The 106554-nt window shown below is 39.7% G+C and overlaps 1 protein-coding gene and 1 pseudogene across 1 annotated transcript; both read left to right on the top strand.

Annotated features, from left to right (window-relative positions):
- Positions 1–68406: 68406 nt before the first annotated feature.
- On the top strand, positions 68407–104829 carry LOC117714615 (solute carrier family 22 member 19). Its single transcript, XM_034511173.2, has 10 exons — positions 68407–68956; positions 70076–70179; positions 85396–85550; positions 85652–85820; positions 87228–87351; positions 99138–99253; positions 100002–100216; positions 101690–101798; positions 102777–102980; positions 103899–104829. Exons 1-10 carry the CDS (start codon positions 68555–68557, stop codon positions 103954–103956), a joined length of 1656 nt encoding a protein of 551 aa, XP_034367064.1. The 5' UTR covers positions 68407–68554; the 3' UTR covers positions 103957–104829.
- Positions 79166–80578, top strand: LOC117714629 (RNA-binding protein with serine-rich domain 1 pseudogene; annotated as a pseudogene).
- Positions 104830–106554: the final 1725 nt, after the last annotated feature.

The raw sequence follows: 106554 nt of genomic DNA, 5'->3' as shown, positions 1-106554 counted from the left end.
ATAATGCTGTTTAAACAAATTGATAATTCCATAACTCCAGATAATGATTTTTTTAGAAATCCTGAATTGATTTAATTAATTTTAAGCCTCCCACAGAATAAGAAAGCTGCAAAAAGAGTTCTGCAAACCTTAATGTGTCAGAAGCACATAGATTACACTAGAAAGAGAAATAGGCTTGAAACATATTTATGGTCATGGAAAACATTCATTCTAGGGTAGGTCCAGAGAATAAATGAGGTCACACACAGAAAATAGATAATTGGCTAACTGAACTTTATAAAATTTTATTTTTTTAATTTTTTAATTTAATATTTTATTTATTTACGTTTCAAGTGTTATCTCCTTTCCTGGTTTCCCCTCTGCAGACCTCCTATTTCATTACCCCTTACTCTGCTTCTATGAGGGTGCTCCCCCACTCACCCACTCCCATTTCACCACCCTAGAATTCCTCTACACTGGGGAATCAAGCCTTCACAGAACCAAGGGCCTCCCCTCCCATTGATGCCAGATAAGGCCCTTTCAACTCCTTCAGTTCTTCCCCTAACTGCTTCATTGTGGTCCCTGTGCTCAGTCCGATGGCTGGCTTTAAACATCCACATCTGTATTGATCTGGTTCTGGCAAAGTCTCTCAGGAGACAGCTGTATCAGGCTCCTGTCAGCAAGCACTTCTTGGCATCCACAATACTGTCTGGTTTTGGTATCTGCATGTTGGATAAATCCCCAGGTGGGGCAGTCTCTGAATGGCCTTTCCTTCAGTCTCTGCTCCACTCTTTGTCCCAATATTTGCTTTAGACAGCAGCAATTCTGGGTTAAAATTTTGGAGATGGGTGAGTGGCCCCATTCCTCAACAGAGGGCCATGACTATCCTCTAGATATGGTCTCAACAGGTTCTCCCTCCCCTTTGTGGGGTATTTCAGCTAATGTCATCCTCATGGGGTCCTGGGAGGCTCTTGCTTTCCTGGCATCTGGGACTTTCTTGGTACTACTCACTCAGATCCCCTTCCCCCATTGCTACATACCTCTGTTCAATTTCCTGATCCTCTGTTCATCTCTTTCATCTCCTTCCATACTTGATTCTTATCCTCCTTTACTTCCCCCTCCTCTCTTCCTTCCAAGTCCCTCCCACCCTCTACTTCCCTTATTTTATTTCCCCCTCTAAGTAGAACTTAAGCATCCACTCTTTGGTCTTCCTTCCTCTGGAGTTTCATGTGGTCCATAAGTTGTATCATAAGTATTCCATGCTCTTTACCTAATAACCACTTATCTGTGACTATATACTATATGTGTTCTTTTGTGACTCAGTTACTTCATTCAATATTATATTTTCTAGATCCATCCATTTGCCTGAATTTCATGAAGACATTGTTTTTAATACCTGAGTAGTATCCCATTATATAAATGTACCAAATTTTCTGTATCCATTCCTCTGTTGAATGACATCTGGGTTGTTTCCAGCTTCTGGCTATTAAAAATATATCTGTTATGAACATAGTGAAGCATGTGTCCTTATTACACGTTGGAGCGTCTTCTGGGTATATGCCCAGGAGTGGCATGGCTGGGTCCACAGAGAGTACTGTGTCTAATTTTCTGAGGAGCTACCAGAATGATTTCTATATTGGTTGTACCATGTTACAATCTCACCAGCACTGGAGGAATGTTCCTCTTTCTCCACATCCTCACCACCATCTGCTCTCACTCGAGTTTTTAATCTTAGCCATTCTAACTGGTATGTTGTGGAATCTCAGTCATTTTGATTTGCAATTTTCTGATGACTAAAGATGTTGAGCATTTCTTAAGGTGCTTCTAGGCCATTTGAGTTTCCTCAGTTGAGAATTCTCTGTTAAGCTCTGCTCATCATTTTAATAGGGTTATTTGGTTCTCTGGATTCTAACTTCTTGAGTTCTTTGTACATATTGGGTATTAGTCCTGTATCATATGGAGGATTGGTTTTATGTGGATGTCCTTGACCCACTTGGACTTGAGCTTTGTACAGGGAGATAAGAATGGATCAATTTCTACTTCCATTTTTATGTCCTGGATGGTTTTGTTCAAATTCTTCACCTGTTTGGTTGTGTTTTCTTGTAATTATTTAAGGAATTTTTGTGTTTGCTCTTTAGGGGCTTCTACCTGTTTACCTGTGGTCTCCTGTATTTCTTTGAGGGAGTTATTTATGTCCCAGGTATACCACTCATGGGCATATAATAAAAAGATGCTCCAACATCCCACAAACTCACTTGCTCAACTATATTCATAGCAGCTTGATTCATAAGAGCCAAAAACTGGAAACAACCTAGATGTCCCTCAGCTGAAGAATGGATAAAAAAAATATAGTACATCTACACAATGGAATATTATTCAGATATTAAAAAAAGATGACATAAATTTTTCAGGCAAATGGATTAAACTTGAAAATATCATCTTGAGTGAGGTAAACTTGTCTGCAAATATATGCATAATATATATTCACTTATAAATGGATATTAGCCATAAAATACAGGTACCATGTTACACTGCACAGACATGAAGAAGCTAAACAAGAAGGAAGACTCAGCTGAGGAAGCTTAAATCTCACTTAGAAGATGGAATAACATAGTCACAAGAAGCAGATGGAGGAAGAAAACTTGGAGGGTGTGGTCAGGGAGGGGAATGGTGGGTTTCTGATCAGGTGTGGGAAAAAACAGGAGAGATAACTAAATGGTCATGAAAATGAATTGAACTCTGTAACTGAAGGGGATGAGGAAGTGGGAGAATCTCCAGGAGGAGATGGAGACCTGGCATAAGGAAGGCACTCAAGAATCAATGAGGGTGTCACCTTAGCTGGAACTCACTACATTGGGAATATGGAACCTGAAGAGGTTACCTCTTGAAGCCAGAGAGGAATCCAAGCAGAGTGAGAGATACCAACTCACTAACAAAACTTTCAACCCCAAATTTATCCTGTCTACAAAAAATGTAAGCAAGCAGAAGGGAACAGAAACTGGGTGAATGGCCAACAATAACTGGACCAACATGAGACCCATCCCATGGGCAAGCACCAATTCCTAAAACTATTAGTGATACTGTGTTATGCTTGAAGACTGGAGCAAGTTGTCCTTTGAGAAATTCCACCCTGCAGCTGACACAAACAGATACAGACACCCCCAGTAAAACAGTGGATGGAGCTTTTGAACTCTTGTGGAAGAATAGGAGAAAGATTGTGGACCCTAAAGGGGATTAGAAGTCTATAGAAAGGACAGCAACTTACCTGCACCCCTGGGACTCTAAAAGACTGAACCTCCAACCAAAGAGCAGACACAGGCTGGACCTAAGGCCTCCCTGTTCATATGTAGGAGATGTGCAGCTTGGTCTTTGTGTGAGTCCTAAACAACTAGAAAGAGGGCCATCCCAAAAGCTGTTGACTGTATATTGGATTTGTTCTTCTAACTGTGCTTCCTTGTCTGGCCTCAGTGGGGGAAGAAGCACCTAGCCTCCTAGTGCCTTGAAGTGACAGCATAGCGGGGATAACCAAGGGGTCCCCACTCACTAAACTAGAAAGGGAGGGGAAATAGGAGGATTAGGTGGGAGGTTGTGACCTGGATGCAAATTGAATAAGTAAAAAATAAAAAGACCAATATGTTCAAATCAATTGTATTATCTGTCTTTCATTCCACAACTGTCATTATAAGTTTAAAGCAATAGATTTTATGTCATAGAAAGTTTTCCACACAGGAACAGGTCATTTACATTATATCTTATTTTTAGTGTCTTTTTATTTTTATTTTGGTATTTTATGGTTTTATTAAATCATCCAGATATTTGCTATTATGAACATATTTTTTTACATATTGAACATGATGTTTATTGGGAGAAACTTTTGTTTTCTTCTTTAAAACACACATTTTTCCATCTAAGTGTTTTAATCTAACTGTACATGGGAATACGGAAACAATCAACTGGTTACAAGCACAATGAGTAACAAACAGGCATGCACTTTGTATTGTGTTTTATGTGGTGTATAACAAAATACTTTTCCTTCACCTATAAGGAGGAATTTTTCTTTGTTCTGACTAATGTGTATATGAAAATACAGAAAAGTAATAAGAAACAGTATTCATGTGCCAAAATGAAGCAATGCCAAAAACAGAACTTATTGAATGGATCTTGAAGATGATCCGTATTGGGAGAAAAGTTCTTGTTGTCTTATAAAAACACGATTTTCTTTTCAGATATTTAAAGCTAACTGTACATGGGAATACTAAAAGAAACACTCTTCTGGTTACTACTGCAGAGAATACTCACAGGCATGCACATTGTAAGGATTTTTTTGTAGTGCCTACATTAAAGTATTTTCTCTCAGGTATATGGAGGAATGTTACTGTATTTTGTGTAATGTGTATATGAAAATGAAGGAACATGATGAACAACAGTATTCCTGTCCCAAAATTAAGGAAATCCAAAGACAGAATGAAATAAATGTGTTTTGAAGATGATGTGTATTGGCAGAAATGTTCTTGGTATCTTTTTATTTTTCCTTCAGTCTCTGCTCCACACTTTGTCTCCGTATTTCCTCCTATGGGTATTATATTCCCCCCCTAAGAAACACTGAAGCATCCACACTTTGGTCTTTCTTCTTTTTGGGTTTCATATTGTCTGTGAATTGAATCTTAGACATTACAAATTTGGGGGCTAATATCCACTTATCAGTCAGTATATACCATGTGTGATCTTTTGTGAGTTACCTCATTCAGGATATTTTCAAGTTCCATTCATTTGCCTGTGAATTTCATAAAGTCATTGTTTTTAATAGATGAATAGTATCCCATTATGTAAATGTACCACATTTCCTATATCCATTTCTCTGTTGAGTGACATCTGGGTTGTTTCCAGCTTCTGGCTATTATAAAAAAGGCTGCTATGAACATAGTGGAGCATGTGTCCTTATTACATGTTGAAGCATCTTCTGGGTATATGCCAGAAAGTGGTATGGCTGTGTCCTCTGGTAGTACTATGTCTAATTTTCTGAGGAACCACCAGAATGATTTCCAGAGTGGTTGTATCAGGGTGCAATCCCACCAACGATGGAGGAGGAGTGTTCCTCTTTCTCCACATCCTTGCCAGCATCTGCTGTCACCTGAGTTTTTGATCTTAGTCATTCTGACTAGTATGAGGTAGAATCTCCCAGTTGTTTTGATTTGCATTTCCATGATAACTAAGGATGTTAAACATTTCTTTAGGTGCTTCTAGGCCATTTGAGTTTTCTCGGGTAAGAATTCTGCTTAGCTGTTTGCCATTTTTAATAGGGTTATTTGGTTTTTTGGAGTCTAATTTCTTGAGTTCTTTGTATACCTTGGATATTAAACCTCTATCAGATGTTGGGTTGATAAAGATATTTTCCCAGGCTGTTGGTTGCCGCTTTGTCCTATTGATGGGGTCCTTTGCTTTATAGAAGCTTTGTAGTTTTATAAAGTCCCATTTGTCAGTTCTTGATGTTAGAGCATAAGCCATTGGTGTCTGTTCAGGAACTTTTCCCTTGTGCCCATATGATCAAGGCTCTTCCCCATTTTCTCTTCTATTAAATTCAGTGTATCAGGTTTTATGTGGAGGTCCTTGATCCACTTGGACTTGAGCATTGTACAGGGAAATAAGAATGGATCAATTTGCAATCTTCTACATGTTGACCTCCAGTTGAACCAGCACCATTTGATGAAAATGCTGTCTCTTTTCCACTGCATGGTTTTAGCTTTTTGTCAAAGATCAAGTGGCCATAGGTGTGTGGGTTTATTTCTGGGTCTTCTATTCTATTCCACTGATCTGCCTGCCTGTCTCTGTACCAATACCATGCCATTTTTATCACTACTTCTCTGTAGTACAGTTTGAAGTCAGGGATGGTGATTCCCCCAGAAGTTCTTTTATTGTTCAGAACAGTTTTCACTATCCTGGGTTTTTTGTTATTCCAAATGCATTTGAGAATTGCTCTTTCTGTCTCTATGAAGAATTGAGTTGGACTTTTGGGGATTGCATTGAATCTGTAGATTGCTTTTGGCAGGATGGCCAGTTTTACTATATTTATCCTGCCAGTCCAGTAGCATGGGAGATCTTTCCAACTTCTAAGGCCTTCTTTTAATTCTTTCTTCAGAGACTTGAAGTTCTTGATGTACAGATCTTTCACTTTTTTGGTTAGAGTCACACCAAGATACTTTATATTGTTTGTGACTATTGTGAAGTGTGTTGTTTACCTAATTTTTTCTCAGTCAGTTTATTTTTTTTAGTATATTAAGACTACTGATTTTGTTTTGTTAATTTTGTATCCAGCCACTTTGCTGAAGTTCTTTATCAGGATTTGTCCTATTGACAGAATCTATTACCTTACCAATGCTTTTCAGTTTCATGAGGTCTCATTTATTGGTGTTCTCTTCAGGAAAGTGTCTTCTGTACCAATGCTATACCAGTGCAGTACTAATGCATTCAAGGGTATTTCCCACTTTGTCATCTATGAGATTTAGTATATCTGCTTTTATGTGTAGATCCTTGATTCACTTGGACTTGAGTTTTGTGCAGGGTGATTAATATGGATCTATTTTCATTCTTCCAGCACCATTTGTTAAAGATGCTTTCATATTTTCTATTATGTGATTTTGGCTTTTTATCAAAAGTCAACTGTCCATAGGTGTGTGTGTTTATTTCTGGTCCTTCAATTATATTGCATTGATCAATGTCTCTGTTTCTGTATCAAAAAATACCATTCAGTTTTTATCACTGTTGCTGTGCAATAGTGGATAGGAATGGTGACTCCTCTCAAAGTTCTTTTATTGTTCATGGTTGTTTTGGTTATTCTGGGGTTTGTTTTTGCCTATAGAAAATTGTTCTTTCAAGGTCTATAAAAATTATGTTAGTATTTGAGGGGTTCACTGGCTTGTTTTGTGTGTCAACTTGACACAAGCTGTAGTTATCACAGAGAAAGGAGTTATCATTGAGAAAATACCTCCATGCCTCCAGCTGTATGACAATTGTGGATGGTGCCATGCCTGGGTTGGTAGTCCTGGGTTCTATAAAAAAGCAAACTAAGCAAGCCACTAAGCAGCATTCCTCCATGGCTTTAGAATGAACTCCAAGTTCCTACCCTGTATGAGTTTCTGCCCTAACTTCATTTGGTGATGATGAACAGCAATGTGGCAATGTAAGGTGAATAAACTCTTTCCTCCCCAATTTGCTTCTTAGTCATGATAGTTTGTGCAAGAATAAAATGTGACTAAGACAAGGGGATTGCATTGAATCTGAAGATTGCTTTTGGTAATATGGACATTTTTACTGTTAACCCTACCAATCCATGAGTATGAGAGATCTTTCCATCTCTCAGTAGCAGAGGATGAGCCTAATATGGATGAAAATTGATATATCAGGATGGGAGAATACCCAAAGTGGTATCCTACCCTCTGAGTGATGAATGGGAGAGGTAGAGAAGGGACTCAGTTGGGAGAGACTGTGGGGAAAAAATTTTGCGGGCGGGGGGAAGAGGGAGTCCAGTGGATCCCGCAGCAGTCTGGCATCAGGGTCCCGGGTGGGCTTCCCACGCCGCCAGTGGAGGGTCCCACATTGATACAGCTGCAATGGGCTGACAGTGGGCGGCTCAAGTTTCCAAAGGCTGGGAACCTGGCGATGGCAGATCAGGCAGATCAGGTGACATGTGGAGTCCGGTTTTCCAAAGCTTTTATTGTTCATGACATGATAAATGGATGTAGGTGGTACGCACTTCCCCCTCAAAAGTCCAAGTCTAAAGACTTCTCCTAAATACCCTGCAACAACAGAAAAGCAAATCAATATCACAATCACCAGTTCTAATCACCAGTTTCTTTGCAAGTGGCAAAATTTCAGTTGACTTTACACCTGAAATAAATACTTTTTGAATACGTCACCACATCTTCTTTGCACATTCAACTGTGGCTGGGTACTAAGGCTGTTATACAGTGGCAATTGTACATAGTGCTGAAAGAAACATGGGTGTGCAAGTTTCTTAGTGGCTAGCACAACAAAGCTGGCCCTGGTGTCAAGGGTACAAGTAAGGCACCAGTAGGATGTGAGAATGGGAGAGCTGGTTCCTCTCCACTTCAAATGTACAGTAGTGACAACACTGAAAAGATGTCTCCCCACTAACTCATTATATGCCACTTGTGGCTGGCAGGTGAACTGGTTCTTGGGCAGGAAAGATATTAACTAGCCCTGCCCTTTTGTTAGCTGCAGCACTCCAAAGAGCAAGCCCCACACTTCCCCTGTGCAGCACAGTAGAGCTAGCCCTGATGGCATGGGCACAGGAGAGCTATCAAGCTGACCAACTCAGCTACCACCCAGATCCAGATAGAGAGCTCTGAGTTTACCCACCCCAACATCCATGCCATCTATAAACTGCTGGAGTGCATGAAGAGGGTAGTCTTGCAGATCCAAAGCTACAGGATCTCCTTGACACAAGGCAACAAAAAAACCTGAGAGGGGTCCTGGTAAGGATCCAGTATTGATAGCATACCACAAACCAGAGGTCTCAAACCAGACTCTTGCAAAGAATCATTGCAATGAACATTTGTAAATAAAGCTATTTGGGCAAAAGGGTATACTCTGTGATACCATAACACACAACCACTTCCATGGCAAGATGGATTGTTTTGTTTTTGTTTTTTTTCTTTTTTCTTTTCTTTTTTCTTTTTTGTTTTTTGTTTGTTTTGCATTACTCCAAGGAGCAGGTTTCTAGTGCCGAGGGCAAACATGACTAGATAATGGAAATGAGTTAAAGTAGGGTGCATGATATGAAATTCACAAGGAATCATAAAAACATGTAAAGAAAAGTGTGGGAGCAGATTGAACAAGCTATGGGTAAACAAGCCAATAAGCAGTACCTCTACATGAATTCATCACCAGCACCTGCCTCCAGGTTCTTGGCCTGCTTGAGTTCCTGCTCTCACCTCCTTTGAAGATGAACTTTTACATGGAAATGGGACATTGCTTTTGGTCATTGTGTTTCATCTCAGCAATACTAACTATAACATGGACAATAACTTCTTAATAAATACCTCAACCACAACATATATTTTACTTTCATAAAATGTCAATAGCTTAATCATATGTGAACAAAAGCACCTTTTGTAATTCTAATTTACTGTATAAAGGGGTGGTTATATGATCACCAAAAGAAACATGCAATGTGTTTCTAAATACACTGTCTACCTCACTTCTTTTTTACGTAATTTTGAAATCAAATATCATGTTTAATAAATTCTATATTACCCTTCCATCAGTAGGCTTTCTGAAACTCTCAAGTCCAAGTGAAGATGATTTCTGTCAGTACTTGAAAACTCTCAAAATTGGTTGTTCATCACTTGGGAACAGAAAAGAGTTAGTAAAGTTACAATGAAACACACTTGTTCATCTAATGGCAGCCTCACCTGTAGCAGAGGTAGAGGTGTGTGATCCCAAACAGAAAGTGTGACTAAGAATAAAAAAGCTTTTCAAATGGTCTAGTACCCTGGTTAGTTTTATGTCAACTTAACATTAGTGAAAGTCATCGGTTCCCTCAGTTGACTGTGATTCAGGATATGTAAGCCAAATAAACCCTGTCATCTCCAAGTTTCTTTGTTCATGGTGGTTCATCACAGCAATAGTAAACCTATCAGCCATGTCTACTGTCAGAGACCAATATTTAGACATTGTATCTATCCAAAAATATGTGAAAATTAGTCTGTGTCTTGGTGCAAGAAATAACAAACCATTAATGGAAATATTTTCTATTCAGCACAGAATCCCCTCTGTCCACTAAATAAGATAGAGTTTTTTTCTACATGTAAACTCCACTTATCTAACTCATAATAACTAAATTTTTACACTACTATGCCAGCAGAGAAAAGCACACAACATAGTCCTATATATTAGATCATGGTGCTAGTAACAGAGCAATCAGTTTGATAAACTTTGATCCTAGGTATCCTACCAGCTTATGTTTTGAATACTTGGCCCTCACTTGGTAGCAGAATACTCAAAGGTTGAGAGAAAACTGTAAAACCTAGATCACAAAGGTATACATCAGATGGACATGTACGATTTCTTTGCTCCATTTAGACTTTTCTGAAATGACAATAATTTCTTTAACAATTTTATCAGGGCTTCTCTCACTCATTTATGACTTTGGTGATGGGGGTTGTTGGTTTAAGTGTGCCTATATAAATGCTAAATACAAAGGATAGAAAAATTATTATTTATTTCGTAAAAGTAGGAATATTCAGAAAAATCTGAAGAACTTTGATGAAAAATACTACAGCACAACCTGAAATCTTCTCTTAATGATTCTGAGACACATTTGTGTTTCTAAATTATGGTTTTATATGGACCTCCTATCAAATCTCTGCACAGAAGATGCACCTAAGTTCTCTTTACCAGGTTGTCAGAACAAGGCCCAAGAATGAATTCATGTGAGATTTATGTGTGCTTATAAGAAAACTCTAAGACATCAAGGCAAGGCTCTTTTGATGTCAGTTGCTTCAAAAACACATAATTGTTCCTGGAATGGTTTCATGCCTCTCATAGGTGTAGTGGTTAGGAGTGATTTATTTCACTTTATACATTACAACTTGCTATTATCATTTGTTAACGTGCATTTATGGGAAAATGTGGTCCTTCCAAGTATGATCTTTCTCTCCTGTATAGCTCATCTGTCACATGTGGCTTGCACTCCTTATTGTACATTTTACTCCTGTGACTCCTCTTAACCCTTGCAATGTAAATTGATACTCTAATAAACTTAGCTATTTCATGAAACTTTAGTCAGCCTCATTTATCTGCTCCATTCTCCAGTGGTCTCACTGCCTCTAGAGAGGTAAACATTTGGCATCATGAATCACAAACTTGAAGTGACTATGAGATAGGAGAGTGGAGACCCTTACTGAAGAGATAAGTGAGAATAATGGGACAGAGAACAGGGAAGCTTTGTCTTATACTGAGTTTGTGTATTTTTTCTGAAAGAAAAGTAGAGCACCACTATAAAAATCACATGTATTAGATTACTTTCAAGTTGTTCGTGATTATAATCCCTGGTTTCCGGAAAAGGAACTTTGGAACATTTATTCCAGTAGTATGGGAGAGAGTCTAAAAGAATATTAAAAGCCATATAAACAAGGGGGAAAGGTACACATTCAATTTTGGGTAACTTGGGCAATGATTTAGACTGTCATTAAAATTCTTAAGGAGACAAGTTGGATATTAATCGTTAGAAAGACATGCCTAATTCCTTGCATGAATACAAATCTTAAGACTGCCAGCACCAGATTTAACATCAGTTAATTTTAAAACTACATACTACAAATCTAATATGGAATTCTCTTCACTATTTGACAAGCATTACAAGAGCCTATGAAAATGCTAACTTTACAACTTAGGCAATCTAGGCATAACAGGGATAAAAGGAATTCGTTGTTTCAATTTCTCCCTGGTCTCATGAGCTATACTTGGTATTTCCAGTGCAACTTCAAAATCTAAATGCTTAATACCTAATTATGCACTTACCAACATATTTAAGAGTTCTAGAAAAAATAACATTGAACAGGCCTCTAATATTACCTTGAGAATTTCTATAGGGTTAGGTGCATCTTCTACCACTGAGGCCAGACAAGGTAGTCCTCTGTTACATATGTGCCAGGGGTCACAGATCAGCACATGTATGCTTTTGGGTTGCTGGCTTAGTCTCTGGGGACTCCCTGACACTATTGCTGGTGCCATGTTGTTCTTGCAGACAGGAGCCTAACATGACTGTCCTCTGAGAGACACTACCAGAGCTGGCTGATACAGATCCAGATACTTACAGCCAATCATTGGACTGGTGCCAGGGTCTCCTTTGGAAGAGTTAAGGGAAGGACTGAAGGAACTGAAGGGGATAGCAACCCCAGAGGAAGACCAACAGTATCAACTAACTTAGACCCCTGGGAGTTCCCAGAGACTAAGCCACCAACCAAAGAGCATAAATGGGCTGGTCTGAGGTTCCCAGCACATATGAAGCAGAGGACTGCCTCTGGCCTCAGTGGGAGAGGATTCACCTAGTCTTATAAAGAGTTGATGCCTCAGGAAAGGGGGATTACTGGAGGGGAGACACCCTCTTAGAGGCAAAGGGGATAGGGTGAAGAACTCTGGGAAGAGGGACTAGGAGAGGGAGCAACATTTGGGATGTAAATAAGTAATTTTAATTAATAAATAAATAAAGGGTAAATGAAACAAAGAACCCTTAGTGTGGATACATAAAACATATTACTCCTCAGAGATATGGATGCAACTCCACAAAATACAACAGTGCAGGCACAAAAACAAATTTTAAAACTGAACAATCTGAGATCTGTTACCCCAAAACTAAGTCACCACCTCCAGACAGAGCCACATTCAGACACAAAATGACTAACCCCATAAAATGTCATATACTCAAAAGTAAATGGCCAGGAACTAGAAGCTGGATGGCTCAGAGACTTGTGTTAGAACCAAACATGACCAAACAAAAAAAAATAGTCAAGACATGATTCCTAATGGTACTCTTCACCCAAAGATGGGTGCAGAGTCTAACTGTTATCAGAAAGGCTTCCTCCAGCAGCAGATGGGAGCAGATAAAGGGACCCATACACAAACATTAGGGAGAAGTCTTAGAACCTCACATAATAGAAAGAGAAAAGATTGTGGAAGCTAAATGGGTCAAGAATACCAGAAGGACACAGCTCACAGAATGACCTTATCAGGACTCACAGGGACTCACAGAGCCTGCATGGGTCTATGCTAGGCCCTAAACTATGGTTGTTTAGCTCAGGGATTTGGTTGGACTCCAAATGCTCTTGGGATATTTTTCCTCCTACTGGGTTGTATTGTGCAGGCTTGACATGAAATTTTATGATTAATCTTATTACATTTTGTTATATCATTTTTGGTTGATACCACTGGAAGGGCTATTTTTTTAAGAGAATTAGCAGTGGATCTAGGTGATAAGAGAGGTGGGAAGGAAGAGGGAAAAGGGGGTAGGGGATAGTATATTTAGGATACATTGTATGAGAAAAAACAAATTGAAAATAAATAAGTGCCTAAAACAGAGCAGAATTTCCATGTGATTATTGCAAAAACAATGAAAATAACACCTAATCCAGAAAATAGCCTGTGGTAATTTGAATAGATTTGGCCTCCAAAATCTATGTATTTGATACCACTTGATATATATATATATATATATATATATATATATATATATATATATCAATCATAGTGAGTGACCCAATTAGGACGTGTGGCTTCCTTAGAGTAGGTATGGCCTTGTTAAGGAAAATGTAAAATGTATACACGGGCTTTGAAATATAACATATATGTTCAAGTTTTTCTTAGTATAAAACACAGTAGTTGCATTTCAGTTTGATCAAGATGTAGAAATCTTAGCTCCGCCAGCATCAAGTCTGCCTGGATGATACCATACTTCCCACCATGATGATAATGGACTGAACCACTGAAACTATAAGCCCAAATTAAATGTTTACCTTTGTAAGAGTTGCCTTGGCCATGGTGTCTCTTCACAGCAATGAAAACCTTAACTAAAAACTTGGCATAAGGAGTGGAACATTGCTTTTATAGGCGTGATCATGTTTTTGTTGGAGAAATAAGAACTTTGGAACTGTGGAGTATTGCTGAGATAGGCACATTTTTATTCAGAGAAATATGGACTTTGGGACTTTGGATTAGAAAAGTTGCATCATTAAAGTGTGGTTTAATGGGTCATCCTAGCAGGAATTTTGAAAACCGTTGTGCTGAGGGCAATTTGAACTGTGGAGAGGTGGTTCAAGAGGTTTCAAAAGAGAAGGATTTTAGCATGTTTCCTACAGACCGTTCTTATGATATTTTGGTGAAGAATGTGGCTGCTTTTCTCCTTATTTGAAGAGTCTAAATGAGGCTAAAGAGAAAAAATCAGATTAATTGCATTGACAAAGGAAATCTCAAAACAGACTAGCATAGACTCTGGCCTGTGGTTCACCTTTACAAAGAGTGTTTTGATCAAACATAACAAGCTTAGAAAGCAAAAATACAAAATTTTTTGTTCAAGTATTAAAGTGACACCAGGAAGTGGAATGGAGCTAAATTCTGTGTTGAATGAGACAACCCTGTTAGAGACATGAAATATAATGAAGAGATGAGTGACCTCTGAACAAAATGCAGCCACTGAGGCTTCCATCTTTTGAATTGGAATTAAATAAAAGCTTAAGTCCAAGCATGGTGGTACAGACCAGACTGAAGACCTCTGGGGGCTCTGTGGCATGCAAGGCAACTGACCCAACAGACTGAAAGCCTCCCTGGGATTCTGCTGCACACAGGGAAACAAAAACCACAGTCAGTAGACATCCCCCTCCCAGAGAAAATCTTCACACTAGGGTGCTCCTCTGGAGACCCACCAGTCCAAAGGCCTCCCAGGCCAACAGATCAGCAGCTTCTCTGCTCTACTGAAGAGCCCCCAGTTGGAAGCCCCCACAGGTAGTCTGCTACAGCCAGGGCCACAGATCTAACAGGAGACCTAAAGCAACCCAGAGACAAAAGAGGCAGACTACAGACAGAGTCACCCAGACCAGCAAACACCAGGGACAACCAGATGGTGAGAGGTAACCACAAAACCATAAGAAACAGAAGCCAATATACATGGGCATCATCAGAACCCAGTTCTCTCACCACAGCAAGCCCTGAACACACCAACACACCTGAAAATCAGGAAGCTGACCTAAAATCCTATCTCATGAAGATAATAGAGTCCTTTAATGAGGATATAAATAACTCACTGAAAGAAAAAAGGAAAAAACAGTTAAACAAGTAGAAGCCCTTAAAGAGGAAACAAATCTCTTAAATAAATACAGAAAATTACAATCAAACAGGTGAAGGAATTGAATAAAACAGTCCAAGACATAAAAGTGGAAATAGAAATAATAAAGAAAACACAAATGGAGGCAAACCTGGAAATGGAAAACCTAGAAAACAGTTCAGGAATTACAGATGTAAGTATCACCAACAGAATACAAGAGATAGAAGAGAGATTCTCTACTGTAGAAACACCTTGGAAGAGATTGACAAAACTGTCAAAGAAAACTCAAAACATAAAAGACTCCTAACCCAAATCATCCAGGAAATTCAAGACACAATGAAAACACCAAATCTAAGAATAATCAGAATAGAAGAGAATGATGATTCCCAGCTCAAAGGACCTGAAAAAATGTCTTCAACAAAATCGTAGAAGAAAACTTCCCCAATCTAAAGAAAGATATGACCATAAAGGTACAAGAAGCTTATAGAACACCAAATAAATATGACCACAAAACAAAATCCTCTGGTCACATAATAATTAAAACACAAAACCCACAGAACAAAGAGAGAATATTAAAAGCTGCAAGGGAAATGGGCCAAGTAGCATACAAATGTAGACCTGTCAGAATTATACCAGACTTCTCAACAGAGACTATGAAAGCCAGAAGAGCCTGGTCAATGGTCATGCAGACTCAAAGAGAACACAAATGGCAGCCCAGCAAAAGTCTTAATGAACATAGATGGAGAAAACAAAATATTCAGGACTAAACCAAATTCAAACAGTATCTATCTGCCAATCCAGGCCTACAGAGGATCCTAGAAGGAAAACTCCAACACAAAAAATGTACCTAAACCAAAGGAAAGAAATTATAGAAACAACTCCCTTCATAATAGCCAAAAATAATATAAAATATCTTGAGGTAACTCTAACTAAACAAGTGAAAGATCTGTACGACAACAACTTCAAGTATCTCAAGAAAGAAATTGAAGACGTTTTTAGAAAATGGAGAGATCTCCCATGCTCATGGATTGACAGGATTAACATAGTAAAAATGGCCATCCCACAAAGGCAATCTACAGATTTATTGCAATTCCCATCAAAACCCCAACACAATTCTTCAAAGACATGGAAAGAGTAATTCTTAAATTCGTCTATAAAGGCAAAAAACCCAAAATAGTGAAAACAATACTTAACAATAAAAGAATGGCTGGGTGAATCACCATTCCTGACCTCAAACTTTACTACAGAACAATAGTGATAAAAACTGCATGGTATTGGTACAGAGACAGATACATTGATCAATGGAATAAAGTTTAAGACCCAGAAATAAAACCACACACTTATGGGAACTTAATCTCTAAAGAAGCCAAACTTATACAATGAAAAAAGAAAAGCATCTTCAAAAATGTTGCTAGTCTAACTGGCTGTTGATTTGTAGAAAAATGAAAATAGATCCATATTTGTCACTTTGCACAAAGTTTAAGTCCAAGCATATCAAGGACCTCAACATAATACCAGATACACTGAATCTAATAGAAGAGAAAGTGGGAAAGAACATTGAACTCGTTGGCACAGGGAAAACTTCATAAACAGAACTCTAATGGCTCACGCTCGAAGAGAAATAATTGGTAAATGGAACTTCATGAAACTGGAAAGCTTCTGTAAGGCAAAAGATATAGCCAATAAGACAAATCACCAACCTCCAGATTGGGAAAAAATCTTCACTAACCCCATATCTGAAATAGAGGGCCAATATCTAAAATATGTAAAGAATTCAAGATGCTAACCACCAAAAAACCAAAGAAGCCAATCAAAAAATGGGGTATAGAACTAACCAGAGAATTCACAACAGAAGAAACTCAAATGGCTGAGGAACACTGAAAGAAATGTTCAAAGTCCTTAGTGATCAGAGAAATGCAAATCACAACAACCCTGACATTCTACCTTACACCAATCAGAATGACTAAGATCAACACCTCAGGTGACAGCACTTGTTGGCAAGGATGTGGTGAAAGAGGAACACTCCTCCATTGCTGGTGGGATTGCAAACTGGTACAACTACTATGGAAATCAATCTGGAGGTTACTCAAAAAACTGGAAATAGATCTATTTGAAGACCCAGCAATACCATTCTTGGGAATATGCCCAAAAGATGCCCCACCAGGCCACAGGAGCACATGGGGATTCCGCCTGAGACATTCTGGAGGCTCCAGGGATCCCACAGTCAGCATTAGGTAGGAAGACCCACATACTGCCCTAAGCCCATAGCTGGGTGCTGTGAGCTCTCAGACTTCAGCAGATACCCCCACTCCTGCCCCTGCGGAGTAGCACTCCCATTCTGGTCTTCTCCCAGATCTGAAGCCTGGACCAGACCTCTGCCGGGTCTACTGTTATGTGGACCCCGGATTCCACCTGAGGCATACTGGAAGGTCCACTCAACCCAGAGCCATAGAGGAACAACTGAACTCAGATCGTCAGACAACATATCCTGAGATATTCTAGAGGAGACACGGCACCCAGAACAGCAGACACCTAGCTGTACTGCTACCTTGGAGGCACCAAATCCTGAGTCATTCCAGAGGTACCACTGTAATCAGTACAGCTGGAAAAGATCACAGAGATATCTGGACCCCTAGGAGATCAGACACAAGCGAGATAACTGGAAAGGCAGGCTTCAGTCAGAGACAGCAAGTACAGGCAGCACTAGAGTTAACCAGATGGCAAAAGGCAAGCGCAGGAACAAAAGCAACAGAAACCAAAGTTACATGGCATCATCAGAACCCAGTTCCCCCATCATAGCAAGCCCTGAACACCGCATCACACCAGAAAAGCAGGATTCAGAATTAAAATCACTTCTCATGATGATGATAGAGGACTTTAAGAAAGACATAAATAACACTCTCAAAGAACAGATAGAAACCCTTAAAGAGGAAACACAAAAATCCCTTAAGGAATTGCAAGAAAATGCGACCAAATGGGAAAAGGAATTAAACAAAACCATGCAGGATCTAAAAATGGAAGTAGAAACAATAAAGAAATCACAAAGGGAGACTACCCTGGAGATAGAAAACCTAAAAAAAAAGATCAGGAGTCATAGACACAAGTATCACCAACAGAATACAAGAGATGGAAGAGAGAATCTCATGTGCAGAAGATACCATGGAAAACATTGACACAACTGTCAAAGAAAATGCAAAATACAAAAAGCTACTAAGCCAAAATATACAAGAAATCCAAGACACAATGGAAGGCCAACCTAAGGATAATAGGTATAGATGAGGGGGAAGACACCCAACTTAAAGGACCAGTAAATATCCTCAACAAAATTATAGAGGAAAACTTCCCTAACCTAAAGAAAGAGATGTCCATAAATATACAAGGAGCCTACAGAACTCCAAATAGTTTAGACCAGATTAAATACTTCCCACCACATAATAGTCAAAACATCAAATGTACAAAACAAAGAAAAAATACTTAAAGCAGTAAGGGAAAAGGGCAAAGTAACATATAAAGGCAGACCTATAAGAATTACACCAGACTTCTCACCAGAGACCATAAAAGCCAGAAGATCCTGGACCGATATCATACAGACCCTAAGAGAACACAAATGCCAGCCCAGACTACTATACCCAGCAAAACTGTCAATCATTATTGATGGAGAAACCAAAATATTCCATGACAAATCCAAATTTACACAGTATCTCAACACAAATCCAGCACTTCAAAGAATAATTGATGGAAAACTCCAACACAAGGAGGGAAACTACAACCTAGAAAAAGCAAGAAAGTAATCTTACAAAAGCCATAAAAGAAGGTAGCGACACAAACATATCTCTACTGCCAATAACAAAAATAACAGGAAACAACATTCATTTCTCCTTAATATCTCTTAATATCAATGGACTCAATTCTCCAATAAAAAGACATAGACTATCAGACTGGATACGAAAGCAGGACCCAACATTTTGCTGCATTCAGGAAACTCACCTTTGTGAAAAAGACAGGCACTACCTCAGAGTAAAAGGTTGGAAAACAATCTGCCAAGCAAATGGTCCCAAGAAACAAGCTGGAGTAGCGATTCTAATATCAAATAAAATCAGTTTTCAACCAGAAGTAATCAAAAAAGATAAAGAAGGACACTTCATATTCATCAAAGGAAAAATGTATGCACCAAGAGGAAATTGCAATTCTCAACATCTATGCCCCAAATTCAAGGGCACCCACATACATAAAAGAAACTTTACTAAAGCTTAAAGCATATATTGCACCCTACACAATAATAGTGGGAGATTTCAACACCCCACTCTCAGCTATGGACAGATCATGGAAACAGAAACTAAATCGAGACACAATGAAACTAAAAGAAGTTATGAACCAATTGGACTTACCTGACATCTATAGAACATTTCATCCTAAAACAAAAGAATATACCTTCTTCTCAGCACCTCATTGTACCTTCTCGAAAATAGACCTTATCATTAGTCACAAAACAGGCCTCAACAGATACAAAAAGATTGAAATAATCCCTAGTAACTTATCAGACCACCATGGACTAAGACTCATCTTTGACATGGACAAAAACAACAGAAAGCCCACATACACGTGGAAACTGAACAATGCTCTACTCAAAGATAACTTGGTCAAGGAAGAAATAAAGAAATTAAAGACTTCTTAGAGTTAAATGAAAATGAGGGCACATCATATCAAAACATGTGGGACTCACTAAAAGCAGTACTAAGAGGAAAAATCATAGCTCTAAGTGCTCACAAAAAGAAATTGGAAAGAGCATACATTAACAACTTGACAGCAAACCTGAAAACATTAGAACAAAAAGAAGCTAGTATACCCAAGAGGAGTAGACGGCAGGAAATAATCAAACTCAGGGCTGAAATCAACCAAGCTGAAACCAAAAGAACTATACAAAATATCAACAAAACCAGGAGCTGGTTCTTTGAGAAAATCAACAAGATAGACAAACCCTTAGCCAGACTAACCAAAGGGCATAGAGACGGTATTCAAATTAATAAAATCAGGACTGAAAAGGGAGACATAACAACAGAAATAGAGGAAATTAAAAAAATCATCAGATCCTACTATAAAGGCCTAGTAGTAGTAGGATCATCAGATACCAGGTACCAAAGTTAAAGGAGGAGCAGATAAACCATCTAAACAGTCACATAACTCCTAAAGAAATAGAAACGGTCATTGAAAATCTTCCCACCAAAAAATGTCCGGGGCCAGATGGTTTCAGCACAGAATTCTTTCAGACCTTCAAGAAAGACCTAATACCAATCCTCTTCAAGCTATTCCATCGAATAGAAACAGAAGGAACACTACCCAATTCATTCTATAAAGCTACCATTACACTCATACCTAAACCACAGAAAGACCCAACAAAGAAAGAGAACTACAGACCAATCTCTCTTATAAATATTGATGCAAAAATACTCAATAAAATTCTCACAAACCGAATCCAACAACACATCAAAACAATTATCCATCAAGATCAAGTAGGCTTTATCCCAGGAATGCAGGGATGGTTCAATATTCAGAAATCCATCAATGTAATCCACTACATAAATAAACTTAAAGGAAAAAACCACATGGTCATCTCACTAGACGCTGAGAAAGCGTTTGACAAAATTCAACATCCCTTCATGTTAAAAGTCTTGGAAAGATCAGGAATTCAAGTCCCATATCTAAACATAGTAAAAGCAATATACAGCAAGCCAGTAGCCAACATCAAACTAAATGGAGAGAAACTTGAAGCAATCCCACTAAGATCAGGGACTAGGCAAGGCTGCCCACTCTCACCTTACCTATTCAATATAGTACTGGAAGTCTTAGCTAGACAACAAAAGGAAGTCAAAGGGATATAGATAGGAAAGGAAAAAGTCAAAATTTCACTATTTGCAGATGATATGATAGTATACTTAAGTGACCCTAAAACCTCAACCAGAGAACTCCTAAACCTGATAAACAACTTTAGCAATGTGGCTGGATATAAAATCAACTCAAACAAATCACTAGCCTTCCTCTATTCAAAGGATAAACAGGCAGAGAAAGAAATAAGGGAAATGACACCCTTCACAACAGCCACAAATAAAATAAATTATCTTGGAGTGAATCTAACCAAGCAAATGAAAGATCTGCATGTCAAGAACTTCAAGTCTCTGAAGAAAGAAATTGAAGAAGATCTCAGAAGATGGAAAGATCTCCCATGCTCCTGGATTGGCAGGATTAACTTAGTAAAAATGGCTATCCTGCCAAAAGCAATCTACAAATTCAATGCAATACCCATCAAAATTCCAAATCAATTCTTCATAGAGATAGAAAGAGAAATATACAAATACATTTGGAATAACAAAAAACCTAGGATAGCGAGAACTATTCTCAACAATAAAAGAACCTCTGGGGGAATCACCATTCCGGACCTCAAACTGTACTACAGAGCAGTAGTGATAAAAACTGCATGGTATTGGTACAGAGACAGACAGGATGATCAATGGAATAGAATTGAAGACCCAGAAATGAACCCGCACACCTATGGTCACTTGATCTTTGACAAGGGAGCTAAATCCATCCAGTGGAAAAAGGACAGCATTTTCAACAAGTGGTGCTGGCTCAACTGGAGGTCAACATGTAGAAGAATGCAAATTAATCCATTCTTATCCCCTTGTACAAAGCTCAACTCCAAGTGGATAAAGGACCTTCACATAAAGCCAGGTACACTGAAACTATTAGAAGAGAAGTTGGGGAAGACCCTCGAATACCTAGGCACAGGGGAAAAGTTCCTGAACAGAACACCAATGGCTTATGCTCTAAGATCAAGAATCGACAAATGGGACCTCATCAAATTGCAAAGCTTCTGTGAGGTAAAGGACACTGTCAACAAGACAAAGCGGCAACCAACAGATTGGGAAAAGATCATTACCAATCCTACATCCGATAGAGGGCTAATATCGAATATATACAAAGAACTCAAGAAATTAGACGCCAAACAACAAAATAACCCCATTAAAAAATGGAGTACAGAGCTAAACAAAGAATTCTCAACTGAGGAAACTCGAATGGCCGAGAAGCATCTTAAGAAATGCTCAACATCCTTAGTCATCAGGGAAATGCAAATCAAAACATCACTGAGATACCACCTCACACCAGTCAGAATGGCTAAGATCAAAAACTCAGGTGATAGTAGATGCTGGCGAGGATGTGAAGAAAGAGGAACACTCCTGCATTGTTGGTGGGGTTGCAAGCTGGTACAACCACTTTGGAATTCAGTCTGGTGGTTCCTCAGAAAATTGGACATAGCACTACCTGAGGACCCAGCTATACCACTCCTGGGTATATACCCAGAAAATGCCCCAACAAATAACAAAGACATATGCTCCACTATGTTCATAGCAGCCTTATTTATAATAGCCAGAAGCTGGAAAGAACCCAGATGCTCTTCAACAGAGGAATGGATACAAAAAATGTGGTACATTTACACAATGGAATATTATTCAGCTATTAAAAATAGTGAATTCGAGAAATTCTTAGGTAAATGGATGGAACTAGAAAATATCATCTTGAGTGAGGTAACCCAATCACAAAAGAAAACACATGGTATTTACTCACTGATAAGTGGAGATTAGCCCAAAAATTTGAAACAACAAAGATTCAACTACCAGACGACATGAAGCTCATGAAGAAGAAAGAACAAGTGAGGATGCCTAGGTCTTTCTTAGAAGGAGTAACTAAATACCCAAGGGAGCAAATATGGAGACACAGTGTGGGTCAGAATCATAAGGGGGGGGGTTGTAGGGAGACCATTGTGTCTGGGTATTCATTCCATGGGCAGTCACCAAAAATAGACGCTGATAGGGATGTCAGGATGGGAAAGCTGACAGCAGCCTGATAAGGCTGTCTCCTTAGAGGTCCCCCAGAGTCAGACATACCCAGAGACAGATACCCACAGCTATCTGATCAAAGGTTCCCAATGGAGGAGTTAGAGAGTAAATTGAAGGAACCTTAAGGGCTGGTGGCCCTGTGAGGAGAGCAACAATACCAACCTGCCAGGGCTCCCCAGGGTCTAAACCACCAGCCTAGGAGCACATAGGGAGAGACACATGACTCCAGCTGTATATGTAGGGGATGATGGCCTTGTTGAGCATAGGTGGGAGACAAGGTCATTGGTACCCTGAAGGCTGAGCACTGAGGGGGGGGGGAATCTGAGGGTGGGGAGGGGGACTGGGGGTAGGTGGGCAAACACCTTCATAGAAGCAGGAGGAGGGGGGATGGGATAAGAGGTTCCTGGGTGGTGGGGGAAATATGGTAAGGGAATAAAATTTGAAATGTAAATATTATATCCAATAAAAGAGGGGAAAATAGAAAAGCGGTTAGAACCAACATTCTTAATAAAATGTCAGCCCTCTTTTAAAAAAACTATCTTGATACTAAAATTTGTTTTGAGAATTGTATATTTCAGAATGATCAGCCTTGGTGTATCTACTCAACAAGCAAGCTGGGCAGACCTGCTCAAACCTCTGAGGTCCGTGAATTCCATCTGGAGACAGCGAAGACACAGCATCAGAGGATTGTCAATTTGCTCTCCCCTGCCCCTCACTCCTCTTCTAATATCTCAAAGCCCATAGTCAGCTTGAAGAAGCTAATGAAGAGTCAGCGCCCCTATTCCCTGGGCTTGGGGACTAAGGTGGTAAATGTTGGGCTGTCTCTCTAGGGAAAAGTAGTGGTTTTGTCAGAATAGAGAGGATTAGCTAGGGTTTATTGCATAGCCATAACCTATTAGTAGAAATCTGTATAATTAATATCAAGATGAAGATATAAATTCTTAAATGGCTCCAATTTACTTTGTTTACAAATTTTAAGGTTTTCATTGGCATGAGCTTCTTAGTGATATAAGAGTGAAATGAATATTGTTACTCTCATAGGCATTGTACCAGTATAACACACTTAGGAATACAAAGCTTAGACCCAGTCCTTCTTTAACTTTTTTAACTGATTTGAGATGGTTAGCCTGTGAGTTAAGGGACTATAGCAAATTCATGACTTGGAGTTTATTATAAGGGTGTTCTCTATGTTTTATTTAGAAATAGCTGAGTGGAGTTAACAGGCAACAGTCCAGATTACCTTACATGGATAGCTGGTTTTCAAAACATCAGAAATCCTTAGAATTGACATGACAAACATTTCAGTATTAATGTTCATTTTCATTAGAGACCTGTCTGCTCCGGACAGCTTCCTATATTGAATTCTAAGAAGAAATTGAGCATCCTTGGAGTTACTCCAGTTGTGAGGTAACAGCCACTAGGCAAGAATTGCCACTTTCCTTCTATAAATTACTGTCCAGAAAAGGACACACTTGCAGAATAGTTGACTGATTATATCTGCCTAGACAGAGTAATCAGCCCTTAATAATTCTGCAGCACTAAGGTCTGTCAGATGATCCTGGGCCAGAAGGTGGAAGAACAGATGCTCCAAAGTTTTGAAGTAGAGCAAGTGTCCAGGTGTTCAGAGGTCTCTATAAATTGGCTAACTTTTAGAAGCTATGCTTTGTGCTTCCCACAATTATAGTTAACTCAGTCATTCTGGATTTCTGACGGGGTTGAAAACTTATAGCTATTGCCCTTAAGAGAAAAGATTTGAGTGGATGCTCGTCAGCTGACATTCATCCTAAAGCCAGGTTCAGAACTAAATGTTTTAGTTAGGATAGATGACAGAGGAGCTGGTTCGTCAACAAAAGGATGGACTGGGTATTAGGACTATCTTGTACCTCACTGGTACAAATTGGCATAATTATGCTCTAATTGTATTTTGAGAGAAAAGTTTCATTTTAACAGGAAGGGTGATGTGTAGGAGGAGCTAAGGTAGGAGGAGTACTGAGAGGAAGAGAAGGAGTAAGAAGAGGAGAAGAAGAAGGAGAGGAGAAGCTAGGTGATGAAAGAGAGAAAGAGTGGGGAGACAGGGAGGCAGATATTCATGTATCTCCACCAGTCAAAGATAGTTGTTATATCTAGGTTGGTCAGTGGGTTACACCTCTGATTGAACAATTCCAAACTTATAAAGCCTATGATTAACATTATTTTTTAAAAATGTATAAATGCAAAAAGGAAAAGGGGGCATGGGATAGGGGTTTCCTAAGGGGGGTGGGGGGGAATGGGGATCGGGGATGCCATCTGAAGTGTAAATAAAATATCTAATTTTAAAAAAAGAAAGAAAAAATCAATCCTACTTAGTGTGCTACTATAAACAGAATTTGTTTAAATGTTTATACTTGCATAAGCATAAGCATTTTTGCTTCCCATTGGAGACAGTCATTGAGCCTCAATGACCTTTCAAGATCTCCTGGATCTAATTGGAAGCCTGAGAAGAATCCAGATCCTTCAGATGACTTTTCTTCTGATCCTTTGTAGAGAACTTCACTACAGCCACACCTTATCATTGCTGCTGGGTCCACATCCTTGGCAATGATTCTGTCTCTGATAATGACAGTGGAATCTTGAGCCAAGATGACCTTCTGGGGATTTCTATCCCACTGGACTCTAAACTGAGACCAAACAATTGCTGTTGCTTTGTCTAAACACAGTGGCCTGTCCTTCATTCTCCTTACTTTGACCATTGTTCAACTCCAGTGACTGTCACATACTAAATACAATTTTTTATTGAGGCTGGCAGAATATTAACCTATGGCCATGAACAAGAATACCTAAAGACTACTTAATTCCTTTGGTACTCATAAGATTCCATTATGAGCCTTAGATACCAGACATACTCCTGCAGTATTTAATGTTTTACACTGGTCCAGTCATTTGTTGTTATGTTCTAACTATTTTCTTGAAATAGTTTTCAAAATAACTTTTGAAATACAAACATTTATTCTATTCCCTTGAATACTAGCAGTACACCCTCTAGTTTATTATATAAAACCTTGTTGAGATATTTTATTGGTTTCTGAAATTAAGTACTATTTGTAAGGGCACTGAAAAAATGACTTTGGACTTCTGAATGATTTGTATTTCTCCATGGACTTATTTCCTATGAGAATGTGAAGGAAACATGTAGAAGGCTATAGCTCAAAGGTGATGTATTTGGGTGCCAAGTTGACCAGGAGTAGATCTGTGGTGTTTAGTTTTGATTGTCCATTTAATGGGATCAAGAGTCACCTAGGGACAAGCTCCCAGAACATCTGTGAGGGATTACTTAGATTAGTTTAGCCACTGTGCATTCCTCCATGGGATTAGATTATCTTGATTAGATTAACTGAGGAAGGAACATCCAGATTAAGATCACCAGTATCAGCCTAGGGACTGGGTCTTATAATACAGAAACAAAGCCCAGAATAGGCATTCATCACCCCCTGTTCTTCACCATGTCACAGTCTAAAAGCTGTACAGTCTTGAAATTTCATCTGACAAATAAATTACTCCACTGCTTTTTTTTAAATAAATTACCCCACTCAAAATTTCAAAACATGATCAGACTCTTGCCAGAATTTTTTGTTGTTCCTCAAAAGGGAAAGATGCATTCCTCTCCCAAATTCCCAAGGAAGGGCCATTTTCATCTGAAATTTCATAGAGGCCTTCACTGTTCAGATTTGTATCAGCATTTCAGTATACTGAACTTCCACAAGAACCATCCTCTGTATCCTACCTATGCAAACTCTCCCAAAATGCACCACAAACCACAACACATGGTCTAAAACAGGGTCAGACTTGTAAGTATAACTTCACTAATGGTTCCAATTGTGTTGGCTAATTTTGGATTGCTGTGACCAAGATTTCTGTGACCAATATTAATGACAGAAACAGCAAAATAGAATAAAAATTATTTTGTTTACAGAATCACAACATTCATTGAATCATAGAAAATAGGCATAACAATACTGAGACAGGAGTTTGTGATGAAGGTTTGTCATTTTATGGTGGACCAAGAAGCATTGCCAATAACCAATGGCCAGCTACCACCTTCAAGGGTCCACTCCTCCATGAGCTATAGAAGAAAGGTAAACTTCCCCTCTGAAGAGTGACTGAGCCACACAACCAGCCAAAGGAACAATATCTCAACATCTCAACAGGATGCTATGTGTTGTTTCTAATAGCAGGACTCTAAGATGGATATAAAGAACTTAAAAGAAATTCATTTTTCTGACTCAATTTTCCACCAGTGGAGGTGTTTCCTTATTGTAGGGAATTGACTGAAGAGATAAGAGACCAAAAAAATAAAGTAAACATCACACAGACAGACATGAACACACATGTCAGAGAACCATATTAAGTTTCTGTATCACTTAAATTCCTTCTAATATGACTGGATATTTAGAAAAGAATCTTAGTAACCATTTCTTGCTGTCAATGTTCTGTAGCCACCTACTATTTAAAAGGTACTCTCTAGAAATAACTTGTGTTTCATTTACTCCTTGGCTCATACTTCACACTTTTATTATGCTGGTCATAGGTTCCTTGATACCATGTTTTCACTAGCCAGAACTAATAATTAGTGATCTAGCATTCTATGAGTACCCAGTATATACCAAAATGTTCATCATTTTGTGATAACTAAAGAGTTTTTGGGTGCTATTTCCAAAGGTTGTATGAACTACCAGGAAGAAAGACCTGATGCACAAACAAAACCTTCTCTGCATGACTTGTTCCTCACACCCAACTTGCCATCTTACTTGTTTCTCCTGTGTCTTTTGAGGTAGGCTTTTCACAGTGCCTTTTTATTTTTATTTAATCTTTTTTTTTTTTTTACACTCCAAATTTTATCCCCCTCCCAGTCCATCCTCTGACTGTTCCACATCCTATGCCTCCTCCTGCCTCCCATCCCCTATCTCCTCGAGGATATCCCCACCGCCCTACACCCCACCCCACCAGAACTCTCCACTGCCTGGGCACTCCAGCCTCTAGAGGGCTAGGTGCATCTTCTCTGACTGGACCCAGACCCAGCAATCCTCTGCTATATATGTGTTGGGGGCTTTATATCACCTGGTGTATGCTGCCTGGTTGGTGGTCCAGTGTCTGAGAGATCTTGAAGGTCCAGGTTAATTGAAACTGCTGGTCCTCCTACAGGTTCACCCTCCTCCTCAGCTCTAAGAACCTCTTGGGTTTCTGGCATCTGGGACTTTCTAGTGACTACCCCCAGCTCCCCCACCCCCACTGCTAAAAATAACTCCTTTCAAAATCCCAACCAACTGAATTTCTCCCCAATCTCCTCCCATATCTAAACTGCCACCCCCTTTTCCTACTTCCTCCTCCCTCCCTCTACTTCCCAAGATTATTTTTTTCCTCCTTCTGAGTAGGACTGTAGCATCCAAATATTGGTGTCGTCTTTTTCTTCTTGGGTTTTATATGTTCTGTGAGTTGTATCATGGAACTCTGAGTCACAAAAGAACACACATGGTACACATTCACTGATAAGTGGATATTAGCCCAAAAACTCGTAATACCCAAGATACAACTCACAGACCTCATGAAGCTCATGAAGAAGGAAGATCAAAGTGTGGGTGCTTAGGTCCTTCTTAGAAGGAGTAACAAAATACTCAAGGGAGCAAATATGGAGACAAAGTGTGGGACAGAAACTGAAGGAGGGGCTGTCTGGAGACTGTTCCACCTGGGTATCCATCCCATGTGCAATCACTAAAGGCAGACACTGATGTGGATGCCAGGAAGTGCATGCTGACAGAAGCCTGATATAGCTGTCTCCTTAGAGGTCTGCCAGAGTCTGACATATTCAGAGGTGGATGCTCACAGCTAATCACTGAACTGATCATGGGGTTCCCAATGGAGGAGTTAAAGACTGAAGGAGTTGAAAGGGTTTTCGGCCCCATGGGGAGAGCAACAATCCTGACCAACCAGAGCTCCCATGGTCTAAACCACCAGCCTGGGAGCACATAGGGAGGGACCCATAGCTCCAGCTGTATATGCAGTGGTGGAGGGCCTCGTCGGCCATAGGTGAAAGAGGAGGTCCTTGGTCCTGTGAAGGCTGGATGCCCCAATGTGGGGAAATTCGAGGGTAGGGAGGTGGGAGTTGATGGCTGGGTGGGGGCACATCCTCATAGAAGCAAGAGGAGGGGGATGAAAGGGGGGGTTCTGGTTGGGGGGAGAAATAGGGAAAGAGGGTAACATCCAAAATGTAAATAAAATATTCAATAAAAAACAAATTATCATCCTGAGTGAGTTAACCCAATCACAAAAGAACACATATGGTATTTACTCACTAATAAGCGGATGTTAGCCCAAAAACTTGGAACAACCAAGACTCAACTCACAGACTACATGAAGCTTCAAGAAGAAGAAGGTGTGGATGCCTTGGTCCTACTTAGAAAGAGTAACAAAAATACTCAAGGGAGCAAATATGGAAACAAAGTGTGGGACAGAAACTGAAGGAGGAGCCATCTGGAGACCATTCCACCTGGGTCTCCATCCCAAGTACAGTCACCAAAGGTAAACACTGATGTGAATGGCAGGAAGTGCATGCAGACAACAGCCTGATATAGCTGTCTCCTTAGAGGTCTGCCAGAGGCTGACACATTCAGAGGCCGATGTTCACAGCTAACCACTGATCTGATCAAGAATTTCCCAATGGAGAAGTTAGAGAGAAGACTGAAGGAGCAGAAAGGGTTTGTGGCCCCATGAGGAGAGCAACAATACCAACCAACCAGAGCTCCCCAGGTTCTAAACCACCAGCCAGAGAGCACATAGGGAGGGACCCATGACTCCATCTGTACATAAAGGGAAGGATGGCCTTGTCTGGCATAGGTGGGAGAGGAGATTCTTGGTCCCATGAAGGATGAACACTGGGGGGTGCGGGGAGAATTTGAGGATGGGTAGGTTGGAGTGGGGGATAGGTGGGGGCACATCCTCACAGAATCATGAGGAGGAGGGTTGAGATAGGAGGTTCCTGGGTGGTGGGGGGAAGTGGGTAAGGGGATAAAATCTGAAATATGAATATAATATCCAATAAAAATAAATTTTAAAAAAGACAAACAATGATCAGTGAAGAAGGCAAGGTGAACCAATGCCAGAGTGTTGTCATCAGTGAAAACCAGTATTAGTGAAGTCCAGCAAAGAGTGGCAAGGTGAACCAATGCCAGAGCATTGTCTACTGTCTGTTGACCTACACCTATACTTTTTCCAAACATCATGTGTCCTCCCAAGCATCTGCTCCAATAAAACATCACATGCCCTTTTTCCAGGCAGTTTCCAGGAAAACACCACATGCCTGTTCTTAGCAAAACATCCTCTCATAAGACAGTTTCCAGGAAAACATCCCATGATACAACTGAGTCTCCAAAGAAACCAGAAATTTTCACTTCGGTGGGGCACAGGGGAACACCTTAGCAAAGCAGTTTATCTGCTGAAGCTGATCCCTGAAAGAGATGCCATTTTTCATCTGCTCACTGGATATATAAATCATAATAAAAGAAATATGTTTTAATTTAAAAAAAAGAAAAAGAGGAGTAGGCAGTAGGAAATAATCAAACTCAGGGCTGAAATCAACCAAGTAGAAACAAAAATAACTACACAAAAAAAATCAACAAAACTAGGAGGTTGTTCTTTGAGAAAATCATCAAGATAGATAAACCATTAGCCAAACTAACTAGAGGGCACAGAGACAGTATCCAAATTAACAAAATCAGAAATAAAAATGGAAATATAACAACAGAAATTGAGGAAATTTAAAAATCATCAGCTCTTACTACAAAAGCCTGTATTCAAAAGACTGGAAAATCTAAATAAATGGATAATTTTCTAGACAGATACCAGGTTCCAAATTTAAATCAAGATCAGATAAACCATCTAAACAGTCCCATAACCCCTACGGAAATAGAAGCAGTCATTTGAAGTCTCCTAACAAAAAAAGCTCAGAGCCTGTTGCTATAATATTTTAAAACAGTGGTACCCAATCCTGCTTGTTCTTAATCAGCCACCATCTTCCCAACTAGGCTAGGCCTGTAGCCACAAGCAGTGGCAGTGAAATCCAAGAACACATCAAAATCATTATTCACAAGGATCAAGTAGGTTTTATCTCAGGCATGCAGGGATGGTTCAATATATGAAAATCCATCAATGTAATCCACTATATAAACAAACTCAAATTTAAAAAACCACATGATCATCTCATTAGATACTGAAAAAAGCCTTTGACAAAATACAACACCCTTTCATGGTAAAAGTATTGGAGACATCACAATTCAAGATCCATACTTAAACACAGTAAAAGCAATATACAGCAAACCAGTGGTCAACATCAAACTAAATGGAGAGAAACTCAAAGCAACCCCATTAAAATCAGGGACAAGAAAAGACTGCCCACTCTCTCCCTATGCAATATACTTCTTAAAGTTCTAGCCAGAGCAATTAGACAATAAAAAGTGATCAAAGGGGTACCGTTTGGAAAGAAAAAAGTCGGATATCACTATTTGCAGATAATATGATAGTATACATAAGTGATGCCAAAAATTTAACTAGAGAGCTTGTACAGCTAACAAACAACTTCAGCAAAGTGGCAGGATGTAAAATTAACTCTAACAAATCAGTAGCCTTCTGTTACTCAAAGAATAAATGGGCTGAGAAAAAAATTAGGGAAATGACATCTTTCACAATAGTCACAAATAATATAATAACCTTGGTGTGAATCTAATCAAACAAGTGAAAGATCTGTATGACAAGAACTTCAAGTCCCTGAAGAAAGAAATTGAAGAAGACCTCAAAAGATGGAAAGATCTCCCATACTCATGGATTGGCAGGATTAATAAAGTAAAAATGGCCAACTTGCTGAAAGCTATCTACAGATTCAATGCAATCCCCATCAAAATTCCAACTCACTTCTCCATAAAGTTAGAAAGAGCAATTCTCAAATTCATTTGGAATAAGAAAAACCCAGGATAGCAAATCAATTCTCAACAATAAAAGAACTTCTGGGGAAATCATCATCCCTGACTTCAAGCTGTACTACAGAGCAATAGTAATGAAAACCACATGGTATTGGTACAGAGACAGGCAGGTAGATCAGTGGAATATAATTGAAGACCCAGAAATAAATCACACACCTATGGTCACTTGATCTTTGACAAAGAAGCTAGAACCATCCAGTGGAAAAAAGACAGCATTTTCAACAAATGGTGCTGGTTCAACTGGAGGTCTGCATGTAGAAGAATGCAAATTGACCTATTCTTATCTCCTTGTACAAAGTTCAAATCCAAGTGGATCAAGAACCTCCACATAAAATCATATATGCTGAATCTAATAGAAGAGAAAGTTAGAAACAGCTTAGAACACATGGGCACAGGGGAAATATACCTGAACAGAACACCAATGGCTCATGCTCTAAGATCAACAATCGACAAATGGGATCTCATAAAATTGCAAAGCTTCTGTAAGGCAAGGGATACTGTCAATAGGACAAAACAGCAACCCACACACTGGGAAAAGATCTTTACCAATCCTACATCTGATAGAGGGCTAATATCTAATATATACAAAGGACTCAAGAAGTTAGACTCCTGCGTACCAAATAACCCTATTAAAATGGGATACAGAGCTAAACAGAGAAATTTCAACTGAGGAATCTAGAATGGCTTGGAAGCACTTAAAGAAACATCCTTAGTCACCAGGGAAATGCAAATCAAAATGACCCTGACATTCTACCTTACACCAATCAGAATAGCTAAGATCAAATACACAAGTGACAGCAGATGCTGGTGAGGATGTGGAGAAAGAAGAATACTTCTCCATTGCTGGTGGGACTGAAAGCTGGTAAAACCACCTTGGAAAACAACCTGGCAGTGTCTTAGAAAACTGGAAATAGTTTTATCTGATGACCCAGTTATACCACTACTGGGCATATACCCAGAAGATGCTCCAACATATAACAAGACACAAGTTCTACTATGTTTATAGCAGCCTTATTTATAATAGCCAGCTGGAATGAACCTGGAACCAGCTGAAATAGAAGCTGGAAAGAACACAGATATACCAGAAGAATGAATCCAGAAAATGTGGTACATTTACACAATGGAGTACTACTCAGCTATTAAAAACAATGACTTCATGAAATTCTTAGGCAAATTGATGGAACTAGAAAATATCATCTTGCGTGAAGTAACCCAGACACAAAAGAACACACATGGTTAATACTAACTGAAAAGTGGATATTAGCCCAAAAGCTCACAATGCCCACGATATAACCCACAGACCACATGGAGCTTAGGAGGAAGGAAGACCAGGGTGTGGATGCATCAGTCCTGTATTGAGAGGGGAACAGGATGATCCCAGGAAGAGAAGGGAGGGAAATACCTGGGATGGGAAGAGAGGGGATAAAAAAGGGGGGCAGTATCAAGTACTGGAGGGGACAGAAAAGAGGTACAGAGTATCAGGAAATCAAATAAAAATATATAGCAGTGGGGAATGAGGAACTGGGGGTAGCCACTGAAGGGTCCCAGACACAAGGGAAGCAAGAGACTCCCAGGACCCAACAGGGATGACTTTAACCGTAATGCAGTGAAGGGGATACAAAACCTGTAGAGACCACCTCCAGTAGATAGACATGGCCCCCAGTCAAGGGATGGGGCCACCCACCCATCTCAAAGTTTTAACCCAGAAATGTTCCTGTCCAAAGGAACATTTGGTTCCTGACCAAAAAAATGGAGCAGAGACTGAAGGAAGGACAATCAGGAGACCGCCCTACCTGGGGATTCATCCTGTCTGCAGATACCAAACCCTGACATTGGTGCTGTTGCCAAGGTGCTTGCTGACAGGAATCTGGTGTGGCTGTTCCTTGGGTAGTTTAGCCACCAACTGACCAATGCAGATGTGGATACTTGGAGCCAACCACCAGACTGAACTCTAGGACCCCAGTAGGGGAGCTGGCAGGAGAACTGGAGACGCTGAGAGGGATTGCAACCCCATAGGAAGAACAATGTTGGCTGGCCAGACTACTCAGTGCTCCCAGAGACTAGACCTCCAACCAAGGAGTGGACAGGGAGGGATCCATGGCTCCAGCTACATATGTAGCAAAGGATGGCCTTGTCTGACATCAACTAGAGAGGAGGCCCTTGGTGCTGTGGAGGTTTGATACCCTGTAGCAGGAAATTTTCCCACAAGTTGGAAGGAGCTAAAGTAGGAGGAGTATGGAGAGAAAGAGGAGGAGTAAGGAGAAGGAAGAGGAGGAACAAGGAAGAGGCAGGGGTGTAGGAGGATGAAGAGCCATGCTTGGACCAAGAGCAATCCTGGCTAACAATTTATATCTAGGTTAGTTAATTGGGAAACACCTCTAATTGTGTAAGCATCTTGTTTATTGAGCATTACCAAACATATAAAGCCTTTGGTTGATCATTAAGCATTAGCATCTAATTCTTAATGGGGACTGCATGGATGGCAGGATGGTCTGGGCTCAACCCAGCCATGTGGAGATAGTGTGGAAGATTGGCAGAGCCATCTCCCATGCTGGTGTCTTGTGGGTGGCAGGGCTGGTGTTTCTGACTGGCCATTTCTAGCTGTGTCATGTCCATGGCCTCTGGCTGCTTCCTGTCAAGAGCCATAATGGGACAAGCTAATAATTAGCAGGTGATCATCTTGAAATGCTTGCCTTGGATTATTATATAATCTGCGACAAGTGAGCCCTCATTCAACAAGGCTGTAAGGGACTTATTTTAGAAAAAATTTGTGCTATTAATATGTTTTCCCATTATTATTATTATTATTATTATTATTATTATTATTATTATTATTATTAAACATATGTAACAATCACTAAGCAGTAGCACACCCCTTTGGAGCAGATCTCTGCAGATCCATGAAGATGTACTGTCTTGTAGTGATGCTATATAGACAAATAGATGACTTCTTAAGTCTTAATGATGAACCTATAAGAATTCCTAAAATTATATCAATGATTATTAAGCTCTTTTATAACAGGACTTCTATTAGATCCCTCTCTGATAGTCAAAACTACAGTGAGAACTCTGCCAGTCTCCTGAGTGTCATCAGTTAATTGCCCTTAGATAGTAACCAGACTTTCTCCTGCTCAGAGCACATTCCAGTGAGGTTGTAAAACAATTAACGAAAGGTCACTAAAAGAAACTCACAATTTATTATAGGTACTAGGGCAGAAAAGAAAATATTGCCTGGGTTTATCTATACAAAACTTCACTTATTTCTTAGTTATAGTTTTCAACCTTCAGTGAACCTGTGGAGCTAGATAGGTGATGGATGTTTAGCCAGATAATTACTCCTAATGGATATGCATGTAAACATTCTGTTGTAAACTTCTATTTCAATTTATGCTTTGATTTTTGGTGTGAACTTGTGATGAACTTTGTAACATGTGACCATGTACTCTGAAAGATGCATAAGTACTGAGGACAGAGACGCAGAGAGCAGTAGAGCAGTCATAGATGTAGACGTTCGTTAGGAGCCCTTCGTCCTTTCCTTTCCTTTTCCCCTGCCTAGAATTCTTTCCCTTACAATTTTTCCTTTGTTAGAATTTTTTCCTTTTCTTCACTTAGGACCTTTCCACTTTTCCCCTTAGATAGCTTTCATAGGAAACTTTTTCCACTGAACAATAAACTGTATAATAACTTCTCCAAGTGTTTTTTCTTTCTTTTTTTTTTTATTTTTTTTTATTAGATCTTTCATTTACACTTCAGATACCATCCTGTTTCCCCATTCCCCCCCCCTTAGAAAACCCCTATCCCATGCCCCCTTTTCATTTTGCATTTATACATTTTTTTAAGAAATGTTAATCATAGGCTTTATAAGTTTGGTATTGTTCAATCAGAGGTGTAACCCACTACCCAACCTAGATATATCAACTATCTTTGACTGGTGGAGATACATGAACATCTGCTTCCCTGTCTCCCCCCTCTATCTCTCTTTCATCACCTAGCTTCTCCTCTCCTTCTTCTTCTCCTCTTCTTACTCCTTTTCTTCCTCTCAGTACTCCTCCCACCTTAGCTCCTCCTACACATCACCCTTCCTGTTAAAAGGAAACTTTTCTCTCAAAATACAATTAGAGCATAATTATGCCTATTTGTACCAGTGAGGTACAAGATAGCCCTAATACCCAGTCCATCCTTTTGTTGACTAACCAGCACCTCTGTCATCTATCCTAACTAAAACACTTAGTTCTGAACCTGGCTTTTTCCTTGGCTTTAGGATGAATGTCAGCTGATGACCATACACTCAGATCTTTTCTCTCAAAGTAAATAGCTATAAGTTTTCAACCCTGTCAGAAATCCAGAATGACTGAGTTGACTATAATTGTGGGAAGCACAAAGCATAGCTTCTAAAACTTAGCCAATTTATAGAGACCTCTGAACACCTGGACATTCTCTACTTCAAAACGTTGGAGCATCTGTTCTTCTGCCTTCTGGCCCAGGATCATCTGACAGACCTTAGTGCTGCAAAATTATTAAGGGCTGATTACTCTGTCTAGGCAGATATAATCAGTCAACTATTCTGCAAGTGTGTCCTTTTCTGGACAGTAATTTGTCTGTAGAAGGAAAGTGGCAATTCTTGCCTAGTGGCTGTCTCACCACAACTGGAGTAACTCCAAGGATGCTCAATTTCTTCTTAGAATTTAACATAGGAAGCTGTCCGGAGCAGACAGGTCTCTAATGAAAATGAACATTAATACTGAAATGTTTGTCATGTCAATTCTAAGGATTTCTGATGTTTTGAAAACCAGCTATCCATGTAAGGTAATCTGGACTATTGCCTGTTAACTCCACTCAGCTATTTCTAAATAAAACATAGAGAACACCCTTATAATAAACTCCAAGTCATGAATTTGCTATAGTCCCTTAACTCACAGGCTGACCATCTCAAATCAGTTAAAAAAGTTAAAGAAGGACTGGGTCTAAGCTTTGTATTCCTAAGTGTGTTATACTGGTACAATGCCTATGAGAGTAACAATATTCATCTCACTCTTATATCACTAAGAAGCTCATGCCAATGAAAACCTTAAAATTTGTAAACAAAGTAAATTGGTGCCATTTAAGAATTTATATCTTCATCTTGATATTAATTATACAGATTTCTACTAATAGGTTATGGCTATGCAATAAACCCTAGCTAATCCTCTCTATTCCGACAAAACCACTACTTTTCCCTAGGGAGACAGCCCAACATTTACCACCTTAGTCCCCATGCCCAGGGAATAGGGGTGCTGATTCATCATTAGCTTCTTCAAGCTGATTATGGGCGTTGAGATATTAGAAGAGGAGTGGGGGGGGAGAGCAAGTTGACAATCCTCTGATGCTGTGTCTTCGCTGCCTCCAGATGGAATTCACGGACCTCAGAGGTTTGAGCAGGTCGGCCCAGCTTGCTTGTTGAGTAGATACACCAAGGCTGATCATTCTGAAATATACAATTCTCAAAACAAATTTTAGTATCAAGATAGTTTTTTTTTTTAAAGAGGGCTGACATTTTATTAAGAATGTTGGTTCTAACCGCTTTTTCTATTTTTCCCCTCTTTTATTGGATATAATATTTACATTTCAAATTTTATCCCCTTACCATATTTCCCCCACCACCCAGGAACCCCTTATCCCATCCCCCCTCCTCCTGCCTCTATGAAGGTGTTACCCACCTACACCCAGCCTCCCTCCCCAGCCTCAGATTCCCCCCCCCTCAGTGCTCAGCCTTCAGGGTACCAATGATCTTGTCTCCCACCTATGCCCAACAGGGCCATCCTCCCCTACATATACAGCTGGAGTCATGTGTCTCTCCCTATGTGCACCTGGGCTGGTGGTTTAGACCCTGGGGAGCTCTGGCTGGTTGGTATTCTTGCTCTCCTCACAGGGCCACCAGCCCGTATGGTTCACGGTTCCCTCAATTTACTCTCTAACTCCTCCATTGGGAACTTTGATCAGATTAATGGATAGCTGTGGGTATCTGTCTCTGGGTAAGTCTGACTCTGAGAGACCTCTAAGGAGACAGCCTTATCAGGCTGCTGTCAGCTTTCCCATCCTGACATCCCTATCAGCGTCTATTTTTGGTGACTGCCTATGGAATGAATACCCAGACACAATGGTCTCCCTACAACCCCCCCTTATGATTCTGACCCACACTGTGTCTCCATATTTGCTCCCTTGGTTATTTAGTTACTCCTTCTAAGAAAGACCTAGGCATCCTCACTTGTTCTTTCTTCTTCATGAGCTTCGTGTCTTCTGGTAGTTGAATCTTTGTTGTTTCAAACTTTTGGGCTAATCTCCACTTATCAGTGAGTAAATACCATGTGTGTTCTTTTGTGATTGGGTTACCTCACTCAGGATGATATTTTCTAGATCCATCCATTTACCTAAGAATTTCTCGAATTCATTATTTTTAATAGCTGAGTAATATTCCATTGTGTAAATGTACCACATTTTTTGTATCCATTCCTCTGTTGAAGGGCATCTGGGTTCTTTCCAGCTTCTGGCTATTATAAATAGGGCTGCTATGAACATAGTGGAGCATATGTCTTTGTTATTTGTTGAGGCATTTTCTGGGTATATACCCAGAAGTGGTATAGCTGGGTCCTCAGGTAGTGCTATGTCCAATTTTCTGAGGAACCGCCAGACTGACTTCCAAAGTGGTTGTACCAGCTTGCAACCCCACCAACAATGCAGGAGTGTTCCTCTTTCTTCACATCCTTGCCAGCATCTACTATCACCTGAGTTTTTGATCTTAGCCATTCTGACTGGTGTGAGGTGGTATCTCAGTGATGTTTTGATTTGCATTTCCCTGATGACTAAGGATGTTGAGCATTTCTTAAGGTGCTTCTCGGCCATTCGAGTTTCCTCAGTTGAGAATTCTTTGTTTAGCTCTGTACCCCATTTTTTAATGGGGTTATTTTGTTGTTTGGCGTCTAATTTCTTGAGTTCTTTGTAAATATTAGATATTAGCCCCCTATCAGATGTAGGATTGGTAATGATCTTTTCCCAATCTGTTGGTTGCCGTTTTGTCTTGTTGACAGTGTCCTTTACCTCACAGAAGCTTTGCAATTTGATGAGGTCCCATTTGTCGATTCTTGATCTTAGAGCATAAGCCATTGGTGTTCTGTTCAGGAACTTTTCCCCTGTGCCTAGGTATTCGAGGGTCTTCCCCAACTTCTCTTCTAATATTTTCAGTGTACCTGGCTTTATGTGAAGGTCCTTTATCCACTTGGAGTTGAGCTTTGTGCAAGGAGATAAGAATGGATTAATTTGCATTCTTCTACATGTTGACCTCCAGTTGAGCCAGCACCACTTGTTGAAAATGCTGTCCTTTTTCCACTGGATGAATTTAGCTCCCTTGTCAAATATCAAGTGACCATAGGTATGCGGGTTCATTTCTGGGTCTTCAATTCTGTTCCATTGATCGTCCTTTCTGTCTCTGTACCAATACCAAGCAGTTTTTATCACTACTGCTCTGTAGTACAGTTTGAGGTCCGGAATGGTGATTCCCCCAGAGGTTCTTTTATTGTTGAGAATAGTTCTCGCTATCCTAGGTTTTTTGTTATTCCAAATGAATTTGTAAATTGCTCTTTCTATCTCTATGAAGAATTGATTTGGAATTTTGATGGGTATTGCATTGAATCTGTAGATTGCTTTTGGCAGGATAGCCATTTTTACTAAATTAATCTTGCCAATCCAGGAGCATGGGAGATCTTTCCATCTTCTGAGATGTTCTTCAATTTCTTTCTTGAGAGACTTGAAGTTCTTGTCATACAGATCTTTCACTTGCTTTGTTAGATTCACTCCAAGATAATTTATTTTATTCGTGGCTATTGTGAAGGGTGTCATTTCCCTGATTTCTTTCTCTGCCTGTTTATCCTTTGAGTAGAGGAAGGCTACTGATTTGTTTGAGTTGATTTTATATCCAGCCACATTGCTAAAGTTGTTTATCAGGTTTAGGAGTTCTCTGGTGGAAGTTTTAGGTTCACTTAAGTATACTATCATGTCATCCGCAAATAGTGAAATTTTGACTTCTTCCTTTCCTATTTGTATCCCTTTGACTTCCTTTTGTTGTCTAATTGCTCTAGCTAAGACTTCCAGTACTATATTGAATAGGTAAGGTGAGAGTGGGCAGCCTTGCCTAGTCCCTGATCTTAGTGGGATTGCTTCCAGTTTCTCTCCATTTAGTTTGATGTTGGCTACTGGCTTGCTGTATATTGCTTTTACTATGTTTAGATATGGGCCTTGTATTCCTGATCTTTCCAAGACTTTTAACATGAAGGGATGTTGAATTTTGTCAAATGCTTTCTCAGCATCTAGTGATATGACCATGTGGTTTTTCTCTCTGAGTTTATTTATGTAGTGGATTACATTGATGGATTTCCGAATATTGAACCATCCCTGCATTCCTGGGATAAAGCCTACTTGATCTTGATGGATAATTGTTTTGATGTGTTGTTGGATTCGGTTTGCGAGAATTTTATTGAGTATTTTTGCATCAATATTCATAAGAGAGATTGGTCTGTAGTTCTCTTTCTTTGTTGAGTCTTTCTGTGGTTTAGGTATGAGTGTAATGGTAGCTTCATAGAATGAATTGGGTAGTGTTCCTTCTGTTTCTATTCGATGGAATAACTTGAAGAGGATTGGTATTAGGTCTTCCTTGAAGGTCTGAAAGAATTCTGCACTGAAACCATCTGGCCCCGGACATTTTTTGGTGGGAAGATTTTTAATGACTGTGTCTATTTCTTTAGGCGTTATGGGACTGTTTAGATGGTTTATCTGCTCCTCCTTTAACTTTGGTACCTGGTATCTATCTAGAAAATTGTCCATTTCCTCCAGATTTTCCAATTTTGTTGAGTATAGGCCTTTGTAGTAGGATCTGATAATTTTTTTAATTTCCTCTGTTTCTGTTGTTATGTCTCCCTTTTCAGTTCTGATTTTATTAATTTGAATGCTGTCTCTGCGCCCTTTGGTTAGTCTGGCTAAGGGTTTGTCTATCTTGTTGATTTTCTCAAAGAACCAGCTCCTGGTTTTGTTGATATTTTGTATAGTTCTTTTTGTTTCGACTTGGTTGATTTCAGCCCTGAGTTTGATTATTTCCTGCCGTCTACTCCTCTTGGGTATACTAGCTTCTTTTTGTTCTAATGCTTTCAGGTTTGCTGTCAAGTTGTTGATGTATGCTCTTTCCACTTTCTTTTTGTGAGCACTTAGAGCTATGATTTTTCCTCTTAGTACTGCTTTCAATGAGTCCCACATGTTTTGATATGATGTGTCCTCATTTTCATTTAAATCTAAAAAGTCTTTAATTTCTTTCTTAATTTCTTCCTTGACCAAGTTGTCATTGAGTAGAGCATTGTTCAGTTGCCAAGTGTATGTCGGTTTTCTGATGTTTTTGTCCATGTCAAAGACAAGTCTTAATCCATGGTGGTCTGATAAGGTGCTGGGGATTATTTCAATCTTTTTGTATCTGTTGAGGCCTGTTTTGTGACCAATTATATGGTCTATTTTCGAGAAGGTACCATGAGGTGCTGAGAAGAAGGTGTATTCTTTTGTTTTAGGGTGAAATGTTCTATAGATGTCAGTTAAGTCCAATTGGTTCATAACTTCTGTTAGTTTCATTGTGTCTCGATTTAGTTTCTGTTTCCATGACCTGTCCATAGCTGAGAGTGGGGTGTTGAAATCTCCCACTATTATTGTGTAGGGTGCAATGTATGCTTTAAGTTTTAGTAAAGTGTCTTTTATGTATGTGGGTGCCCTTACATTTGGGGCATAGATGTTGAGAATTGCAAGTTCCTCTTGGTACATTTTTCCTTTCATGAATATGAAGTGTCCTTCTTTATCTTTTTTGATTACTTCTGGTTGAAAACTGATTTTATTTGATATTAGAATCGCTACTCCAGCTTGTTTCTTGGGACCATTTGCTTGGCAGATTGTTTTCCAACCTTTTACTCTGAGGTAGTGTCTGTCCTTTCCACAGAGGTGTGTTTCCTGAATGCAGCAAAATGTTGGGTCCTGTTTACGTATCCAGTCTGATAGTCTATGTCTTTTTACTGGAGAATTGAGTCCATTGATATTAAGAGATATTAAGGAAAAATGAGTGTTGTTTCCTGTTATTTTTGTTATTGGCAGTGGGGATATGTTTGTGTAGCTACCTTCTTTTACGGTTTTTGGAAGATTACTTTCCTGCTTTTTCCAGGTTGTAGTTTCCCTCCTTGTGATGGAGTTTTCCACCAATTATCCTTTGAAGTGCTGGGTTTGTGTTGAGATACTGTGTAAATTTGGATTTGTCATGGAATATTTTGGTTTCTCCATCAATAATGATTGACAGTTTTGCTGGGTATAGTAGTCTGGGCTGACATTTATGTTCTTTTAGGGTCTGTATGATATCAGTCCAGGATCTTCTGGCTTTTATGGTCTCTGGTGAGAAGTCTGGTGTAATTCTTATAGGTCTGCCTTTATATGTTACTTTGCCTTTTTCCCTTACTGCTTTTAGTATTTTTTCTTTGTTTTGTACATTTGATGTTTTGACTATTATGTGGCGGGAAGTATTTCTTTTCTGGTCTAAACTATTTGGAGTTCTGTAGGCTTCTTGTATATTTATGGACATCTCTTTCTTTAGGTTAGGGAAGTTTTCCTCTATAATTTTGTTGAGAATATTTACTGGTCCTTTAAGTTGGGAGTCTTCCCCCTCATCTATTCCTATTATCCTTAGGTTTGGCCTTCTCATTGTGTCTTGGATTTCTTGTATATTTTGGGTTAGTAGCTTTTTGTATTTTGCATTTTCTTTGACAGTTGTGTCTATGTTTTCCATGGTATCTTCTGCACATGAGATTCTCTCTTCCATCTCTTGTATTCTGTTGGTAATACTTGTATCTATGACTCCTGATCGTTTTTTTAAGTTTTCTATCTCCAGGGTGTTCTCCCTTTGTGATTTCTTTATTGTTTCTACTTCCGTTTTTAGATCCTGCATGGTTTTGTTTAATTCCTTCTCCTGTTTGGTTGCATTTTCTTGTAATTCCTTAAGGGATTTTTGTGTTTCCTCTCTAAGGGTTTCTATCTGTTCTTTGAGAGTGTTATTTATGTCTTTCTTAAAGTCCTCTATCATCATCATGAGAAGTGATTTTAATTCTGAATCCTGCTTTTCTGGTGTGATGGGGTGTTCAGGGCTTGCTATGATGGGGGAACTGGGTTCTGATGATGCCATGTAACTTTGGTTTCTGTTGCTTACGTTCTTGCGCCTGCCTTTTGCCATCTGGTTAATTCTAGTGCTACCTGTACTTCTGTCTCTGATTGAAGCCTGTCTTTCCAGTTGTCTCGCTTTTGTTTGGTCTTCTAGGAGTCCAGATGTCTTTGTGGTTTTTTTCCAGCTGCCCTGATTACAGTGGTATCTCTAGGATGCCTCAGGATATGGTGCCTCCAAGGTAGCAGTCCAGCTAGATGTCTGCTGTTCTGGGTGCAGTGTCTCCTCTTGGATATCTCAGGGTATGTTGTCTGACACTCTGAGTTCAGTTGTTCCTCTGTGGCTCTGGGTTGAGCGGACCTTCCAGTATGTCTCAGGTGGAATCCGGGGTCCACACAACTGCAGACCTGGTAGAGGTCTGGTCTGGGACTCAGACCCTGCAGGCCTCAGACCGGAGGGGGGGCGAGCAGCAGAAGGAGCGTGCTAGTGCTGGCTATGGGTTCTATGGATCCCCCAGAATGTGTCTGGGGGACTCCTGGGTGCACTTATCCGCAGGCCTCAGACTGCAAGAGGGGCGAGCAGGGGAAGGGGCGTGCTAGCGCTGGCTATGTGTTCTATGGATCCCCCAGAATGTGTCTGGGGGGCTCCTGGGTGCACTTACCCGCAGGTCTCAGACTGCAGGAGGGGCGAGCGGTGGACAGGGCGTGCTAGCGCTGGCTATGGGTTCTATGGATCCCCCAGAATGTGTCTGGGGGGCTCCTGGGTGCACTTACCTGCAGGCCTCAGACTGGAGGAGGGGGGAGCGGCGGAAGGGGCGTGCTAGCACTGGCTATGTGTTCTATGGATCCCCCAGAATGTGTCTGGGGGGCTCCTGGGTGCACTTACCTGCAGGCCTCAGACTGCAGGAGGGGCGAGTGGCGGACGGGGCATGCTAGCGCTGGCTATGGGTTCTATGGATCCCCCAGAATGTGTCTGGGGGGCTCCTAGGTGCACTCACTCGTAGGCCTCAGACTGCAGGAGGGGCGAGCAGCAGACGGGGCGTGCTAGCGCTGGCTATGGGTTCTATGGATCCCCCAGAATGTGTCCGTGTTTTTTCTTTCTGCGACCTCAAACTAGCAGACTAAGTTAGAGCTAGCAGCTCCTGCAGAAAGAGTACCAAGGCTATTTATTTAATCCGCTGCTGTCCTTGGGCTGAGGTGCTAAGTGGCCAGAAACTGCAGTTTCTGGCCTCAGAGGATCAAAAAGATAACAGGTGAGCTACAGTAGCCTAGTAAGTAAACTTTAGTAACTGTAGATAAGTAAACTTTACTATTCAGCAACCCTAAATATCTCCTAAGACCAAGTCTAAGCCCCCACCAATGCTCATCCCCCTCAGCTGCCTCAGGAAGAACCAACAGGAAGAGAAGAAAGAAGACTTCACCTTCTCCTCCCACCCACGCTGGGGCTGGCCCCCAGCAGCTTCCGGTTGTGGAGCACTTGGCTTCGGGCCACGGAGCATGACAGATTGAGCTAGGCAGAACCGCCACTTAGATGGTCGGCCCGTGCAGCCCCATTTTTAAATAATTACTGCAGCAATACCCCAACATAGTGGGAGGGTGGAGAGGTGGGATAGGAGAGGGTGGGTGAGTTGGGGATCATCTTCATAGAGGCAAAGGGGAAGGGGGAGAGGGCAGATGTGGGATGGAGGGTTTGTGGAGGGGGGACCAGGAAAGGGGATAAGATGTAAACAAATATAATGATTAATAAAAGTAAAAAGAAAGAAAAAGTATTTAAGGAGAAAGAAAGGAAGAAAAGTAGATGAAGCCACATAAGACCTTTCACAGGTCCCATATTGTAAGGTGAGTGAGAATCTGAGTCACAAGGGTGACTCCAGGGGTAGTTTGTTGTGACTAGAGACTTCCTATCCTAGAAATGAAAGGAGACAATGGAGATTTTGCAAACAGAGGGTGCCACCAAGTGACAAAATCTGGAAAAGCTGACAGAAACAGGGAGAGTTCTCATTAAATCACACACAGTGCAGGAAGCTGCCTAACACCCCTCATTTCATTCAGAAGGCAAGAAAATACAAAACCGAAATACCAACAAAGAGGCATCAAATTCTCACAATGTGTCTCTGTGAATTCAGTGTCTGTTTAGTCACAGTAGGAATTTGTTTCTTCCATCCATACATAGACCTCCATGGAGACATGACGGACTGACACATTCATTAAAGTTGACTTCACATTGGTCTCCAAGGAATCCAGGTGCATGGTCATAGAATAAAACCCCAAGAGCCCCAAGGTGACACGTGGCATCATGTAGACTTGGTTGGGATCCACATTCATCAATTTTCAACTCACAGTTCATACCAGAATACTCTTTTATTTTTCCTTTTCCTTTCTTTTCATTTTTAAAAATTGTTGTTTATTTACATTCCAACTGTTGCCTCCCTTCTTGGTCCCCCCTCCAAGAGTTTTTCACCCTATCCCGCTGCCCCTTGCCTCTGAGAGGGTGCTCCTCCACCTACCCCACTCACACCCCTCACACACACCCCTCAAACACACATACCTCACACTGCCTTACATCCCCCTTTCCTAGGGCATCAAGTCTCTACAGGATTAGGCACATTCTCTCCCACTGAGGCCAGACAAAGTAGTCCTCTAATACATATGTGCCAGGGATCACATACTAACCCATGTATGCTCTTTGGTTGGTGGCTTAGTCTCTGGGAACTCCCTGACATTACTGGTGCCATGTTGTTCTTGCACACAGGAACCTAGCATGGCTATCCTCTGAGAGACTACCAGCAGCTGACTGAGACAGATGCAAATACCTACAGCCTACCATTGGACTGAGGTTGAAGACTCCTATGGAAAAGATAGGGGAAGGCCTCTAGGTACCTCATTAGCATGGAGAACTCAGTTTGAGGCCTACATGACCATAGGACACATTTCTTTTGTGTGAAGAGCTTGGCACATGTTCCAGGCCAGGAGTCTGGCAAGAAGCAGGGAGTTGCCTAAGTCTCAGGTGTGTGCCCTCCGAGTCTCCAGACTTCAACCTGCTCTACCTTACCAAACGTCCTGGCATGGTTTTACATCCCACTGGATACCTCATGTAGAATGATTTTTTCTAGTTCTATCCATTTGCCTGCAAATCCCATGATGGTATTTTTTGACAGCTGAGCAATACTCCATGTGTAAATATACCATATTTTCTTTATCAATTCTTGAATTGAGGCACATATAGGTTGTTTCCAATTTCTGGTTATTGTGAATAATGCTGCTATGAACATAATTGAGCAAGGGTCTTTGTGGTATGGGGGAGCAGTTTTTTTTGAGTACATGGCCAGGAGACATATACTTGGGTCTGGAAGATCAACTCCCAATTTTCTGAGAATCGCCATATTGATCTCTATAGTGGTTGAGCAAGTTTGCACTGCCACCAGCAAAGGAAGAGAGTTCCCCTTGCTCCACATCCTCACCAGCATGAACTATGACTTGTGATTTTATTTAATCCATGCTGACAGGTGTGAGATGGAACCTAAACGTAACTTTGATATGCACTTCCCTGATGGCTAAGGAGGCAGAACATTTCTTTAAGTGTTTCTCAGCCATTAGAGATTCCTCTGTTGAGAATATTCTGTTTAGAACTCTACCCCTTTTTTTCCATTGGATTATTTGGTTTGTTGATGTCTAGGGTTTTTTTTTTTTTTTTTTTTTTTTTTTTCTCTTTATATATTTTGTATATCAGCCCTCAGCCCTCTGTCAAATGTGGAGTTGGGGAGAAAAAAATTTTCCCATTCTCCAAGTGTAGTTTTGTCCTAAAAATGGTGTTATTTACCTTACAGAAGCTTTTTTAGTTTCATGAGGTCTCGTTTATCATTTGTTAATAGTAGTGTGTGTGCTATTAGAGTTCTGTTCAGAAAGTTGTCTCCTGAACCAATGCATACAAGGATACTATTCCTCACCTTCTCTTCTATGAGGTTCAGGGAACCTAGTTTTTTGTTGAGGTCTTCAATCCTCTTAGACTTGAGTTTTGTGTAGGGAGATAAATATGAATCTATTTGCATTTTTCCATTTGCTGATATCCAGCCAGATGTCAAATAGCAAAATTATTGAAGATGCTTTCTTTTTTGTGTATTTCTGGCTTCTTTGTGATTAAAAAACAGGTGTCTATATGTATGTGTATTTGTATCTGGGTCTTTGATTTGATTCCATGTGTCAGTCTTTATTTTTATGCTAATACCATGCACTTTTTATTACTATATCCTATAGTAGAGCTTGAAATTAAGAATGGTGGTAAGGAGATAAAATTTGAAATGTAAATATTATATCCAATAAAAGAGGGGAAAAAAAGAAAAGCAGTTAGAACCAACATCCTTAATAAAATGTCAGCCCTCTTAAAAAAACTATCTTGATACTAAAATTTGTTTTCAGAATTGTATATTGCAGAATAATCAGCCTTGGTGTATCTACTCAACAAGCAAGCTGGGCAGACCTGCTGAAACCTCCGAGGTCCAGGAATTCCATCTGGATGCAGTGAAGACACAGAATCAGGGGCTTATCAATTTACTCTTTCCCCCCCCCCACTCTTCTCAACACCCATAATCAGCTTGAAGAAGCTAATGAAGAGTCAGCACCCCTATTCCCTGGGCTTGGGGACTAAGGCGGTAAATGTTGGGCTGTCTTTCTAGGGGAAAGTAGTGGTTTTGTCAGAATAGAGAAGATTAGCTAGGATTTATTGCATAGCTGAAACCTATTGGTAGAAATCTGTACAATTATTATCAAGATGAAGATATAAATTCTTAAATGGCACCAATTTACTTTGATTACAAATTTTAAGGTTTTCATTGGTACGAGCTTCTTATTGATATAAAAGTGAGATGAATATTGTTACTCTCATAGGCATTGTACCAGTATAACATATTTAGAAATACAAGGCTTAGACCCAGTCCTTCTTTAACTTTTTTAACTGATTTGAGATGGTTAGCCTGTGAGTTAAGGGACTATAGCAAATTCATGGGTTGGAGTTTATTGTTAGGGTGTTTTCTATGTTTTATTTAGAAATAGCTGAGTGGAGTTAACAGACAACAGTCCAGATTACCTTACATAGATAGTTGTTTTCAAAACGTCTAAAGTCCACAGAATTGACGTGACAAACATTTCTGTATTAATGTTCATTTTGATTAGAGACCTGTCTGCTCCGGACAGCTTCCTGTATTGAATTCTAAGAAGAAATTGAGCATCTTTGGAGTTACTCCAGTTGTGGTGAGACAGCCACTAGACAAGAATTGCCTCTTTCCATCTGCAGACAAATTACTGTCCAGAAAAGGACACACTTGCAGAATAGTCGACTGATTATATCTGCCTAGACAGAGTAATCAGCCCTTAATAAATCTGCATCCCTAAGGTCTGTCAGATGATCCTGGGCCAGAAGGTGGAAGAACAGATGCTCCAACGTTTTGTAGTAGAGGGAGTGTTCAGGTGTTCAGAGGTCTCTATAAATTGGCTAAGTTTTAGAAGCTATACTTTGTGCTTCCCATAATTATAGTTAACTCAGTCATTCTGGATTTCTGACGGGGTTGAAAACTTATAGCCTCATAGCCAATCCTGGCTATTTACCTTGAGATAAAAGATTTGAGTGGATGGTCTTCAGCTTACCTTCATTCTAAAGCCAAGGAAAAAGCCAGGTTCAGAATTAAGTGTTTTAGTTAGGAGAGATGACAGAGGTTCTGGTTAGTCAACACAATGATGGACTGGGTATTAGGGCTATCTTGTACCTCACTGGTACAAATTGGCATAATTATGTTCTAATTGTATTTTGAGAGAAATGTTTTATTTTAACAGGAAGGGTGATATGTAGGAGGAGCTAAGGTGGGAGGAGTACTGAGAGGAATAGAAGGAGTAAGGAGAGGAGGAGAAGGAGAGGAGAAGCTAGGTGATGAGAGAGAGAAAGAGGGGGTAGACAGGGAGGCAGATGTCCATGTATCTCCACCAGTCAAAGATAGTTGATATATCTAGGTTGGGTAGTGGGTTACACCTCTGATTGAGCATTATCAAACTTATAAAGCCTTTTATTACATTTTTTTTTAAATGTATAAGTGCAAAAAGGAAAAGGGGGCATGGGATAGGGGTTTTCTAAGTGTAAATAAAATATCCAATAAAAAATGAAAAAAAAAAGAAATTAAGAATGGTAATACATCGAGAAGTTCTTTCATTAGACAAGAATGTTTAGCTATCCTGGATTTTTTTTCATGTGAAGTTTATTGTTCCCTTCAAGTTATGTAAAGTATTATGTTGAAATTTTGTATGAGGATTGTGTTGGATCTGTGGAATTGTGGATTTTGGTAAGGTGATCATTTTACTATGTCAATCCTACCTATCCATGAACATGCAGACCTTCCCATATTCTGATATCTTCTTCAATGTTTTTCTTCAAAGGCTTAAAATTTTTGAAATATGGGTCTTTCACTTGCTTGGTTAGAGTTAACCCAAGATATTTTATACCATTTGCATCTACTGTGAAAGGTGTTGTTTCCCTGACTTCTTTCTAAGCCTATATGTTTTATGTATATAAAAGGGATATATATTTTTCTTTATTTTATTTACTTATTTGTTTATTTATTTATTTCAATTAACTTATTCTCTCATATATTACATACTTACCGCACTTTATTCTTCCTCTCACTTCTCTACCTTCTCCCTTCCTATCAGCTCCTATTCTGCTTCCATTCAGAAAAGGGCAGGCCTCCCAAGGATACCCCCATATATGGCATATCAAGTTGCAATAAGATTAGACAATCCATCTCATATTAAGTCTGGACAAGGCAACCCAACAGGAGTACAACAATCCCTAAATCAGGCAAATGCATCTGAAACAGCTTCTGCTTCCTTTATTAGAAATCACACACACACACACACACACACACACACACACACAAGCTTTACAACTATAACATACATGTAGAAAGCCTAGGTTAGACCCATGAAAGCTCCCTGATTTTTGTTTCAGTCTCAGGGAGCTCCTATGAGTCTAGGTTTCTTGATTCTGTAGGTATTGTTATAGTATCCTTGACTCCAATGGCTCCTACAATCCTTCCTCCCTCTCTTCAAGGAGATTCTCCAAGCTCCACCTAATGTTTGTCTGCAGATCTCAGTTGCTGGATGAAAGCCCTTACAATGACAATCGGACTAGTTATCAGTCTATGAGTATAGCATAATATCATTAGGCATTATTTCATTAACATATTTTGCCAGAAATATTTGGTACTATTCTAGGTCTCTCGGCCATCTGCCCTTTGGTTTCTGATCCTCCAGGCAATGACTGTGGTAGGCTGCCTCTCATGGCATTGGTCTCAAGTTGGAACAGTCCATGTTAGCCACCCCCACAGTTTCTGTGCCACTTTTATCCCAGCACACCATGCAGGTGTGGCAGGACAAATTTTAGGTTAAAAGTTTTGTGGAAGATTTGGTGTCCCAACCCTCAACTGGCAGCCTTGCATCATTTTTGGAGATGGCTAGTTAAAGGCTCAGTATTCCTCACTGTTAGTAGTCTTAGCTGGGGTTACCCTAATAGATTCCTGGAAGTTTCCATTGTACTAGGTTTCTACCTTGCCCCTAAATTGTCCCCTATTTCCAGTCTCTCCCAGTACTCTTTTCCTCTATTCTCTTCCCACCTGATCCCATCTGTTCTCAACCCAATAAACAAACTGGAGAAGCCATTCTAATATCTAATGAAATAGGCTTTCAAGCAAAAGTAATCAAAAAAGATGCAGGACACTTCATACTCATCAATGGAAAAATCCACCAAGATGATATTTCAATTCTAAAAATCTATGCTCCAAGTGCAAGGGCATTCACATTCATAAAAGAAATATTACTAAAGCTTTAATCACACATTGAACCTCACCCATTAATAATGGGAGAATTCAACATCCAACTCCATCAATTGGTAGGTCATCAAAACTAAAGAGAGAAATAATGAAATTAAGAGAGTTTATAAATCAAATGGCCTAACAGATATCTACAGAACATTCCAACCAAACACAAAAATTATACCTTCTTCTCAGTACCTCATAGAACCTTGTCCAAAATTGGTCATATACTCATTCATAAAACAAGCCCCAGTAGATACCACCATGGGTTAAATGTGGACTTCAGCATTAACAAAAACAACAGAAAGCCTACATACTCATGGAAACTGAACAACTCAATAATCAATGATCACTGGGTCAGAGAAGAAATAAAGATAGACATTAAAGACAATCTAGAATTCAATGAAAACAAAGGCAAAAGATACCCAAACTTATGGGACACAATGAAAGCAGTGGTAAGAGGAAAGTTCATAGCATAAGTGCCTTCATAAAGAAATTGTAGAATTCTCATACTAACAATTTAAAAGTACACCTGAAAGCTCTGGGGAAAAAACTAAATACATACAAGAGGAGTAAAAGGCAGGAAATAATGAAACTCAGCTGAAATCAATGAATTAGAACAAAGAGAACAATACAAAGAATCAATAAAAGCAAGAGCTGATTCCTTGAGAAAATCAACAATATAGAAAAATTCTTAGCTGAACTAAAAGATAGAAACATAGTACCCAAATTAACAAAGTCAGAACTAAAAATAGAGACAAAACAATGGACACTGAGGAAATTAAAAGAATTGTTAAGTCTTACTTCAATAGCCTATACTCCACAAAATTGAAAAATCTGAGTGAAATGGATGATTTTCTTGACAGATACCACTTACCAAAATTAAATCAAGATTAGATACACTACCTAAATAATTATATAATCTATAATGAAATAAAAGCAGTCGTTAAAAGTCTCACAACCAAAAAAAAAGTCCAGAGCCAGATGGTTTTAGTGCAGAATTCTACTAGACTTTCAAAGAACAGCTAATACCAATACTTCTCAAACTATTCTACAAAATAGAAACAGAAAAAATTATTGCCACCTCATTCTATGAGTCCACTGTCACCCTGATATGTAAGTCACACAATGACTCAACAAAGAAAGAAAATTACATACCAATTTCCCTTATCACTATTGATGCAAAACTATTCAATAAAATACTGGTAAACTGAATACAAGAATGCATCAAAGACATCATCCACCATGAACAAGTAGGCTACATCCTACAAGTAGGATGTGGGGGTGACTTAATATACAAAAATCCAACAATGTAATCCACCATATAAACAAACTGAAATTTTTAAAAATATGATCATCTCAATAGATGATGAAAAAAACCTTTGACAAAATCCAACACCCCTTCATGTTAAAAGTCTGGAGCAATCAGAGACACAAGACCCATACCTAAGCACAATAAAGAAAATATACAGCAAAACAATGACCAACATTAAATTAAATAGAGAAAAACTTAAAGCAGTTCCACTAAAATCAAAGACAAGAGACGGACAAGACAAAGCTGTCCACTCTCTACCTATCTCTACAATATAGTGCTTGAAGTCCTAGCTACAGCAATAAGAAAAGATAAAAAGGATCTCCATCGGCACCCTGGAGTTAAGGCTATCCCACAGCCCTCCCCACCCAAATCCTCACAGGAGAGAGCTGGTCACCTAGGAGTGCTCTCACTCCTAAGTACACAGGTGAAATCACCACTTTCGCTCCAGTAATAGAACAAAGAGGGATTCTCCAGGAGCTCACAAGACACTGGAAAAGCAGAGCAGCTGGGGACAGGATCTTTCTGGAATTCATCTGCACCTGACACCTAAGGGTATCCCAGAGCCTTCCATACCAAAAGACCAACCAGAAGAGAGCTGGTCTCTCCAAGAGTGCCAGAACACATAAGATCACAGACTCACAGGTCCACAGAAGGGACAAGCTCCAGTCAGGGACAGCAAGACCAACTAACACTGGAGATAACCAGATAGTGAGAGGCAAGCACAAGAACCTAAGCAACAAAAACCAATACTACTTGGAGTTATCAGAATCAAGTTCTCCCACCACTGCACGTACTGAATACTCCATGACACCAGAAAAGCAAGATTTTGATTTAAAATCACATCTCATCATGATGATAGAGGACTTTAAGGACATAAATAACTCCCTTTAAAAAATACAGGAGAACACAGGTAAACAGGAAGACCCCTTTAAAGTGGAAACACAAAAATTCCTTAAAGAATTACAGGAAAACACAACCAAACAGGTAAAGGAATTGAACAAAACCATCCAGGATCTAAAAATGGAAATAGAAACAAAAAAATTACAAAGGGAAACAACCCTGGAGATAGAAAACCTAGGAAATGCTTCCACTCCTCGCCCAGATCCCGGTGGTTGGAGCAGACACCCAGCTGATCTGCTCCCCTGTGGAAACTGTGTCCAGAGGCATCCTAGAGAGACCACTGCCCTCAGAGCTGCAGACATCCTAGAGAGGCCACTGCCGTCAGAGCTGCAGAAACCACATCCAGAGACATCCTAGAGAGGCCACTGACCTCAGAGCAGGGGACACTATGTCCCGAGGCATCCTAGGGGAGCCACTGAACTCAAAGCGGCAGAAACCATATCCTGAGACATCCTAGAGGAGTAACTACACTCAGAGCAGCAAACACCTAGCTGGTCTACTACCATGGAGACACCATATCCTGAGATATCCTAGAGGAGCCACTGTACCCAGAACCGCTGGAGCTCAGAATCACAGAGACATCCGGACCCTGAGGAGTTCTGACACAACCAAGATAACTGGAAAGGCAGGCACCAGTCAGAACCAGTGAGTGCAAGTAGCACTAGAGCTAACCAAATGGCAAAAGGCAAGCATAAGAATGCAAACAACAGCCAGGTGGTGGTGGCGGCGGCGGCGCACGCCTTTAATCCCAGCACTTGGGAGGCAGAGGCAGGCGTATTTCTGAGTTCGAGGCCAGCCTGGTCTACAGAGTGAGTTCCAGGACAGCCCGGGCTACACAGAGAAACTCTGTCTCGAAAAACAAAAAACAAAAAACAAAAAAAAAAAAAAAAAAAAAAAAAAAGAATGCAAACAACAGAAACCAAAGTTACTTAGCATCACCAGAACACAGTTCCTCCACCATAGCAAAGCCTGAACACCACATCACACCAGAAAAGCAGGACTCAGAATTAAAATCACTTCTTATGATGATGATAGAGGACTTTAAAAAGGACAAAACAACACTCTCAAAGAAGAGAAGAACACAGGTAAACAGGTAGAAGCCCTTAAAGAAATGCAAGAAAACACAACTAAACAGGTGAAGGAATTACACAAAACCATCCAGGATCTAAAAATTAAAGTAGAAACAATAAAGAAATCTCAAAGGGAGACTACGCTGGAGATAGAAAACCTAGGAAAAAATCAGGAGTCATAGATGCAAGCATCACCAACAGAATAGAAGAGATAGAAGAGAGAATCTCATGCACAGAAGATATCATGGAAAACATTGACACAACGGTCAAAAAAAATGTGAAATGCAAAAAGCTCCTAACACAAAACATCCAGGAAATCCAGGACACAATGATAAGACAAAACCTAAGGTAGATGAGGTAGATGAGGGTGAAGACTCCCAACTTAAAGGGCCAGTAAATATCTTCAAAAAAATTATAGATGAAAACTTCCCTAACCTAAAGAAAGAAATGTCCATAAATATACAAGAAGCCTACAAAACCCCAAATAGACTAGACCAAAAAAGAAATACCTCCCATCACATAATAATCAAAACATCAAATATACAAAACAAAGAGAAGATACTAAAAGCAGTAAGGGAAAAAGGCAAAGTAACATATAAAGGCAGACCTATAAGAATTACACCAGACTTCTCACCAGAGACTATAAAAGCCAGAAGATCCTGTACTGATATTATACAGACCCTAAGAGATCACAAATGCCAGCCCAGACTACTATACCCAGCAAAACTCTCAATCACTATTCCATGACTAAACTTCCCACAAATCCAGCACTTCAAAGGATAATGGATGGAAAACTCTAACACAAGAAGAAAAACTACAATCAAGAAAAAGCAAGAAGGAAGTCTTTCAACAACCCCAAAAGAAGATAGTTACACAAACATAATTCTACCTCTAATAACAAAAATAACAGGAAGCAACAATCATTTTCCTTAATATCTCTTAATATCAATGGACTCAATTCTCCAATAAAAAGACATAGACTATCAGACTGGATACATAAACAGGACCCAGAATTTTGCTGCATACAGGAAATGCACCTCTGTTGCAGATACTACCTCAGAGTAAAAGGATGGAAAACAATCTTCCAAGCAAATGGTCCCAAGAAACAAGCGGGAGTAGCAATTCTAATATCAAATAAAATTGATTTTAACCAAAAGTAATCAAAAAAGATAAGGAAGGACACTACATACTCATCAAAGGAAAAATGTACCAAGAAGAACTCTCAATTCTGAACATCTATGCCCAAAATGCAAGGACACCCACATACATAAAAGAAATTTTTTTTATTAGATCTTTCATTTACACTTCAGATGCCATCCCCTTTCCCCATTCCCCCCCCTTAGAAAACCCCTATCCCATGCCCCCTTTTCCTTTTTGCATTTATACATTTTTTAAAAAAATGTTAATCATAGGCTTTATAGGTTTGGTATTGTTCAATCAGAGGTGTAACCCACTACCCAACCTAGATATATCAACTATCTTTGACTGGTGGAGATACATGAACATCTGCTTCCCTGTCTCTCCCCTCTATCTCTCTTTCATCACCTAGCTTCTCCTCTCCTTCTTCTTCTCCTCTTCTTATTCCTTTTCTTCCTCTCAGTACTCCTCCCACCTTAGCTCCTCCTACACATCACCCTTCCTGTTAAAAGGAAACTTTTCTCTCAAAATACAACTAGAGCATAATTATGCCAATTTGTACCAGTGAGGTACAAGATAGTCCTAATACCCAGTCCATCCTTTTGTTGACTAACCAGCACCTCTGTCATCTATCCTAACTAAAACACTTAGTTCTGAACCTGGCTTTTTCCTTGGCTTTAGGATGAATGTCAGCTGACGACCATACACTCAGATCTTTTCTCTCAAAGTAAATAGCTATAAGTTTTCAACCCCGTCAGAAATCCAGAATGACTGAGTTGACTATAATTGTGGGAAGCACAAAGCATAGCTTCTAAAACTTAGCCAATTTATAGAGACCTCTGAACACCTGGACATTCTCTACTTCAAAACGTTGGAGCATCTGTTCTTCTGCCTTCTGGCCCAGGATCATCTGACAGACCTTAGTGCTGCAGAATTATTAAGGGCTGATTACTCTGTCTAGGCAGATATAATCAGTCAACTATTCTGCAAGTGTGTCCTTTTCTGGACAGTAATTTGTCTGTAGAAGGAAAGTGGCAATTCTTGCCTAGTGGCTGTCTCACCACAACTGGAGTAACTCCAAGGATGCTCAATTTCTTCTTAGAATTTAACATAGGAAGCTGTCCGGAGCAGACAGGTCTCTAATGAAAATGAACATTAATACTGAAATGTTTGTCATGTCAATTCTAAGGATTTCTGATGTTTTGAAAACCAGCTATCCATGTAAGGTAATCTGGACTGTTGCCTGTTAACTCCACTCAGCTATTTCTAAATAAAACATAGAGAACACCCTTATAATAAACTCCAAGTCATGAATTTGCTATATAGTCCCTTAACTCACAGGCTGGCCATCTCAAATCAGTTAAAAAAGTTAAAGAAGGACTGGGTCTAAGCTTTGTTTTCCTAAGTGTGTTATACTGGTACAATGCCTATGAGAGTAACAATATTCATCTCACTCTTATATCACTAAGAAGCTCATGCCAATGAAAACCTTAAAATTTGTAAACAAAGTAAATTGGTGCCATTTAAGAATTTATATCTTCATCTTGATATTAATTATACAGATTTCTACTAATAGGTTATGGCTATGCAATAAACCCTAGCTAATCCTCTCTATTCTGACAAAACCACTATTTTCCCTAGAGAGACAGCCCAACATTTACCACCTTAGTCCCCATGCCCAGGGAATAGGGGTGCTGACTCATCATTAGCTTCTTCAAGCTGATTATGGGCGTTGAGATATTAGAAGAGGAGTGGGGGGAGAGCAAGTTGACAATCCTCTAATGCTGTGTCTTCGCTGCCTCCAGATGGAATTCACGGACCTCAGAGGTTTGAGCAGGTCTGCCCAGCTTGCTTGTTGAGTAGATACACCAAGGCTGATCATTCTGAAATATACAATTCTCAAAACAAATTTTAGTATCAAGATAGTTTTTTTTAAAAAAAGAGGGCTGACATTTTATTAAGAATGTTGGTTCTAACCGCTTTTCTATTTTTCCCCTCTTTTATTGGATATAATATTTACATTTCAAATTTTATCCCCTTACCATATTTCCCCCACCACCCAGGAACCCCTTATCCCATCCCCCCTCCTCCTGCCTCTATGAAGGTGTTTACCCACCTACCCCCAGCCTCCCTCCCCACCCTCAGATCCGCCCCCCCCCCTCAGTGCTCAGCCTTCAGGGTACCAATGATCTTGTCTTCCACCTATGCCCAACAGGGCCATCCTCCCCTACATATACAGTTGGAGTCATGTGTCTCTCCCTATGTGCTCCTAGGCTGGTGGTTTAGACCCTGGGGAGCTCTGGCTGGTTGGTATTGTTGCTTTCCTCACGGGGCCACCAGCCCTTACGGTTCACGGTTCCTTCAATTTACTCTCTAACTCCTCCATTGGGAACTTTGATCAGATTAATGGATAGCTGTGGGTATCTGTCTCTGGGTATGTCCGACTCTGAGAGACCTCTAAGGAGACAGCCTTATCAGGCTGCTGTCAGCTTTCCCATCCTGACATCCCTATCAGAGTCTATTTTTGGTGACTGCCTATGGAATGAATACCCAGACACAATGGTCTCCCTACAACCCCCCCTTATGATTCTGACCCACACTTTGTCTCCATATTTGCTCCCTTGGTTATTTAGTTACTCCTTCTAAGAAAGACCTAGGCATCCTCACTTGTTCTTTCTTCTTCATGAGCTTCATGTCTTCTGGTAGTTGAATCTTTGTTGTTTCAAATTTTTTGGGCTAATCTCCACTTATCAGTGAGTCAATACCATGTGTGTTCTTTTGTGATTGGGTTACTTCACTCAGGATGATATTTTCTAGTTCCATACATTTACCTAAGAATTTCTCGAATTCATTATTTTTAATAGCTGAGTAATATTCCATTGTGTAAATGTACCACATTTTTTGTATCCATTCCTCTGTTGAAGGGCATCTGGGTTCTTTCCAGCTTCTGGCTATTATAAATAGAGCTGCTATGAACATAGTGGAGCATATGTCTTTGTTATTTGTTGGGGCATTTTCTGGGTATATACCCAGAAGTGGTATAGCTGGGTCCTCAGGTAGTGCTATGTCCAATTTTCTGAGGAACCACCAGACTGAATTCCAAAGTGGTTGTACCAGCTTGCAACCCCACCAACAATGCAGGAGTGTTCCTCTTTCTTCACATCCTCGCCAGCATCTACTATCACCTGAGTTTTTGATCTTAGCCATTCTGACTGGTGTGAGGTGGTATCTCAGTGTTGTTTTGATTTGCATTTCCCTGATGACTAAGGATGTTGAGCATTTCTTAAGGTGCTTCTCGGCCATTCGAGTTTCCTCAGTTGAGAATTCTTTGTTTAGCTCTGTACCCCATTTTTTAATGGGGTTATTTTGTTGTTTGGTGTCTAATTTCTTGAGTTCTTTGTAAATATTAGATATTAGCCCCCTATCAGATGTAGGATTGGTAATGATCATTTCCCAATCTGTTGGTTGCCGCTTTGTCTTGTTGACAGTGTCCTTTACCTCACAGAAGCTTTGCAATTTGATGAGGTCCCATTTGTCGATTCTTGATCTTAGAGCATAAGCCATTGGTGTTCTGTTCAGGAACTTTTCCCCTGTGCCTAGGTATTCGAGGGTCTTCCCCAACTTCTCTTCTAATATTTTCAGTGTACCTGGCTTTATGTGAAGGTCCTTTATCCACTTGGAGTTGAGCTTTGTGCAAGGAGATAAGAATGGATTAATTTGCATTCTTCTACATGTTGACCTCCAGTTGAGCCAGCACCACTTGTTGAAAATGCTGTCCTTTTTCCACTGGATGGATTTAGCTCCCTTGTCAAATATCAAGTGACCATAGGTGTGCGGGTTCATTTCTGGGTCTTCAATTCTGTTCCATTGATCGTCCTTTCTGTCTCTGTACCAATACCAAGCAGTTTTTATCACTACTGCTCTGTAGTACAATTTGAGGTCCGGAATGGTGATTCCCCCAGAGGTTCTTTTATTGTTGAGAATAGTTCTCGCTATCCTAGGTTTTTTGTTATTCCAAATGAATTTGTAAATTGCTCTTTCTATCTCTATGAAGAATTGATTTGGAATTTTGATGGGTATTGCATTGAATCTGTAGATTGCTTTTGGCAGGATAGCCATTTTTACTAAATTAATCCTGCCAATCCAGGAGCATGGGAGATCTTTCCATCTTCTGAGATGTTCTTCAATTTCTTTCTTGAGAGACTTGAAGTTCTTGTCATACAGATCTTTCACTTGCTTTGTTAGATTCACTCCAAGATAATTTATTTTATTCATGGCTATTGTGAAGGGTGTCATTTCCCTAATTTCTTTCTTAGCCTGTTTATCTTTTGAGTATGGGAAGGCTACTGATTTGTTTGAGTTGATTTTATATCCAGCCACTTTAGTGAAGTTGTTTATCAGGTTTAGGAGTTCTCTGGTGGAAGTTTTAGGATCACTTAAGTATACTATCATATCATCTGCAAATAGTGAAATTTTGACTTCTTCCTTTCCTATTTGTATCCTTTTGACTTCCTTTTGTTGTCTAATCGCTCTAGCTAGGACTTCCAGTACTATATTGAATAGGTAGGGTGAGAGTGGTCAGCCTTGCCTAGTCCCTAATCTTAGTGGGATTGCTTCAAGTTTCTCTCCATTTAGTTTGATGTTGGCTACTGGCTTGCAGTATATTGCTTTTTACTATGTTTAGTTATGGGCCTTGAATTCCTAATCTTTCCAAGACTTTTAACAAGAAGGGATGTTGAATTTTTTCAAATGCTTTCTCAGCATCTAGTGAGATGATCATGTGTTTTTTTTCCTTGAGTTTATTTATATAGTGGATTACATTGATGGATTTCTGATTATTGAACAATCTCTGCATTCTGGAATAAAGCCTACTTGATCATGATGGATGATTGCTTTGATGTGTTCTTGGATTCGGTTTGCAAGAATTTTATTGAGTATTTTTGCATCAATATTCATAAGAGACATTGGTCTGTAGTTCTCTTTCTTTGTTGGATCTTTGTGAGGCTTAGGTATGAGCATAATTGTAGCTTCATAGAACAAATTGGGTATTGTTCCTTCTGTTTCTATTCCTTGGAATAGTTTGAAGAGAATTGGTACTAGGTCTTCCTTGAAGGTCTGAAAGAATTCTGCACTGAAACCATCTGGCCCCGGACATTTTTTGGTGGGAAGATTTTTAATGACTGTGTCTATTTCTTTAGGCGTTATGGGACTGTTTAGGTGGTTTATCTGCTCCTCGTTTAACTTTGGTACCTGGTATCTATCTAGAAAATTGTCCATTTCCTCCAGATTTTCCAATTTTGTTGAGTATAGGCCTTTGTAGTAGGATCTGATAATTTTTTTAATTTCCTCTGTTTCTGTTGTTATGTCTCCCTTTTCAGTCCTGATTTTATTAATTTGAATGCTGTCTCTGCGCCCTTTGGTTAGTCTGGCTAAGGGTTTGTCTATCTTGTTGATTTTCTCAAAGAACCAGCTCCTGGTTTTGTTGATATTTTGTATAGTTCTTTTGGTTTCAGCTTGGTTGATTTCAGCCCTGAGTTTGATTATTTCCTGCCGTCTACTCCTCTTGGGTATACTAGCTTCTTTTTGTTCTAATTCTTTCAGGTTTGCTGTCAAGTTGTTGATGTATGCTCTTTCCACTTTCTTTTTGTGAGCACTTAGACCTATGATTTTTCCTCTTAGTACTGCTTTCAATGAGTCCCACATGTTTTGATATGATGTGTCCTCATTTTCATTTAAATCTAAAAAGTCTTTAATTTCTTTCTTAATTTCTTCCTTGACCAAGTTATCATTGAGTAGAGCATTGTTCAGTTGCCAAGTGTATGTCGGTTTTCTGATGTTTTTGTCCATGTCAAAGACAAGTCTTAATCCATGGTGGTCTGATAAGGTACTGGGGATTATTTCAATCTTTTTGTATCTGTTGAGGCCTGTTTTGTGACCAATTATATGGTCTATTTTCGAGAAGGTACCATGAGGTGCTGAGAAGAAGGTGTATTCTTTTGTTTTAGGATGAAATGTTCTATAGATGTCAGGTAAGTCCAATTGGTTCATAACTTCTGTTAGTTTCATTGTGTCTCAATTTAGTTTCTGTTTCCATGATCTGTCCATAGCTGAGAGTGGGGTGTTGAAATCTCCCACTATTATTGTGTAGGGTGCAATGTATGCTTTAAGTTTTAGTAAAGTGTCTTTTATGTATGTGGGTGCCCTTACATTTGGGGCATAGATGTTGAGAATTGCAAGTTCCTCTTGGTACATTTTTCCTTTCATGAATATGAAGTGTCCTTCTTTATCTTTTTTGATTACTTCTGGTTGAAAACTGATTTTATTTGATATTAGAATCGCTACTCCAGCTTGTTTCTTGGGACCATTTGCTTGGCAGATTGTTTTCCAACCTTTTACTCTGAGGTAGTGTCTGTCCTTTCCACAGAGGTGCGTTTCCTGAATGCAGCAAAATGTTGGGTCCTGTTTACGTATCCAGTCTGATAGTCTATGTCTTTTTACTGAAGAATTGAGTCCATTGATATTAAGAGATATTAAGGAAAAATGAGTGTTGTTTTCTGTTATTTTTGTTATTGGCAGTGGAGATATGTTTGTGTAGCTACCTTCTTTTACGGTTTTTGGAAGATTACTTTCCTGCTTTTTCTAGGTTGTAGTTTCCCTCCTTGTGATGGAGTTTTCCACCAATTATCCTTTGAAGTGCTGGGTTTGTGTTGAGATACTGTGTAAATTTGGATTTGTCATGGAATATTTTGGTTTCTCCATCAATAATGATTGACAGTTTTGCTGGGTATAGTAGTCTGGGCTGACATTTATGTTCTTTTAGGGTCTGTATGATATCGGTCCAGGATCTTCTGCCTTTTATGGTCTCTGGTGAGAAGTCTGGTGTAATTCTTATAGGTCTGCCTTTATATGTTACTTTGCCTTTTTCCCTTACTGCTTTTAGTATTTTTTCTTTGTTTTGTACATTTGATGTTTTGACTATTATGTGGCGGGAAGTATTTCTTTTCTGGTCTAAACTATTTGGAGTTCTGTAGGCTTCTTGTATATTTATGGACATCTCTTTCTTTAGGTTAGGGAAGTTTTCCTCTATAATTTTGTTGAGAATATTTACTGGTCCTTTAAGTTGGGAGTCTTCCCCCTCATCTATTCCTATTATCCTTAGGTTTGGCCTTCTCATTGTGTCTTGGATTTCTTGTATATTTTGGGTTAGTAGCTTTTTGTATTTTGCATTTTCTTTGACAGTTGTGTCTATGTTTTCCATGGTATCTTCTGCACATGAGATTCTCTCTTCCATCTCTTGTATTCTGTTGGTAATACTTGTATCTATGACTCCTGATCGTTTTTTTAAGTTTTCTATCTCCAGGGTGTTCTCCCTTTGTGATTTCTTTATTGTTTCTACTTCCGTTTTTAGATCCTGCATGGTTTTGTTTAATTCCTTCTCCTGTTTGGTTGCATTTTCTTGTAATTCCTTAAGGGATTTTTGTGTTTCCTCTCTAAGGGTTTCTATCTGTTCTTTGAGAGTGTTATTTATGTCTTTCTTAAAGTCCTCTATCATCATCATGAGAAGTGATTTTAATTCTGAATCCTGCTTTTCTGGTGTGATGGGGTGTTCAGGGCTTGCTATGATGGGGGAACTGGGTTCTGATGATGCCATGTAACTTTGGTTTCTGTTGCTTACGTTCTTGCGCCTGCCTTTTGCCATCTGGTTAATTCTAGTGCTACCTGTACTTCTGTCTCTGATTGAAGCCTGTCTTTCCAGTTGTCTCGCTTTTGTTTGGTCTTCTAGGAGTCCAGATGTCTTTGTGGTTTTTTTCCAGCTGCCCTGATTACAGTGGTATCTCTAGGATGCCTCAGGATATGGTGCCTCCAAGGTAGCAGTCCAGCTAGATGTCTGCTGTTCTGGATGCAGTGTCTCCTCTTGGATATCTCAGGGTATGTTGTCTGACACTCTGAGTTCAGTTGTTCCTCTGTGGCTGTGGGTTGAGCAGACCTTCCAGTATGTCTCAGGCGGTGTCTGGGGTCCACACAACTGCAGACCTATGTCTCAGGCGGTGTCCGGGGTCCACACAACTGCAGACCTGGTAGAGGTCTGGTCCGGGACTCAGACCCGGGATATGGGCAGAAGGGGGGTGCTAGCCGGCAGGGGCGTGGGGGAGGGGGGCAGGGAGGGGTATCTGCTGGGTTCTGTGCACTCAGGGCGCCCAGCTATGAGCTCAGGGTAGTATGTTGGTTTTCCTACCTAAAGCTGGTTGTGGGATCTGTGGATCCCCCCAAATATGTCTGGCGGAATCCGGGGTGCAGTCACCCGCAGGCCTCAGACCGGAGGAGGGGCGAGCAGCAGAAGGAGCGTGCTAGCCCTGGCTATGGGTTCTATGGATCCCCCAGAATGTGTCTGGCAGAATCCAGGGTGCACTCAGCTGCAGGCCTCAGACCAGAGGAGGGGCGAGCAGCGGAAGGGGCGTGCTAGCACTGGCTATGGGTTCTATGGATCCCCCAGAATGTGTCTGGGGGACTCCTGGGTGTACTCACCCGCAGGCCTCAGACTGGAGGAGGGGCGAGCGGCGGAAGGGGTGTGCTAGCACTGGCTATGGGTTCTATGGATCCCCCAGAATGTGTCTGGGGGACTCCTGGGTGTACTCACCCGCAGGCCTCAGACTGGAGGAGGGGCGAGCGGCGGAAGGGGCGTGCTAGCGCTGGCTATGGGTTCTATGGATCCCCCAGAATGTGTCTGGCGGATTCCTGGGTGCACTCACCCGCAGGCCTCAGACTGGAGGAGGGGCGAGCGGCGGAAGGGGCGTGCTAGCGCTGGCTATGGGTTCTGTGGATCCCCCAGAATGTGTCTGGGGGACTCCTGGGTGTACTCACCCGCAGGCCTCAGACTGGAGGAGGGGCGAGCGGCGGAAGGGGCATGCTAGCGCTGGCTATGGGTTCTATGGATCCCCCAGAATGTGTCTCCATAAAAGAAATTTTACTAAAGCTCAAAGTATACATTGCACTTCACACAATAATAGTGGGGGACTTCAACACCCCACTCTCAGCAATGGACAGATCATGGAAACAAAAAACAAGACTAAACCAAGACACAATGAAACGAACAGAAGTTATGAACCAAATGGAATTACCTGATATCTACAGAACATTTCATCCTAAAACAAAAGAATATACCTTCTTCTCAGCACCTCATGGTACCTTCTCCAAAATAGACCATATAATTGATCACAAAACAGGCCTCAACAGATACAAAAAGATTGAAATAATTCCTTGTACCCTATCAGACCACCATGGATTAAGGCTGGTCTTTAATAATGACAAAAACAACGGAAAGCCCACATACACATGGGAACCGAACAATACTCTACTCAATGATGACTTGGTCAAGAAAGAAGTGAAAAAAAGAAATTAAAGACTTTTTAGAATTTAATAAAAAGGAGGACACATATCAAAACCTGTTGGACTCCATGAAAGTAGTACTAAGAGGAAAACTCATAGCTCTAAGTGCTTACAAAAAAAAACTGAAGAGAGCATACACTAACAACTTGACAGCACATCTGAAAGCGTTAGAACAGAAAGAAGCAAATATACCCAAGAGGAGTAGACAGCAGGAAATAATGAAACTCAGAGCTGAAATCAACCAAGTAGAAACAGAAAGAACTATACAAAATATCAACAAAACCAGGAGCTGGTTCTTTGAGAAAATCGACAAGATAGATAAATCCTTAGCCAGACTATGTAAAACTTGTATCCTACTATTTTGCTGAATGTATTTATCAACAGTAGAAGTTTGCTGGTAGAATCTTTTAGACTTTGATGTATGATTTTCTGTATTAGGATTATAGATTTTATAGAACACTAGAATAGAAGATATTAGAAAATAAAGATACTCCCCCAAATTCTTTGTCTATTCTCAAAATATATATTGAGCTATAAAAAAAAATAAAGTATTTCTCTTAATGAACCTGAGCATAGTTGGTTTCCATTGAGCATTATAAAACATGAGAAATTTTGATTAGCTCTACTTTCTGCATATATTCTCCCCTACTCATCTCTCCACTTTCAACCCACCTTAAGTCTTTTCACAGCCAAAATGCCCTCCCTCAATTTTCTAAACTCACGTATAAGCAACCATTCATTCCATGCTAAGACATTCTCAAACTTGAAATATAGTGTGATAATCTGAGCACCAAAAGAACTTACTGGATTCTGAACATCATTGTACACCTTCCTATGGCTCTTCTAGGAATAGAGCATGAACATGAAGTTTATTTTATTTACTTAACATGCGTCAGGGGCACATGGCTCCCCTAAAAAGAAAAAAGACCTATAAATATCCAGTAATAATACCATGAAGCAAATTGCATCTCAAACGCCTGACTACCACTTAATAAGGAATAGAGGATAAGAACACTGGAAGATGGCTGCAATGCACAGATTGGGTTGTTTGTTTGTTTGTTTGTTTTTGTTTTTATGAGAAGTGTATTTTTTGGATATCTAAAGATGTAGACCTTCATCCCTGGGACCCATGTAGTGTAGAACAGAAGTGACTCTCAATGACATTTTCTGACATCCACAGGAGCACAAGTGTCACATGCTCACCCAACACACACACACACACACACACTTATGCAGGCATTCACACACACATACATGCACACACACATACACACAAATAAGTAAATAAACAGCAAAAAAGAATTACAGTACAAAGAGGTATAACTGTTAGTAGAAGCTTTAGACTTTGTAAAACAACATCATCTTCAACATTTGCCTGTAATTCTTCTACTATATTGCATTTTAACTCTCATAAGTTGTTTATTTCATATATGTGAGCAAATATTCATAATAGCAGAATGTCCCTAATCAAACTTTAAGATTCTCAAAACTTTTATGATTACACTGTTTCTGCTATCAAAACAGAAAAATAATCCTCAAAATTTGTGCTGGTTTTTGTCAATTTATCATATACCTAATTATTCCTGAGATAATATTAATTCCTAGAAGGAATCTTAATTGAGAAAATGCCTCCATAAGATTGGATTGTTAGCCAACCAAAGAACATACATTGGCTGGACCTAGGCCTTCCCTCTCATATGTAGCAGATGTACAGCTTGGTCTTCATGTGGGTCCCGAACAATTGGAGCAGGGGCTGCAGGTCTTCTTGGGGGTAGTCTAGAAACTGAGGCTAGGCTCAGGTTTTGTTGGAGGATAACTTGGAAACTGGCTGGTTAGTTTGCATGAGTTTAAACTTAGGTCAGGTTTTCTAAGATGAAGTCTGAGCCCAAAAACATTGGTCTCTCAATACCTCCCCAAGGAAGGTAATCCTGGGGTGTATGAGAAGCATGCTGAATAAGTCATGGGGAACAAGCCAGTAAGAAGCATTCTTCCATGTCTTCTGCTTCAGTTCCTACTTCCAAGTTCCTGTCTTGAGATCCTGCCCTGACATCTTTGAGTAACAGACTGTAATGTGAAAATGAAAGACAAATAAAGCCTTTCCTTCCCAAATTACTTTTGGTCATGGTGTTTTATCACAGCAATAGAAACCAAACCAAAGTAAACCAAAGCATAATTATTACCTGAATCAACTTATTTCCATGTTAGCTTAGCCCTGGATAACTTCCATGAAGTAGAAACTTAAAGGCTGTTTGAAAAGTCTGTTGGATGGTGTTTTGCTGGGGCAAACACGAGAAGGAACTTTTCCTTAAAGTGGACACAGGTGTGAAAGGCTAAGGCAGACTCGGAAAGGAATTTTTCACTGAAGCAGACACAGGAGAGAGGATGTTCTGCTAAAGCAAGCATGTCAAAGAACACATAATGAAAAATTCTTTGCTAATGACACGGATGTATTGGTCCACCTTACAATGCATAGTTGAGCTGCATTTGTCAGCACTCCATGGAGAGAAACACACCAAAAACTTCTTGTGGTGTGCTGCAGTTTGTTGCCACTTCTGAAGACTCAGGCTGATTGGATGCATGCGCTGAGGCAAGACATGTACTGAGGCAAGGCACATGGAGGACATGTGATACGGAGTGACAGAGACAGCTTGGCTTGCTGATACAGTTAGCTGTAATGCTTGTAGGTCTCATGTCTTCACTGATCTTCACTTCCCTGAGAGAAGCACAGTCAAGAACTTCTCCTGGTGTTCCTCTTGGTCCCTCCTGCTGACTTGAACCAAGGCTGAGGCCTGACTATCTCTGCTAGGCTGTGTCACCACTGTTGCTAACCCAACTCTACCAAACTGGACTGCTGGTGTATTCATGAAGTGTTTGCAGATGGATCGAGCTGCCACTGCTTGCTAATCTGTGAACTGAACTGCTGATTTCTAGACAATACAGATGGGAGTTGCTCCAAAGAACCTTTCTAAACAGGTCCATCCCCCTACCCTGTATCCTTTCTTTCCTGCTACCTCTGGTGGGTGCTGAATTACAAGGGAGGTTAAAGTGTTTAAGAACCATAATTAAAAATAGAAAAAATTAAAGTTACACTTCCACCCTCTTCTGTGTCCATCCTTCTATCAGTTTGGGTAATAGGAATAAATGACATGATTTGACCTGAAGCAAAGATAAAGACTTGCACATTCCATGTATTAGTTACTTTTCTACTGTTGTGATAAAACACTATGACAGCAACTTATAGAAAGCATGGTTAATTGGGGGCTCACAGTTCCAGAGGAATAAGAGTCTATCGCCATCATAGTGGGGAGCATGGCAGTAGGCAGGAGGGCATAACACTGGAGCAGCATCCAAGAGCTCATATCTCATCCATGAAGAGGAAACAGAAAGAGTACACAGGAATGGCAGCCAGCTTCTGAAGCCTTAAATCCACCAGTCTCCCCGAACACGGCCAGAACTCCTAATCTTTTCCAAGTAGTAACCTTTTGGGGACCAAGTATCCTTCAAACCACCATACTTCACTTCCAAATGTTAACTTCTAAAGATTTTCATTAATCCTTTTACACAAATTCAGTACAAGACAAAATACTTAACTTCCATGAAGTAGAAAAATTAAAACCACTTTACTTTGGATTCTGGAAAACTATATATTCTGTTAAAGACTGCGTGAAACATAGTAAGTTAACTCTTGACTATTTTCTGGGAATTTGCAGATCAATGTCCACAGGTGGTCATGGGGCTGTGCACTGACAAACTTTCTCACAAAGTAGATCTTTAACAGATTCAATTACAAAAAGCCAATCATTGGACTATTCCTCTCGGTAACTCTAAAGCAGTCAGCTCCCTACCTAATACCTACTTAGAAAAGGGACCCATTAAGAACAGCTCTGGATCAACCCTATTCAGTGTGACTTAGAAAAAAACTTTTAGAAATCTAGATATAATTATCTTGCCTCTCATTAGAGATAGAGATTGGCCTAGATGGCCTTTCAGGACCTTATAATTCAACTTGGCAGCCTGGGGAAGTTCCAGATTCTTCACTTGATTTTTGTATTGATCTGCACTGTCGTATTCCTTCCTCACACTTTTTTGGAGAACTTCACTGCAGCCATTCCTAGTCATCGCTGCTGGATTCCCATCCTCGACAATAACACTGTGTCTGATAATAACAGTAGGATTCTGAGCCAAGATGACCTCCTGAAGATCTCCATCCCAATGGACTCCAACCTGAGGCCAGAGAAGTGCCGTCGCTATATCCAACCACAGTGGCATCTCCTTCATTTAAATGGCACCTTCTCCACTGTAACAGAGCCAGACACAGAGCCCTGTGTGGATGGCTGGGTGTATGACCAAAGCACCTTCCTCTCCACCACAGTGACCCAGGTCAGTCAATTCCTTTCCCCATCAAGACTTTATGATGGGACTTTACCAATAGCCTAAACAGAGCACATATTGTAAGAATAGCCTTTATTGGTTTTAGCTAGTGAAGTTATTTCTCAATTTACTATGACACACATATTTAATGCATCTAGCATTTTTTTTAAAATTTAATTAAGATAAATTAAGATGTGAATTTATTCTCCTTGTCCTTTTCATTATAGGGATGATCATTATTTAGGAAGCAACTTTTGTGCCAAGTCAATTTAAGCAAATAATTCACATGCAGTCTCATAAACATTGTGACAAGTCAGTATCATTAAGCTTTAATTTCAAGTTTTAAATATATGAAAGACCATATTAACCTACAGTGGCTGGGTAGGAATGTGGTTCAGTGCTATAGTAATCATGTATCAGGTGTTAGGCTGAGGATTCAAATCTTACCACTACACCAAAAAAAAAAAAAAAAAAAAAAAAAAAAAAAAAACCAAAGAGCAGTATGTCTGACCTTCTTTGATGACTGGAATGTGGCTAGTGGTTAGCACACTTCCCCGAGTGTTAAAGCCCTAGGTTCGATCACCAACATTGTCACAAACCATAGAAAAATAAAGTCAGTGCCCGATCTTCATGTCTGAAGTAGTCACAACAGATTTTTCTCCAACATACAATATTCTTCAATGGTCTCAAATTGCTGCATGATATGATCATATTTGAGAACTTCTTTTTTGATTTTGGGGGGTTTGATCTAGGTTTGGTTAGGTTTGGTTTGGAGACACGGTTTCTATGTGTAGCCCTGGCTGTTCTAGAACTTACTCTGTAGACCAGGCTGGCCTCAAACTCAGAAATCCGCCTGCCTCTGACCCCCAAAATGCTAGGATTAAAGGCGTGTGCTACCACCTCCCAGCCATTCAAGAATTTTTAGTACAGGTTAAAAATCACTAATATAACTTACAGAATTACAGGAAGAATCCTGGAAACAGGTTTGTTTAAGCTGAGACTGTATGGTTGAAATCAGAGGATGACGAAGCTAGAGAGGAAGATAGGGGTTGGCACAGTGGAGTGCATGCTGAGTAAACTGAACAAATTCCACTGACAGACTGCTATTCTGATTTTCTTCTCTTCCAGTGGGACCTGGTATGTGGATCTCAGGCACTGAATTCAGTGGCTAAATTTATATACATGACTGGTATCTTTATAGGATATATCGTGGGTGGCCATTTATCAGACAGGTAAGTGTCTGTGCTTTACAGCCCTCTCTATAGTGAGGATTTTTATCATCTAAATTGTTTATTCATTAAGAAGTAGTCGTTGCAGATTGTATTCCTGTATGTGTACCTTTTAGCCTAGAGATCACTGAACATAAATGGAAACGCTAAGCATTTAAAAGTCCGTGTATTGTGTTTTACATTTTAAAACTGTACTGCGGACACAGACAGGATGTGGTTTAGAGAAGTGAAACCGCATGATATAGAAAGATAAGAAGAGTTCACTATGGGAATGAGACAAATGTGTTTTACCATGTAGAACCTATTTGAATATTTTAGTGAAATTTAGTGAATATTTTAGTGAAATACTTAGTGTGAAACTCTTGATCTAGGACTCTAGGCCTCATGCTTCTCAGAAATTGTCCTAACTACCTAACTAGTCATAGTGACAAGAGAATAGAAACAGTTTTAATTACTCAAGCATGACAGTGGGATGTCCTTTGATACCTGTGGCATATGGGACAAGGTGCAATGGGTGTGCTGGGAAGCCATGCCTGTTGTTTTTACTTTTTCTTCTGCCAAAGTAGATTTTTTCTTTTAATTGAAAAGACTTTTTCATACACTATATTTTGATCATTTTACCCTTTCCTAATTTCTCCCAGATGCTTCTCACTTCCCTACCTAGCCACCTTTATGTTGTTTTTCTTAAAACAAACAGGAATAAAGAAGAAAAAAGAAACGTGAACAAAACTCACCAAACACACCAAAAAAAGGGGGAAATAAAATAAACAAGCAAAAGATCTATGAGACCAAAAACTTGCCCAAGCAAAGCAAAATGAAACCAAAAGTTGTTTGGGTTTTTTTTTTATATATATATCATTGAGATCATTTTGTTTTAGCCAACTATTCGTAGGCATTGAATCAACCCTGAAGTTCAATTAATATACTCAATGAGACTCCATTGGAGAAAACCTATTTTTCCCTTACCAGTGGGTATAAATTGCAGTTAGCATCTTGATTATGGGTAGGGGCCTGTGTCTACTTACCTCTCTTAGTACTTGAACCTTATCTGGGTTGAATTTATGCAGGTGTTGTGCATGTTGCCACAGTCTCTGTGAGTTATTATGTACATCAATCCTGTTGTGTCTGGAAGAAAGTTTACTTGAAGTCATCCCTCCCCTCAAGATCTTACAGTCTTTCCCATCCCCTTCCATGTAGTTCCTTGATCCATAATGGTAGAAGTCTGGTAAAAAAAAAAAAAATCCCATTTAGGAATGAGTGCTCCAAAGACTCTCACTCTGCTTATTGTCCAGTTGTAGGTCCCTGAATTAATTCCTATCTATTGTAAGAAGTAGCTTCTATGACTATGGCTGAGCAAGGTACTGATCTATGGGTTTTGCAATATGTCAGTAGGCATCATTTCATTGCTTTTGTAGAGGAATGGTAGTAGGTACTCCCCTCTGACCTACCTAGTGTCAGGTGCTGGGCCACGTTAGTAGTCTTAGATGAGTTCCAATTCATGGAGTAAGCTTTAAGTCCCATCAGAAAGTAGCTGGTTACTCCCTTAATATTTGTGCCTCTGTTGTACCAGCACACCTTGCAGCACACCCTTTCAGGGATTGCAGGATTTGGAGCAAGGAGCTATTGATGATGACTTCTCTCCTTAGGTAGTATACAGAGAACCTTCTAATGCCCTGAATGCTAATCCTTAAGGATGAACCTTCCAGTTAGGCACCAGTTTGACTTCTCCATGTTCACTGATATATGTAAGTGTAGTCTTCAGAAATGATGTCTTACCATCAGGTTGTGAAGAGGAACTAATAATCTTGACAACACAGGATACCTTTCCTAGCTTGGACATGGACAAGATTGACAGATTGGTAGCTCTTTCTTGATTCTTTCTCAATTCTGTGATGTTTGGGGGCTTCCATGAGGCCCCTTTGCTAACGACTCATCAAAATGTAACCCATTCTTGGCAGTGGAGGTTTTCCTTGGTGGCCTGAGCTGTCTAGTTGGGACACTGTCTTCCTATTATTTGATAATTCCATATAGATTCCTTTTGTGTGTGTGTGTGTGTGTGTGTGTGTGTGTGTGTGTGTGTGTGTGTGTGTGTGTTTTAGGGAGCTTTTACAGTAGGAAGGTTACATATAATTTTTTAAATATCCTTTAGTGTTGCTTCTCTTTCCTCATAGTCCCTCCCTTTACCTTTCTCTGTTATAACTTCTCTATTTAATCCTCTTATTATAATTTTCACTTTGTCTCTCCATAACAGTATATTCTATTTCCCCTTCCTTGGACATGCTCTCTTCCTCCCTAGTCCTTACTATGTGTGCTGTGGTTATTAAAATTGTAGTAAGCCTTTGGAAAGCTTAAAAACTAACATCAACATTGTGGTGATTTGAATACGAATGCTTCCATAGGCTCACAGATATGAATGCTTAGTCACCTTGTTGGAGTAGGTGTGGCACTGTTGGAGGAAGTGTGCCATTGAAGCTGGACTTTGAGGTTTCAAATGCTCAGGCCAGGCCCCACTCTTCCTGCCGCCTGTCAAACCAGATATAGAATGTTCAGCTACCTCTCCAGTACCATGTCTTCCTGTGCGCTGCCATGCTTCCCACCATGATGATAATGGACTAAACCTCTGAACCTGTAAGTCAGTTCCAATGAGATGTTTTCCTTTCTAAGAATTATTATTATCATGGTGACTCTTCACAGCAGCAGAGCATTAACTAAGGCACACATTAAAAGAAAACATATATAGTATTTATCTCTTCAGGTCTTGGTTACTTTACTCTGGGTGGTCTTTTTGCTAGCTCCATCCATTTACCTATGAATTTCATAATTTCATTTTTCTTAACAGCTAAATAATATTTCATCACATAAATGTATCACATTATCTGTATCTATTCATCAGTTAATGGGCATCTATGCTGTGTCCAATTTTTTGGCATTATGAATAACAGCAATGAACATGGATAAGCAAGTATCTCTGTAGTAGGATATAGTCCTTTGGGTATAGTTAGATCTTAATGAAGATCTATTCCAAGCTTCCTGATGAGCCACCACACTGATTTCCATAGCAACTGTACATGTTTTCAGTTTCACTGGCAATGGGTGAATGTTTCTCTCACTCCACATCCTCACCAGCATAAGCTGCCACTTGTTTTATCAATCTAAGCCATTCTGACTGGTATAAGATGACATTTCAAAGTAATTTTGATTTGTATTTCCCTGGTGGCTAAGGATGTTGAACAGTTTTGTTTTGTTTTGTTTTGTTTTGTTTTGTTTTTTTCTCACCCATATATGCCTTGTCTTTTGAAAACTCTCAGCTTAATGGAGTGAGGGATTTGGGTCTAGACTATTCTTTAACACGAAACTTTGACTCAGGGCCACTCTATCTGATTCTATATTCCTCGTTGATTTCTTTGCTTCTCACAGCATCCAGACATTTTCTAGGCTCAGAGCTAAGACATTATTACAAGTGTTTCCAGGCTCAACAGTTAACACATTTCTAAGGGAAAATGGAGGAACACAGATCTCATTAGTGGGAGTATTTGCAATGCGTTGCAGTGTTTATTTTTCCTTCCTTTTACAGAAGTATTTTTAAATATATCTCTGCTGGGGTTGTTTGGTCAATGCCTACAGGAAAAATGTCTGGCTCACAATTTCCATGAAGCTCTGTCTACAGCTGAAATAACAGGGTTTGCAGTATTCCACTGCTCCAGGCTAGTAAAGAAAAAGTTTTCCAGTCCTTTTCCATCTGAATGCTCAATCTGAAAAAGTATAAATATTTTGTTTATGGGAATCTCCCCATTAATCTTTTCTGTTCCATTCACTTTTTAGTGAGTCCAAAGTGTCCCTGTCTCTTTCAAGTTTTACATTCAATTGCCCACTGCCCATCTTTTTTTTATCTTTATTTATTTATTTATTTACACTCCAGATTTTATTCCCCTCCCAGTCCACCCTTCAACTGTTCCACATCCCATACCTCCTCTCCACCCCCCTGTTTCCACGAGGATGTCCCCACCACCTACCACCAATCCCAGCAGACCTCTAAACTCCCCTGGGGCCTCCAATCTCTTGAGGGTTAGGTGCATCTTCTCTGACTGAACCAAGACCCAGCAGTCCTCTGCTATATATGTGTTGGAACCTCATATCAGCTGGTATATGCTGCCTGGTTGGTGGTCCAGTGTTTGAGAGGTCTCGGGGTTCAGGTTAATTGAGATTGCTGGTCCTCCTACAGGGTCATCCTCCTCCTCCTTCCAGTTTTTCCCTCATTCAACCACAGGGGTCAGCAACTTCTGTCCATTGGCTGGGTACAAATATCTGCATCTGGCTCTTTCAGCTGCTTGTTATGTCTTTCGGAGGGCAGTCATGACAGGTCCCTTTTGTGAGCACTGCACAGCCTCAGTAATAGTGTCAAGCCTTGGGGCCTCTCCTTGATCTGGATCCCATTTGGGACTGTTGCTGGGCCTTTTTTTCCTCAGGCTTCTCCATTTCCATCCCTACAGTTCTTTCAGTCAGGAACAATTATGTGTCAGAGTTTTGAATGTGAGATGGCAACCCCATCCCTTACTTGATGACCTGTCTTTTTGCTGGAGGTGGGCTCTACAAGTTCCCTCTCCCAACTGTAAGGCATTTCATCCACATTCCCTCCCTTTAAGTCCTGAGAGTCTCTCGCCTCCCAGGTCTCTGGTACATTCTGGAGGGTCACCCCAACCTCCTACCTCCCAGATTGCCTGTTTCCATTCTTTCTGCTGGCCCTCGGGGCTTCAGTCCTTTTCCCAGACCCAATACCAGATCATGTTCCCCTCTTCCCTACCCCCACCCCCACCCCACCCCACCCCACACCCCTGACATCCACTTTCCCTTCTAGGTCCCTCCCTCCCCCCTTGTGGTTGCTTTCTTTCCCTCCCAAGTGGGACTGAGGCATCCTCACTTGGGCCCTTCAGCTTGCTGACCTTTTTGAGTTCGGTGGACTGTATCCTGGGAATTCTGTAGATTTTTTTTGGCTAATATCCACTTATTAGTGAGTACATACCATGCATGTCCTTTTGGGTCTGAGTTACCTTACCTAGGATGATATTTTCTAGTTCCCAATTTCCTCATTCCATTAAGCTGAGAATTTTTGAGTAATGTTTTACAAGAATGGCACTGGTATTTATATCAGAGAAAGTAGCAATCATTATGTTAGACACTGTTAAAAAGTCATATATGTGGTACATATTATATATAATTTGCACATAATTTTACATATATCTCAGCATTCTGCTTTAAATTCCCACATGCACACATATAAATACATCTTTAATGAGAATTTTAGTGTACTGGATGAACAAGATTTTTGTATTTAAAAGTCCAGATAACTGATTTGTCCATGTATTTTTCTATGGGCTTCTCCTAAGCTACATCTACAATTCTAACAAGAAGACAGCAGATAGACCAGCAATTTAGGGGTGATATCCATAGTTCCTTCTTGGAACATCAGTTATAAGCTGGGATTTCCATTTATCTGTAGACCAAATTTTCTAAATACCTGCAAGACTATTTCAAAATGTTTTCCAATCCTTGGAACCTTCTGGTTCCTTTGCTCTTTGTGTGCAAGAAACGCCTCGGGAGCTAGTCCCTTCATTCTGTGTCATTAGATTAAAATATAGAGAAAGGATAAAACTAGAAACTGGTTCTAGCTTTAGCTCTTTCTCCCACTCCCACTGCATTCCTGCCCTCTCTTCTCTTCTCTCTTTTCTCATTGCTTCCTCTTCTATGCGATATAGAAAAGTGAAAGGTGTGAACTCATGCATTAAGCAACTATGAAAGGAAAATTTTTATGAGTAATGAAGCCAATGACACAGAACACTAAGAAGTGGTACTACAGCTCATTTGCAGAGTGACAAGGAAGATAAGTTAAAAGGGTTAATTCATGTGTAACAAAATAGTAGATACAGATGTTTTTGAAATATTAAAAAGGACCTACATTTGTATCTTGTTGTTTTTGTAAGGTCTACATTAAATCCTAGTATTCCTCAGTAAGAGAAGACGTGCCTAACCCTCTAGAGACTTACAGTCCCAGAGAGTAGAGAGGCCTGGCCGGGGGGTGGGGGGGTGGAAACATCCTTTTGGAGACAGGGGGAGGAGGAATGGGATGAAGAACTGTCCAAGGGCAGACCAGGGGAGGGATAAGACTAGACTGTAAAAAGTTTTTAAAAAATCAAATCTGAAAAAGAAAAAGAACTCTCTGCTTAGTTCTGTACTCTATTTTAAATGAGTTATTTGTTTTGTTGATGTTAAGGGTTTTTTTTTTTTAGTTCTTTATATAATTTGATATTAATCCTCTATCAGATGTGTAATTGGTAGAGATTTTTTCCCATTATGTAGGTTCCTACTTTGCCTGAAAGATGGTGTCCTTTGCTGTACAGAAACTTTTTAGTTACATGAGGTCCCATTTATTAATTGTTGGTCTTAGTGCCTGTGCTATCAGTGTCCTTGTTGACTTCTGTCTCGACCCATTTTTCATTCAGTGGTGACTTGTTCAGTGTCCATGAGTATGTAAAGTTCCTGTTGCTTCTGTTGTTGACATTCAGTTTTAATCCAGGGTGGTCAGATAGGATGCAGAGTGTTATTTCAATTTTCTTCTATCTATTGAAACTTACTTTGTATCTGAGTATATGGGCCATCTTGTAGCGGTTCCATAAGAAACTGAAACAAAAGTATATTATTTTGTGATTGAGTAAAATGTCCTGTAGATGTGCATTTGATTTATTACAATTTTAACTACATTTCTCTGTTTATATTTTTGTTTCCTTACTATTGATGACAGGGTGTTATTGTAGTCACAAACTATCAGTTTGTGAGGGTCAATATCTGATTTTTAACTGTAGTAGTATTTCTTTTATGAACTAGGGTGTTTCTGTGTTTGGTATACAAATGTTTATAATTGCAATACCCTCTTGGTGGATCTTTTTCTTTAGTGACTATGTAGTGTTCTTCCCTATCTCTTCTGAATAGTTTTTGTTTGAAATCCATTTGATCAGATATTGCAACACCTGCTTGTTTCTAGGTTCATTTGCTTGTAATAACTTTTTCATCCCTTTACCATGAAGTGATGTTTATTCTTGAAGATAAGATATATTTCTTGGATACATCAGAAAGATGCATTCTGTTTTCTTTTTTCATTAATTTATTTATTTGTTCATCACAATCACATCCACCCTCACATACCTCTCCCCCCAACCTCTTCCCCTTTTCCTCTGTTAAGGGGGTCCCCCTGAGTACCAACACACTCTGGCACATCAAGTTGCTGCAGGACTAGGTGTATCCTCTCCCACTGAAGCTAGACAAGGCAGCCCAGTTAGGGAAACAGAATCCAAAGTCATGCATCTGTTTTCTACTCCAATATGTAAATCTGTGTCTTTTTATTGGGGATTTGAGACCACTAATATTAAGGGTTATCAATGAGCAGTGTTTATTGGTTCTTATTACTTTGTTACAGTGTGGGTTTTTCCTATATTTTGGTTTACTATTCTAGGCTTATTTATTCCTCGTGTCTTCTTCAGGGTAGATAACCTCTTCAGATTGAAGTTTCCTTTCTAGAACCTTCTGTGGAATAGGATTAATAGATAGAAACTGAATTTGGTTTTATTATAGAATGTTTTTCTTCCTCAATTTGTAATTAATAGTTTTGTCAATTGATAGTGATTATCAATTGTGATTGATAGTTTTGCTGGGTATAGTAGTCTGAGGTTGCTCAGTTTGTAGAAACTCATCCAGGGCCTTCTGGTTTTTAGATTCTCCACTGAGAATTCAGGTGTTGTTCTAATGGGCCCATCTTCCTACATTACTTAGTCTTTTTCCTTATACACTTTTAATATCCTTTTTATTTTGTACATTTAGTATTTTGATTATTAAGTATCGTGAGGGATTTCTTTTCTGGTCCTGTGTACTTAGTGTACTGTATGCTTCTTGTATCTTACTAGGCAACTCCTTCTTTAAGTTGGGGACATTTCTATGATTTTTTAGGAAATATTTTCTGTGCCTTCAACTTCGGATTCCTCTCCTTCCTTTATACCTATTATTCATAGATTTAGTCCTTTTACAGTGCCCCAGATTTTCTAGATGTTTTATCCCAGACAACCTGGGTATTTTTATATTTAAAACTTCCTTTAAGCTATCCATTTCTTCTACCCCTTGCCTTCAACTTGAGTTTCGCTCTTCCATGTCTTGTAATCTGTACACTTATGTTTGTGGTTTTTATTTGACATCCTAAATTTAATTCCACTTTTATTTCAGTTTTGGTTTTCTTTAGTGATTTTATTTGTTAAATTCTACTCTCATGTCTTATTCTATTTTCATTATTTTATTTAACTGTTAATATTCTTACACACTTAATTTTGATATTTATTCATATCTTCTTTAATGTCCTTAAATATCTTCATAATTGCTATTTTGAAATCCTTGTTTTCTGCTTCAGCTGTATTGCTTTTTTCTGAGCCTAACTGCAACAGGGTTCTTTTGCAGGCATATTGTCTTGGTAGTTCATGGTTGTGTTTTTCTTTGTGGGGTGGGCTTTGCTGTTATCCTCCATAGATGCTAGGCAAGTATGAGGCTGTGAGGTCCCTGGTAGAGAGAGTTTCTGAGGATTGGTGGGTAATAGAAAGAAATGGGGATGAGCTGGGAGGAAAGGCTGAGAATGTGGGTAGAAAAGAACTAAGTTGCCCCAAAGCAGATTTCTAAAAATCATACTTTTAGCCATGTAAAGTAATTCATCTAATGACAGTCGTCATCACAATTTGTGGTATAAAATTTGGAATATATGCCTGAAAACACATCTTTTACACCCATTTCTGTCATGCAAGTAGCTACATTTTCACACTGCAGAAGAGGCCAACACAGTCCCCTCACATGGTATGCCATTCATAGAGCTCCTTCAGTCCTCTTCATAAAGTTACTAATCCCATAACTGAAGGCACTACTCTCATAATTAATGAAGTTTCAAAGATCCAATTTCTTAGTATTATCATTGTGGCCCATAAGATTCAAAGTATGGCTTGTGCCAGCGTCCGGGTCTAAGAAGAGCAGGAGGAGGTGGCGGCCTTGAGAAGATGCTGCTCTTTGGCGTAAATTGCAATCGATTAGGGATCGTTTCTCAGACTCAAGTTAGAAGTGAGAGTTCAAATAAGTGAGGCCGACATTGCTGCCTTGAAGAAGGGGAGAATGGATTTATCAGGAGTGAAAAAGAAGAGCTTGCTAGGAGTCAAAGAGAATATAAAACGTCCAGCACTAGGGCTCCTTCTCCTACCAAACGCAAGGACCGCTCTGATGAGAAGTCCAAGGATAGATCTAAAGATAAAGGGGCCACTAAAGAGTCAAGTGAGAAGGATCGTGGCAGAGATAAGACTCGTAAGAGGCGCAGTGCTTCAAGCGGAAGCAGCAGCACCAGGTCTAGGTCCAGCTCAACCTCCAGCTCCGACAGCACCAGCACAGGCTCAAGCAGTGGCTCCAGCTCGTCCTCTGCATCCAGCCGCTCGGGAAGCTCCAGCACCTCCCGGAGCTCCAGTTCTAGCAGCTCTTCCGGTTCCCCCAGCCCTTCTCCGTGCAGGCATGACAACAGGCGGCGGTCCGCTCCAAATCCAAACCACCTAAAAGAGATGAAAAAGAGAGGAAAAGGCTGAGTCCTTCACCTAAATCCACCAAAGTGCACATTGAGAGGTTCACCAGGATTGTGACCAAGGATCATATCATGGAAATATTTTCTACTTACGGGAAAATTAAAATGATTGACATGCTTGTAGAAAGGATGCATCCTCATCTATCCAAAGGCTATGCATATGTGGAGTCTGAGAATCCAGATGAAGCAGAGAAGGCACTGAAACACATGGATGGAAGACAAATTGATGGCCAAGAGATCACTGCTACTGCTGTGTTGGCACCATGGCCTCGGCCACCACCTCGGCAATTCAGCCCACCCAGGAGAATGCTTCCGACACCTCCTATGTGGCGTAGGTCACCTCCACGGATGAGGAGAAGGTCTCGATCCCCAAGACGCAGGTCACCTGTGCAAAGGAGGTCTCGATCTCCTGGCCGCCGCCGCCACAGGAGCCGATCCAGCTCCAACTCCTCCCAATAAGCAGGGACATTGATTCGTACCTCTGTAACTTATGTTCCCCAGACTCAGTTTTGTCCTTTTCTCTAGCCAAATAAGGATCTGTAGGGAAGAATCCCACACCAGGGTAGGCTTTGAAGACAGCAGTTGAGATATCTCCTCTGCAGGAAGGTTCTGGCTTATGGAGGCACTGTTGATTCAAGACTGTCCCCATAGAGGTACCCTGTAGTTTTCTGGCTAGAAAGTTCACCCCTTCAGTTCTTGACAGTCTGTTTGGTAGCAGAGCCAATGGGACCTGTGGCAGCACACCGTTTTCCACAGATGACCTAGAACCAGTCAGACAACCTGGTCAAGCCCTTGCTGTCGCTGTGCCACACCTGTGGAGAGGATCAAGCTCTTCTGTAGGCCTGACCATGCCCCCTGCTTAGTACTCTTCACTGTCTAGGGTTAAAGCCTTTGAAGGATTAAATGGTTATCTTTTCTGTCCCTGTGTCTGTTACTTTCTAAAATTGGTGAGCCAGTTCTACAGGGTCCTCATGAAACCTACCCCACCCCCACTGTCACCTGCCATTCATGGTGATGTTGCAGGTTAACCTTGGCAATGTGTACATTGCCTCTTTTTGCTTTTATTGTACAGTCAGTACTATAAAATTTGTTTTGAGTTTTATAACTTTGTAGCATTTTAGATAAGGTTGTGTTTGTACTTGTGTAGAGTGAAAGGCCTGTGTTGAATAAACCTAGGGTTAGAATGCAAAAAAAAAAAAAAAAAATTCAAAGTATGAATCTTGGAGGAATACATTCAGATCACAGCAAATGTGTCTTCTGCCACTCATGAGAGTAGGATGGTAGCTATAACAGTAAGGTCGTGTTGGTGGGAGAGATGCACCCTTAAATTCTGAATCTTGTGATTATTCACTACCTATTGTTTTGATTACTGGGTTAGTGTGGGTCCCTTGTTCTGGAGGGTGTCCCACGATGATCTCCTGACTGGGGACAGGGTGAGAGCAGAGAGGGCTCGCTACTGTCTCTGGGCTGCCTCCGGCCTGCATCTCCACTGTCTGTAGGTCTCTGGCCTGGCCTGATGCGGGAGGCCAAAGGACACAGAGTGAGAGCAGGAGGGGAGATTGCCTGCCCCTACTGCTGCCTCTGGTCGTTGTCGCTGACTGGTCTCTCCCAGGTGCTGCACCTGTCTCCACACTGAGCCGGTCCAGGCCCGGGCTGGGCTGAGAAGGAGCCAGCTAGCTGGCAAGGAGGCTGCTTGGTGTCCCAGGCAGGTTCCGGGAGAGCAGAGCTCTCCCCAAGTGTTACAGCTCTTGTGACAAAAACTCTCGGACACCAGGATGATTCTTGAGCGCACTTTACTTCCCCTAAATAGAGCCCTTATATACAGTTTTGAGTGGGTTAGGGTCTGACAGCAGATAATGTCTATTGGCTTGACCTGAGAGCTTGGAGATACCTCATCTGCATGTGGGAGAGCTTGAGGGATGGTTCCTCGTGACTGATGGTCATAAACCTCTCTGTGGGAGGGGTTGTTGGAGGACTGAAGCTAAGTGAAAAGAACCAGGGCCTGGGAGCAGAGCTGAACTCCTGCCGTATGATAAAGGTTCCGGGGTTCGAAACTCATGCTCAACCAAACACCCAGCTGCTTCTCACAGCCCACTGCCCTACAGGTTAGTGATGCTAAAATCTCTTACTCTGTGAATCTATTTGTGTATATGTGTGTTTTCATTTTTGTGTGCTGAAAATATTATGTTATATAACTATTAAATTGCTATTTTAGCTTAATGTGTTTCTCTATATCTAATGAATACCCATTAAAATATTAATCCTTCAATTAGGTCATATGTTTATTGTTCCATATATAAAGACAGTGTCTCATTATGTAGAACATGTTAGTTCTACATGTATTTTAAGGTAATGCTAAAATCACAATCTTCAAGCCTCAAATTGCAAAGCTTTAGGATTATTAGCATTGAAACAGAAGTTGAGGTTGAAGCAGAAAGTTTGGGAACACAGGGCAAGATAAGTCAAAAGACAAGCAGCTGGGCATTATGGACAAAAGGAAGGACAGTACTTGGTGAAAAACAAAGCCAGCCCCAACAGCCTCTGGCTGGCTCCCACAGAGACCCTCTCTGAAGAGCATGCCCAAAACAACCTTGACCTAGTAACCTTCTTAACTCCATGAGAACTTATATCTTTACAAATATCCATATATCTATTAACCTAATTTTAACAGTCTCAATTGTAGATAAAAACAGTTTCTAAGAAGCTTCCTTCTCTTTCAAGGAGGAGAAAACCTCAGACCATTCTAGGAAGTAACAAAGGGAAGACATCTAGTAGATACAGACTTACAAGCTCAGGTATTAGTGGAAAGTCTTTCTATTGTCACTTGCCTCATGTGGCACCCACTCTGGAGTTAACTTCATGCTCTTGCTTGCTCTCCTAATAAAGATAAGCTATGGCTGCTTGCTCTGCCTGAACGGATGTGAATCCCTATACCTTTGCAGCATAAGAAACAAAGACTTCTGCGAACAGAATTCCTATTAGTGTCTTATTGTATAATCTACACTGACCTTGAATTCTTTGTGTACTAGAGGAGTATTGAAATCATGATCCATCTACCTCAATTTACCAAATTATGGAATTACAGGTGGATACCACTGAACTTAGATAAATATTTTTTCTAAAACTGTAATTCTGCCCAATCCTAATATAGTCTCTCAACCATTTCTTTCTTACATAAAGTATGATAATTGATGGCATTATTTTATCTAGTCAAAGAATTAGTTGACATTTAGGTCTTTATCTTTAATTAATTCTCATTATTTCTATTTTTATTAGAGGTTTTATTTTCATATTTGGTACTTTTTAATACAAGTATGTATTTACTCTATCATCTTTTTTAATTAACTCAGAAAACATGTGTGTGAATATAAAACATTATCATTTAACTAGAAGTGACACCCATCCCCAAACAATATAGAGATCTTAAGCTTACATATCAAATTAGTTCTAATATTAAAATAAGCAAATGCAATCTGCCACCAAAAATAGAAGCTATCTTGACATTCCAGGAAATGCGCATAAAAACTTTAGACTGTATAATTAAAGAAATTTAAGACTTCAGTGACAATGTAGGACAAAGGACACTCTTTGCAACAGTTTGATAAAGTCATAAAAGTTACAGGCCACTATATTTCAAAAACAAAAAAAATAAATAACATTTTTGTAAAAATAAGATTCTGAATTCCAAATTTCTACATTATAAGAACCTGAATTCCATTAAAATGGTGCAAAAGCAGATTGGAAAAAAACATTTAAAAAGAAGAAGGAGGGGGAGGAGAAAGAGGAAGAAGAGAATAAGGAGGAAGAGGAGGAGGGACAGGAGAAGGAAAGAGAGAAAGAAAGAAAGAAAGAAAGAAAGAAAGAAAGAAAGAAAGGAAGGAAGGAAGGAAGGAAGAACCTGAATTCTGAATTTCTACATTATAACAATCTATAAGAATAATTAAATTCTTATAAAATCATAATTTATAAGAATAATTAAATAATAATATGGCAAGAAAAAAAAAGAAGTATGGCCTATTCAGTTGAAGACCAACTTTGAGGTCAAGGTAAACTGAGGTGGAACTTCCACCACAATTCAAAATGAATCATACTAAGAATGGTCTCTGTGAGAGATTTACTAGACAAATACTTTAAAATATATATCTTAAATACATGTAAAAGGATGGAATAGAACATGGACAAAGTACTAATGGCAACTAGGAAACCAGTGTATGGGAACATCAGAAATAAAAAAAGAATAAAACAGAAACCTGGATTTTAAAATACAATCAATTAAAATTTTCTCTTGAGACATTTAGTGGAAGCTGACCCAAATACAATAACAAATTAGAGAAGAGAAACAGAACAGTAGAAACAATAAAGATTAAGAAACCTAAAGAAGGGCTGAAAAGATGGCTCACCAGGTAAGAGCACTGACTATCCCTTCAGAAGTCCTGAGTTCAATTCCCAACAACCACATGGTGGCTCACAACCATCTGAAACAGGATCCAGTGACCTTTCTGGTGTGTCAAAAGACAGCTACAGTGTACTCATAAACATAAAATAAATAAATAAATCTTTTAAAAAAGAAAAAGAAAGAAGGAAGGAAACCAAAAGAGATTTACAAGTAAGTAGCATTCAGTGGACTTGTGGAACATTCACATGCTCCTATATGGGCTATAGGAGTATTAAGAGGAGAGAGTAGGGAAGGGACATCTTTTTTTGAAAGCTATAATGTTATCTTTGATATACCAATATACAAATTCAAGAAGGTAAAATCTAACATAGTGAATGCAAAGAACTTTGTTCAGAGAAATAGTCAATAGATTCTATAGAATCAATAATCAAAAGATTGATATAAGTGATTAAATAAATGTGATTCATTCCCATTTCAGAGTTTCTCTTTTTAATTTAAATGTTTAGATACAACAGGTTTCTGTGCTTGACTATTTGGTTCCTTAGCTGAGGGAGAAGGTTTAGAAGGTTGTGGAACTTTGGGATATGGGAAATGATTGGTAGAATTGCCAGGCTTGAGGTTAATGTTCAAGAAGATACTCACTTTGGTTTCTGTGTGAACTCTACTCCAAGAGAGGAACTCTGTCATGTGCTCCTGACAACATATACCCTCACTGTGGTAAATAGCACCTTCAGAAGCTGTGAGCCTAAACCAGTCTTTCCTTTAAATAGCTTCTGTCAAATACTTTGTCACAGCAATGAAATTAATAGCTAATAGATATGCTAAGTGCATAATTTAGTACAACATATTTGTGTTAAAATTCCAGTTTTGTAGTCTGTCACATATGGCATAACTCATATGAAAAGCTAGTAGTAAGAAACTGAAAAGAGCAGATGTGGTGGTACACACATTAAACCCCAGCTCTTGGAAGGAATGCAGAGGCAAGCAGGTCTCTGTGCATTTGAGGCCAGCTTTGGCTACATAGTAAGTTCCATACTACAGCTACTAGTAAGTCTTACTACATAGTAAGGAAGCTGGCAAGGACTTTGCTTCAGAAGATGTCTGTTCTTTTTTTTTATTTGTTTTTGTTGTTTATACAAACTGTTATTGTCCTTGTAATCAAATCCTTCCTTTTCCTCAGGTTTGGGAGGAAGCTCGTTTTCACATGTTCTTTACTGAATTTGGCCATCACTGAAATCTGTGTAGCTTTTGCTCCCACCTTCCTCATCTACTGCTCACTTCGATTCCTCACAGGGATTTTTTGCTCATCCTTGAGGACAAACAGTATTTTGCTCAGTAAGTCAAAGATTTTGATGAGCATTGTATAAGCTTTCGGTTGGACCTGGGTGTCCTTCCCTCCTTTCTTAGAAGTCAAACTCCATTTTCTTTTCTTTCAGTATTAGAATGGACAAGTCCTAAATTCCAAGCTATGATAATGGCGCTGTTATTTAGTGCTGGGGGAGTTGGACAGATACTATTGGGAGGCCTGGCTTTTGCTATTCGAAACTGGCGCCATCTCCAGCTGGCGATGTCTGTACCAATGTTCTTACTCCTTATTCCCACAAGGTATGATGAGCCTTCTTTCCTCCTCTATATTAAGGAGTCCAGGGATGACAATGAACATGAAAGCAGGACATAAGAAATGCATTTGTCCTTGGTCCACACAAGACACTGTTCACTCCTCTTTGTATTTATGTGACACGAGGACAAGTATCTCTGTCATATAAAACAGAGAAGGTTGGATTCAACTTGAATTTAAGATAAGCAATAAGTAGTTTTATGAAAATTATAATCATACATATGTTAAGTAAAAAAAGAAAAACCTGAATTTTCTGACAAGCAATCATTCTTATTTGGAAATCCTATTTACCTGTGAGCTCCATATTTTGTTCACTTGGATTTGGCATATTTACAGTAAAAAGAATGTATACTAATTGGTGTTCAAATTTTACCATGCACCATTTATTTTTTACTAGAGAAAACACACAAGCAGAAATTAGCAATTAATCTTTACCAGAATGTTCTTTCTGCCTGTCCTTGTTACTAAGTCTCAATTATCCAGGCAGTAATAAACACTTCAAGATCAGACTGCCTCTGTTGTGGTTTGTATTTCTATGAGTGACTTTGCAAACAAAAAGAAACGTATTGAAAACTATGATAATATTAAATAAAAGGCAAATTAACTTTATATTCACAACTGTTTAATGAAAGAAAATCATAACTTCTCCAGTTTAAAGTAGTAGACAGAATGGCCCACTTCTCCCACTAGCTCTTTGGGTTCCCTTGCTTTCCACAAAAAAAAAAAAAAAAAAAAAAAAAAAAAAAATGTGCTATATCAACAGAGGAGGCACATGGCACACTTACTAGTAAGGGCTAGAAAATGCTTATATATGCTTAATGTAGTAAAATGAGTTCATACAGAAAAGAGGAAGAACCCTCTGACAGGTTCTTCCATATCACTTGATCATAGCCATTAAAATTATGAAGCTACCATGCCCATTTTATAGATTAGAAGTGAAGATAGTGTTAGCTTGCTTTTGTGGCCAGAAAGCATTGGTTGCTAGCAGCAGCAATGATAGCACTTTATTCAGTGGTTTATTTTTAGCATAAGAACAAATTAGGTATAAATGTTTACCTTAACAAGGAATTTGTAAAATGAGTATTCAAGTGTCCCTCATGTTGCAGTTTTGTGAACCCTATGTAAATATATATTCAAGAAAGAGCAGGCAGACTGACATGACTCTGGGTCTGAATTCTGGGAGTGCAAGTGTAACACATGCATGAGTTATTTCCCATTTTCCTAGTGAAGGTCCAGACAGTATTAGATTATATTTATTAATATAATTGAGTCGTAGGTATTAAATTAAAGAATATAATTGTTCAAGGATACACATCACTTTTAAAATGATAAATGTGATTTTTTTTAAAGTATAAGGTAATTGAGAATTATCTTACATCCAATGTCTTGAGCAGGTGGCTGTCAGAGTCAGCTCGATGGCTGATTGTGACCAACAAACCCCAGAGGGGCTTAAAGGAACTTAAAAAAGCTGCATGTGTGAATGGAATGAAGAATTCTGAAGACATCCTAACCTTGGAGGTGAGCTATGAGAACTGATTATGATACAAAGAAAACATAAACTCGATAAGTTTATAGAAGTTAGTGTCCAAGATGCAAAGTGTAGTGATGGAAAACACTGTGTAAGAATGTTTCATTCAAAAAATTAAAATCACTTCTGTTTTTCTTCATTTTCTTTCTGTTTTGAAGGTGTGACTTCTTTTTTTTCATATTCTAGTTACATTTCAGATGTTATCCCCTTTCCCCACTTCATCCTCACCCAGGAACCCCCATCCCATCCCCCTTCCTCCTTCTATGAGGATGTGCCCCCACCTACACACACCCCTACTCTCACCTCCTCACCCTCGAATTCCCCCCCCCCACTGGGCGTTCAGCCTTCATGGAACGAAGGACCTCCTTTCCCACCTATGCCCAACAAGGCCATCCTCCCCTACATATACAGCTGGAGCCATGGGTCCCTTCCTATGTGCTCCCAGGCTGGTGGTTTAGTCCCTGGGAGCTCTGATTGGTTGGTATTGTTGCTCTCCCCATGGGGCCGCAAACCCTGTCATCTCCTTCAGTCTGTTCTCTCACTCCTCCACTGGGAACCCCATGATCAATTCAAAGGTTGGCTATGAGCATCCGCCTCTGTATATGTCAGACTCTGGCAGACCTCTAAAGAGACAGCTATATCAGGCTCCTGTCAGCATGCACTTCCTGGCATCCACATCAGCATCTACCTTTGGTGACTGTACATGGGATGGATACCCAGGTGGAACAGTTTCCAAACAGCCCCTCCTTTCAGTTTCTGTCCCACAATTTGTCTCTATATTTGCTCCCATGAGTAGTTTGTTACTCCTTCTAAGAAGGACCTAAGCACCCACACTTTGGTCTTCCTTCTTCATGAGCTTCATGTGGTCTGTGAGTTGTATCTTGGGTATTGCAAGCTTGAATTCGATGGTGACTATTTTTTTTATTGGTGAGATTGTTAAAGTGACACAAGCTAAGGTCATCTGGGAAGAGGAACTCTGAAGTTAGAAAATGCCTCTATTAGATTGACATGTAGGCAAGAATATAGGGCTTTTTCTTGATCAGGGATTGATGTGAAAGGGCCTAGCCCTGTGTGGGTAGTATCACATTCTTACTTTAATTCTACTTTAATCAACCTCTCTCTTCTCTCTCTCTCTCTCTCTCTCTCTCTCTCTCTCTCTCTCTCTCTGTCTCTCCCTCTCTTTCAAGTAATTTTAATTAAACTTTCTTACAGAATCATTATGAATTGTGAAGATTTAATTACAATAGCTTGAACAACTTAACACATGACTATCTCATGTCTCCCAGCAACCATTAAAATATCCTCAGGAGAAATATATGAGCCCTTCCTCATTAGTAATAGCTAACTACCTGTAAATCTTCAAGGAGAGGCAGGGCTTCGTGAACTTCTCTACTCTCCATTATGGAAGTTGATGGCCCACTCTCATGCAGGTCTTATACATAGATGCTGAGAATTTAAAATGCATTAGCCTTGCTAGGTTAAGAAGACAACACTATGTATCACCTTACCCCTTCCACTGCCTTTGATCTTTTCTCTGCTCCCACTTTCACAGTGTGCCCTGAACTTTAGTAAGGGGTGATATAGACATCCTGTTTATGGCTAAATATTGAACAGTAGCTTATTCTCAGCATATAGACCAGTTATGGCCCTGCAGTAACTGTCACCAAGTACAGAAAAAGAAGCGTCTCTGTCCAAATACTTAATCTCTAGAAATGAACAAAAACATTTGGAAGGCAATTCTATTGGAATATCATTTCTATTAGCAAAATAACTATAATAGGCTCCCCCACTATGGTCTGTGACATTCATAGTTATGGACTTTTGACAGGGTTTAAAACACCAGTATAAATTCTCTCCTGTTAGGACCCCTATGGAAGAGTTAGGGGAAGGATTGAAGGAACTGAAGGGGATGGCAACCCCATAGGAAGACCAACAGTGTCAACTAACCTAGACCCCTAAGGGCTCCCAGAGACTGAGCCACCAACCAAATAGTCTAGATGGCTGGTCCAAGGCCCCTGGCATATATCAGCAATGGGAGAAAATGCTCCTAATCCTGTAGAAACTTGATGCACCAGGGTGGGAGGATACCCAGGAGGTTACCCTCTCAGAGGAGAAGGGAGGGTAATGAAAGAAAGAACTTTGCGAAGAGAGACCAGAAGGGGGCAACATTTGGAATGTAAATGAATAAAATGATTAATTAAAAAAAACTCCTGTTAAAAGACCTCAAATATAATTACAAAGTATCTGGTTACCATCATGACAGTGATATCAGTGATATACCAGTAAGTACATCTTGCCAAGAAATGCTCAGTCATGTAACCTAACTATCCACAGCTGACTAAAATTATGATGGTAATTTTATTGTCATCTAGAGTAGCCTACCTTTCAGCACTGCAAAAGCTTGCCAGCAGGGATGGAGTTTCCAAATCAATTCTAGCTTGATTTTTCTATGTCCTGCAACCAGAATATATAGCACATTTAGATATGTTTTTAACATTAGTTCTATTAGAAAATCTAAATGAAATTGTATGGTGGTAATTTTGATTGTAAACTTGAAAATATCTAGAGTATCCTAAGAGATAAGTTCCCAGGCATACTTGTGTTTGAACATTTTGATTAGGTTAGCCTCTTAGGACTGATCTTGGGATTGTCTTGATTAGGTTATCTGATGTAATAGAAAATCCAAAAAAATGACGACATCCCTTGGGCTTGGGCCCCCAATTACATAAAAAGGAGAAAGCTAGATATGCATGAGCATTCGTTGCTCTCTGTTTCTCACATGCAAATACAGTATGATCAGACACCTCATCAATTTCCTGCTGCCAAAATCTCCCCATCATAAAAGACTATATTCTGAAACTATAAACCAAGATAAATCCTTACTATCTTATATTTCTTTTGTTCAAGTACCTCTATCACAAAAACAGAAAAATAGTACCAGGAGTGGGGTCATTGCTGTGGTAAACCTGATCATGTAGTCTTTAGACTTTTGAAAATCATTTGTGGGAAAAATTGGAAAGATTTTAAACTTTGAGCTATAATAGTATGCATAGTATAAGCTGAGGTCAACAAACCTTTTTGGTGTGACCTGGGAAACTTAAAAATAATTGATGAATATGTTTGATGGAGAATTTTTTTAAAACAAGGGGCCATTTTTGACTATCATATGGCTAGTCTTTAGTGCATTATACAGGTCTGCAGTGAAAAAGGGAAAGAAATTGAGCAGTTTATCAAGAAGCAAAGAAGTCAAGAAACTTAAACTTTGCAACCTATGTATGTTATGAAAAAAGCTAAAATTATTAAACAATGTCCTGTTTATCTGGAACAGTGGAAAACACACCATGGGGGCAAGACCCTACATATCTCAAGACTCCCACTTGTGAAAATTCAAACTTATTTAAAAGAACAAAGCTTGAACTGATAATGCAGTTCATAGGAGTTCCTGTTCCTCAAAAGCAACTGCCTAATAAACTATTCCCCAAGGGCAAACATATGGAAATAGATATAAGTGTAATCCAAGAAGACCAGGCGCCACCCTTAGCAGGTAACAGTACTTGGCAGCATGATATTGGTGTTGACTTTGCAGATGCTAAGAATCTAAGATAGAGTAGTTCCTGAAGTTGTGTTACACAATTATAGATTTCAGAGGAATCCAGACAATGTGGGGCAAAAACTTCTCCCTTGAGGGAAAAGTTTTTGTCAGGATACTTACCACAATGATAAAAAAGAAACCAGCAGGATCATCTACAGGTTAGTGATATACTACATTTCACTATATTATATAATATTATTTCATTATTTATTATTTTATTCTATTATTTTTATTATTTTATTATTATATATTATTATTTGGAGTCACTGCAGTGTGATCTTGACAGGCTATTGCATGAACCTGAACTGTGGAATGATTGCCAATAAAAGCCACATGCACTGAGTGGAACTAACTCAAGATATAAGTTATGGATGATAAACGATATATAGCTAGAGGTGGGTCACAATCTAATCTTAAAACTAAGGTCTCAGACATTGTACATGGAGCTGTAGGATTTGATGTTTTCTGGCTGGGTTTTTTGATCTTGCTTTGGCCTATTATTTCCTCACTATGCCACTATTCTCTGTTGAAATAAGAATGAATACTATATGCTGTTGTGTTGGTATAGACTTTGTTTCTGTTTCTGCAGGGGGTCAGAGTTAAGAGATTTCCTTGAATCCCAGAAGAAGCTTTAAACTTTTGAACAATGTTGGGGCTGTTAAACTATGGCAATTTTTGAAGTTAAAATAAATGTGTTTTGTATCATGAGCTGGCCATGATCTCATGGAGGCCAGGGACATGTTGTGGTTTCTATATAAAATGTCCCTTATAGGTTCATGTGTCTCACTACTTGATCCTCAGCTGGTTACAATCTTCACAAATGTTATGAAACATTTATGTGGAACTTTACGGAAAGAACTAAGCCACTGGTTGTAGGATTTGAGACTTTATAGATTGGTCCTCCTTGTTCATCCTTCTCTGCTTCCTGTATGCAGGTACAGTGTTCTCAACCAATTTCTTATTCCTGCCTCTATGTCTTCCGTGACTTATACTATGTATTCCTTATCATGATGGTCTCTGACCCTGTGGAGCTGTAATCCAAAACAAACCTTTCTCCCTCAAGTTGTTTTTGTCAGGATACTTACCACAATGATAGAAAAGAAACCAACAGGATCATCTACAGGCTAATGATATACTACACTTCATTCTATTCTATTCTATTATATATTATTATTTTATACTAGCCTTTACTATTTTGAAATATGGTCCATTCCTAGCCTCTCCATGACTTCAATATTGAAGAGATATTAGATTTTGTTGAATATTTTTCTATATTTATTAAGATAAATTATGTGATTTCTGTCTTGAGTCCTTTTATGTAATTATATTTATTAATTGACCTATGTTGTAACAACCCTAAATCTCTGAAGCCAAGTTTATCATGATGATTTTTAATTTTGTTGGCCCCTGTTTTGTTGAGAAGGTTTTGGTATCAGGATCATTCTGGCTTCATAAAAAACCTTCATAAGCCTTCTTTTCCCTTTATTTTATGGAATAATTTGAATGGTGTTGGCATTAGTTTTTCTTTGAATATTGGAAATTCTACAGTGAATCTATGTGAACCTTGGTGGTTTAGAGATCTCTTTATTCATTCTATCTTGTTTTAATTTTGATAGGCAGTACGCATCTATAATTTCACATACATTTTTATGTTATATAATTTGGCACTATATTTGTTTTGTAGTATGTCTTTGTGATTTTCTAAATTTTATTAGTATCTGTTTAGTGTCTCCATTTTTATCTCTAACTTTATTAATTCAGACATTAAATTTTTCTTTTCATTAATGTGAGTAGGATCTCAGTCTTGTTTAACTTTTTAAAGGCTCTTAGTTTCATTGATTCTTTGTATTCTTGTTTCAACACTATTCACTAATTTCTACTCTGATCTTAATCACTTCTCACATCTACTTGACTGGAGTTTTTGTTGTTCTTGTTTTTCCAAAGCTTTAAGTCTATAAACTCCTTGTCTGGGATTTTTCAAAAATGTTATGGGTATTTTAGGCTATAAACTTTCCTCTCAGGACTGCCTTTGTGGTGCCCTGTAGATACCTGTAAACTGTGTGTTGATTTCTGTTCAGTTCTAGGGACTTTTTTTTCTTACTGTCTTCAGTGAGTCATTTGTCATTCAGTGATGTGTGGTTTAATTCCCATGAATTTGTGCATCTTTTGTGCTGTTTCTTGCTACTGATATCTAGCCTTATTCCATTGTGGTCAAATAAAATAAAGGGTATTATTTCAATACTACTATATATGTTGTGGCTTGCTTTGAACCCTAACATGTGGTCTATTTTGGACACATTTCCAAGAGTTATTGTGAAGAATATGTATTCGTTGGTGTTTAGGTGAAATGTTCTGTAGATGTCTGTTAGGTCCTTTAGGTTTTGGTTGATATTTTAGTTTAAATCTCAAGGTGAGTTATTGGACTGATGACTTGAAGGTGGCCCAGGGAAGCAGGGCCAAGAGTGTAGCTAATGCTGAGATGGAATTTCTTACTGAATATGAGCCTATCTTGTGGACTCCATGGAACTCATGGGGGCCAGAGAAACTATGTGGCAATATAACTGTAGGTGAGGCTCCACAGGGCAAAGTCTTGGCAGGGGCTGGAGAATTCACAAGAGCCGGGGACCATGCAGATTTTCCAGGTAATTACAGCCCAGCCCAGATCTCAATAGGAACTCACTCCATTTCAGTGGACTCTCATGACCTCTCATGACTCAGACCTTCACTATTCACATTTCTATCAGAATTCTAATCTTCTGACCTCCCACAAGAATCATCCATTTAGCTCTGTTCATAGCATTCTAACATTCCCCTACCCTACACCAGCACACTCTTCCAAATCTCTCTAACAAACAACTTAGTCTACTATCATTCTCTGACTTCAGTCTAGACATGCTACTCACAGAGACACAGCATACCATGATACACTTCAAAATAGGATGACCACAATGTGAAAATAAATACTCTCTGCAAAGGACTGTTCCTCTTGAAACTATGTTTTCATTTTAGAAAAGGTTGGAGGTTGAGACAGAGACACACTGTTTCCCTCCTGCCTCTGCCTTCTGAGTGCTAGGATTAAAGGAGTCCACCACAGTGCCTTGACGAACATTTTTTTCAATCTTTAAGAATCAGTGAGTTTCCCCCTTCTGTTTATATTGATGGCATCCTTGTCAAGATTTCATTTAAACAACCATGTTGAGACTTCATGAATGTATCTTCTCTGACATATCTAGGAGACAAAAATCTCACAGCAAATTTTCTGTTTCTCTTGCTCTTACAATCTTTCTACCAATGTAAGAGGGAAGTTCCATTGAGACTGAACTGTAGACAAAGATCTTCAGCAAACTAAGGACTGCTCAGAGCAAAAGAGCTCCCTAAGGAAGAGCCCCAAATTGGTTATCCATGAGCAGAATAAATTCATATATTTAGGAGACTGTGTGTGTGTGTGTGTGTGTGTGTCTAAACCTGTAAGTCAGCCCCAATTAAATGTTGTCCTTATAAGACATGCCTTGGTCATGGTGTCTGTTCATAACAGTAAAACCCTAAGACAAAAGTTGGTACCAGAGACTTGGGTATTGCTGTGATAGGTCTGACCATGCTTTTGTTTGGAGGATCGTGGATTTGGGGACTTGGGAAAGCAGTGATGTGCTTTAAGTTGGGCTTAATGAGCTATTCTAGTAGGAATATGGAAGACTTTGTTGCTGAGTATGATTTGAACAGTGCAGATTTGGTCCAAGATATTCCAGTGGAGAAGAATTTCAGAATGTGGCCTAGAGACTGTTTTTTGGGTATTTTGTTGAAGAATGTAACTGCTTTTTGCCCTTGTCTGAAGAGTCTACTCAAGTCTAAGGTAAAGAGAATTATATTAATTGCATTGACAAAGTTAGTCTCAAAAAGCCCACCAGAGACTTTGTTCTCTGGTTAAGTCTCATGAAGAGCATTTTGAACAAGAGTAGCAAGCTTAGGAAGGAAAAATATAAAATATATGGTAAAGTATTAAATGGCCCCAGGAAGTGAAATGGAACTGAATCCTATGTCCTGGAGATAACAGATTAAGGGAATATGGGGGCAAGATCCGACCCAGCTAAATTTAGATCCAGGCATGGTGGTACACACCTTTAATCCCAGAAGATAAAGCAAGCAGATTTCTGAGCTCAAGGCCAGCCTGGAACAGAGCAAGTTCTAGGTGAAGAAAAGCTTAAATCCTGGTGTGGTGGTACACATCTTTAATCCCAGGAGACAGGCATGCAGATCTCTGAGTTCAAGGTTGATCTACAGCACAAGATCCAGGACAGCCAAGCTTAGGCAGTGAAGGAGTTGGAAAGCAGAAAGCAGGTGATAATGTAATGGAACAAGGAAGCCATGTTCTAGCTCCTGCAAGCAGAACTCCTCAGCTTCAGCCATGGGGCTCTTGCTTTAGAGTCCAGAAGAGAAGGGACTACTGGGAGAATTGATGCTGGTTAACCTGGAGCTAAGGAATTGGTGGTGATTAAGAAAAGACCAGCATCACTGAGAAGAAATATGGGAAGTGTTTCCTGAGAGCACAAAAAAAGCTGTGTTCCAGAGATAGCCACGGTTGTAGCTCATGCTAAAGCTGTACTTGGTAATGTGTAGGAGTAGTTACCCAGGTGGTACAGGTTTGGAAGCATCAAGGTGTCATGAAAAGCAGCTGAGCTTGGCACTGTGAGAGGCCATAGAAAGTCACTGGTGAAGGTGGAGCCTCAGTTGCAGTTGACAGCTAAGGACTGAAGGGGTCATGCAAAGACATCCTTAGTCATCAGAGAAATGCAAATTAAAACAACCCTGAGATACCACCTCACACCAGTCAGAATGGCTAAGTTCAAAAACTCAGGTGGTAGTAGATGCTGGCAAGGATTCAGAGAAAGAGGAACACTCCTCCATTGTTGGTGGGGTTGCAAGCTGGTACAACCACTCTGGAAATCAGTCTGGTGGTTCCTCAGAAAATTGGACATAGCACTACCTGAGGACCCAGCTATACCACTCCTGGGCATATACCCAGAAAATGTTCCAACATTTAACAAGGATATATGCTCCACTATGATCATAGCAGCCTTATTTATAATAGCCAGAAGCTGGAAAGAACCCAGATGTCCTTCAAGAGGGGAATGGATACAAAACATGTGGTACATTTACACAATGGAATATTACTCAGCTATTAAAAATAATGAATTCGAGAAATTCTTAGGTAAATGGATGGAACTAGAAAATATCATCCTGAGTGAGGTAACCCAATCACAAAAGAATACACATGGTATTTACTCACTGATAAGCAGATATTAGCCCAAAAGTTTGAAACAACAAAGATTCACACATGAAGCTCATGAAGAAGGAAGAACAAGTGTGGATGCCTAGGTCTTACTTAGAAGGAGTAACTAAACGCCCAAGGGAGCAAATATGGAGACAAAGTATGGGACAGAAACTGAAGGAGAGGTTGTATGGAGACCATTCCACCTGGGTATTCATCCCATGTTCAGTCACCAAAGATAGACGATGATATGGATGTCAGGAAGGGAAAGCTGACAGCAACCTGATAAGGCTGTCTCCTTAGAGGTCCCCCAGAGTCTGACATACCCAGAGGCAGATACTCACAGCTAACCATTGATCTGATCAAGGGTTCCCAATGGAGAAGTTAGAGAGAAGACTGAAGGAGCTGAAAGGGTTGGTGGCCTCATGAGGAGAGCAACAATACCAGCCAACCAGAGCTCACCAGCCTAGGAGCACATATGGAGGGACACATGACTCTAGCTGTATATGTAGAGGAGGATGGCCTTGTTGGGCATAGGTGGGAGAGGAGATCTTTGGTCCCATGAAGGCTGAACACTGAGTGGGGGGGGGTGGAATTTAAGGGTGGGGAGGTGGGAGTGGGGGGAAGGTGGGGGCACATCCTCATAGAAGCAGGAGGAGGGGGGATGGGATAAGGGGTTCCTGGGTGGTGGGGGGAATGAGGTAAAGGGATAAAATTTGAAATGTAAATATAATATCCAATAAAAAAGGAAAAAAAGAATTTGAGGCTTGGAAGAGAGCCTGTGAGAGGCTATTAGTGAAGCCTAGTTGCTGCGGAAGACCCCATTGTACTGGAGACGCCAGTTCCATGGGATGATCACCAAGAACAGCAGCAGCAATGGAGTGGATCAACCTGAGCTTAGAGAGGGCAGAGCTGGAGAAGTGAGGCCAGTCCTTTGAAGGAGGCCGGAAGATCATGTGTGGATCCCAAACAGTGAAACAAGAAGCTGTAACATTGAAGTTGCCTTGGAGACTCCAGATTTTCAAAAATAATAGATATCCAATAGGATATCTGCTGAGGAAAACTGCTAACAGGGAGTGGAACCAGCCCAGGAGAAAGAAGTTTGTTGCAGTCAACAGAGATGAAAAAAGGACTGGAGATCTGAAGACTGCTTTGCCATCAGACATGGAGATGTCTGGAGTTTGCCCAGCTGGTTTCCTGTCTTGATTCAGGGATTACAGTTAAGTGATTGGACGAATCTCAGAAGAGACTTTGAACTTTGAATTTTTAACATTGTTGAGACTACTATAGACTATGGAGACTTTGGAAGTTAGACCAAATGAACCTTTTTATTATGTTATGGCTAAATATACCCCCATAGACTCATGTGTTTGAACAAGCCGAGGGGGGGTCAGGGAGTGGAATGTCATGGTTTGACTATGCTTGGCCCAGGGAGTGGCACTATTTGGAGGTGTGGCCTTGTTGGAGATGTATCACTGTAGGCATGGGCTTTAAGACCCTACTCCCTTCAGATAAAAATCTGAACTCTCAGCTCTGCCTATATTGTACCTGCCCGGATGCTGCCATGCTCTTGCCTTGATGATAATGGACTGAACCTCTGAACCTGTAATCCAATGCCAATTAAATGTTGTTCTTATAAGACTTGCCTTGGTCATGGTGTCTGTTCATAGCAGTAAAACCCTAAGACACCATGTATTTGAGAAAGAGCAAGTGGGGTGCACAGGCTGGAGTAGAGGGAGGAAAGGAATATTTTTATTTTTAAAATACATTTTTGTTTGTTTCTTTTTGTGTCTATTTATTTTATTTTATTTTATTTTATTTTTTAATTATCTTTAATCTTTTTTTCAGTCCAGTTGTTATTCCCCTCCTGGTCTGCCCTTCAACAGTTCCTCATCCCATTCCTCCTCCTCCCCCGCCTCCCCGTCTCCAAGTGGATGTCCCTACTCCCCACCCCACCCTACCCTACCCCACCAGCCTTTCCCACCCTCTAAGGCTTCAAGTCTCTTAAGGATTAAGTGCATCTTCTCTCACTGTGGCCAGACTAGGCAATCCTCTGCTGGGGGTCTTGTATAAGCTAGTGTATGCTGCCTGGTTGGTGGTTCACTGTCTGAGAGATCTCAAATGTCCAGGTTAGTTGAGACTGCTGGTCTACTTATGGGGTCACCCTTCTCCTCAACTTCTTCCAGCCTTTCCCTAATTCAACCACAAGGGTTCCCAACTTCAGTCCATTAATTGGATGAAAGCATCTGTGTCAGCTTTACTTGTTGGGCCTCTTGGAGGGCAGCCATGCTAGGTTCCTGTCTGAAAGCAGATCACATCATCAGTAATAGTGTCAGGCCCTGGAGCACCACCCCCCCTGATATGGATCCCAAGTTGGGCTAGTCACTGGACCTCCTTTCCCTCAGTCTCTTTTGCATTTTTGTTCCTGCAGTTCTTTTAGACAGGAACAATTCTGGGTCAGAGTTTTTGACTGTAGGATGGCAAATCATCCCTCTACTTGATGCCCTGTCTTTCTACTGGAGATGAACTCCACAAGTTCTCTCTCCCCACTGCTGGGCATTTCATCTAAGATCCTTCCCTTTGAGTCCTGAGAGTCTCTCACCTCCCAGATCTCTGGTACATTTTAGAGGGTCCACCGATCTCCCAGCACCCCTCGAGTTGCATATTTTCATGGTTATCCATGAACAGATTAAATTCATATATTTAGGAGACTGTGTGTGTGTGTGTGTGAGAGAGAGAGAGAGAAAGAGAGAGAGAGAGAGAGACAGAGACAGAGACAGAGACAAAGAGACAGAGAGACAGAGGGGGAGAAGGAGAGGGAGAGGGAGAGGGAGAGAGAAATCTAGTCCTCTATATGTTACCGGCATGCAACACAATGTTTACCATTTTGTGACAACAGTTTGTTGATGTTGTTGCAGGTTGTAAAAACTACCATGAAGGAGGAGCTGGAGGCAGCACAGACTAAACCCTCCCCACTGGTCTTGTTCCGTACACCCAACCTTCGCAAGTGGATCTGTCTCCTATCCTTTGTGAGGTAGGCTTCACACTGAACCTCTTGAAATGGTATACTGATGGCTCGTGCTTTTAATCAAACACTCGGGAGAAAAAGGCAGGAAGATGTATGTGAATTTGAGGCCAGCTTGGTCTACATATGGAGTTCAAGACCAGCCAAGGCTATATATTGAGTCTCTGTCTCAAAAAACAGTGTAGACAATAATTTTCCCATTAACAAATTTTGAGATGAATGATGAGGACTTTCTATAGCCTGAAGGATCCAAAGGGTTTGGACTATAACAGCAGAGCAAAGTGTGCTGTGATAAGTTTATCCAATCACTCTGAAGGTTCATTACCAGAAACTATTGCTTAGAACTTCAGCCATAGGAAAACTTGGAATCTAAGCTTCCTCATTTGTCTGTTTCTACTTCAAAGGCAATAAAACTTCAAACATCAACTACATAAGTATATGCATATTAATGGATATATATAAATAAAAAGTTATAACTTTCATTAAAATCCAGATATTAAAAAAAAAAAACTCCAAAATGAATGGACCCAGCTTGTATCCCTAGAATTCTCTAACCCTTTTAAAAAAATTATCAGTGATGATACATTCATTATCATAGAATATCTTTGTGATTACAAAATTATCTCCCACATGTTTTTCAGAAAACAGATGCCTCAATATTTTAACTTAAATGAGCTGCCTAAGCTAACTACATTATCACGTGTGGGGCAAATATTCCAAGCCTTATGATATGACTTTTCTTCTTTGTTCCCTACAGATTTGTGTCACTGCTATCTTTTATAGGCCTGTTTATCAACCTCCAATACCTGCACAGTAATGTGTTCCTACTGCAGTGTCTCTCTGGTACGGTGTCCATCCCAGCCAATGTTCTTGGAAATTTTTCAGTGAACTACATGGGCCGCAGGCTAACCCAACTGATTTTCATGTCTGTGATGGGAATCTCCATTCTGGCTATCGTAATTTTGCCTCAAGGTGAGAAAAGAACACAAGATGAGCAAGGAAAATGCTTCCATCCTTTTTCTCAGAATTTTTCAGATCGTATCTGTAAGAAATCAGGGGAAAGATATCCTATGGATTTTCTTTAAGCAGTCTAGGCATTTAGGACACACTGTTCCATTAGGATATTGAGATAACCATCAAATTTTCAGTAATTTGTTTACAGACATTTGTCTTTATTGCATGCAAGAAGTACCTGCAAATTGGCTGCAGTTATTCCCAAATGTTTTTAGGTTAACAATGGATCAGTTATTGATTAATTATAAGTTTTCATAACAATTATATAGGTTAAGGCCTAATAATTCTGACCAAAAACACACTGTTAGTTCCTCTGGCCCATAGGGTCCCATTACTTTAGCTTCAAGAACAGTTTATTTTCTGAATTGTGTATATCTACTCATGACTCTCATGTTATATCACCATGAGTCCAACCCTAGATTGAAGAGTTGTCTCAAGAAAAGAAAACTCACTTGTGTTGAAGCTCAAAAGAAGGGCAAAGAAGTAGGAATGGACTAAGCCACGAAACTGTTAGAATTGACTTCACTGAGTCAAATGGATGTGCATCAGGAGGAAGTAGGGTTGTCACCAAGCTTTGCACATTTTCATAAAATCCCAAAAGTAGCAGTGGTGACTTCAATGTCAGCTGTGATGTCAGTTTTCTGCCTTACCTCAAGAAACACTCCAATATGTAAAGCTTTCATGAGCCTTTTTAAAAATTGGATTCTTTTATGTGTATGAGTATTTTGCCTACATGTATGTGCATGTATCACATGTGTACCTAGTGTCCACAGAGGCCAGAAGAGAGCATCAGGTCCATTGGAAACTAGAATATGGGTGGTTGTGACATAGCATGTGGGTGCTGGGACTTATGAGACTTTCTTAATTAAGTAGAGATTGACCCAATGAACAGCTTTCCAACTGATAGTTTTCCAAGCATCAGTCCTTATCCTTGAGTCTTTAGACATTAATCCAAATCAAGTCAATTCCCAGCTTTCACCACTGTAGACCTTCTGTCCTTCCACTCTATAATACTGCACATAGATTTAAATGCTGTGTGCATCTGAATGAGTTGATGGTCCTCTGTAATCTTCCACATGACAGTCCTACATTCTACATGAAGGATTTCTGAGACGCTAGAGAGAAAAAAGTGGATATGATCTTCCTTATTCACCATGCTCTCCACGTCATGAGCAAATATCAGAGATACAACATCCAGGGTTTTTTTCAGAAGCTTTTCTTCATCATAAACTAATCTATACAGATAGGTCCCTTTCTCATCTTGTATTCATGGGTGATTCCTACCTCTCTGCAGTCTCCCTTCACTATGTGTTATATCTACACAGACTCCCAACAAAATTATATTCCATTCAGGGTTGGAGAACTGCACATTTCTATACTCAGATTTATCTGTCTGTCTCACTAGACTCTCACCGGTCTTCCTCTCTCCAGAGATGCAGATCCTGCGCACAGTTCTGCCAATATTAGGAGGAGCAGTTTCTTCTGCCTCTCTAACCAGTACTCTTGTGCATGCAAACGAGCTAGTTCCTACTGTAATCAGGTATGACTCAAGGTCAAAGCAGACTTCTCTCAGTTTATTCACTTTTACTGAAAGGACAAGAGCAAAACTGCTGAGTAGTTGTCAATCAGTCGTGGTGCTAACAGGAATGGCTTCAATGTCCTGAAAGGTTACCTTTTGCCAGATAGGTTTAAGACCAACGTACTACTAGTCAGCTCTCCTATACAATCTGGAGCCATCTAGAAAAAGGTATAGAAAGTATAAAAAGTATAAAAAGGTAAAGAAGTATAGCTTTTTAAATGTTTTATTTTGTATTGGTCTTTTGTTGTGTACATTTTTAATTTTTTTACAATTGCATGTGGTATGATGACATTCACTCTCCATTGCTTTCTCTTCCCTCTGTTTATTCTTGCTAACTCCCTTCTTCCATACTGATACACCTCCTATCCTCATATCTTTGCTGTTGTTGTTGCTGTTGCTGCTGCTGCAGGACTTTAAACTACCATAGAAAACTTGGGTTTCAGTATAACATTTTCAAATACTGTCTTTTTATTCATCTAACTTCCCTGTCCCTCTATACCTACCTATATTTTCAGTCCACCCTTCAAAACCCCCTTTTCCTTTCATGTCACATATAACAAATCCCTCCCACTACTTAAGACCTTCTCCTCCCCTCTCATGATTACTTTTTCTAGTTTCATAATCTATACCCATGGCCTCACACACATGTATGCATACATGAACACTAAAGTGTAGCCTACAAACATGACAGAAAACATGTAGAACTTACCCTCCATACCATATTTTATTGTAAGTAATAAACAAGTATTTCAATACTCTGTTCTTGACAAAAAGATAATGCCAAATAAAACCGAAATTTGAAAAGTAAAAATAAGTCACCAGCATCCTTAAGTTCAATTACACAGTTTATTGACTTGTAATTAATGTGAGATATAAAGTCACAAATTCTATGTGTGTGAACTTGCTAGATTATTTCTGATTAATGCTTTATACTCCAAGGGCAACTGCTTTAGGAGTCATTGGAATTGCTGGTAGTGTTGGAGCAGCCCTGTCTCCTCTGTTTATGATCCTCACAACATACTCTGCTTCCTTGCCCTGGATCATCTATGGGGTTCTTCCCTTCTTTGGTGGCTTCGTTGCCCTTCTTCTTCCTGAGACCAAGAATCAGCCTCTGCCTGACTCCATCCAAGATGTAGAAAATAAGTGAGTAAAACCTCTACCTTCTTCTTAGAGGACTTTGTGTCAATGGTCTGTGTTAAGGAAGGTGAATGAGAATTCAGGGTCACATTCTCACTGGCAGGCTGACAATTAGGCTTTTTCATATAAGGTCATTGGTGATGACATAGGGACATTTGATACATCCCTTTCTGTATGGGTTTCATAGGTATCTGGAAACTCAACATCACAAGGGCTAGCCCTGAACATATTGTGCCAGATTTAATGATGAATACATGTTTGTATGTCCTCTGTTTTACTTTGACCCATTATGAAACATATTATCCTGACAAAGTTGTGTGCCTTCTATCTATTTTGCCACATTATAGAACAACATATCCTTGAAGATATTTCAATCACACATAAATATAAATATCATTTCATCCCTCAGACCAAGTCACCCTCAGCCAAGTGAATGCTGGTAAGCTTTCAGAAGCAGTCTCTATAGACATGTGAAATGACAGTCAGTACCTAACTTACAGATTATGTACAAGACTGAAGAACCTGCCACTCATGATAATATATCTCAAGAAAGTACTCTTGTGTTTGCTGTGTGATTCAGACAATATTGGTCCCACTAGAAATGAAATATTCATGTCAGTGAAGAATTAAGTAGTCTATAATATGATCATGAAAGGGAAAGGAGAAAATTTTAAAACTTTGGTGGCCTTCCCATGCTTTCTCCCATAACCCATTTGAGAATGCCATCATAACCAAAATAGAAAGGTTCTCGGGGCGTCACTCTTTTATTCACAAGATTTATTCCAACCTTTTGTGAAGAATCATGGATTTCCCAAAGTTGATAGGTAAAGAATAAGCTTGTTCTAAAGACTGCATGAATATCCCTCTTCTCTGTGTCCTTTCTCATTTTGTTTTTGTTTATTGTATTTGCTGTATTTGTTCCAGGAGGAAAAGCTCAAGAGAGGCAAAGAAAGATGCAGTTGCCAAAGTGACACCATTTTAAAGAATTCCAACTGACCTCTGATCAAGGAGTAAGATAAAAATACATATCAGTCAGATCCAGAATTATACTGAGATGTTAACAAATTTTTTCCATATAAGTCATTGTATAAATAATGAGATAAATTAAAATTATACCAGTTTGCCATGTATAAAATAACTATAATAAAGAAATTTGAAGAAAGTCACAATATACTGAAGAAACACTGACCCCAAATTTCTATAGTCAGTGACACTGGTCAAGTTTCAGTATAGAATGCATGTTTGTGATGTATGGCAGCTCAATGAAATTGAAACCTCCATTCTAAATCTTAGAGCAGGGAGCGGGGTTGGGGCAAAGCTTCATGAAATTCAGAAGGTAATCAAAATTTGGAAGGTTCTGGAAGACCCTTATCTAGCTTTTTTAAAGGAGTGAATAGTATTGTGGGAGGAGACTGAACAACTAAGCTTCACAGCAGATATTTGACTGTTGAACTGCTCAGAAAGTGTTCAGAAAGCCCACATGGTGACAACTTTCATAAGGTACTGTGGAGCTTTTCAGTGATGTAGCTGCTCTTTTGAGTCATCCCTGTAAGTAACCTTTTGCCCAAATTCCTGTTAGTAACCTCAATAAATCACCAAGGCAATCTTTGTTGCAGCTACTGTGTTCTTCATAGGTTATCTTTCTGGAGTGAGTACACTGTGTGATATGTTTCTCCAGTGAAAGTCTGTCATCAGTCGGCCATCTGCCCATTGCTATACTGTGATACCTGAGAAAATTAACTTAATGGAAAAAAGATTTATGGCGGCCTCTGCCGGAGACTAGCTCCAGAGCTTTGGTTCTCTCTTGAAGGTAGCCTAGGGGAAAGAACATTGGTGGTGTGCAAGACTTGGTCTTGCTAGAAATTAAGGTTGCTTTCTATAATAACATTTACCTATCTTTAAGTTACTCTTAAGGCCAGGAGCTGCAAGCCTCTTGGCAAATTGATGCCTGCCACTTAACAGTGTGTGTGTGTGTGTGTGTGTGTGTGTGTGTGTGTGTGTGTGTGTGTGTATGTTTTGCGGGGGGCGGGGGGGGATAAGTAAAGATGTTCTTTGTTCTTTTCTCTATAGGTTCTCTGCCCATCATACCCTAAGGCTGAGAGTTTATTTAACTCCTTGTCAGCTAGGGAAAGTCAGTCTCAGGAAGAGGGAAAAAAAGAGACACTTTTTTAAAGGATTCTAATCTTTATTTTTAAGTAAAAGTAAAAGGGAAAGAACCTATCAGACTATATATTCTCTCAATTTCTAAGTTGCTCTCTTAATTTCTAAGTTACTTTGCTATCTTCTCCTTCTTCCTCTAATTTTGCTCTCTCCTTCTACTACATAACATCATCATTCCTAGTTTTTTATGTGCCTTTCCTAGAAAAATAGATTGCATGTTCCAAGCATACTTTTTTAACAAAAGTTCATTAAAAGTTCAAACATAAATTTAAGTCATCAATTGAAAAAGAAGTTTACAACAGAGATATTTACATGTGTTTCCATTAAGACTAGTTATTTAGCTAGACATTATGTGTCACTAGCTCCACAGATTTATTGAGAAATCTAAAACTATAATTCTTGTGCTTGAATTAGCACTGAAGTTTTATATAGATAAACCTAGTCAATATTTTATCTTCTGTCTTTGCACCTACAATATATTTTTTATTCCCTTTATGACCTTTAGTTAACAGTTTTACAGCTCTAAGGAATTTTTTTTTTTTTGAATACAGATTTACTTTCTCTTAGTTTATTTTTGCTCCACTCCATATCTTTTATAAAGGATCTCTATTATTCTTTCCTATATTTTATCTACATTTTAAAATAAAAACCTCTCCATGTTGTCTTTAACGTAATCAGTACCTTCCTGTGTCTGATGAGGAGGAACACTGTTTCTTTTACAGTGGTGACAAACTGTCATGAACCTTGCAGAATGGCAAACAGCAATCTGGTTCCCTACCACTAGATGCCAGTAGTACATCCTCTTCATCACTTTAAAATTCAGTAATGGTTGGGGGCATTGGAATAATGTACTCTAGGTGAGTTGAAGGGAGGGAGTGGAAAGTAAATTCTAATTCCTCAGTCAAAGAATTAGAGTATGTCACCAAAAATAAGTGGTTTACAATTAAAAATCATCTGGAAATTCACAAAGTATTTTTCAAGTAAAAGTCAATATGCACAGTGATGCATATGTACATGATTATGTATATGCATGATTATTTTTAGGTATTATGTATATATGATACACACATACATATTGTATGTATGTATCATATATACATGTGTTAAAGCTTCTATTGCTTCAGTGGCTTGCCCCATTCAACAACTTAAAGGTAGACTCTCTTTTGCTTCACATTGTTCTCTTTGTTAAATAGTCTATGTCTCGTGGAGGGGAAAATATGAGACTAGGAAAAATAATCACAGACATTGAAAAATCAAAATTAAAATTAACTCAAATTCATAATTTATATACAAGAATATAATATATGTACTATTAAAGTAATTATTTTAAATATTTGATTCTTCCTTTGTTTATAATTTCATATTATTAATTTCATAGTTATCTTAACAATACAAAGAGTTGAGTTGTTAACATCATATA

The sequence above is a fragment of the Arvicanthis niloticus genome, chromosome 1, assembly GCF_011762505.2.
Source record: "Arvicanthis niloticus isolate mArvNil1 chromosome 1, mArvNil1.pat.X, whole genome shotgun sequence".
NCBI classification, from domain to species: domain Eukaryota; kingdom Metazoa; phylum Chordata; class Mammalia; order Rodentia; family Muridae; genus Arvicanthis; species Arvicanthis niloticus.
The sequence above is the reverse complement of the archived record's forward strand: the minus strand, read 5'-3'. Positions and strand labels throughout refer to the sequence as shown.

Coding starts and splice junctions, on each gene's coding strand:
- LOC117714615 (XM_034511173.2), top strand. CDS start 68,555: ATGGCCTTTCAGGACCTTATAATTCAACTTGGCAGCCTGGGGAAGTTC. Junction 68,957..70,075: donor TCTCCACCACAGTGACCCAG/GTCAGTCAATTC, acceptor CTTCTCTTCCAG/TGGGACCTGGTATGTGGATC. Junction 85,821..87,227: donor TTACTCCTTATTCCCACAAG/GTATGATGAGCC, acceptor TGTCTTGAGCAG/GTGGCTGTCAGAGTCAGCTC.